General features: G+C 40.1%; 1 protein-coding gene across 6 annotated transcripts; it reads right to left on the reverse strand.

Moving 5' to 3' along the window:
* Nucleotides 1-1,689: 1,689 nt before the first annotated feature.
* Nucleotides 1,690-88,564, reverse strand: A1CF (APOBEC1 complementation factor). Of its 6 annotated transcripts, none has more exons than XM_089314858.1 (13): nucleotides 88,466-88,536; nucleotides 84,606-84,641; nucleotides 59,028-59,172; nucleotides 38,413-38,547; nucleotides 35,837-35,967; nucleotides 30,287-30,525; nucleotides 20,967-21,131; nucleotides 15,020-15,117; nucleotides 10,969-11,242; nucleotides 8,837-9,018; nucleotides 6,009-6,145; nucleotides 5,157-5,311; nucleotides 1,690-1,917 (listed from the first exon to the last, which is right to left on the reverse strand). In XM_089314858.1, the coding sequence occupies exons 3-13, from the start codon at nucleotides 59,124-59,126 to the stop codon at nucleotides 1,766-1,768; spliced, it is 1,767 nt and encodes a 588-aa protein (XP_089170984.1). In that variant the 5' UTR covers nucleotides 59,127-59,172; nucleotides 84,606-84,641; nucleotides 88,466-88,536; the 3' UTR covers nucleotides 1,690-1,765. The 6 variants fall into 6 exon arrangements, with proteins under 6 accessions (XP_089170984.1, XP_008268345.2, XP_002718412.2 ...); XM_008270123.5 differs by having other exon boundaries at nucleotides 8,837-9,042; XM_002718366.6 differs by lacking the exon at nucleotides 84,606-84,641 and having other exon boundaries at nucleotides 8,837-9,042; nucleotides 88,466-88,564.
* Between the last annotated feature and the right edge of the window lie 55,615 nt (nucleotides 88,565-144,179).

The raw sequence follows: 144,179 nt of genomic DNA on the forward strand, positions 1-144,179 counted from the left end.
GAAGGAATGTTTTACTTCTCATTGTAGAGTTATTTTGGCCCAAGTCTCAGTTTGAAGTCAATGTGAATTATGTTCAAATTTATACTGTTTATGAGATGAATATGTGTGAAAAAATAAGATCTGGCTCTTTAACTTTGACTTTTTTCTTACATTTTCTACTAAATCCAGTGAAGGAAAAAAGGAAAAAAAAAAAGGATAGCTTAGAAATACAAAGAACATAGCCGTTCCCAAACTTAGCTGCATATTGAAATCATCTGGGGATTTTTAAGGACTACTGGTGCCAGGCTTCCATTCCAAAACAGTCTGACGTAATTGGTATGAGGTGAGATCTTGGTATTAGAATTTTTAAAAGCTCTCTAGGTGTTTCTAATATGCAGCTAGATTTGGAAACCACTGTCCACGGGCACGTGAGGAGCTAAATGCAAAACAGAAAGCACAGAGCCTTTCAAGAACTTCAACTTCATGTTTGGAGCTTTGGATACCTGACTGGAGCTAACAGAACTGAAAGGTTACAAGGACTTTTACGTGATAGAAATTTACCTGATGTTGATTGGAATCTGGCCTGAGTTTGTATCACAGAACTCCATTAAAGAACTTTGGAAAATTATATGCATTAAATAAAAGTTAAAAAAAAAAAAAAAAAAAAAAGAACTGACCAAACTTTCAACACCTTTGTGTTATGTTTTCCTTTGAGTCCTGTAGAATTTTATAAGTGTCAAAGAATTTTCTTTTTAAATGAAAATTCTAGTATTATGACTCTTAAACCCCTGATGAAACTGGAACAGTAGTCAAGGTATTTACCATTGGACTTTGGAACAAAACAATCATTAAAAATTTGGCAAGAAAGTAGTGGGTTCTTTTCACCTCTCTTCTGGATCTGTCCCACTCTACTCCTACCCTAACCACCATCAAGTGTGCCTGTAGAAGAATCCAAGATTCTAGGGGATTTGTGCAAATAGCACCTTTGCTGTTTATGAAGAAACAGTTTGTAATCAGCAGTGATGGAGGCAAGGTCTACTTGTGACATCTTCAAGACAAATGGACTCAGGTATGGTTCAGCTGTCTGATACTACAAGTTTGTTTTAAAGGAAGGTAGAGGCTTTCTTGGCAGAGTTAATGTAGGAGAGTGAGAAAAGCCAAGGCTAAGGTCAAGTTAATATTCATTAACTGACTCTGAATGCTGGGTAGTGGTCCAGGATTTTGACCAAAGAAATAAGGGCAAATCTTCAACTTCTCTTGTTGAAAGGACTTCTCAAACAATTAGCTAAGAAGGGAAAAGTATCCTAAAGGATTTTCTCCAGACCTGACTTAACTTTTTATGATTTTAGAGATGAGCTGAGTGAGTCTGAAATGAAAGTAGATCAGTGTGGACAAGTCTAAATTTTTAAAATGAGAAAAAGTTATTTTGTGTTCATGCGGTTGTGTTGTGGGGATCATTGGTAAGGGTGTGGTAATAAGTGTGGGCTAATGAATTGAGTAAATATGGGGCCTAGATTTGTTTTAACCATGTCTGCAAAACCTCATATCAATTTCTAGGAATTCCTCAGGCACTGCAGGGGACAGGAAGGACCAAAAGGCCCCTTCACATTGATTTCCTTTAGGGCTACCATTCTCATTTCACAATTCTACACAGTGAGTATATGCTGTACAGTCTCAGGAAAGCATGCTTCAGGAAAGGCATGACATCACTAGGGGACTACGTTAGAGGTTTATTTCTTCTCTTTAGAGTTTTATGTCTTATTCTTAAATTAGAAGAAAGAGATCTTCAGAAGGCTCCATAGGCATCCCCTCGAGCAGTCACTGCAAAAGTAGGGTAGACCTCATAGGCTGTGTACGCTGCTAAGTCTTGTCCAAGTGTCACTGCTTGCTTGAGTTGGGCTGCAGACATAGGTGCGGTGGCGTTAGGGACAGCATATCCTGGGGGAGGAGGCAGAGAAAATTTCACGTAAGGATCCGATTTGCTCCCTTTGACTTACCATCCTCTTTGAAGATGACGGAAATGTAACATATTGCTTAAAGGTAAAGTGTGCTTTCAAGGAGGCACAACTGTAGACTGAAAACAAATGTTTTAAAGAAGGGAATTGTTTGGGAGACAGACAGAAGTGGTCTGCCATCTGTTGGTTCACTCTCCAGATGCCAGCATTAGCTGGGGCTTGGCCAGCTGATACCAGGAGGTGGGAACTCCATCCAGGTCTCCCACATGCATGGCTGGGACCCAACTACTTGAGCCATCACCTGCTGCCTCCCAAGGTTTGCATTAGCAGGAAGGTGGAGTCAGGAATTGTTACTGAAAAGGGAGCCTAGATACTGTTATTCGAGACACAGATGTGTTAACCAGTAGGCTAAATGCCTGATACAACTAAGTGATTTTTAAATGGCATTTGAAAAGACCTAAGACAGTATTCCTCAAGGAAGGGGAGGTCACTTGTGTCAGCATTCCTTCACACTTAGAGAATTAAAAACACGGGAGGCAGGATTCAAGAACCAGAATGCCAGCAGGGTGCAGGGTTGAGCAAGGCGTGTCATTTAGGACTTTTTCAGAGGCTCCAGAAATATGTGAGCAAGGGGAGGTGAGGCAGGGGTCGCCAGGACATGGTGGAGGGTGCTCTGTGGGGCTGGTATCTGGCTCTGCTGCAACTCCACACTGGCTAACTGAGACAAGAACATCCATTACTTTCAGCCAAGAAGGATGTATAGAGACTAGGTGGTCCAGGAAGGGCCACACTGTAAACTCTTAGTGTTTTTCTCTGTAACGCTGGAACAAGCAAAGGTCAGCCCATCTCCATCCAGAACCCAGCATGAACAGCAAAAGCACCACCTGTTTCTGATCCCACTATCAATCTTGTCCTGGGTGTCTGCAGAGGCCTTGCTGCCGGTCCTCACTCTCAGAGAACCAAAGGGGTTGAGTGATAGATGTCACGTGCGTCCCCATTAGCGTTAGCTAATGTACACTCCTGGAGAAGGCGTAATAGCCACAACCGACAGTAATATTTCCGTTAATGCTTTAGACTGAGACCTGGCTATTTCTGAGACTTATGAAAGATAATAAGCAAAAGTGGGAAGTATATGAAAGTAGCAAATGGGGCCGAGTTTCCTCTTAAACAAGCCCATTTGATTTATGTGCGGTGAAGTCTGCCCAACTCCAGACAAAGTAATTTTTTTTCTTTTTCCGGTGGCTTCTTAGAAGTGGTGGCAGGAAGCTGCCTGGACTGTTGTTTTATAAATTGAGTTCACTCCTAGGCTCATTCACTTTAGTCAGTAATGCTGATTAATGCACAAATGAAGTTTGCTATATATTCCAAGTGTATGACAAATGTGTTAACAATTACTTTCTTGATTTTGCAAACAGTATTTCTCGAGTAATATGAATATGAAAATATGTGCGTGCACGCAGCATAGATTTTACCCTTGGGGATTTTGATTTTTTTTTTCAATTTGGCCAATTTCTTAATTGCAAAGCATTTGTGTTTCAAACAGGTCCTTTCCTAGGAGTCCATTATTCTTTGTGTGGCTCCCCAGCCATGTTATAAGTGAGGCTCTCAGATTCTTATGAATTCCCAAGACAGCTGTCATGCCCTACATGTTTTTAACTTCTTGCAGGAGCAAATAGGAGTGAGGCTAAAACATCCCAATGAGAAAACCAACTTTAAAATTCTGACAGTGGATCATTTATTTTTCCAGTGAATTTGTTAGGTGTCATGGGGTGTAGCTTTTGGCAAAATGGGGGTTCAGGTTTCTCCAGGCACTGAGAAACCCTAGCATAGTTCTGAGTTGAAGGACACATGGCCAGCAAGCACAGGGGCAGTGTCAGCTGCTGCCTTGATAACCTCTCTGAGACTCACCACAGATGGTCTCCAGGCTCTTCCGGAGAAACAAAGGTAGAAGTGAGCGGGAAGCATGATTAGTTTTAGCCTGACTTGCCAGGATGGGAGATATAATCACAATTTTTACAAAATAAAACAGGGGTGAGCCCATGTGTCATGCATGTGAAGAATGTGAAAGTTCTCACATCTACACATGACCAATATATGAATTAACCAATTAAAAGGATTGCCATTTTTCTAGGTGTAGTCAGAACTCTCAGGGGCATATTAGGGGCGAGCTGAACACAATGACATGTCAGAATGGCACATTTCTTCCGTAGAAATAAATTTTTATTACTAAAAAAGAATGCAATTACACTAATTGCTGAGAACAAGTTTCTAATAGAACTTTCTTGCCTAGTTCTGTTTAATCTCTAGAGGATTCTTTTTAATGATTAACATTTTTAATTTTTTAACTTTTTAATTCTTTTTAATTATTAGCATTTGTTATGGGCACAAAATAATTGGGGAACAGTCTTTTAATAGGACTCATGAAGGCATGTTGGTTGCAAAATTTTTTCTTAAATTTTCACAAAGCAAAGTAAGGAAAGCAGATTGAAGGTTAGAACTGGGGAAGGAGCTCAAGGAATTACTTTAAAGCTGGTCGGCTTTGGCTGAGTCACTAATCCTTCCCAGACTCAGTTACTTCCTCTCTCTAATGGGATCAAATCTAACCTCTTGGGGGTGTCATGAGGATTATTGTGATACTGCAAAGCTTACTGAGCATTTAGGTGAGTGCTTAGCACAGAGTAAGAGTGCAAACAACCACCAGCTCTTAGTAGATAGACCCAAACTCTCTAAAATAAAAACCCAACCCTGTGCAAGCAAACCAGACTCAGGAGAATGAATTCTTTTTTTGACAGGTAGAGTTACAGACAGAGAGAGAGAGAGAGAGAGAGAGAGAGAAAGGTCTTCCTTCCATTGGTTCACTCCCCAAATGGCCACAGCAGAGAGCTGGACTGGAAGAGGGACAACCGGGACTAGAACCGGTGGCCATGTGGGATGCCGGCACTGCAGGTGGAGGATTAACCAAGTGAGCCATGGTGCCGGCCCCGAGAACGAATTCTTTTAAGACCATGCAGCTGCTGAAAGCAGAGCTGAGCCTGCAGCTCTCTTCTGCCCAGCTCATGCTTTCAGGATTCACACATCCAGCAAACTCTTCTTGGTGCACAGATGGTGGAAATCTGATTTATTGTCAGTGGCATTCACACACAGTTCTGTAAGACCACAGCACCAAGAAGGCTTTCCCAAACACTGCCTGTGGGCTGCCATTTCTGGCACAGTCTTCCATACCTGGGAAAACAGTAGCAGAGGCGGCAGCTGCGGCAGCGGCGGTCCCAGCGTCTCCTCCATCAGTGGGGATACCCAGGCTCTGCAGCGTGTACTCGGCCGCATAGTTCTTTGCTTCATCCACATAGGCACTTAACTTGGGCGGCGTGAAAGGGTGGCTGGAAGGCATATTCAGCGAGGATAGGCATTTTAGAACTTGTGTTGTGGAGTCAGGTGAAAACCTAATGCACTGCCAGCTTTGAAGAAGACTGGATGGTGGGATTTTGTGTGGGTATTTTTCATTCTCGTTGTTCCTAAATACATGTGCATCTAGAAACCATTGTGAATTGACCTAGAACACAGGTAGGCCATGATATTCCTGGGGCATGTGTGTAACTCACAACATGGCTTTTCCTAAGGTATATGTAAAACACAGTGGTTCCTAAAATACAGAGAAATGCAGGCTTGAGGTCAAAGTTCACAAGGTATTAATATGCAAACAGAATTGTCGTATCTTTGGTTCAAACCCTAAATGATGAAGCATGGAGTTATTCTGTATAAAAACGGGCATTTCGGTAGTTCAGATAGGAGAATGGGCCATGGGCCATGGTTTTCATGTCTGTTACCTTTTGTATTACCTAGTGCTTTCCTTCAGTTGTGGATACCACCACAGTCGTCACTGTGGGACTTGTAGATGCCAGTCTCATGGCTCACACATACATCCCAGCTATACATCTCAGTGTTTACATGCCTGACACGTGAGTAGCTAGTAGACTTGAGTGTTTGTATCACTGGACCAGGGACCAAACACACCCCGTTTACAAGTGCAGCTTATTCTACAATCGATCGGACTAGGAGTTGGGAGGAGTTACGCACATTGCCGGGTTCTGGTTGGCCAGGGCAGGGATGGTGATTTTGTACAAGAAGAGCTGCCTTTGGTCTTGTCCGATGGCAGAGTGAAGCTGGTACACAGGCTGCCCCCAGTTATTTTTCTGACATATTTCCTCTAATATCTACAAGATTTAAAAAAATGTTATTTTTTCCTTCAAATGTCACATTTGCATTATTTCTCCAGTTTTCAGGTTTTTAAACTTTGCATTTCAAAGTTTAAGCTAATATGAGAAGCCATAAAATGCTACATGGCTTAATGACTCATAAAATTTAAGTTGAACTCAGTCTGAACTCCATTTAAAATGTTTTATCTATTAGTTCATAAAAATCATTTTCACACCATTTACTCTAATACATTTTCAGCTTAGGCCATTAGCTGTAACTTTTTACTAAGAGCTTCATTTTATGATTTGTTTGATATATTTATTTCCTTAAAAAATTTATGTTCTAGTACTGTGTGGATAGATTTACTCATTATTATCCTTAATACCTCTGATTACAATGGTTTAGAGAAGATAGTCTAAGAATATATAATTTAATGTCATTTGTCAAAGGGTTTTAACCTCACATTTTCAGAAAAATACAGTTAAAAAGTTGGATGGGTTTGTATCTATTGGTGAGCATTAATAGATGGGTGTTGACAGTTGCACTTATTTTGCTGCTTTGGCAAGACACCGCTTCTGGCTATCTGTATAGTGATCTGATTTATAACATCTTCCTGCATGTTTATTTTTCTTCTGTAGTTACTCCAAATTGATCTTCTCTAAAGGCTCATCTTTATATACAAGCCCTTTTTGCTGGCCCAGAGGTCCTGATGTCCCCCTTGGTCAGCTGATTCAGTGTACTATGCAGAACAGGGCAGACATCTGGGAAAATAACTGGTGGCACTGAACGCTGCCCCAGGGTGTGCCTGGAGCTGCTTATCCCATTTGCCCTACCAGTAATCCAGCAGCAGTAGCGTGATATTTTTCCAGTTTATTATTTTGTAGATTGCTCCTATTTTTGCTATCATTTTTTTATTTTTAATACATTGGTTTGTTATAGCTGTTGTCATTAAACCATTATTTAAGTTTCATGAACAATAAAAAGTTAGCTTTTTTGGCAAAATAATAAGTAATAAATTAGCTTTTGCTGGTTCTACCTGCTTGTTTATACCAGGTGTGCAAATGTAGGCTAAAGGATCACCCACTCTAACTGCTGGCTTTGCAGGGGGTTTATAACCTTACTATGAGGTTGTTTAGGCCCCACTTGAGTTAACTGGGGTGGCTTGGTCCGCAATCTGTAAGCCACAGTTATCGGAATGGAGAGACAACTACAGAACTTTCACTAGTTTATCAATGGTTATATACTTTTTTAAAAAGATTTATTAATTTATTTGAAAGGCAGAGTTAGAGAGACAAAGAGAAAGAGAGCAACAGACAGACAGAAAGAGCTTCTATCTGCTGCTTAACTCCCCAAATGGCCACAGTGACTGGGGTCTGGCCTGGCCAAAGCCGGGAGCCTGAAATTGCATCTGGCTCTCCCAGATGGGTAGCAGGAATTCAAGCAGTTGGGCCTGTTTTCCTAGGTGCACATTAGCAGGGAGTTTGATTGCAAGTAAACAGCCAGGATTCGAACTGGCACTCATGTGGGATGCTGGCATCACAGGCAGCAGCTTAACCTGCTGTGCTACAATGCTCGCCCCAGATGACTACATATTTATATAAGGCATGATGCATTTCTAACTGAGTCTAATATAAAAAGCACAGGTCTTCATCATGTGATAGTAGCTTTTGTGATTATTACTTCTCGTTTTCTTAAAAGAATCCCGGTTGCTCAATACTTTTAAAAATTATCCATTAAACTTAATTTATTTGAAAGGCAGATTGATAGACGGTGAGGAAGAGATGGAGAGAGAAAGAAATCTCTGTCTACTGGTTCACTCCCCAAATGGTCACCACATCCAGGGCTGGGCTAGAAGCCTGAAACTCCAGCTGGATCTCCCACATGGGTGACAGGGTCCCAACTACTTGGGTCATCTCCCACTGCTTTCCTAGGTGAATTATCAGGGAACTGGATTGGAAGTGGAGCATCTGGAATTCAAACTGGGTATGGGATGCTGGCATTGCAGGTAGTGGCTTAACTTGCTACACCACAACACCAGCCCTATCTTAGCACTTTATTTACGAGTTTTATTTTGGGTTTTAACCCAAGAAGATTGGGTGATTTGGTTGTATAGTTTCTGAGCTAGCTCCATCACTGCACCTACCAGATTTTATTAGAATTACCTGTTTATATGTCAGTATTTTTCTTGTGGATATGATTTTTGATAGCAAGGATTTTGGCATATTGACTTTTAAATCTCCAGCACCTTGCACGATACATGGTGCATGAAAGAAGTCTAATCATTGTTTTTTGGACAAACAACTGATTGCTGTTTACCACTCTGATAGGTATTCTTTTTTAAAAAACAATAGCCTGGGTAGGGTTAACAAAAAGCTTAGATAAATTAATATGTGTGTAAAAGAAAGTCATTAATCTTCCCCTAAGATGAGCTTTTAGAAATTTAAATTTTCTTCTTGATTTCAATATAAGGACTACTATTCTTCATAGCTCTGAGGTTATTTGTATTTCAATAGATTAAGATTTTTACACTTTATAATTTTAAAAATCAAAAATATAGTGGAACAATGCCCAATACTTCCTCAAAGTACATCATGTTGATGGGCCACTCAAGAAAGCAACGCCCAAAATAGACCAAATCATTTGATGAAAAGTGAGTGATAGTTACTGATTCAACTTGAAGAAACTGTGTCTGGAATGACATTACCTACCTGGGGAGCAAGTTTAATTCCCTGAGGTTTTAAAGTGACAGGATTCATTGGGGTGAGCTCCATCCCAGGTAAAATGTCATAGAGTTTGTCTTCTCTCTTGTCTCCTTTCACCTGGTATCCACGACCCAAGCCTGTGTATGCCAAATAGCCGCGGCCGCCCAGTCCTCTCACTCCCGCAGCCCCTACAGGTACATTCATGTAAATTTCTAGGAATGTAAGAAGGCATTAAACTGAATCAAACCACCAGAAAATCACCCTGAATCTTACTGTAATGGAAAAGTTAGCCCAAGTCACATTGATTATTGCCCTGAAGATGGATAAAAATGCCAGGATTCTAATGTAATGAAACTCAACATAAGGTAAGGCTCACTATAGATGCTTCTTTCTCTTTTTTATAAACTAGCTATGGAAGAAAGCAATACCAGCAAAGCTAGCAATAAGTACATGAGCAATTAAAAAATTTTAGAGCAGAGAAATTTTGCCATTTATATCTTTAGTTAACTCTTTGTTGACATTTTTCTGTAGACTAAAAAAAATTGGGAATGTGTTTATTTAAACATCCCAATGTAGTATGATCACTTGTACTGAAATCTGTGTTGCCTAGAGACTGACACTAATCACTATGTCAGAAGTGAATTCTACCTCCCCCAATTATCCTCTCCACAATGACCTATTGGAAAGACAACATTTAGAAGCACGTTTTTAAGTTCACCATCCTCTCTTATGCTCTGTCAACGTGAGGCTTAAATTTCCATTGAGTTTCATGCATAGATTCCTTTTGATTTTTGTTTTTCCATATTGCTACTTCGATTACCTATTAGTGGTATAAAGAGATAAAAATTAAACTGATTATCCTTCATCAATATTATTCATTAATACTTTCCTTTCCCTTTAAGTGGTTTCCTTTTTTCTACATTACAACTGGTTGACAACTTATATTTAATATATGCATTGGTTAGTGACATGATTTTATATTATGTATGTGTAATGTTTCAGGAACATAATTTATTATCATATAGATGAATTCTCCTGAAGGAAATTCGGATGATTTCTTTTACACTACAATTTGGGGAAGAACAGTGATTTTATTTTGAGTTTGGAACTTCAAAGGCTGTTGATTACTAGAGCTCCTAGGTTGGTCAATTCAATTCCCCTGAAAAATATTAAAACAGGTAAATGGTTGTTTCTGTAGTGATCTGGATGTGTCCCTTTACTCCTAAGTCAAGCCAAAGAATAGATTTAAATATAGTTTGTTGCATTTCTGAGGTGGATGTTGCACTTGGAGATACAAGTAGGATTCTGTTGCCATTAGCCACATTGTAGAAAAACTATTCTGGAAGATAATACTAAGCAGAGACAAACCAATTTCTTGGGAATAAAAAATGCTTCGCTTATCTTCTACATTGCTTGAACTAACTGAGTTCAGAAAGCTGCTTGAATGTTTAGAATTCTTACAGATTTGAAACTTGAAATATTATTGTCTGGAAAACAGATTAAGTTCTTTTTTTCCATTTGGAGGATATTTAATTCCCCACATATTATAGATAAAGTTGATTTCCTCAAAGTTTGACTTTTTAAAAGGTATAATATATATTTACTGAGAGCTACCTTATGAGAACATATGCTGGTATGCTGTATTTATGATCATTTGTGACTTACTAGTATATATAAAGATAATGCCATTGAGTCATATGAAGTACATATGTGCCTTGAAATATTTTTGCTATTTGAGGTAATTGGTTTTCATTGGACCATGCTGCTCTTCCTTGGAAGCTTTGTAATGCATCACATATGATTGCAAGATGGTAGTCTAATAACAAAGAAGAAGCTAACAATAGTAGAACAGTAGAACTAGGTTTTAGTTGGCATATATTTTAGGGTATTCATGCAAAGATCAAGCTTGTACATAGACTCTTTTTCACTATATTCTGACAAAGTCTTTTCAATAACCAGTTGTAATGTAATCAAAAGAATCCTTTGGAATGAGAACTATTGATATGATATCTGATTTTCAACGCACAATTTCTCAGTGCTTTTCTGCCAGTGGACCCAACTCATTTTTCAAAGGCTATTACAGAATGAATCACTTATACACTTCTGGTTACTGTAAGGCTGGAGCTGACTGATGTTACCTCTAACAGAAGGGGCTCGAATAATGGCCCTGTTGCTGAGGTGTCCTTTGGTGGCTGGGAAGTGAAGACTGGGAATCGCTGCATAGGCCTGGGGGGCATAGAAGACAGGAGCTCCAAGGTAGGCTGTGGTGGGATCATAAACATGGCCCAGAGAGTAGGTGTAGTCTCCTTGCAGCATGGTGGCCCTTCCACCTGTGCCTCGGGTGTACCTAACATAACTGTCCTTGTCCACTGGTTTGGCTAGGGTCACTTCAATAGGAGAACCGTCCAGCACCTGTTGTGGAGAGCAAAAAGACACCATGAGAAGATCTGGAGACCAGTTGTGGCTGAGCCCTAATAACATGTTTCCTTCCAAGTGTTAGACTGTTTGCTATGTGTTTACTGTTTTAGTTGTCTGTCTCTTGTCTCTTTACTGGTCTGTCTTTATATGCCAGTCAGTGGTTTCTCTGGTTTTGTTGGTACATTGCATAAGATGCCAATAGGTTTGACAGTGACATAGTGGTCCATTGACATATTAGTTATACATTTATAATCTAAATATAGTCATTGAGACAGAAAATTATGCAATATTTTCAATTATATTATTTGTTTAAAATTACACTGTATATAAGTAAAAGAAATTTCAGGTTCATTACGGGCAGACTATATCTCCATTATCTAGTCAGTAAAGTGAGGGTGAAAGCAAAACAAAGAGATATTCTGAAATATTATCACCTTGCAATGGCCAGCCTAATCAGACTTTTCCAGATGACAGCCAGCTAAATGTCTTAGTCCTCAGAGCAGCTGTACAATAAATTTCTCTTAGGGAAGAAGAGAGGCTTAAGGGGAGCTCTACTTAAGGAAGAGGAATCTATGTGAAGCAAACTTTTAATTTGCTGAGCAGCTGGGAATTAATAAACCAGGATAATAAGGAGTAGGTGTGGCTGCGGGATCAGTACTGAGGTTTCTCAGGGCACACTCCGCTTAAAACTGCACTCAAGAATCACTGGAGTAGTTCCTCCCTAACACCAGTTTTTGAGATTGCTAACAGCTCCAGATGTTGAAGGCAGTGGCTGTGTGTACGTCTACACTCACAACTAACTTCTCCGTATTGAATGCCTACACAAGAAACAAAGATGGCTCTCGACAAGTACTTCTTATTAAAAGGAAAAAGTATTGATAGAAAAAGTTTGTTTCTTTTGAATGGGAATATGGTGAGCCTCTATTTTATATAAATAAAGGAAACAATAGAAAGTGTTTTTACACAATTTCTCTTTTCCTTCAGTTGAATCTTCACCATTGTACACATCAGACACTCAGTGGTTCCTGGATTATTGATTATTTCATAGTCATCCTGGCCCTTTGGTCAACTTTTGTAAGCAATCTGGCCATAGTTTCATTTGCCTGCCTTACTTTTTAATAGTAAGAGCCAGTGTCAAATACCAGTATATTAGATTGAACACACTGGGAGATAAAGTACAACTAGTATTTAACAGTCTTCCATTGATATTGTTATAATTAGAATAAATAGTCTTGGAATGGGTTACCTTGTATACAAGTTTCTTTAAATATTTAGTACTATCTTGGGGAAGATGAACAACTCAAACAGGTCTCTGGTTATAGGCATGTCCATCTCAAGAGATGGTCTGAGTGGAGCGATTCTTTACTGCAAAGTCAAATTTCTTAGTGTAATGGGTTTTGTTCTGCATTCCTCTGCTCTTTCCAACAGTGTTTTAAACTCAGTATCATATTTTAGTTACTTGGTTTAGATATCTCAAGATCTAAGACAACACCTTATTAATCCGTATAACTCAAACCCAGCAAAATTTCTTTCAAATCACAGATATTCATAAATATTTATAGAATAAGTGAATATTCATAAAGGTATGAAAAGAATCAATAATGGTCCAAAGCTCAATTCATCAAATTTCTTTCTGGGTAGACTTCCTTCTCTGAGTTCCCTAACAGATTCTCACATTGAAGACTTATAATGATTTGTCCTTTTTCACCCCTAACTCCAATCACTCCCAGGGTTCTTTGAGTTTATTCTGTGCAGTTCTGTGTAGAAGCTCCCTGCCACGTTCTATTCCCACCTTAGTTCTAGCCCTTATTTCATCCCATTAGGATGACTAGAATAGCTTCATAACTAGTTTCCATTACCTCTTTCTTCTTTCTCCCTGCTCTATAAAAAGTCAATTCTCTCAAGTTAATGTCTGTAAATTATAAATATAATCATTACTCTACTACTACACACACACACACACACACATCTTCAAAGTCTCAGCTGGTCTGATAAGTTGAATGCCATTATCCATATGGATGCTCAGAACCCTTCATGGGTCCTAGGAAAACTTGCTTTTGATTTCCACATACCACATTACAGTTAATTATGATATATAGAGTGTACTTACTACTAGTAAATATATATTTTAATTTATAACATATGTAACGATTGCCATAAAAATATTCAGCTATAAAAATTGCAAATAATTTGAACACTTTCCCACTGTCATTAACCAATGTAATGATTTAGCATTCAATTCACTATTGGCTGTATATTCTTCTCAGTCAGCAACATGTACACTCAGCAATGTTTCCAAATAGAGAAAATCTAACTTATAAGTTGTTTTCAAAGCAGCAACACTTTTTGTGATACCAAACTTAATAATCAACGAAGGTGCATTAATGTTTTGCTTCATATACATATATTTAAGTGTACATTATTTTTTCCTTTTGTGTTTCAGGGTCAGTAATGTTTTTCTCCCAGAATTCATTTTTGTAGGCCTCCATGTAGCTCATTTAGAAGGGGATTCCCTGTGTTAAAAGGGCTTTGCTGGTATGTTCACTTTGGCCTCCAGATCTACACCCCATTGGCTCTGGCTGCTCTCTGCTCTGGGAGAGTAGTATGCATGGGGTCTTCTTCAGGGTTCCCCAACCTTCTAGATTTTGATTGGATTTGGCCCATGGGAAACCTTGGCAGAAGATTGGAGAGACAGTGAATTAGGGCATTCATTCTCCTGTCTTGCTCTTTGAGAGGTCGCCTTGGGCTGGCTATATCTCCTATCACTTTTCCTCTCCAAGGAACTGCTTCACAGAATTCTCTCCCCTTTCGGAATTCCTGAAAGTTTTCCAGTCCCTTGTGCCTTGTGTTCAGGAATGCTGTATGCCTCAGGCTCCTATATTCCATATTCAGTTTTGTAATTACTTCCTTTGCTAACTGCTCTGTTTGTATCCTCCAGTTTTGTTTTACAGTTCCCCAATTCTGTGCCTTTTTAAAATTGCCTCTTGTTCCCATATTTTGCCTTTTGAAATTAGACCAAATTTTTATGGCTTTTCTTACATATATATTATCTTCTATCCATGACAATTTTCTGATTCTTTATAACTTGAATTTTTTTTTCACTTGTATCTCTTTTTTACAATACTTGCTTTACTGTGCTTTGCATAGGTATTTGTACTTGTCTTGTTCCTCCGGCAGACTTTTAGCTCTTTGACAAGCACCTTTGATTTTCTTCTTTTTGTATTCTGGACATACTGGTAGGTAAGTGGCTTACCAAAGGTTTTTGATGTTTATTGGGTTGATATGTAATTCCATAGACAGATAAGTAGAAAGGATTTAAAAGTTGGTTTTTCTCCATAACCTACTCTTGTCAAGGTGAGAGATTCTAATTCTTCTAGAATTTGAAGGTCAAACTCTAAGGACAATATAATATCTTGACATCTTTTCTCATGATCCACCTCTAAAATACTGTCATACAGAGGTGATCATCTTTTGAAGAAACAGAAAAAATGGAATTGGGGAAGACATCTTGAAATAATATACTCTCACCTTCTCTTCCTGAGGAAAGTGAGGGCCAGTAATTTGTCCAAGCCCAAAAAATGTAGAGGTAGAATTGGGGATATTAGCCCCATTGTCCTTTTACATCACTTCTTTATGCATCTTAAATGGTAGATGTAGCATTGTCAGAGATGGAGAAAGTCAGAGTAAGATAAACTCACAGGATTGTTCGTTAGAGTGCCCACCCCAAACTTGAATGGGACCTGTACCCATTTTTCATTCCCCCTGCATTACCTTTCCATTTAAAGCTTTCATAGCCTCCACTGCATCTTCTCGGTGACTAAAATGCACAAAAGCATAGTCTCGGATTTTCTTCACCCTCTCCACAGCTCCTGTAAATAGAGTGAAAGTAGCTTCATTAGAAAACTTGAGATTTTGCTGAAAATGCTGCATATAATTTTCAAAGAGTTGAGACTATTTCAGGTGTCTGGCTTTAATATTCTACACATTCCACAGAAGATTGTGTTTGTAATTTTAAAATAATTTTTATATTCTGAGATAATTAATTATGGGCTGTGTTTTGTACTTCTTACATTAAAAGATTTTATAAGGTAGGAATGGTATTTTAGTTTACATCTTTTTTAATGTAAAAGATAGTACCTTATGTTTGACAAAATATTTGTTGAATGAATTGAACTCAATGATTGGTCATGCTATAAACATATTTAGAAATGATTAAATCCAAATTACAACAAGGCATCTTTAAAGAGAACAAAATGGGGTTGGTGCTGTGGTGTGCTAGGTTAAGCCTCCACCTGCAGTGTCAGCATCCCATTTGGTTAACTTTTGGAGTCCCAACTGCTTCACTTCCGATCCAGCTCCCTGCTAATGAGCCTGGGAAAATGGTGTAAGATGGCTCAAGTTCTTGGGCTCCTGAACCCATGTGAGAAATCTGGGAGAAGCTCCTGGCCCTTGGCTTTGGCCTGGCCCAGCCTGACCCTTGCAGCCATTTAGGGAGTTATAGCAGATGGAAAATCTCCCTCTCTCTACCTGTGTCTCTTTCTCTCTATCTATGCCTTTCAAATAAATAATCTTTTTTTAAAAAAAATACTTAAATGGAAATATTCAAGAATTTCTATTACATTTTAAAGTTAAAAACAAATATATTATTATAGCATTTGTTTTTTAAAAATCCCAGTGTCTACATTTGCATACACTAATATAAATATACACACACAGAAGGAGAACTGAAAAAGTGGAGACCAAACTGTTTGTAGTGATTACTTCAGGAATACAAAGAAAAGTTAAGGAGAATGAAGACTTTTATTTAATTGATATACCTTTGTATTTTTTAAATAGTTTCTTATTTATATTTTATGTGTAAGAACTCAATCAACAACATTTTTATGTAGAGAAACTGCTATATAGATTGATGGCAACATGCAAAAATAAAAACTAAGATACCAGGATGATTGAATATTATATATTTAAAATATTGTTGCTTACTCAACTTTAAAAATAAACCTTTTGCTTAGAGTGAGGGTAAGATGGGACCTGGTTTATACACCATCAGTTTTGAATGCCTATTGTCCCCTTTCAGCTTTCACTCATTTGTGTGGATCTTTAGAGGTCAGATTTTCTTCCCTTAACCTTAGTTCCTAGAGATAACTTGGGAAGAAGCATTACGCCAGGGAAGATAAGAAGAAAAAGTCCTGTCCTTTTTTCCTTTTCCTGTCAAAGTTTAGTTATCCTTTTAGATTCAAGGACACAAGGGCAATTAGAGTTTCGACTCTACCTCCTGGTTCAGTGACCATGAATTATCTTCCTATGGAAAAATGGCAGGCCTTTAGTGTAAGGATCATTGGAAAAATTTGTGGTGCTTCCTTTTCTCTCCCCTAGCCTTCAGCCTTTGATTTGTGACAGTGGTTATACAGAACAAAATTGTCTGGTCAAACTGAGACATTAAAGGTATCTGAAACTATGAAGCATGGGAAATGGAATGAATTTTCAGTATGATATCTTTATTCGTTTCAGTATCAGGGAAAGTGATTAGCGCAACTCAACCCCATTGGTAACTGGGAAGTGACGGTCAGGTGGTGGTCACCTCCACCTTTCCAGTCTTGGCTCTTACTTCAACACCACCCGCCACAGCAGCTCCCCTAGTTTGTTAGCACCCTTAGAACAGGATCTACTTCAGAAGCACCTTGCAGTCATGTTCACCTAGTTCCTGCCTGGTGCCTCGGATATGAGGGACACTCAGTAAATGCACACCAAATGAGAGACTATTACCATTCAAATCACACTCCAACTTCTGTCATCCGCATTAGTTAGGTGGCATACCAGATGATAATGGATTTAGGTGTTCTGAAATTCTGCTTGCAGATACTTGCAATCATATTGTATTTTTGGGTGTTAATGTTCAGATTCACTTGCTTTTGGAAAACATAATGAAAATTTAACCTCATAAAACAAATTAGAAAGAGCTTATATCATAAATGTTGGTTTTCTGTTCAACACTATTCTCCACATGGTTTATTTTATTTGTTTTTATTTGAGGGAGGGATGGAGGGAGGGAGAGAAGGAGGGTGAGAGGGTGAGAGGGAGAGGGAGCAAACTCCCATGTGATTCACTTCTCAAGTGCCCGCAATGACTGAGGCTAGCCAGACCAAAACTGGGACCTAGGAACTCAATCCAGATGTCCCATGTGGTTAGCAGGGGTTCAGCTACTTGATCTATCACCTTTTGCCTCCTAGAGTACATATTAGCTGGAAGCTGGGATGGGGAATGGAGTCAGGACTCAAACCCAGGAGCTCCCATATGGGATGTGGGGAACCCACCTGGTGGCTTAGCCATTAGGCAAAACACCCACCGCATGTGGCTTATTTTAATATGTTCCTTCTTCAGTGCACATTGTGTTTTGTTTGATAATCCCCAAGCAGAAGGAAAGGCCATGGACTATCAGTGGTCATGATTAATGGAGCATCCATCAGCAAAGAAGAAAGTCCTCTGAAATCACCATATTGTGAATCAGAAAAAATATTACTCTGCTCACTACTAACTTGTCAGCAGCACATCAGTTTCCTAAAGGCAAACACTCCTGGGTGCCAAAAGGAGAAGTACCAGAGGGTCGTGGTTCTCAAAGGGTGGCCGCCTGACCAGCATCGTCAGTTTTACCTGGACTCAGCCGAAACGTAGACACTTGGGCCTGCCTGAGACGGGGCAAGCCCTCTGTGTTTTAAGAAGCTCTCCAGGTGAGTCTGATGCTGCTAAACTGTTACAGTAAAAGCAGGTTCTGTAGAACGACTATAATTGGAACTATAGCAGATACCCTTAGGCTACACTGGGGAAGAACCTACATTTTCTGGCCCTACTTTCTGTTCTGATTGTCATTTGTTTCTGTGAGTGCCAATATATTTTTTTTTCAGACTAATCAGCGTTACAATGAAATATAGTCAAATATTTCCAAGAATAACCAGGTTACCAGCAGGATCCAAACTTTAAATAGAATTTTTAAATGTTATTTTCTTATTGCCTCTCAACATTTTTCTAGGGAACTGTAGCCTCCTTGAATACATCCTTTTCACTAGAATATAATCCCATTAGCTCTGACTTTTCTTTCTCAATGCAGCCTATATCTGATAGTTGTTCAGCTTATAATTCATATTATTTTGCAGAATGCCAAAAAAAGAATAAGCTACACATTACAGAATCCAGAGAGCTGTGCCACCAGCCTCAGAATTTGCCCTTCAGTCAACTAAGATGCACTTTAGGTTCAGGAAGAAAAAAGAGGGAGAGAGAGAAACATATCTGGCGCTCATTATTTTCATTATGAATAGAGTCTGGGCACATGTCCCCAATACAGATTGGGAAAACCGATAACCTGTGACTATGAAAGGAAGTAGCCTGTTAGGAATTTCCCATTCTAACCTTTTCTCAAAAGAGGCATTGTTTTAATTAGATAAAAATAGAAAGTACAGGGGCCAGTGTTGTGGTGCAGTGGGTTAAGCTGCCACTTACAATGCTGCTATCCCATATCAGGGTGCTGGTTTGAGTCTCAGCTACTCTGCTTCAAATCCAGCTTCCTGCTAATGTACCTGTGAAGGCAGTGGGGAGTGACCTGGGCACCTGGTCCCCTGCCTCCCTTGTGGAGCCGAGGATGAAATTTCTGACTTCTGCTTCAGCCTTGCCCAGACTTGGTTGTTTTGGCCATTTGTGGAGTGAACCAACAGATGGAGGACCTCTCTCTGTCTCTCTCCCTCCTCCTCTGAAACTCTGCCTTTCAAATAAATAAATAAATCATAAAAAAAGTACTGTTGCCTCTGAGAAGATAGAAAATCAATACAATTGGGGAGAGGATGATAGAATTCTATATATATTAAATATTATATGTGTTATGTATATTATTTTAATGGCAAAGAGAAATACAGAGATAGTCCATCCACAGCCTCACTCCCCAAATGCCTACAATACCCAGAACTAGGGCAGGCTAAAGTCAGAAGCCCGGAACTCCATTGGATGGCAGGCACCCAAGCATTTGGGCCATGATCTACTGGCTCCCAGGGTTCACATCAGCAGGAAATTGGACTGGAAACAGATGAGTTAGGACTCAATTCAGGCACTTCATAATGGAAGTGGGAGTCCCAAATGGCACCTGAACCATTTTTGCAAACACTGGACCCACATGGAGCAATGTTTATATATATATATATATATATATATATATATATATATATATATATATCAGTTTGCAGCCTTGCAACTGCATCTTGTTTCAGATCTCAGCTTCCAAGGAGATGCAGTGTATTCTTAGACAATTTTAAATGACAGCACCATGGCTCCTGCTTATCAACAACCTAGAAAGTTGGCTGGAGAATGAGCAATTCTGTTATGGAAGGATGTTACCACTAAGATAAACCTCAGCCAGTATTGCCAGTGTGTATTTTAAAATACACAATTCCCAAAATTGGTCTGCCACAAAATAGAGTCCATGCTCCAAAAATTTGGGAAATGAGGCATCCTATCCACTGAAAACTTTTAAAACATGTTAGAAGATTAAAGACTGATAAATCTCACAATAAAAAAATTGGTTTAATGTTTTGGAATTTGGTGTTTACGAACTTACTTGACTATGGAGCCCTTTTAACAGTCATATCTACCAAGAGTTAGTTACTGCCATAATAATTGTTATTCTGGTAGCGCATTCTAACAAATAACTGATGTTCTCAGTTGGTTTGGGGAAACACATTTGGGCACTGTTTCTCAAGGTGCTTCCCCAGGCTCAGGGATGTAGCTTTCATTTGGAGAAGAAAGAAATAGGAGGTTCATCTTATGACTGAGAATTGATACAGAAAACTTCTGACAGGATGAGTAGGAACTAATTGCTCCCTTTCGCTTTCCTTTCATTCCTTTTCTTTCCTCTTCACCCAAATGCATTTCCTAGGATTGATCACCACCTCCTTACTCATGTACCTAAGGCCACATACATGTTATATTAGACCCATGGTTCTCAATTGGGGTCAGTTTTACCAACCCTTAGGGCATAATAGGGGACTTCAAAAAGTTCATGTAAATGTATTCTATGAAAAAAACTGCATGGAATTCAAAATTTTTTTGTGACAAAATCAGCATCTAATTTCATTTTCCATGAACTTTTGAAGTTTTCTCATATTTGGTAATGTCTGGAGATATTTTTGGTTTTGACAACCTGGGGATTGCTACTGGTCTCTAATGGGGAGGGTTCTAGCCTGCAGCTGACCTTCCTATGATCCAGTGGACAGCCCCCTACAACCAAGAATGATCTATCCTTAAAAGTCAGTAGTAAAATTGAGAACTCTCTATTAGACCTAAAGTTATGGCAATGCATTCATTACTGCAGTAAATACTTACTGAGCATTTATTTTCCCCCAAACCCAGAGACTGAGTTCTGAGACTAAAGAGACAGTAAGAAAAAAGAACTCAGAGGATTTACAGTTCAGTGAACAATAATCACTCATCTAAAATGTAAAATTATCAAAATAATTTTAATAAGTGTTATGATAATAAGTGTTGACATTATATAAGATTATCATATTGGTAACTATAGTACCGAGTGTCCCTTTTCATAATAGAAAGACAGGAGTATTGTCTGGGTAATCTGCATGCAATAATGAGAATGAGCTAAATAGAAGTTATCCTAGTTGAGTTACAGGAAGTCATCTCAAGCATCAGTGCTTTCAGAGCATGTCTTACACGTATGTCCTACCTGGTTTAACATTGTTGAATTCCTTTTCAATCATCTCTTCTGAGGTAGATAGCATCAGATTTCTTACGTACAAGATTTTCACTAATGACATCGTGTCTTCATCAACTTCTACTTCTGGCTCTGCCCAATCTACTGCAATAGGATGTCCCCATAACTGAATCCTTCCTGTTGAAAATGATAACAAGTATGATGAGTTATGTATAAATTATCACAATATCTCTGTTGAGAGTGATGGCCTTTTAAATCGAAGGGACCCTTGAGATCTTGGAAGAGCAAGACCATTAAGGAGCTGATTATTGATTTAAGAGACATACCAAGTAAATCTGAGACGTGGTTAGAAGTTCTATGTGACCAGTGGCTTATTGTAATGATTGTGTAGAAAGGAAGTAGGATGTGGTTTGAAATGGAGCAGAAGAGAGGCAGCAGTGGGCATGTGTGGCTCTTAGGACACTCTCACGTGGTGAAGGTCACTGTTCAATGTGAGATTGCAAAAGGGGAGAAAGACAAACAATGGATTTAGAACTCAGACATAGTGTCTGATGCCATGAAACATTAAAAAGGTCACTAGGAAGTGTTTCTGCTGCAGCTGAATCTGTTTTGTTGGTCACCAAAGAGTGATGCTTGGGTAGGGATGTCCCTCAGACATGCCTCAGACATGTATGAACATGAGTCCTAACCCTGTATCAGAACATGGGTGGCTCTGAAATCTCAAGAAAGTAAATGTTTTATTCAGATTAAGAAGAGAGATGAACAGCAGAAGAGTATATGATGTGAACATCTAACTATTTCTAAAAAGGTGGTTGCTATCATGACCACATATATATTTTATAGTTCTATAATTATAATTTCTGAGTGTCTTGGATTATGTGTTTCCCATTTGCTGTCTCAATTCCTTCCCACAGCAACCCTGTGAGGAGGGGAATGAGTCCCACTTTGACAGAAGAGAAGACAAACTTTAGAAAGAATAACTTGCCAGACCTGACTCACTTCAGCACTTCTCCCTTTGATTTTTGTGACCCACTTCCTATGCCCCTGCAGGAGACCCATGTTCAAGTAATGAGTGTAGGGTAGGAGTCAACGCAAGTCTGAAATTTGATGGGAAACCATTTGTTGGGTTTTTAAAATTAGTTGTTTGGGAACAAGCTATATCCTGCAAACAACACAAAGCCTGAGAGAACAAAATCAGGCATTCTTAGTGTTCAGTTGTTATACATGGGAGGCAATTACTTTCAATCAAAATGTGTATTTTTACTCCTTGAAAAGCTGTCAATGGAAGCACCTGTGCCCTGGCATTCTAAGATCCGAGTGAAGAACAGACACATCCTAACCAGTTAGTGGATTTCAGGAGGCGGGCTCTTGGTATCCCAGCTGCCACTCTTGCTTCTGCATTGCTTCCCGCGAGCTAGTTTCCTTCAACACTCTCTTCCTTCCCCTTCTCCCCCTCCTCTCTCAATCCTTCTCTTCCTTTCCCCCCTATTCTTTACCTCTTTGTATGCCTTCCATAGAAATTTCTTATCCCAGGACCCTAAGGCTCCTGGGTAAATCTAGTTTCTGTAGCCCAGTGGTTCTTTAACATTTGCTGAGCTTAAAAAAAAAAAATACTAAAGCTTGGATTGCATCCAATGGTGTGCCAAAGCCACTTACTATGCACCTGCAAGAATAGACTTACATTTTCATATTTTTTTATTTCCAGCTTTGTTAAGGTATAATTGACAAATAAAAATTATATACATTTACTATGTACACTATGATTTGGTCATTGTGAAATGATTAAATGAAGTTAATTAACATATCTATTGCTTTACATACTTTTTTTTAATGTGATGAGAACATTTCAGATATACTCTGTTAGCCATGTTACATGTATAACACTTCTTCATTAGCTCTACTCACTAAGCTGTACAACTGATTTCCAGAACTTATTATCCTAATTAAATCGTTGTGCCCTTTGGTCAATAGTGTCCATTTTCCTCAACCCAGACCTTGGAAAAAACCATTATATTCTACTTCTATGAAGTCAGCTTTTTCATATTCTACAAATAAGTAATATCATGCAATATTTGTCTTTCTGTTTCTGACTTATTTCACTTAATGTCTTCCAGATGCTTCCATTTTGTTACAAATGACAGAATTTCCTAATTCTTAAGGGCTAAATAGTAGATTCCACCATAATTAATAAATAAATTCACTGAAGTTGTAGGATATCAAATCACCTTACAAATTCAGTAGTGTTTATATTCACTAACAATGAACTATCTGAAAGGAAATTCAAGAAAACTCCCATGTTCAATACCTCTCTTCCTCAGATACTTGGGTGTAAGTTTAATCAAGAAGATGAAAGGCCTATACTCTTAAAACTATAAAATGTTGATGAAAGAAACTGAAGAAGAAACAAATAAATGGAAAAATGTCTCATACTTATGGATTGAAGGAATTAATGTTAAAATCTCCACATTGCCAGCGCTGTGGCTCAACAGGCTAATCCTCCGCCTTTCGGCGCCGGCACACCGGGTTCTAGTCCCGGTTGGTCATCGGATTCTGTCCCGGTTGCCCCTCTCCCAGGCCAGCCCTCTGCTGTGGCCCGGGAGTGCAATGGAGGATGGCCCAAGTGCTTGGGCCCTGCACCCCATGGGAGACCAGGAGAGGCACCTGGCTCCTGGCTTCGGATTGGCGCGGTGCGCTGGCCGCGACGGCCATTGGAGGGTGAACCAACGGCAAAAGGAAGACCTTTCTCTCTGTCTCTCTCTCTCACTGTCCACTCTGCCTGTCAAAAAAAAAAAAAAAAAAAAAAAGTCCACATTACCTGGAACAATCAATCTGTAGTTTCAATGCAATCACTAACGAAATTCCAATAATATTTTTAAAGAAATTAAAAAATAAATTCTGGAATTTGTGTGGAACCACGAAGTATTTTAATAAAAAAATAAGAAAAACAAGAGAAAGAAGCTAGAAGCTTCATACTACCTGACGTCAAAATGCTCCACAAAGGTATAATCATCAAAACAATGTTTTGATGGCAAAACACAGGCATATAGGCCAGTGGAACCGAATGCAGTTCAGAATCAAATCCATGCAATTATAGTCAACTGATCTTTGACAAAGTTGCCAAGAACACATGATGCAGAAAGAAGAGTCTTGTCAATAAATAGTGTTGGAAAACTATCCAACATAAAATTAGATCTTTATTTTATACTATATAGAAAATCAATTCAAAATGGATTAAAGCCTTATATATAAAACCTGAAACTGTAAAACTGCTAGAAAAAAACAGGGAGAAGGTTTCTTGACATTGGTCTCAATGGTGATTGTTTTTATTTATGACTCTAAAAGCACAAGCGGCTGGCGCCACCGCTCAATTGGCTAATCCTCCGCCTTGCGGCGCCGGCACACCGGGTTCTAGTCCCGGTCGGGGCGCCGGATTCTGTCCCGGTTGCCCCACTTCCAGGCCAGCTCTCTGCTGTGGCCAGGGAGTGCAGTGGAGGATGGCCCAGGTGCTTGGGCCCTGCACCCCATGGGAGACCAGGAGAAGCACCTGGCTTCTGCCATTGGATCAGCGCGGTGTGCTGGCCGCAGTGCACTGGCTACAGCGGCCATTGGAGGGTGAACCAACGGCAAAAGAAGACCTTTCTCTCTGTCTCTCTCTCTCACTGTCTACTCTGCCTGTCAAAAAAAAATAATTAAAAAAAAATAAAAGCACAAGCAATGAAAGCAAAAACAGAAAATTGGATTTTATTCAACTAGAAAGATTTGCATAAAAATGGAACAAATCAACAGCACGATGAGATAGACATTTATGAAAAGAACATAGATAAATGGTCAACAGATACATGGAAAACTGCTCAACATCACTAATTGTCAGAGAAATGCAAATTAAAAACAACAATATGATATTGTCTCACACTGGGTAAAATGGCTATTACCAAAGAGACAAAAGATAACATGTACTGGCAAGGATATAGAGACATCAGTTGTACACTGATGATGAGAGTGTTAATTGGTATAGCCTTTAAGGAAAGCACTAGGAAGCTTTTTCCAAAACCTACAAATAAAGCTACTGTGTGATCCAGCATTTCCACCACTGGGAATGCATCCAAAGGAAATGAAATAAGCATATTGAAGAGATATCCACTCCCCCATGTTCACTGAAACATTATTCACAGTAGCTAAGACATGGAATCAACCTATATGTCCATCAACAGAAAAATGAATAAAGAGATTTTCACAACTTTGTGGCTCAGTTTCATCACATGGGTAGTCTGAAATAAGCCACAGTGGGAGTGTCAATACCATGGAAATCGGCAAATGCTATACATCAAGACTTTTGGTTTTCCCTGGTGAGCAGGCTGTAAAGATTTCCTGGCTCATTGCTGACCCCTGGACTGTCCCTCCCAATGGTAGGATCAGTGGTCTGGGCCTCGGGGTTTTCCAAAGCGCTTTAGTTCATGCTAACACCCAGCCCATGTTGAGTAGCAGTGCTCTAACTTCGGCCTTCCCCGCCCTGTGCTATCATCAAACACACAGGCCTGAAGAGCCACCCACGACTGGAGAGAAAAGAAATGCGAGGTGGCTGGAGAAGCAATTTCTATTTTTTTTCTAGAAACATCCCTGTAAAGGTGTCTAGTGGAAGTCAGTGAAACAGAGGGATCGGAGAACACTGGATTTTGGACATCACAGCAATGATCCTGGCTAGAAAACATATCATTTCGAAAGAAACACTAATTCTCTTTTCTGTGAAATCAAGATAATAAAAGCACCTAATATTGTTGTAAAGGCATAAAAAGATGATGCAAATAAAGGACTTAATACCTTGTAAGTGATGATTCAATAATACATTCTTTTAATATATCTATATGTGTCTATATATTTGGCTTGTATGTGTAGCTTCTAAAGTTATGCACTCTTGGCGTGCCATGGATAGCTATTATCCTTTGTTTAAGAAAAAAATCTCATGTTGGGGTTGGTGCTGTGGTGTAGATGCCGCCTGCAGCGCCAGTATCTCATAAGGGGGCCAGTTCGAGTTTCGGCTGCTCCACTTCCAATCCAGTTCTTTACCATGACTTGGAAAACCAGTAGAAGATGGCCCAAATCCTTGGGCCCCTGCACCCACGCAGGAGACCTGGAGGAAGCTCCTGGCTCCTGGAATTGGATCAGCCCAGCTCCAGCCATTGGGGCCATTTTGGGAGTGAACCAGCAGATGGAAGCCCACCCTCCCTCTCTCCCTCCCCCCCCCCCGCCTCTCTGTAACTCTGCCTTTCAAATAAATAAATAATAAATAAATCTTTTTTAAATAAAAAAACTCATGTCATTTAGAAGAGAGCAACATATGTTGTAGATACTTAATAAATTTTTACCCCACTGAGTGGTCCTCTGTTCTGCTCATGTCCCATGCAGGTTGAATGCCCGTATAGATAGATTTAACAAAGCCTGGCTGCAAAGTGGAATCCTCTGTAAAACCTAAAACACCAGTATCTGGTCTCTAAACCCCAGAGAAGACGACTCAATTGAGTAGAGACTGACGTGGTTCTGGCAGTCTTTGAAAACATCTTCGGGTGATTGTAACATGCAGCCCCAGTAACCGTTGATTTTGGTCATGAGTTCTCAGATGTGTGAGCACTTGCGTTATTACACATGGGAATTATCCAGCCCCACACCAGACCTGCTGAATCTGGAACTCCATTGGAAGAGCCCAGCAACCTGTGCTTTAACAAGCCCTCCAAGTGGTTCCAATGCAGCTGGAAGCTGAGCATCATGGTAGTTTCTCTCTCTCTCTCTCTCTCTTTTTTTTAATTGGAGCATGCTCTGAACTGAATGGAATGACTTTGTCCCTTACACAGCTCAACAAAGAAGATGAGATTTATGAAGACAGGAAAGCTGCTCTTAAGAAAAGAGGTGGGGCCGGCACCGCGGCTCACTAGGCTAATCCTCCGCCTTGCGGTGCTGGCACACCGGGTTCTAGTCCCTGTCGGGGCGCCGGATTCTGTCCCGGTTGCCCCTCTTCCAGGCCAGCTCTCTGCTGTGGCCAGGGAGTGCAGTGGAGGATGGCCCAAGTGCTTGGGCCCTGCACCCCATGGGAGACCAGGAGAAGTACCTGGCTCCTGGCTTCGGATCAGCGCGGTGCCGCGGCGGCCATTGGAGGGTGAACCAACTGCAAAAAGAAGACCTTTCTCTCTCTCTCTCTCTCTCTCACTGTCCACTCTGCCTGTCAAAAAAAAAAAAAAAAATATATATATATATATAAAAAGAGGTGGGTAACTTGTGAGCAGGGACATCACTGTAGACAGTGGTTTTCTGTCTTAAATCTGAATCCGTAAGAAGGAAATGCTTCTTGTGGTCTTTGCTTATCACCTTTTTAATGATACCATTTTTTTAAAACTAGGCTCTCCCGAGGGCTGCCAACTACCAAAGTTCTTTGTTGTCATTGAGTCTACTGTGGAGTAACAGAGCAACCCAATTGGGAAACCTACTTTGTTCTGAGTTCTTCTAAGTCCAACAGTTAGCTCTGACCGGTTCACTGAGCCTGTGTCTCCTCTTGGTGGTTGCTAATGACATACACCTGAGTAAGACATACAGCTGAGTGAAACCCAACTGAGGCAGCTCAAAGGACCATGGTAAGGGGATTTGCTTTGGTGATAGCAGTGGGAGTGAGTGGGGAGATGAGGTAGCGTCTCTATGGCTGGCTCGGACAAGGAACGTATAAAGAAATATCAGGGACGAGGGTGGAAGTGCTTGTAAACGTTTGAAGTGCTGTTGCTGAGCCCTGTCTGACCTACCCAGCTCGGCTCCCAGAGAAGCAGCAGCTCTCCCGGTGGGGGTCCACGTGCGTTCTACTCTGAACAGACAGGGGCGCTTCAGGAGGTGCAGTCTCCATGAGCACTGATTATGGACCTCTTTCCCTGAGCTGATGCGGACACTATGAGTGGCAGTGGGTTCCTTAAGGAGGTCGTGGCTGAGCTGCGTGAACACTGTGCGTGAGGGAGGGGCAGGTCTTCTAGGTAGAGAACACAACATTTGGACAAAGCAGGCAGTTGTGAGCATGGTGAAATCTAGGGCAGTGAGGAGTCTGTCCTGACAGCAAGGAGGGTTTTTTTTTTTTTTTTTTTTAAGATTTATTTATTTATTTGAATGGCAGAGCGAGAGTGAGTGTATGTTTCCATCCACTGGTTCACTTCCCAAATGGCTGCAATGGCTTGGGCCAAGCTAGTCCAAGGCCAGGATCCAGGAACTCCTTCCTGGTCTCCCCCATAGGTGACAGGAGCCCAAGTACTTTGGAACATCTTCTGCTGCTTTCCTGGACACTTTTTGCAGGGAACTGGATCAGAAGCAGGCAGCCAGGCCTCAACTTGAACTCTAAAGTGCGATGAAGGTGTCATAAGTAGCAGCTTAACCCACTGAGCCACAAGGACAGGTCCAGACAGGAGGAGGTGGTGGTAGTGGGGATGGAAGGCAGTGAATACGGTAATAAAGAACTGGGGGCATGAATGGAAGTCTTTGAATAACAAGCGCAGAGTTTTAGTTCCTATCTCATATGCAGGGAGGAGGTGGTGACTATATTTGAACTGGTGAGTGAATGACACCATGTAGCCTGCCTACTGTTTACAAGAACTTGTTGAAAGGGTGATAGGATATTTCAGAAACGTTACTCTGGTGGTGAAGTACAGGATGGAGTAGGGAGAGGGTGGGATACATCAGAGATCTAACACTGCTGGGTGAATAATTAGGAAACTTTAAAATAAAGTTTAGAATATACATGTTTAGAATGGTGGCATGAGAACTGGAGATGGATACAAAGGACTTTCAGTGGCAGAATTACTGGTGTTGAGGAGAGGAAATTTGAAGAGAGCAAAATCTGAAATCTAGGGAAGCGAGAGACAGACAGGCATGCCCTGTGACCAGTGTCAGGGGATTTACCTGTGGGCGGGCCTCTGAGTTACCACTGGGAAGTGCAGAATGAAGAAGTAGCAAATGGCAGCTTCAGTATTTTTTTTTTTTTTTTTTGACAGGCAGAGTGGATAGTGAGAGAGAGAGAGAGAAAGGTCTTCCTTTGCCATTGGTTCACCCTCCAATGGCCGCCGCAGCCGGCGCGCTGTAGCCAGCACACTGGGGTGATCCGATGGCAGGAGCCAGGTGCTTCTCCTGGTCTCCCATGGGGTGCAGGGCCCAAGTACTTGGGCCATCCTCCACTGCACTCCTGGGCCACAGCAGAGAGCTGGCCTGGAAGAGGGGCAACCGGGACAGAATCTGGCGCCCCGACCGGGACTAGAACCCGGTGTGCCGGTGCCACAGGTGGAGGATTAGCCTAGTGAGCCACGGCGCCAGCCTTTCAGTATTAAAAACATCCACTCTCTAATAAATGGAAGTTTTTGGAACCATCTCATTTTTTCACCTTAGGCTGACTTCATGAAAATATTGTCAGAATATCTTCCCCAACCTCAGCAAATTTCTAGGGGCTCGTGCTATATCACTCACATCTTTAAAAAGGAACACAAAGGCAACAAAAAATCTAAATGTTTTTGGTGGGGGTGTCTTGTTTTTAATTTTGGTTATTCTCCTGCAGTTTTCATGAGGAAGTTGATCCCTGTGTGTTCAGTCTGTCATTCTTGAAATCTTCTTAGTTCAATATTAGTTCATTTAGTCCCCAAATTTCTGTAATTTTTAGTTTTAGAATGAGCCAAGGACTTTCATGAAATGATTTCTCCTGGGTTGATCTGAGGCTGTGTCTTGGTAGAATCATTTGAACGCAGGAATTGATGGGTTTTGCTGAAGTGAGACCTGCCCTGTGTTGTAGCATTTAACAGGGGTGCTTTTCAGAGAAGAGCTGTTATTTCTCTTCTCTCAAATTAGACAGAAATTATCACACTTGAGGGAGTCATATTAAAGGTATATCACTTAATTGTCATTGAGATAATTTATCACTTGAGGTTTATTATTTCTACATCTTAACAGATAATATACCCTTCTTTTAATAAGCCTCTGAATAAGATCTATGTGCAAAAATAATCACGATTGATATATTTAATTTTAAGAAGACTGTTCACTTTAAGTATTCATTAAAAGAATGCTGTAGCTTAACCTTCTGGGTTTCTCCCTTGCATATAAATTAGGCTCAGTGCACAGAATGATTATTTCTTCAAAACAGGGTTTGTGGAGACTTCAGGGACCTGAGTCAGTACGAAAGAAGAGTTTAATATGCAGCATATCAAAGATGCAGAGCGAGGAGAAACACAGGACAGCAAACGGTTGTCATTTCTGCCAGGAGCCCAGCAGCCCGCGGCGGGCAGTTTGGAGGGGAGAGGGCTCATCGTGGAGTGGGGGCTGCTGACCTGGTAGCAGTTTCCTCCTCGCCATGGCAGCTGCCCGGTGACTCTCATACTCCACAAAGGCAAAGCCCCGGTTTTTGGTTTTATCCGCAGCACTTGGGTAAACAATGACATCAACCACGCCTTCGGTGACCTTCTTCATCTCCAATAAGATTTCTTCTCTCTTTTTGGTTTTTGGGATCCCACCAACAAACAGTCTGCAGTTGTCCACGCTGGCACAAACCCCTAAGAGACGGCCGTTCCTGCAGAAAGAGCAGGTATTCTGATTGGCGAGAATCCTGGTGTGATTCAGGTTTAAGGCAAAGGTTAAGGATGTGTGCCTTTCAGACCAGATGTGGCTTGCAGATGGGGAATGTGTGGCACATCCCAAAGTTGAGGCAACTTTTGAGAGATTAGAAGATGTGTAAGCATGGGCTTTATGAATCTTTTAAAAATATATTTATTTGAGAATCTGATAAACAGATACAGATGGATAGACAAGGTACTGCCAAGTGCTAGTTCATTCCCCAAATGCGCACAATGGCCAGGGGCAGGGACCCTGATGTTGGGAATTGTGAACTCAATGTCCATCTCCTCCGTGGGTGGCAGGAACCCAACCACATGAGCCTCACCACTGTCTGCCTCTGTCTGTATTGGCAGGAAGGTGGGTCGGGAGCCTGAGCTGGGAGTTAAGCCCAAGCACTTTAACAAGGGATGAGGGCATCTTAGTCCGTGTCTCAATTGCTAGGCCAAACACCTGCCCTAGCATCCATGTTTTTAAAGGGAAAAAACTCCCAGCTGAGCAGCATCTGCTCTTTTCAGAGCAAATAGGAGTTTACCAGTTGCTGTCAATTCCCACCACTCCCTGATACACCCTCAGCACTGAGGCCTTGTCACCTGGCTCACGTGCCTCCTGTCACCTGCCTGGCTCTGAAGGCTTCTAGGTTTGCAAACCTTGGGATTCCCTCTCTTCTCCAGCCAAAGGGAGAATTTGTCCTAATTGCCATTAAAATAGTCCTTAATAGTCCTTTCTATTTGTACAGATTGTTATGTGTTATTTTATTTGGATCACCAAAGTAGCCTGTGAAATGGACACGTTGCTTGCCTGCTTCTTCGGTTTTTGCAGATGAAGAACTGGAGGCTCTAAGAAATTAAATGATTTATGTATCAACTTACAGATTCTAAGGGATGAAGCTAGCCTCTGGGGATGCAGTCCTCTGGGGATGATGTCCCCCTGTACAAGGCTGCTGATTAGAAAGTACAGTTATGAGTATACTTCCATTGGCAGAATAGAGCCTGGTCAAACTCTTCTGGCAAAGTGTATGAAAAGTCTCAGGTATGCATCAAGTTTCACCAATCATGTTCCTCTTAGATATGTGTCCTTAAGGGACTGAGATGAGCACCAAGATTTATGTAGAAATGTACTCATTGCTATTATTTAAAATAGCCCCTAATTTGAAAATGAGCAGCATATCTCTCAAGAACTGGTTTAATGTATCTCAACTGAGATGTTATTGGCTTTGGAACTGGATATTTCCTCCTTGTAGAGTGCAGCACGTTTATCATCTATGATTCTTGGTCACTGGGTGCTAATAGCTACCCATCAGGTCATCCAAAATTGCCTTTGTCCCTTTCTAAATGTCCCTCGGGGTGGAAAGTACTGCCCAAGCTGAGAATCACTGGTAAACAACAGATGAGTCTTCATACTGTAGGATGCTCTGTCTTTAACACTAGTAATGTAGAAGAATATTTGTGGTTATTAGTTCATAATATGCTGCTGGGTTAAGGAGATAAGTATACAAGAAAGCCATGTTGATTTAAAATGTATAGAAAAATCTAGAAAGATAATAGAATGTCAACATAGTTGTCATCTTTGGGGGCTGGGGTTGTGGAAGAATGATCTGAACTTTTTATTACTTTGTGCTTTTTGGTGTTTTGCATATGTTGAACTAGGCTGTATGATTTTATAATAATGGTATTAAAAATGAGTAAAGTGTCCCTAACAGAAGCCGTTCATTTATCCTGAATAAAAGCGCCCAACCAGGTTGAGTGAGTGATGGGTCTGGTTTCCTTGGAATTAGTGGCTCTTGATTGGGTGACAATTAACAAGGACTGAGCCACAGTCTCAGTTGTCTCTGCTTTGCTGAAGAAGCAGGGACCACATGGCAGACTTCAGATAGGCCCATCTCGGGCTGGTGAGCATGAGTGAAGGGATGTGCATTTTTGGGGAGAGAGAGGGTTGATAAAAGAACCTCCCAATTAACTTTTTAAATTTCATTTAAAAGAAAAAAAATCCCTCTCTTCCAAGCTGGCATTTATTTAGAAATCATATTATTTTTGCTAGTTAGGAGCCTATCAAGTATCAGTTACCAGCAGGAGGATCCTGGGGTTTCCTATCCTATTTTTAAATGTGTGTGGTTGGTCAGGCACTTTTCCCAGAATTACTTGGAGGCAAAGAACCACCTCTCAGACGCTGAGGGCATGATTTTCAAGTCTCCAGAGGCCAGACATGTAGACGATGTTCTGTGAAGGTTTGATGAGGAGGATGGTCAGACAGTTGTGGGTCTTTTTTGGATAATAGCTTTATCCCCTGAGAAATGGTGACTAAAAGCAAATTAAAGGCTATTTTCTTCTCTGTAAGGAAGGCACTCTCTCTGGCGGGATTGCCTCAAGGCAGAGTGGAAATAGATGAGTTTGGCTCTATTTATCATTGCGTTTACCTTCCAGTTTCCAGTCATTCTGTACTTTTGCCTTGATTCTGGCATTCAACCTGAACTTTGACTGCATTCCCAGCCACCAGCTTTCTGCAACTTCTCCATCATGTTTTTCCCTTTCCTCTTTCCCTCTTCCCTCAGTACCACCAAAACCATCAGCCACTGTTGAGCACCTAATGTGTGTCAGGCCCTGAGATTGACATGCATCGTTTATTTTTCACAACATCCTGTAAGATGGATGTATTTTATCTCTGTCTTAAAGGTGAAACACTGAAATTCACAGAGCATACTACTGAATATCAGTGATGGTGGCAGATTGATTATGTTCATTATTCATAGGCTATCTGTTTTCAAAAAATATTGACAGAAGCCAGTGAATAAAAATGTATTAAGTAGCTGAAACAGACCCTATTGATTCCCTACACAGCAAACTCCACATCCACTTCAACTCAAAGGCTGTTTGGAGAATGACCCTTACTGTTAGGATGCCTGGATTCCATAAAAGACCAAGATACAAAGAATGTCCTATCCTCTAAAGTCATGTAACTATAAAGTAAAAGAATACATTGCAATGTAGTTTTGTGCATTTAGTGTGTATTATCTCCTATGTGGATGTTCCGAACATTTCTGTGCCATCAGGTGCTGGGATAATGGTGATGCTCTCATATCCTAAAGGTCGAAGGATTTGGCCACAGGAACCTGAAACTCAGCCTCCTGATTCCTACCTCAAGCATTCTCCACATTCCACACAGAACTTCTTTGGGTCAATAGAATCATGTGTAAGAGGGGAGCCTTCTTTGTATTTGCTCTCAGATTATGGTCCAGAATCCAAACTTGGGATGAATGGTTAGGCTTCTAGCCTTAGTCACAGGAAGACCAGTTTGGGTTTGACAAAGAAACTTAAGAAAAATGACCTAGTAGTTAATAGATGTATGGAATTATAAGGATGATGGGTGACTCATATGAGGCCTAGAGGAAGTGAGAGAAAACAGTGGGAGATTTGGTGGTTTTGAATCCATCAAATTTAAGGTTCAGTCAATTTTAGGGTATATCTGTATTTTCCAAAGGAAATGAGAGGATACTTCAGTTTGTGGAAAAAATGAGTTAAAAGGTAAGTTTGTTTTTGTGTAAAATTTTTTTAAAATTCATGCAGAATTCTTTTCATTATATGAATTTTCCATGAACTTGTTGAAGTACTCTCCTAGCTGTGGAGAAACGCATCTTAGAAGTATCAACTGTGCTAATACATTGTAGTTCTAACTTCTGTTGTCTCCATACCACTCAGTTAAGCGTTTACAAATCTTTATGGTATACCCACAATAATATCTGAGAAATGGATGCTATCACCTCCATGTTGTGGATGAGAAAATGGAGGCACAGAGTGGCAAGTTCCCTGCTGTCAGTCAGGTGAAGCCTGGCTGACCCAGTGCACCTGCTCTGGCTTTTTAACTGCTGCTGCGCTAATCGTCCTCCCAGGTGGCCTGAGACTTCCCCTGGGAAAGCATTTACCATAATTCCCTTTCCAAACGAAGGTTTTAGAACTAGTGATTTCGTGGAGTTACCCTTATTTCCGTTTTGTTTACATTGGCTATTGATTGCACAGGGTCAGTTATATTGTAGTAGCCTCCTCTACTGCAATGTTTTAAACGCTATCTGTACTCAGCTGGCCCTCAAATTGTTATTCATGGTGGCCCGTCTCCTGGTTCTACTTTCACAGTCACAGTCCCCCCTCCCCCCCGCCCCCCGGCGCGGGATGTGTAATGTGTATCTCTAATGTAAGGTACCCAAATCAGAGCTCTTATTTCCAGCTGTTTCCCTAGACTTTTTCAGCTCAATGGCACTACCATATCCAAGGATCATTCTCCTAAAACACTGGGTGATCCTCTGAATTCTCACATTCTAAATCCAATTTCTAGGTAGGCTTTTCTACTCAAATGGGTAGAAACTTTTCTACTGAAAATATACACCAAATCTGCACACACACACACACACACACACACCCAGGTTTTTTTTGTTTTTGTTTTTGTTTTTTTTTTTTTTTTTTTAACTACGTCCACCTGACCCCCTTGTCCGACAGTCATTGCCTCTTGTCTAGATCCCAAGTACTGTGACAGCCTTCTCAGTGACTTCCTGGTCTTGGTCTCACTTTGCTGTGGTACATTCTCTACCCAACAGTCAGAGTGTTGCTTTTAAAAACCATGAATCTAATGAAAACCCTTCGGCGATTTCCCCTTTTTGTTGGAATAAAATTCAAATTCATCATCACAGAATACAAGGCTCTCCACTAAAGTATGTTCAGCTCTTCCCTCTATCCTATCTGACCACATGGGCTCTTTCTGTCCAGCAAGCATGTTAAGCTTATTATAGGAACTGTGAACTGGCTGTTAGCTTTGTCTGGAACAATCTTCCCCAGGTCTGTCATGGCTGACTCTCTTCATCTAGATCTTAGATCAAGTTTGAATTTCCCATAGAACAGCTTGTAACACATCAAGTTAGAATAGCTGCTTCCTCAAACACCTTTATCCCACCCCTGGGTTTATTTTCTCCTATTGTGTTGAATCATCTCATGTATTTTATTGTAAGAATAAAAAATTGTACCTTGACACATTTCCAATGTTTTGAAAGCACCATCACAAATCTATGAAATGCATAAATTAATGAATTTTGTTTCTTTGAACATTTCATAAAGTACAGTTTGATGTGTCATATAGTATTTATATTAAATAAACAAATTCCACCAAGGAAAATACAAACCTATTTTTTTCTGGCTTGGCATTTTTGGTATATACTATATTAAATAAACAAGATAAAAAAACAGACGCAGATGCATTGTTTGACTTAAGCTTTAAGATGATCTTACCTAATCTCATAATTATTAAGTTGCTTGATTGCATTCTTGGCTTCCAGTTTATTTGAGAATGTTACAAATGCATATCCTCTATTGTTTCCATTAAAGTCCATCATCATTCTCATTTCATAAATTTTACCAATCTATAATAGAAACAAAAATTTATATTTATACATTTATACTTCCAATTCAGCACACATGCATGTGTATACATAAGCGCGTGCGCACACACACACACACACACCCACACACGATGTTTTCTAAAGTCTGCCTCCTGTCAGTATTTAGCATTTGCATCCCATGTGGTTTGGGTTCCATGTTTTCATGTGAGGTTTAGATCAATCATCTGACCTATGGGAAAAGTCAAGTTAAAAAAAAATGTCCAAGTGCCCTTTCAGGCTGAGTTAAATATTTTTGACAGAGCAAATGACCTTTCATCACACAATTTTCTCCAAGTTTGTGCAGTATCTTAGAGACTTAAAAATACATTTGTCATCAGAAGTACAATTTCTTGATAGATTTGTCCATCCTCTCTAAATTGGCCTCTGAGGTCTCCATAGTTTGCTTTTGATTATAGTCTATCACTGATGTTTAAAACAAAAATCAAGACTACGCATTTGGAATGTAGCTGAGCTCACTTCATCACTGGTCTTTCTCCGTCATGATATCAGCATGAACACAGGTTCTTTTCAGGGGATGATCCATAGAGCCCTGTTACTTTTTTAAAAAGATTTATTGATTTATTTGAAAAGCAAAGAGAGGGAGAGGGAGTCTTCCATTGAATGATTCACTCCCAAAATGGCCACAATGGCCAGGACTCGACTAGGCCAAAACCAGGAGTTTTATCTAAGTCTCCCATGTGGGTACAGGGGCCCAAGGACTGCCATCTTCTACTGCTTTCCCAGGCACATTAGCAGGAAGTTGGATCAGAAGTGGAGTAGCCAGGTCTGGAACCAGGGCTCACATGGGATGCTAGCAGCATTGCAGGTGGCAGTTAAGCCCACTGTGCCACAACTCTGGCACCTGGGGGGGTCCTGTTATTTTCTCAATCTGTAGACAAAGGTCTGTGCTAATCTTAAGATAACTGACAGCCCCCAGGACCTCCACAATAGGAGAGCATTCACTCTATCTTTCTGGCTGCAACGCCCCTACTTGTGCACATATGATTCTCCCCCACTACATCAGCTATCGTTGTGGATTGTTGTAAGGGTGGTCCAAATAGGCATGATGGGCATGTGTAGGGAGAAGCAGTGTCATTAAATGCCGTTACCTTCCCTTTGTGGTTTGTTCCCTGCAGCTCAGCCCCTCCCCATCCAATCACATGGTGTCTAGTGGTGGACACAAATTTCTTCTGGGTTCTTTAGGAAAAGTTGGAACATTCATCTTTATCTTTTGAGTGTTGATGCTGGTTTTCAGGTTAAGAATCTAAGCATCTTATAGGATTAAGTCCTCACAATTTGTTCACATACCAAATGGGAATACAGTTTGGAATCTGAGGCTGATTCTCTTTCTCTCTCTCTCTCTCTCTCTCTCTCTCTCACACACACACACACACACACTCATACACACACATACAATGAATATTTATATGTAGGGAAAACAATTTGTCATATTTATTAAATTTTCCAGGAATGTATTAATTGCTAAAAATTTCTAGGTAACTGATTAAAAATAAATCTTAATTTTAAATTCTCTGTTTAATTTTGGATTTACTTTAAAATCACCTATTATTCAGAATTAAAACTAAGAGCATTTATTACTTAGTAATTATATAACAATCCATATTCTGAATCTTCCTGATGTATTAAAAGTAGAAAAGAAATTTGGAGTTGTGGAAAATTTATTTTGTATCTATATTGACAGGCATACTCCTTATTTTTTGAAAAGAGAGAGAGAATATTTTCTACACAGGTGTTAATTCCACAATTGCCCGCAGCAGCCAGAGATGAGTCAGGCTGAGGCCAGGAGCCCAGAACAAAATCCAAGTCTGCTACATGGATGGCATAGATCAAGGTTTTGATCCATCATCTGTTGCCTCTCAGGATGTACATTTGTAGACAGCTGGAATGAAGAGCAGAGCCAGGACTTGAACGCAGGTCCTCCAAAATGTGATGCAGGCATTCTAAGGAGAGGCATAGCCACTGTGCCAAATGCCTGACCTGGCATATTCTTTTTTTTTTTTTAATTTTTGTGAAAATGTTGCATTTTATGAAACCATGTCAAAATGCCAATTTGGAGCATATCTTTTAGCCCGGTTTCTGTGGTGTTATTGTTGATTGACAGAGGCATTGAGTTGGCTGTGAGATGGCCTACTAGTGGAGGGATTGGAGAACAATTTGTACATTTGAAATTGTTAGCAATGGAACTTCAAGCTGTCCATAACAGGATGAAGACCAGAGTCAAGACAGTGAACAGTAAGTGAACACTCACCCGTGGTTAGGAAGGTTCGAACTTTGTCCATGGTTGAGGAATGGCAGTGGGAAAAGAAATCATCACTGATGAGTAAGAATGAGAGTGAAAGCAGAGTAATAGGAGTAGCGTTTTTTTCTTGAGAAATAAAGAACATTAAATGTTAAATCTGGACTCACTTTTTCACATATTGGTATAAGCTCATCCTCAAAAAGATCCCGGGGAAGTTTTCCAATGAAAATTTCACAGCCTCTTTCCGGGGGTGCAGCGTCCCAGCCAGGTGGAGGGCCACCATACTTTCTTTGTCCGTTCTCCTGCACATCCACAGTGGGGAATATGAGGGAGAAAACAAAGCCATGGAATCTTTAGTTTGATTTCCTTGATTATTTTTCAGAACCTATTTACCATGAGGAATATGTTTATTTTTGACAAGTAATACCAGAGAATAAAAGTGAAAGTCTGTTATATGAATAATATACCATGCTGTGTACTTTAGCCTTGCCTGAGATGAGCACCATAAAAAAAAAAGTCAAGGGATGGCTAAATATATGGGACTATAACTTTTAAATTGCTGATTTTATTATGGTAAGAAGACTTAACATTAGATATATCTTCTTAATAAATGAAGGACTTGTTATGTTTTTCTTCTGTGCAATAAACTCACCAAAGCGTGATCATCAAGGCATCTTATTATAATTTAAATTTCAATGTCAGGAAACTTCAGTTGAAGGCTGTGTTGTGGCAATAAAGGTCCTGGAGCTGGACTACTTGGTTCCATTGTTTACTATCTGGAAGATCAGGGGCAAATGAGTTCTCCTATCCCCATTTTTCTCATATGGGAAGTGAGGATAATATCTGCTGCAACAATAATAAAACAATGTAGCTGTTGCACAGAGGAGACAATACATCAACATGCATGGCACAGTTCTTGGGACATGATGTAATTGTATATTCAACAGCCATCCCCTTCTTGACTCCCTGGATTTAGGTGGTTTTCATGTGCTAAGCAAGAAAATGGGGCACTTACATAGAAACTTACTGAGATTAACATTTGGAGAAGTACAATGACTAATCTGGGGGATGGTTGATGAGGGACTTCAATCTGTTTCCAAGGTTGATAGAATGGTTCATTAATGCTGAATCTTCTCTCTAGTGGTACCTTTGTTCCTTTGTTTTTTTTTTTTTTTTTTTTTTTTTTTTTTTTTTCCTTCCAGGAGTTAAAGACACAAAAATAACTCTAGGGGCTCAAAACTGAAGGTGTGGGTCCTGAAGTAGTTGATTTATTGCGCAAAGGTAAACTACTGAGGCATGCTTTAATCTTTTCCTCATTGTATTCAATTGTGATTTTGGGAGAAAAGAAATGTTAAGGAACCAAATGCCATTCATTACTAACAACACAATGGACATTTAAGGAATTACTGTGCTATAATATAGTACATAGTTGAAAAGAAAACATAATACATAGACTAAAAAAAAATTCTTCAGTGTAAAACCTTAGCCATCCTTAGAAATAGTTACTGCTAAAAGTTGCAGCCAACTTTTCCAAATATTCTTCAAAGCATATGTATGTATGTATGTATATGTATATACATATTTATTTGATTTATTTATTTGAAAGGCAGAGTTACAGAGAGGCAGAGGCATGGAGAGAGTGATCTTCCATCCACTGGTTCACTTTCCAGTGGCCACAATGGCCAGAACTGGGACAATCCGAAGCAAGGAGCCAGGAGTTTCTTCTGGGTCTCCTGCACAGGTGCAGGGGCCCAAGCTGTTGGACCATATTCTACTTCTTTCCCCAGACCATAGCAGAGAGCTGGATTAGAAGTAGAGCTGCCAGATCTCGAACCGGCACCCATAATGGATACTGGCACTGCAGGTGGCAGTTTTACCTGTCATGCCACATTGCTGGCCCCTAAAGTACATTCTTAAAAGATACATGTTAGTTGTTTAAACACATTAACTTATATGGTAGCTGTTTGATATTTAAAATCAAAGTACAGCAGCTTAGAGTAATACTGTTAAATGATACTTCATATGTACTAACTTGAGCCTTTCTCAATTATTTATAAAGGTTAGCATAAAGGTTCTTTAAATAATGTCTGTGGGGGCTGGTGCTGTGGTGTAGTAGGCTAAGCCTCCTTTTGTGGTACCAGCATCCTATACGGCTGCTGGTTTGAGTCCCAGCTGCTCTACTTCTGATCCAGCTCCTTACTAATGCTCCTGGGAAAGCAGTGGAAGATGGCCCAAGTACTTGGGTCCCTGCACCCATGTGGGAGGGGTGCTCCTGGCTTCTGGCTTCGGATTGGCCCAGCTCCAGCCATTATGGCTATTTCGGGAGAGAACCAGTGGATGGAAGATCTCTCTATCTCTCCATCTCTGTCATTAATTCTGCCTTTAAAATAAATGATTTTTTTTAAAGATTTATTTTATTTATTTGAAAGACAGAGTTACAGAGAGAGGTAGAGACAGAGAGAAAGGTCTTCCATCCACTGGTTCACTCCCTAGATGGCAGGCCGCAACGGCCGGAACTGTACCAATCGGAAGCCAGGAGCTTCTTCTGGGTCTCCCATGTGAGTGCAGGAGCCCAAGGACTTGGGCCATCTTCCACTGCTTTCCCAGGTCATAGCAGAGAGCTGAATCAGAAGAGGAGCAGCCAGGACTAGAACCGGCACCCATATGGGATGCTGGCACTTCAGGCCAGGGCTTTAACCCACTGTACCACAGCACTGGCCCCCAATAAATGAATCTTTTTAAAAAATGATGTCTGTGGTTATGATTACTTCTTTACTCCTAATAATTTATACTATGCAGCTTTAAATAATCATAGGAAAGATAACAGACAAATGTTCTGCCTTGCCTTGATCATTTTTTGCTTCACACAGCTAGGTCTTTTTCACCTTATTGAATATTTAAATTTTGACTATAACATCCTTGTATACTTTTATCTTACCCTATATTCCTGAAGTATTATTCTGAAGAATAATTAAAAATGAAATGTCTTGTGCTTAAAATCATCTATATCTCAACCAAGGATGTCCTAAAATACACAAATTTGCCATTTGCAGGGGAAAGAAATGTTTGATTGACTTATTTCCTAACAAATACCTATGTAGCACTTCCTGTATGCTGGATGGTGTTCTAGCCCCTCAGCAATGTTACAGATTCAGGACATCATTATCCATTAATTAATTAGCTAATTTTATTTGAAAGAGTGAGAGAGAAGAAAAGGGGGTAGGGAGAGGGAAATGGGAAAGGGTAAAAGGGGAAGGGGAGGGAGAGAGACCTTCCACCTTTTGGTTCACCTCCCAAATGCCTACAAAAGCTAGGTCAGACAGGAGCTTAGGTCTCAGGCTGAGTCTTCCACATTGGTGGTAGGAACCCAATACTTGAGCCGTCACCTGCTACCTCTTAGTGGGCATATTAGTAGAAAGTTGGAATCGGACAGAGTTAGAAATCAAGTCTAGGCAGTCTGTTACAAGATGTGGGCATTCCAAGGGGCCTCTTGACTTCTGTGCCAACTACCCATCCCCAGCACTATGCTTATCCTGTTTTAGAGAAGACCCAGAAGCCCAGAAAAATCCAGTAAGTTGCTGCTATCACATACAGAGAAGTCAGGAAATTTGCCTTTAGAGCTGACCAGTCTGGTGTCTGTATTTTGCTGCCTTGATACGGGGAAACCTAGTCATTTACAACAGATATGTGAACATACGCCTTATTTATGAGAAAAAAATTACCATGCCATTAAATAGCAAACTCTGCTGCATTTCAAGTGTTTTTCAATTTCCAGTAACTTTTTTAAAAATTCTATTTGAGAAGCAGAGAGACAGAGAGAGAGACAAACAGCCACAAAGAAAACTCCCATCCACTTCCTCACTTTCCAAATGCCTAAGAAATCCAGGGCTGGGCCAGGCCAAAGCCAAGAACCAATCTGGGTCTCCCATGAGCGTGATAGGGACCCAGCTAGTGGAGCATGGCTGCTGCCTCCCAAGGTTCGCATTAGCAGGAAGCTGGCACCAGGAGCTGGAGGTGTGTAGTCAACCCAGGTACTTTGGTAGGAATGCTGGCTTCTTCACTAGCATCTTGACTGCTAGGCCAGACACCCACCCCGACTTTCAATAGTTTGATTACATAACATTTTGAGGAGAAAATATCCCATGCTTATTGCTGAGAGAGAGAGAGAGAGGCATATTACTTGCCAAATCGCTATCCTCCTGTCTGGGCCAAATGTCTCTGCTTGGGTGATGGTCCTGCCCTGAATCCATTTCTGCATTTACATGTCTATGACTGCTAATGTATTATTTAAATAAATTTAGTATGCATTTGCCAGACTTTTTGATCCTTTAGATTGAAGAAACCAAACTCTCATCCCATGCAAAATAGATCTTCCAGAATTTCTGATTTGAAAGCTTCATCTCCTAATTTGAGACGTAGGCCACTGTAGCAGGTAAACCTTTTTCATTTTCACATCCTGTCTCTTGATGGCTATTACTGCTACGAAGGACACCACACTGTTTGTGCCCATCACTTGTGTAGGAGGGTTTATTTACTCGGCTCAAAGGATCAGGCAGGAAAGCTGACTAGGATTTCTGTGTTTTTTTATCAACCTTGGAACAATTCCCCACTAATTATTTTAGGGGAATTGCAGAGTCTGGCTGGTTCAGAGAATACCCTGAAGTTCCTGGACACTGCGTGTGCGTGTGTGTGTGTGTGTGCACGTGTGTGTGCGCAGTGGTGGGGAAGAGGAAGAGCTCCCACATCTGCTCTGTCAACCACCCACTGGGTGTGGAATGCAGCGGCGGTGGTAGTGTAGGCCAATTTAAGGTTAGCACTGGGCGTTAGTCACGGGGTTGGAATAGCTGTCCATTACTCGGGAAGGACAGTTGGACTCTGGATTGCTGGTATTTCAGGCACTGTTTTCATAATTGAGGAGTTTAAAATAGAAAAAGCCCAGTTACAACTGCCCTTCTCTCCCTTCTCCCCACCCGCTCTGATGTCCTCCTCCCGGGATGCACTCACCCTAGCAACACAAATATTAATAGTTCAGAGAAAAATAGTATAGGCTAGTTTTTTTTTTTTTTTCCAATGAGGGAATAAACTCTGCTAAGTTTTATTTGTCCGAAGACTTAGAAACTGTTTTCTCTCGTGTCACATATAAATGTGTGGAAACCCTTTAACTACATACATTGAAGGTTTATAGCCAATTCTAGCTATAAATCCAGTGGCTTTATTTTAAACATTGGGTGCTGAGCCTAACCAGAATCTCAGTTTGTCGATGTACAGTGTTTGGAGAAACCAGTTCCTCCTGAAGTCTTCATGTTGGAGCTGCAGATCCTTTGCGAGATGATGTTGTTGTATCTTCTTTGCCTTGGACCTTCTTTAATAACTAATTCAGGCAACTGATTTTAGTATGAAGTTGAATCTTAAGTGGCTTGAGTTCATTTAGCCATCTGACTTTTTATACATCTGGAGCATCTGGGCAAAGCTGCCTTTTATAGAATATGAAACTGTGAAATACTTTTTTCTTTCACAGCTAGGATGGTCATAGGTTATAGTAAGTAAACTGATTTCCGATGCCAAAATTAAATGGTAGAAACTTTAGTTTGAGTGTCCATGATAGTGGGTACTTTAATTATCATGGCAAATCTGATGTGGTTTTGGGTTTCATTTCTAAAGGTTAAATTTTCAATCTGTTTCTCCAAAGCCAAAATCTCTGTGATCTAGTATCATTTTAATAAACTCTTTTCTATTTAACCAGCCAGAGGTAACATCTATTACTTCTACAGCAGCAGATGGGCATTGTGTTGGGTGTTTTATATGCATATATTTATTCCCATAATCTTGTCAACAAACACATGAGAACAGTAGTAGAATTAATCTGAAGCTATAGATGACAATTTGAGTTATGGAATAGGTCCAAATTGTTATAAGCAGTTAGCAACAGAAACAAAATTTGAATCTTCCCTCCACACTTGCAGTCATGATATTATTTTTGTTTTGTCCTTGAAGCCATTCAGTTTTCTCCTTTTATTCATGAGGAAAGTGAGTCCAGAGATATTAAATGATTGTTAAAAGTCACACTGGGAGGCCGGCTCTGTGGCCTAGTGGGTAAAGCCGCTGCTTGCAGTGCCAGCATCTCATATGGATGCCGATTTGAGTCCCAGTTGCTGTACTTCCAATCCAGCTCTTCGCTATGGCCTGGGAAAGCAGTAGAAGATGGTCCATATCCTTGGGCCCTGCACCCACATGGGAGACTGGGAAGATGCTCTTGGCTTCTGCCTTTGGATAGGCACAGCTCCGGTCATTGCAGCCAATTGGGGAGTGAACCAGCGGATCGAAGACTCTCTCTGTCTCTGTCTCTCTAACTCTTTCAAATAAATAAATAAAATCTTTTTGAAAAATCATACTGGTTTAATTTACCACTGAAAACCCTATAATGAAAACCCCATGATTCTCAATCAGGTGAACGTCATGATATACCCACTATGCAATAGTTGTGATGAATTTTCCTTTCAAATTCACCAGCCTCCTAACTGCATATTACATATCACATGAGTTCTCTTGTTGAACTTCACCAAACATGGAGACCATATGGTTCTTTTCCCCATAAATGTACCTATACACACACTGGAATGACATTAATTAATGAACCCTTGCTCAGTCGATTTTTCTCCTGAGTGGGAATTTGAGTTCTTTAGTGGCTATTTGGAAACATAAGATTTCAAATCTGCAATCATCTTTGTGGTTCTGTTCAGTTCTTTGTGCTTTTTCCTTTATAAGAGGGAAGAAATTGCGTCTTTTTCCAATGGAACTGTTTTCAGATGTCTTCGTATTCATTTTCCCATCCACTGGGGCTGTGTTTACCCCTGCTTCCTCGTGTGCTCACCGGTCTCACAGGCTCGGTGGCGTTTCAGCCTTTGCAGCCTCCCGGTCAACAAGGCATTCCCCAGGACAGGGGTCGGTGGGCGAAGTCCTGTGGAACATTCTCTGTATCAGTAGCCCAGAGAGACACTGTTGATGTACTGCTATGTCTGTTGGGGTTCATGAGTCTGTACTGTGAGACAGTACAGAATGGAGGTCCTTTTAGATGTTATTTCTACTATACCATCTGTGTACCAGCTTCCTCATGATGTCAGGGGTCAAGGCAAGTTTGAGGGGCCTTAAAGAACATATACCAAAAGGACTTAGTGTGATTTTTAACTTTGGTCCTCTTACAAAGTTTTTGCTGCCTCAGGACAACAAATAATGTTATAGGGAGGGGCCAGCGCTGTGGCGCACTAGGTTGATCCTTTGCCTGTGGCGCCCGCATCTCATATGGGTGCCGGATTCTAGTCCCAGTTGCTCCTCTTCCAGTCCAGCTCTCTGCTGTGGCCTGGGAAGGCAGTGGAGGATGGCCCAAGTGCTTGGGCCCCTGCACCTGCATGGGAGACCAGGAAGAAGCACCTGGCTCCTGGCTTCGGATCGGCATAGCTCTGGCTGTAGTGGCCATTTGGGGAATGAACCAACGGAAGGAAGACCTTTCTCTCTGTCTCTCTCTCTCACTGTCTGTAACTATGTCAAATAAATAAATAAAAATCTAAAAAAAAGTTATAGGGAATGTTCATTTTTCTATTATAAAATTATGTTTGATATAATTTGTTCATTTTCTAATCTTGTTAAATTCAGTGACTTTATATTAGTCAAGTCTGTTTTGAGACTGGGAATTTTTAGTAAGCAGAATCTATGTGGTCTATTTATATACTCCAACTTACATACTCTGAAAGTTGACATGACCCTTACTACTTTTAATAATCCTTCTAACACATCTGAATATGAATGCAAGATATTATTTTCCTAAAAAGTAACTTCTGAAGGTCTGTTTCCTGGCTCAGTGATCTTACTCATCTCAAGTTATTGGAGATATTACGGAAGCAAAATCAATTTATGTTACCAAACTGATGCTTTTAATATCATCTTTTTAATAATTTACCTTTTAGCATTCTTTATTGTAAGCATCCCCTTATGAATTTAGTATCTCAGTGTTTGAAGCATTTAAAAGCAAGCAGGCTTTTCAAAATAACTTACATTTTGTAAAGCTTTTTATAATATAAGTTTTTTATTCTTAGGGATATTAAGTTTTAGAATAGACAAAAATAACAATGAAAGCATTTTTGAGTATGTATATAAGTGTTTGTTCATAATCAACTGATGCCAGCTGGCTCCTAAAACTTTGTCTACATTTTACAGCCAAATGTTTGGGATGACAATGATTGTAATGCATACATTTCCTGTTTTGAGGACAGTGTGTGCTCACGCCCACTTCTGGCTCTAGGCATGTGCTTGAACACACCACGCTAAACTGCAGGCGCCTCTATTGCCCATCCAGTAAACAGAGGAGAGTTTCACTGATTCCTTGATCCATTTAGGGCTTTTAATCTTTTGAAATGTGTTATTAATTCAATAAGCCCACCTAATTTTTATTTACTTACAGATACAATTTTGAATTAAATGCTATAGCAGCTTGAGATCTGGTTAAGTTATGCAAACTGTCCATTTGCAGATCAATGCATACTAAAGAACATTGGCTCTGAGTAATTGCTCTCCTGTCTTTTCTTCCTTTAATGTAAGCCAATGATAATTCCATCTAATGCACTTGGATTCCATACATAAGAAACTGTATACAGCCTTTGTTCTCTTCATCACACCCCCAGGAATTTTAACTTCTGACAATCTGATGGAACTGGAAAGAGCACTAAATCTTTCCTGATTTTAATTTCATTATCTATCAAAGCATGGGGTTGATGACACTTGTGGTAGTCCTGTGGGATGCTTGTGAAAGGGAGGCTGACTTTGATTCCACAACTGTCTGTGGGAAAATGTTCATTGAATATTTTATGAGTTGGTGCAAGGAGCCTAGAAGTTGATATTGTTGGAACAGTGAAAATCAGTTTATCTCCAACTGCATAACTACTTGACACCTATTCTATTAACAAATGCCTCTCTTTGCACTGAGTTGTTACTTGAAGAAACTTGCATAAAAATATGAGTTTATAGTGGAATATCTCCCACAAGTGGAAGATAGTTAGGAAAGCAATTACAAAACTGGGAAATCATGATCAATTTCTAGCTGGACATTGCTGACTACTAAAAGCTTTGAGCCCTACTCCTCTTGGTTTACAAAGACTAGCTGGCACTGGAGACGTGTTTAATATATTCCTGAAACAGCTAACTTTCCCCCTCAGAAAACCCCAAAGAGAATTGGAGGTGGAATAGCTCTCAGAGAGGATTCAGTGTTATAGAATGCTGTGCTAGTGTGCCATTTGACATCACCTCAGTTCCCTACTTGACCGCTGAAACACTGTTAGAAAGGATTCCAGCTCCTGAAGCCCCACACATATGCACCATTGTGCTCATTTCTTCTTTGCCTAGCTGTGTTTGAAAGCTTTCTTTGCATCTCATCATGATAAGCTCCTAGGTACTGAAGACAAAGAGTCATTTATTTTTGGTTGCTAATTGGTGTTAACAAACATATCACTGGGTGGGTAGGTGGGGGAATCTTGAAGTTGCCTATAAGCAGAATCTGAAGTCTAAAATATTTGCCCATACTTCTGCATATTTGGGCCATGAAAACTCACATCAGCTTTTAAACTGATCAAGTAGAAAATTTCTGTGCTCCTAGTTTAAGAGAAATTACCATAATGCATAGCTTGTAAAGATTTTGAATTATATACCAAGACCTCATAGATGGCAAATTATTAGCCTAATTGGAGAGAAATCCATTGTTATTTTTTAAAGGAGCTTTTAGAACATATTTATCTTTCTTGGGATGATGAAGTTCCTACAAATGCAGGATGCATGTACAAGAATCCACAGAACTGCTCCTTCATTGGGAATCTGCCATACCATGCTATGGCACGTGTGGCTAGCAGAAGCAAGTCATCTTCTGAGCCTTAGAATCAAGTTGGCCTTGGGCAGCTCGCTAAGCTTCAGGAAGCATGCCTGTGATAACCTGCTGGTCTCATCCTGTTCTCATGTTTATCACTAGCGATTTAGAGAATTGGAATATATGTACTTGGTGAATGCCCTATGTGTTTGGAAGCAGAGTTCTAAGCAGGTGGTGAGAACAGGCCATAGCAGAGAAAGTAGAAACCTACCTAGTTACCATGAGGCCAAATTCCTCTTTGTCTAGGTTTTTTGTGTAGCGTTTGGAAATAGAAGTCATTGCCTCCATGGTTTTTCATCTGCTTCTCTCTGAGACAATCTAGGTGAAAACAATTAGTAAAAAGAGAAAGATATTCCATTGTTGGTTCACTCTCCAAGTGGCTGCAATGGCCAGGGCTGGACCAGGCCAAAGCCAGGAGCCTGAAACTCCATCCAGGTCTCCCATTTGGGTGTGAGGGCCCAAGTATTTGGCAATCTTCCACTGCTGTCACAGGCATACTAGCAGGGAGCTGGGTCAGAAGTGGAGCAGCCAGGATTCCAGCCAGCACTCATATGGGATTCCAGCGTGCCAGGTGGCAGCTTAACCCTCCACACCACAATGCCTGCCCCCAAATCTGCCCTTTGTCTTTGGTCTTTGAGAGTTTGATAGATCCAATTAGTAAGTGTATTACACAAAATCAAAAGAAAAGGAGCTAACTTAATTTCGGGAGCCCTTAGAAGAGGAATAGTATCCTAATCTAAGAGCGTCTCTTGTACCTTACTGCTTAGACATACTTGTTGCAGAATTGAATAAACTCAAACCAAAACATCATCACATTGAAACTCCATAAAAGAGAACACTTATAGAAAACAAAACTTGAGGGGTAGGAATTAAAGGCTGTTTTTTTTTTTCCCTTCTAGTTTTAGGGGATTGTTCCCAGGAAACCAGGTTCATAGCTGATTAGTAGAGAAAGAAAAGATAAAGTACAATTACTTATTTGTCTGCTGTATCCTTAATGAATCTTTGAAAATAAGACACATACATGTGTTCATTATGCAAAGGTAGTCTGAATTCCATAACTCTTTTGGTGGAGTTGTGCTGCCTGAGAGGTGCTCTATGTTAGGGATGCTTTCTCCTTGACTTTTTTTTTTTTTTTTTTTTTTTGACAGGCAGAGTGGACAGTGAGAGAGAGAGACAGAGAGAAAGGTCTTCCTTTTGCCGTTGGTTCACCCTCCAATGGCCGCCGCTGCAGCCGGCGCACCGCGCTGATCCTGGCAGGAGCCAGGAGCCAGGTGCTTTTCCTGGTCTCCCATGGGGTGCAGGGCCCAAGCACCTGGGCCATCCTCCACTGCACTCCCTGGCCATAGCAGAGAGCTGGCCTGGAAGAGGGGCAACCGGGACAGAATCCGGCGCCCCAACCGGGACTAGAACCCGGTGTGCCGGCGCCGCAAGGTGGAGGATTAGCCTATTGAGCCACGGCGCCGGCTTCTCCTTGACTTCTTACAGACTCACATGAGTCTCAAGTCCAGCATTATTTTGTTGGAAGAAAGCCAACTGCCAGTCTTGGTCACATAACCTGGGTTATGATATTCATGGAATTCACCATACTCTGTAATGAGTTTATTTCTTTACATGTCTATTTTCTATCTTCCAAATGAGAATAAGCCTCATGAAATGCAGTAGCCATCTAACTCTTCATGAAATCAGCAGGTAAATTAATAAATGAATCTGTGCTTTAGTTAGCATGAATGGGTATCCCCAGGAGGGCTGCACCTACTTCCATTAGGAAGCTTAAACACTTTTCTATGTGGTAGGAATTTTATTTAAAGCTTGTGAATTCATTTCCAATGGAGAGTACTGTATTACAGATTAGAGTTGGGATCAGCAAACTTTTCCTGTAGAGGACAGTCAATATTTTAGGCTTTTTATAAAACAATCCCTAAAAATGTAAAAAAAAAAATCATAACCTGCAATGACTACAAAAACAGGCTGTAACTATATTGGCTCAAGGCCATGGATTACTGATCCCTGGTTTATAATTGTATAACTCTGGGGCTTATTTTCTAAGTACAACTTTTAAAAAACTAGGCTGTGTTTATATTAAATATATTTCAAATATAAAAAGAATGCAAAATAATAGCCTAATGAACCCAAATACCTATCCAGATTCAATAATGAAGCTTTCTTTATGATTCATAAATTTCTCATTTTTTTAATGATTCTTAAAAATGTTTTCTGTTTTATGAGATTATTCCTCACAAAAACAATCATTACAGAAATATTAGAAAATAAATAAGAGTATCAAGCAAAAAGAACACTTTTATTGATTACATTTTATCATTTTCCGATTTTTCATTGTGCATAAAAACTTAAAAATAACAAGAACTTTGGGGCCAGTGCTGTGATGCAGCAAGTTAAAGCTCTGGCCTGAAGCACTGGCATCCCATTTGGGCGCTGGTTCTAGTCCCAGCTGTTCCTCTTCCAAACTAGCTCTCTGCTATGGCCTGGGAAAACAGTGGAAGATGGCCCAGGTCCTTGTGCCCCTACATCCACGTGGGAGACCCAGAAGAAGCTGCTGGCTCCTGGCTTCGGATGGGCGCAGGCCATTGGGGAGTGAACCATCGGATGGAAGACCTCACCCTCTCTCTCTCTCTCTCTCTCTCTGCCTCTCCTCTCTCTGTGTAACTCTGACTTTCAAGTAAATAAATAAATCTTAAAAAAAATAAAATAACAAGAACTTTACACATAGTGGTCAGATTTTTAACTAAATGTTAAAATTTGGATACTTCTCTATGACTTTGGAAATTCTTCAAAATCATGGTTTTACATGAATTTAATTTGGTAATGTAAAGATGATAATATTTTATTTGATCATTAATATTTTATTATACACTTAAGATATGTTTAATTTTTATAAAAACAAATTCCACAGTGATGAACATTCTTATGTAAAAATATATTCCTTAGCTCAGAGTATGGTCAGTTTTAAGGCTTTACAGGAAAAATATCCTCAAATTTTGTGGTACCCACAGCTATATTGGTCATTCAAAGCTGCCTTATATTTTCACCTGAAATTTTGATAAGTTCCTTTTTTTTGTCTCATCTACTTCACTACATTTTAAGCCTCTGTAATCCTAGGGCCTGGCTCAAGCACATTGTTTTCCATGTGGGGACTAAGGAAACAAAACAAAAACAACAATAAAAACCTGGATATTCATTCAGAAAAGCTGTTCATTTGAGAATGGAAAGGGATTATCAAACCTCATAAAGCTTGATTGGGCGGTAGTGATTTTTTAAAAAACAGACTATTAGGATAATTGGACAAAAATGCTAGTACCATATTTTAAATCACTTGAAAATAATATTTGAGTCTAGTTTGTTAATGATATTCAGACTACTTGACAATAATCTTTATTAGACATGAGGAAGTATAAAAAAGTTCAGGGAAAATGTGCACACTTTTTAAATTCTGCATTTCCATGGATCTGTTGAAGACTTCCTGTGTGTTTAGCATTGGTTTTAATAGACTTTTCAAATTATATAAACCGAGCTTTGGTTGAGTGGAAAGTTTTCAGTATATGCTCATCCATGAGAATGTTTTCCTAGTTCTAGGGAGAAAACCCCAGGTGGAAGAAGCATCACATGTCGCAGAGTTTATGGCCTATGTCATTAATGCATTCTTGAGGAAAGTACTATCACAATGGGATTTTTTTTCTCTGTGACTCTCAGAAAAACATGCTAACTTCAGAAAGCCTGGGAAATAGTTAGGAATGAAAAAGTAAAGAGAAAAAACCCACACATGATCCCACTTCTTAGTTACTAAGATCATTTACATGTTAGCACGATAACACATTTTCTATCCAAATATTTCTATCTTTCTTTCTTTCTTTTTTTTTTTTTTTTTTTTTTTTTGACAGGCAGAGTGGACAGTGAGAGAGAGAGAGACAGAGAGAAAGGTCTTCCTTTTTTGCCGTTGGTTCACCTCCAATGGCCGCCATGGCTGGTGCGCTGCAGCCGGCGCGCACCACGCTGATCCAATGGCAGGAGCCAGGTGCCTCTCCTGGTCTCCCGTGGGGTGCAGGGCCCAAGCACTTGGGCCATCCTCCACTGCACTCCCGGGCCACAGCAGAGAGCTGGCCTGGAAGAGGGGCAACTGGGAAAGAATCCAGTGCCCTGACCAGGACTAGAACCTGGTGTGCCGGCGCCGCTAGGCAGAGGATTAGCCTAGTGAGCTGCGGCGCCGGCCTCTATCCAAATATTTCTTGATGTAATTTTGACGCTTGAAGTTTAACTTGTCAACATTGTAGTATGTATTGCGCGCCTGCTGTATGCAGGGTGTTTCCTTAAGTCTCTTTTTCTCTGAAGTAGTTCAGTAAAACTTTCAGGCATCAATCTCCAAAGAAGATGAAAAACGAGCCCATAAAACATAATTTCATGCATATACAAGCACATGTTGTTGAAACACTCGCTATATAAAAGACTGGTGCATGTTATAATTGGCAAATTTCTATTTTTTATAATGTATTTGTCCTGCTAGTGATAAGCAATCACAAATTCATCTCCTTCTGATTTTTGAATTTTCTTTTGTAAGAATTCAGTATTTGCTATCAGATACTATAGAGGTACAACAAAAACAAACTTCAGTTAGTAAATACCATAAAATTCTATTTAATTATTGCTTTATGACTGTTCTCAAATTGTATTGAGAGGCTTCTTGATCTTTAGTTTTGAACAGAAATGTTTTAAAAAGTATACTTAATATTACTTCCTTTTTTTTAAAAAAAAAGATAACCATGCTAATTGTTCTTACCATCTAGAATGAGACTACTGAAGTATTAGGATATCAAAAAGACTAAAGGATTTTCCCTAAGTTACAAAGAGTTTGAGGCCGTTGCTGACATATACCTGGTCTGCTCTTGTTTGCTGACCCATGACAGAATCATGGTTAATGGAGTAGGGTATGGCCAAGAGGTGAAGGCCTAGAGTGGTTAAGGGCCTTATTGAAAAATCATACCAATTTGTGTATGGCAAGAGTCAGGTTAGATTATAGGCCTTCTAATTTGAAATCTTGGGAGATTTTCCACACTTTGTAGACCAGATCAAGAGAGATTTTCTAAGTCATTAATAATGATTAAATCATATATGTGCTTGCATTTTAATTGAAGTTTTAGGTTTAGATAAATAGCTTTTGGAATCTTAGGTTTCTATTTTTACCAGAATTCCTCTGATCCACTAGTCATTCTTCTAACAAATATTAAAGTTGACACATATTACAAAGTTTAGGCTTTGACAAATTTTATTTTTTATTTTTTTTAATTTTTATTTATTTATTTATTTATTTTTGCAGGGCTGGCATTGTGGTACAGTGTGGGATAAGGCACCACCTGCTCTGCTGGCACCCTACAATGGAGTACTTCTTAAGTCCTGGCTGCTCTGCTTCTAATCCAGCTTCCTGATAATCTGCCTGGGAAGGCAGTCGAAGAAGGTTCAAGAGCCATGTGAGAGACCTGGATGAAGCTCCTGGCTCCTGGCACAGCCCAGACCATTGCAGCCATTTGAGGAGTGAACCAGAGGATGGGAAATTTCTCTCCCTCATTTTCTCTCTCTCTCTCTCTCTCTCTCTCTTTCTGCCTTTCAAATAAATAAAAATAAGTTTTTTAAAAATTTAATTGTTGCATGCCCTTGCATACTAACTTCTACAATTACGGTCTTAAAGATCACAATATAATAATTCCTGTGCTCTAAATCTGACCTGAAATTTTGGCCAATAGCAGTGGAATCCTAGCCTTTGAATCTGGCATGTTCTAATGTCTTTTCCCTTACTTTCCTCGCCAGATAACTGAGGGGTGATCATGGTAGCTACCTTGTGGTGCTGTAGTAAGAATTAAGTGAAATAATATACACAAGCAATTAGAATATAAGTTCCTGATGCATGTTTATTATTTTTTGTTATCATAGTGATTACTATTAACGCGAGAGCTAACATACTGCTTTTCTCTTTTCTATTATACCAATGTTCCTAAATCATAGCATTAGGTTTTACAATGGAGCAAAATTATCTGCTTTGATATTTGAGGCTCTTTTTAAAAATAGAATATTTGCAAGCTCTATCCACAGATATATTAGTATTATGTTATGGTTTTCTGTCCTGCAGAGTTGGTTTTTTAAAAAGATTTATTTATTTATTTAAAAGTCAGAAATACAGCAAGAGAGAGAAACAGGGCGGAGGGGAGGAGATCTTCTATCTGCTGGTTCTCTCCCCAAATAGCCACAATGGCCAGGGCTTGGCCAGGCTGAAGCCAAGAGCCAGGAACTTCCTGCAGGTCTCCAATGTGGGTGTAGGGGCCCAAGCACTTGGGCAATCCTTCACTGCTTTCCCAGGCACATTAGCAGGGAGCTAGACCAGAAGTGGAGCAGCCAGGTCATGAACTGGTGCCCATATAGAATACTGGAGCTGCAGATGGTGGTTTAACCCTATGGGTCACAGCACTGCCACTTTGAAAAACTGTAGAGTTTTTTAAAATGATCACTCTTAGTGACTGAATGTTGTCTCATTTGTAACAGGATTTTAAGATGCAACTGGGGGGCCGGTGCTGTGGCTCACTTGGTTAATCCTCCGGCTGCAGCACTGGCATCCCATATGGGTGCCGGGTTCTAGTTCTGGTTGCTCCTCTTCCAGTCCAGCTCTCTGCTGTGGCTGGGGAAGACAGTGGAGGATGGCCCAAGTGCTTGGGCCCCTACACCTGCATAGAAGACCAGGAAGAAGCACCTGGCTCCTGGCTTCAGATCGGCACAGCGCCAGCTGTGGTGGCCATTTGGGGGGTGAACCAGTGGAAGGAAGACCTTTCTCTCTGTCTCTCTCTCTCTCTCACTGTCTAACTCTATCTGTCAAATAAAAAAAAATGCAACTGGACTCTGAGTCTGTCATTTAGATAGTCAACCAAGCTACTAGAGCACCTAGTGGACCAGGAGGTAGCAGGACACAATTTTTGGGTTTTTTGTTTGTTTCCCATTTTTAACTTCCTCACAAGAGTTGAGCTTAGGGAGACTGGAGAGTCTGAGCACAAGCCCTGGAAACTACAAAATGACATCCTGTTGCATGGGGATTCCTAGTTTCTCCTAAGAGGCAGGAACTGGGAGGTGCTGCTCAGGTTTCATAGATCGGGGCAGAGCAGTAGGGAAACCAATTAGAGAGCTTGGTATGCACTTCCTGCATTTGGAGAACACACTAGGCTGGTGTGTAACTCACTCCTGCAATGCCTACCGTGAGCTACAGGGTGGCCTGCTGCTTACGTGTTGGCAGGAGAGGTGACTCTTTGTGTCAGCTGTACTTTTGGATTTTATGGATGGAGAATGTCTGGGCATTTCTAGGGAACAAATCAATCTTGATGTGAATGGAAGGGGAGAGGGAGTGGGAGAGGGGAGCGTTGTGGATGGGAGGGAAGTTATGGGGGGTGGGAAGCTATTGTAATCCATAAGCTGTACTTTGGAAATTTATGTTCATTAAATAAAAAAATAAAAAATAAAAAAAGTAGCAATTGGCAGTTATCCTCTCCAAGAAAGCTGTCTCCAGCATCAAAAAGAGCTATGCAGGAGGAGGCTAGGCCAAGTAAACCAGCTAGGTGAGAGACCACAGTGGAACAATGAAGGATGTCTCTGACCCTACAAAGCACCCCCAAAGCTTTAAATAGCTGTCTGGCCCAGAGAGCCCAGCACTAGAAGTCAAGTAAGTATTTTCCTTCTTCCTCTCTGCTTTTTATGAAAATTTTAAAATTTAATCTGCAGTTTATTTGAAAGGCAGAGGGACAGAGACAGAAAGATCTTCCATCCGCTCGTTCACTCCCAAAATGCCTGAAACAGCTAGGACTGGGCCAGGTCAGAGCCAGGAGCTTAGAACTCAGCCTGGGTCTCCCATGTGGGTGGCAGGGACCCAGTGGCTTGAATCATCACCTTTTGGAATCAGATGTTGAACTGAGATTGAAACTGAGGTACAGTAATAGGGGATATGGTATCCCCAGCAGTGTCCCAAGCCCTGGGTATAACGCTTGCCCCTGCCTTGCCTCTATCCCTCCCTCTGCTTCAATCCTCAGTCAGTAATTGTAGTTGGCACAGTGGGGTAGCAAGAGTGAAGCATTGAAGCAGGACAACAGAAACCGCCCTCTAACTTGGGAACGGGTAGTGGCTCTACCTCTGGATATTGTTATGTTTTCATTCTTATTCTGGACTAAAACTATTAATTTTTCAGTGAAGAATCATTTATCTTCTGAAAGTTACCAAGAAAGTCATGAGATTGCCCTGAATTTCATCTGGAGGAAAATGAAGAATCAGTATCTAGAATAAAATTAATTGATAATTTATATTGTTTTGGGATTATTTCCTGTAAGTTCTGCTTATTAATGTAATAATTATACATTCACAACTCAATTCTTCCATTTTTATTGATTGAGATTTATGACAGTAAGATGTTATAAATGTTATACTAGATAGGTTTATGCATATTTCTGTCAGTACATTGTAGGTCATTAGCAAACAGGAACATTCTTATATACAAACATTTGACAGACTGCTTCTTAGAAGGGTTAAAATGCTTTTCATTACCATTGCATTTGCATGAAAATTTCAGACTCTAAGAAATGCACAAAAATGATTTTAAAACTTTTTTATAATTATAAAAGTTTTATGTCAAAAAAAATCTTTTCAAAATTGTGCCTGAGCAGATACACAAGAAAATTAATTTTTAAGTATATTAGGTTTTTAAAATATTTTTTAATTTTTATTTGAAAGTCAGTGATACACAGAGAGAGAAGGAGAGGCAGAGAGAGAGAGAGAAAGGTCTCCCAGCCACTGGTTCACTCCCCAGTTGGCCACAACAGCCAGAGCTGCGCCAATCTGAAGCCAGGAGCCAGGAGCTTCTTCCAGGTCTCCCACGTGGGTGCAGGGGCCTGAGGACCTGGGCCATCTTCTACTGCTTTCCCAGGCCATAGCAGAGAGCTGGATTAGAAGTGGAGCAGCTGGGACTTGAACCGGTGCCCAAATGGGATGTGGGCACTGCAGGCAGCGGCTTTACCTGCTATGCCACGGCACCAGCCCCAGTATATTAGTTTTATGGACTTCAAGTCCTGTAGAATTTTCTCTATGAATTATTAAATACTGCTTTGGGAGTATAAGGATGCATAGAAATTTCTCAAACTTTTATTTTGAAATCCATTAATTTTGGAGATGAAATCATTTAAAAATTTATTAATGATCCTAAATTAATTTGACTCCTATTAAGTATTTAGAAAGCCACTAAACCTCTTTTGACTTAAATGAGACTTTAAAAAAAGTAAGCCATGAAATAATAGAAATATACTGAAATCTTTAAAATGCCTAAATGGGGGGCCAGCGCTGTGCCATAGCAGGTAAAGCCACTGCCTGCAGTGCCTGCATCCTATATGGGCACAGGTCCATGTCTTGGCTGCTCCACTTCTAATCCAGCTTTCTGCTATGGCCTGGGAAAGCAGTAGAAGATGGCCCAAGTCCTCGGGCCCCTGCACCCGCCGGGGAGACCCAGAAGAAGCTCTTGGCTCCTGGCTTCGGATCAGCGCAGCTCCTGCCATTGTGGCCAACTGGGGAGTGAACCATCAGATGGAAGACCTCTCTCTCTCCCTATCTCTCTTTTACTCTGTGTGTAACTCTGACATTCAAGGAAAATAAATAAATCTTAAAATAAAATAAAATGTGGTACAGTGGGTTAAGGCACTGCTTGGGACACCAGCATATGAGAGAGCCCATTCATGCCCTGGCTGCTCTGCTTCTGATCAGCTTCCTGCTGGGAAGGCACGGGATGATTCAGGTACTTGGGCCCCTGTGAGACCCTGATGGAGTTTCTGCCTTCTGGCTTTGGGTTGGCCAAGCCCTGGCTGTTGCCGCCATTTGGGGATTGAACCAGTGGATGGAAGATCTCTCTCCCCCACCCACACCCCCCTCTTTCTCTCTCTCTCTCTCTCTCTGATACTTTGCCTTTCAAATAAATAAATCAATGAAAACCTAAAAAATATGTTTCATTAGGATGAAGAATATAAATAACTTCAAGTATTGTATTATGTTTAACAAACCATGCCATGATTTATAGGATTAATTGAAAAGTGTTCATTTTGCAGCAGTCTGACAAAGTAACATCTAATAAAAGGACACTGTTATACATTTTAATGTTAATCATTTATGACCTTTGTATTCATAATAGTGCCTGGATTTGGTTAAGTTGGAGAAATATGTGGGTGAATTACAATAGCTGAGGAATTAAAATACTTTGGCTATAAAAAGAACAACACTATTGCTTAAAATAAGTAATTTATGTTTTTAACACCAGTTTTCCTCTTAATGCAGCCTAAGTACTCTGAATGATAGTCTCATAAGGAAATACTAATATGTAGGTAGTTCCTGAACACCAACACCTGTAATTAGACCATTTTAAGTTTTTTCCTTTTCAAATGCTAAATGTAGACAGAGGTTAGTATTATATTTTCTAGACTGGATGAGTCAGGTTGCTGAGATAATACTTAGACTGAGTACTTAGGCTGACATCCCTGTATTTCCTAGTGTTTCTGGAAACGAACGCTGGTGCTAAGCAGTTTGCTCTCTGCCATATTCCTGATACATTCCAGCTGCCTAAAACGACCTTTCAGAATCGTGGTAGTCTCTAATTCTGTTTTCAAATGGCAAATTCAGTTTGAATGGACAACCCAGAGTAGAAAGAACATCACCAGCAGGTGTGATTTCCTTCTTTTGGAAAGGGGCGGCTCATCTAAAGCGTTACACAACTGACTGCTCACATTCTGCGTCTTAGGACCACTAAGAGCCCCGTCACTCTGATCTCAGTGGTGAGTCTCGGCAGGTGTGACAAGAATTTCCTACCTGGACCAAGCTATATCCTGTACGCTGGATCAGTGCGCGGAGGGCTGCTTCCTTCTGGGTGCCGCTCAATCCATCCCCGGATTTGTGATTTGATTCCATTGAGAGTGATTATCAGCAAAAAATCAGGTTTAATTAGGGTTGCTCACTGAAACCAAATTTAAGATAAATTAAGTAAATTAATATTAACAAATCCAAACTTGTCCTTTTTGTGAAGGTCATCTTTAGAAAACAATCTCTATAAATGAATTATGAAGAGTAGAGCTACAGCCATACACAAACAAGGCTGGTTAAATGTACTCATTAAAAAAATTTAAAAAATTTTTTCAACTTTAGTTGAAATTTAGAAGTAAAAAACAAATAATAGCCATTCCCTAATTAGAATGCAGATCTGTAAGTCTCAACACAGTTATTTCAGGATGACAACAAATGCCCCCAAACAACCATGACAATTAAAGGAATAAAAAGGATGGTCATTACAGACGTGAAAAAACACCATCACTAAGTCTAACAGCTAAGAGAATGCATCCAGTGTCTCTGAGATTAACCTTCATTTACCTATTTTATGTGTTACCTAACACTTCTTTCTACTTATTCTCCCAAGATAAATTTCTAGTACAGGGTGTGCTGATGTCAGATATGCAGAAGTCATCATGCAAACTACTATATGTTAACAAATCTATGTAGATTTGGGGAAAAAATGGACTCTTTTGAATGGGAATACTGGAAGGGTCTGCTGTCACAAAGATAATATGCTACATCCATCCACCAATCAGCAGAGTGCATGAAATTCTTCGTAAACCCAAAGAAATGATGGAAGTTAACAAAGGTTCATGTTTGTGTTGGATGGGGTGTGTCCAGCCTGCAGGCTGTACAAGGTCCACAAGATCATTTGGTCTGGCCCCACCAAGGCAACTACAGGTGGGACTGGGAATTCAGTAAATCTGTAACAGGCTAGTTTTTAAGTTGATAATTTTGTATGACCCACAAATGATATTATAAATATCCAGATGACCCTCGGTAGAAAAAAGGTCCCCACCCCTGGTAGATGTGGATACATAATTGAAATAGTTTATTGTCTATACTTTCTGATGTGGTAACATGAACTAAATGTGATGGTTACTTAAATCCACAGGTTCCCACCCAAGGGTTATGGCCATCTGGAAGGTTACAACCTGTAGTGGTGGAGGCCCCAAAGGATCTCAAGGGCTGCATGCTGAGTGGCTGGTTTGCAGGTGAGTGACTCAGTGAAGGTTCTCTGCTGGTTTCCTCTTTGATTGCTCTGCTCTGCCAACCAGGACCGAGGAAATGTTCAAATCAAATCCAACTCTACTGCATTTGACTAAAGATCCTTTTGAAAATTTTGGGTCATATGAGTTGAGATTTTCTACTCAGTTTGTCATTGTCATATAAAGATTCAGAATGAGTAGGCCAGTAATTTGGGAAACCAAGGAAAAGTGAAGCTGATATGATCATTTCAGAAAAATGCAGCATGAAAGTTTTTCTGTTACTAAAATTACTGCAATTTAGTAATAGTAGTAATAGCAATAATACTAGTACAATTAAAAGTAGTATTCATATTACTGTTATCAATAATGACAGCAACAGGTATTCTATTTCTAAAGTAATAGAACTTAAAAAAATTCCTAAGCTAATTTACAAGCCTCAGTTAGATAATAATGTTTTCGATATAATTTATAAAATAAAAGTAAAAATAAGAAATTCCAGAGAGAATACTCAATTGCTGTTCTAGGGATCGAAGCATGTCATCCTGTATTTATATATATAAAATCATGACCATTCTTGCCTTTGACCTTTCTGATAATGCTTGCTTGCTCCTGACCCAGGTCAAGTTAATTTACATTCATTTGTAGTTTCAAGAACAAATTTGATTAGTGTTATCTGCATGCCGACTCCACTCCCTCCCTGCTCAGCTTTTGGGCATTGTTTTACAAGCAACCTACAAATTTACTGTTACCAATTTTATTGTCTATAGTTAGCAAAATCCAGTGGATTTTTAAAAAAGCCAGACTTGATATCTTGACTAAGACACCTTAGAAAGTTTCTCTGTGATAGTGATGTTTTGATATATATAAAGCAATCCAGGTAGGGATTCACTGACACATTGAAAGTATAAATACTTTTCCTATGAGACATAGGGGCAAAGTGAAGCCTGTATTGAGTCTGCAGTCCTATGGTGAACATAGTCATAGAAATCTCTATGAAACAGTGTACATCCTCTAAAATAGATAAATATATACAAAAGATTTATAAAGAAAATTGGCCTGTAAGACAACTTCTAATTTTTGCATTTGTTCCAATCGTTACTACAATTGTCTTTGGGTCAGAACATTCTCAAACTTTCACACTGTGCTGAATTAAACCCACAAGAGCTGGGAGGCTGTGGATGGCATCTGATGGGGTTATTGATGTATGTCTTCCAGCTCTTGGAAGGCAAAGTCTGTAGTCTTTTGACCAACCCGTAGATTTGCTCTATGCAGAACTTCATCTTTTCCATGAAAAAGTTAACAATTTATGGTGAAATGCATTTCTGTTTGTAAAAGGTACCTTTAGTTTTGGTTAATAATTAATAAAGGAGATGAAAGGTATTTTGACATCAGGATGGTCTTTGGATCAAATATGAGTTCACTCTGAATTTACTGAGAAAATCTGAATAACATCCCAACATAATTGCAAGTCAAGGTAAATCACGCATAGAAATAAAACTCAGAATTTTATACAAGAAAGTTGATCTTCAATTTCTTAATTCTCAAAAACAACTCCCCCTACCAATGTTGACCCAATTTAAGGGGTGAACTTGAATCCTAGATAAATATTTTTTCAAGCAAGTCAAACTTTTCTTTAAAAACTTCGTCAATTTAAAATAAAGGTTTTGCAATATATTTCCTAATTTAGTTCCTGTCAAATCTCCAGAACTGCGACTACTGCATTTTGAAAGAGAAGAGTTCCCAGTGGCATTTACTGAGCTGACAGAATTCATACCCAATGAAAAATAGGCATTAAGACCCTTGAAGCTAGAGGAAAGCACTCATGAGTATTTATCAAGTATTAATTAAAAATTACTTCAATATTTACTATCTTTTGAGAATTTTTGAGATGAGGGAATGAAGCAGAAAGTAAAAAAGGCCCTTTCTCCACAAAAATTGCATGGCTTTGTAGTGGCTGTCAGAGGCAATAAACAAGATCCATAAGTAAAATACAGTGTGCTTCTGATGCTTCCTGAGGAGAAGATAAATAATGGAAGAGGACCATGAGATGTGTTTGTGGTTGGTAAACAGTTCATATGATACTGAGAAAGTAAGTGTGGGAAGGGACCAGGATGAAGTGAGGGAAGTGGTTGGAGTAGGACATTGTAGTTAGGGCACTAGGCAAGAGTAAGAACTGAGGTGGCAACTTGTGTGGGAATGAATGAGAACTGAGAGTAGAGGTTAGGGAGAGAATGGCTGCTTGGATCACGGAGCATCTTGTCATCACAGTAAGGACCATGGCTTGGGAAGCCAGAGTCTTACAGTATTGTACTCAGGTTTTTAACAGAATCGTTCTGATTGTTGAGAAAACATGGGAGGGAGGGGGATGTAGGGCAGAGACCAGGATGAGGCAAAAGAGGTAAATAATGCAAACACAGGGCTGATCTTGTTTTCATGTAAAACCTTGCTGTTCATTCTGCAGTTATTGCATTGGCTTTGATTGTTTCAATGAAAATATCCTTTGTCTTGATCATTGAATTTTTTGTACCCCCTCAAGTTTGCCTTCCTTGTCTCATTGAATTCACTTGAGTGTGTAGAGTTGGGAAAGTCAAGCAGGGAGACAGAAGTCACTGCTACACCCAGGTAAAAGATGGCAGTGGCTTGTACTAGTGTTGACAGTGGTGATAGTAAAAAGTGGCAAATCTTGGCGATATTACAGGATGATTGGGTGTGTTGTGTGGGAAGAAAATAGGCATCCAGGGAGACACCAAGTTTTTAACTTAGGTAACCAGAAGAATGGGGTTGAGGAGTAGCAGTTTTGTGGCAGAAGCACTTCAGCTGTTTTGGTCATGTTGCTTTTGAGTTGCCTTTTAAACATCCACCTGGCAAAGTTGAGTTGTCAGGTAGCTACAATGTAGGAATGTGAATTTCATGGGATAGTTTCAGGCAGCGCTATTGACATGGACACTATCCGTGGAGAGATGATATTTCAGCTGTGACGCTGGATGAGATCATTTAAAGACTAAGTAAAGTAGGTCCAGGACTGGTCTTTGGGGGCACTGTAGCTTCTGGAAACCAGGGAGGTAAGGAGGAATTGCAAAGGAGATTGAGAAAACAGCAAAAAGATAGGAGGAGAAATAGGAAAGTGAGGTAGTTTGGAATCAAATCAAGACAGGATTTTGAGAACAAGCAAGCGATCAGTTACAGCAAATCCTACTAAGTCAGATGGAATAGAGCCTGTCTAGGAAAGCGGATCCTGGGACTGGGCTCTGTGGCCTCAGATCTCTTACTGTGTGCTCTGGGCAAGTTCCTTAGCCTATCTGTCTCAGTATCTTCAACTGAGGCAACAACATTATTTCTCTCCAGATCACTGTGAATTTTACATGACCAGAGTATTGAAAGGACTTTGAAAGACGTCCTGTAATATAATGAATGGCAAATTAACATTAAGCATATGTATATAAAACAGGAAAAAGAGGGAGGCAATATAATCACTAAGCAACTCAACTCTATCTGGGAATTCTGCTCTAAGATTCATGGAATGGCACTTTGTCTAGATGAGAATGAGCCAAGAAAGGGCTAAGGAATGGAAGCTGGGTGAAGGGAGTCTATGGTTAGTATTGTAGGGAGGAAATGTTCATAAGCCCTTTCTAAGCATCTGTTTCCCCATCTGTGAACTGGGGTAACAAGTGTGTTGTGGATGATGATGTTGTGAAGATGACCTGATAAAACCCCTGGGAAGCGTTTCTTTTAGATGTAGCATGTGGCAAGTGCTCCAACATGACTGAATGTTCTTGCTGATGAGTCGTGTTGGAGGGGCAGAGTGGAGGAACAGCACCATGACCCCAGAAAGGCGTCGGAGATGTCAGCACTTCCTCGTCTAGGTGCTTCCCTTTTCTTTTTTTTTTTTCTTTTTATTTATTTATTTATTTATTTATTGACAGGCAGAGTGGACAGTGAGAGAGAGAGACAGAGAGAAAGGTCTTCCTTTTGCCATTGGTTCACCCTCCAATGGCCACCGCGGCCGGCACACTGCGGCCAGCGCACCACGCTGATCCGATGGCAGGAGCCAGGTACTTATCCTGGTCTCCCATGGGGTGCAGGGCCCAAGCACCTGGGCCAACCTCCACTGCACTCCCGGGCCACAGCAGAGAGCTGGCCTGGAAGAGGGGCAACCAGGACAGAATCTGGCGCCCCGACCAGGACTAGAACCCGGTGTGCCGGTGCCGCAGGTGGAGGATTAGCCTAGTGAGCCGCGGCGCTGGCCCTCCCTTTTCTTGCTGCCTCATATTCATTCTTAAAAACGAGCGAAGGAGGGACTAATATGAGAAACCAGAAATTCCCTCTGCTTTATAGAGTTCTTTTGAAGATTAAATATTAACACACATTTAAAAGATTTGGTTCCTGGCATTTAGTAACTGTCCGATGAATGTTAGCTGTTATATACTTTTATTGTGATTATTAATCTCTATCTAATTCCATGAGAGTTTCAAAACCAGTGTGGAAAGGATAAAGTCTCGAGCCCTTGGAATGACAATTGTCCCTTCAGGATTAGATTGTAGATGTCCTTTGCAGTGTCATTCACATATCATGACTCTGGGAGTTAATTTATCTTCTGTCACTCTCAGGCTGTGTGGTTGGCATGCCTTTTTCTTCCCTTGTCTTCCGACTTTATCACATTAGAAATCCCTCCTGACTTGATTGAAATGTTGTCTGCTCTGTGATGCTTTCTATGACAACCTCCATAGGTGACAAAAAATGTCACCTCCTCCAATGCTGCCAAGAAAGCCTGCACATTCCTGCATATAGTATGTCAATGACCTGCTTTCATGTTTATCAGTCTCACTAAACTGTGGGCTTTCTGAGTTAGGGATGATCGCCTACTCATCTTTCTTTGCCCAGAAGGTTTAATCTGACATTAGGCTGGTGCTCAATAGATCCTTGGGAGACAGGCAAGAGATTTCAGATCAGTGATTTGGTAAATTACAGTGACTTGAATTCAATCAGAAGTAAAACTAACATAAATCTAATGTCCTAATACTTACTGTGTTTTTTTTCCCCCATCACTTTACAAAAGCTCTAGGCTGGTATGAACTTGATTTATGCAAGAAACTGATCTTTGTGGTTTCTCTGTATTTATGAATATGTCATTATATTTCTTTCAGAGACAAGAATACTAGAAATTTTAGGGTAAAAAGAGATTGAAAACTGAAGTTGGTATTTGAATACACTTTTCTTCTGTCTGCTTATCTGGTTTTATAGTTGCAATGTCAGTGTCCATTTTATCAAAAGAGGGACCTAAATTCGGGGTTGAAGATTGCTGCCTTCCTAAAAGTCAAGGAGGGACAGAAATGAACATATCTCATCACTTGACTTAGGCTGCTCAATAGAAATTTCCAGAATTCACTGTGGGGCAAGGTCAGAGCTACGGTGCCTGGCCCTGATGACCTCCTGTGCCCAAGGGTCATGGTTCAGGGGAGGTGGCAATGAAACAGATGATAAGAGAGTTGGAAGAGAGGAGCAAGTATGTGTGTGTGTCTCGGGTGAATTCTGACTTCTCCATATCTAGACCTGTTAGATGGATAGTACATGAAGCTGTGTAATTATAACCTGATCTAGAAAGAACAAACACATACACTTTGTGTAGAAAAATCAGTCATCAGTCCCATTTCAGGAATCAAGTTGTAGAAAGAAAACTAGGAGAAATGTTTAAGTGATATTTATCTAGATTTGCCCGAAGTTAGGGCAATGGTAGGAAATTTCCCTGGAGGAGCATGGGCTGGAAGCTAGGAAAGCAAAGATGGTGGGAAAATAAATTTCATTTTGTTTTAAAAAGTCTCTCAAAATGGTAAGTTAGGAGCAACATGAGGAAAAGTAAGAGAAGCTCATGACAGGAAAGCACATTAAAGAGTCAACAAAGAATAGCTTGGAGAGGCAAAAGCAGACATGGTGACTGTGAATGAGGCAGAGAACAAATAGGAGATGAAAATAGGGAATTAAAAGTCTTTTTGGTTAAAAACTAAAGGAAGTAATTATCCTCAGCTTTAACAAAAGGATCAGCAAATACTAATTTAGTATCTGCTGTTTACCTAGCACTGTGGTAAACAACATGGAGTTGGAAAATAGAGGAGCTGTTATGATTATATTTACTATTTTATTTCTTTAATATGATTTTCACAAGAGATTGGATAATGAAACCAAATGAGGATGAAGACCGTTTGTGACCTTGTAAGCTGAGGATAGGTGTTCTGTAGCTGAGTGGGGGCCCTATGGGACTCACTTGCATGGGGACCTCTCCAAGAATCCGGTCTTTGCCCAATGCTTTGCTGTTCCCTGACATTGCATGATGTGGACTGGACATAACTCCAGTGTAACAGGCAGAGCTACAAGTGGTTTCGGCCTGAATTTCGGCCTTTAACTTTCTCAAAAGTTCCAGATAACACTGAAATGGTTTGTGAAGGATTAATGACCGCAGTTCATGCATTTGTCTAATGATGTTCAGTAAATATTACCTTGCATTGTTTCATAAAAGAAATATAATTCAGCTCTAATATTCACCTTGGAAAAATGTTTTATGATTGCTCTTAAGTTTATTTTGGCAGTGAATTAATGTGATAGCTGTTCATTGAGCCATGTATCATGAAACAGAGTGAAATTACTAGAAACTATGTAGTGTATCTGCAATTCTAAAATATAGATGTATGTCTGCCTACTTCAAAGTCATCAAAGTTGCGATATGTGACATACTTTAAACCGCGCGCGTGTGTGTGTATCTCAAAAACAAGCAAACCCAAAAGAACCTCTATTAACCAGAACTAGCTGGGTTACTATGGTATTAGTAATCAATGATGCATTGATTTGGGTTGCACTGATTTGCTCTTTGAGTGCTTGCTTTGGCAGCATATATACTAAAATTGGAACAATTTGCACTTTGATAAGACTTAATGAAATTCAAGCTGTTCAGAGTATTATATTAATTTCTTTGCAACTATGGACAACATCCTCCTCTGTGGATGATTACGTATTCTTAGAGAAGGGCAAGCATGCATTTAAACTGAGTTCTGCCACTATGACTATTTAGCTCTTCTAAACCTGGTTTCCTATTCTAAAAACAAGAGTGGGATGGGCCAGACCTGTGACATGCAGATAAAGCCGCCGCCTGCAATGCCGGCCTCCCATGTGCACACTGGTGTGAATCCTGGCTGCTCCATTTCCAAGCTCCCTGAGCTCCATTGTCCAGCTCTCTGCTAACGCTTCTGGGAAAGCTTTGGAAGGTGGCCCAAGTCCTTGGGCTCCTGCACCAATGTGAGTGACCCAGAAGAAGCTCCTGGCTCCTGACTTTGGCTTGACCTGGTCCCTGCTGTTGTGGCCACTTGGGGAGTTAATAAGCTGATGAAGGATCTCTCTCTCGCCACCCCCCCCCCCCCCGTGTGTGTGTGTGTGTGTGTGTGTATGTGTGTCTGTAACTCTTTCAAATAAATGAAATAAATCTTTAAAAAAACAAAAATGGGAATGTTGCTACTTGAAATTGTTGCTGTTTTAAAAGGACTATGTAAATAATGGATGTGAGAGCACAGTGGTTGGCATTCAGAAAGTGCTCAGTAAAGATCGCTTTCTTGCTCCTTATAAGCTGTGTTCATCGACTGACCTTAGCTATCATCTGTGAATTTCTCATTGGTCATTGTCCTTTCTAGCAATTGTCAAGGAGAGGGAAATGCAGTTTTAAATGTATTGTATATGTTCTTTCCTAATGCCTTAATAATTGATCTAGTTATTTTATTTATGCTTTTTTCACTTCTTGCTGGGAAAAGTCCTTATGATTGTGAGATTATGCGTATTTTCATCTGTTATATAATGTTAGTTAATGAAAATTAGACAAAACTAACCAAACCAAAATATATAGTGATAAGAAGGCATTTGAATAAATAGTGGTATAGTACAGTTAATGTAACTGATATTCTGATGGAACATATAATAACTTAGAAAAATATTTGTGGAGTATAATCAAGTATAAAAGGCTGGTTACAAAACAATATGTGGTTTTATTTCCTTTGTGCTAATTTTTACAGTCATAAAGACCTGCATTATAGTAAGCTAATTGGTTACCTCTGGATGGTGGATTAGCAAATTACTTTTCCTAATTCTTATTTGTTTTTAGCTTTCTTTTATATGTAACTCTTACTTATATGTTTTAAAAGCTAAAATTGCATTAATAATAATAAATCAATGTTCATGAAAATATATCCTTTCATTATGAGATGTGTTCAAGATTCTGTTTTCAGGGCCTAGTGTTACAGAGAGTTAAGCTGCTGGTTGCAATGCTGGCATTGCATATCAGAGTGCTAGTTAGAGTCCAGCCAGTCCACTTCCTATACAGCTTTCTGCAGCTGTGCCTGGGAGGGCAACAGATAATGGTCTAAGTATTTGGGTCCCTACCACCCATGTGTGAGATTATGATGGAGTTCCAGCCTCCTGGCTTCAGCCTGGCCCAGACCTGGTTGTTGCTGGCCTTTGGGGAATGAACCAGTGGATGGAAGCTGTATCTCTCTCTCTCTCTCTCCCTCTCTCTCTTTCTCTGCCTTTCAAATAAATAAGTCTTTAGACAAAGATTCCATTCTGAAGAAATTGCTGCTATTTATTAGAAAACAAAAAAACTGAAAATAAGCATTCACCTAAAGAAGCTAGGAAACGAATAAAATGGACTAAAAGAAAAGAGAAGGAATAAAAGATAAACAGTGTTAATAGAGCAAAAATCTATAGTCTTGGTCAATGTAAGACCTGATTGAAAAGATTAATACATTGGCATATTAAACTGGTAAAGCCACTATGGAAGACAGTTTGGAGATAGCTCAGAAATCTGAATATAGTCCTACCACACAACGCAGCCATTGCACTCCTCGGAATTTACCCAAAGGAAATTATATTGGCAAATAAAAGAGCTATCTGCACCTCAATGTTTATTGCAGCTCAATTCACAATAGCTAAGACATGGAATCAACCTAAATGTCCATCAACGGAAGACTAGATAAAGAAATTATGAGATATGTACTCTATAGAATACTATACAGTGGTAAAAAAAAATGAAATCCGGTCATTTGCAACAAAATGGAGGAGTCTGGAAAACATCATGCTGAGTCAAATAAGCCAGTCCCAAAGGGACAAATATTACATGTTCTCCCTGATCTCTGACAACTAACTGAGCACCTAAAAGGAAACCTGTAGAAGTGAAATTGACACTATGAGAAGCAGTGACTTGATTAACCCTTGTCCTGACTGCCAAGGAACAGCTTACTATTTTATTCTTTTTAGTATTTTCTTTTTCTACTTAATACCATTGGTTGAACTCTTAACACAGAATTATTCCAAGGTGTTTAAATCCATTTGAAGATTGATCCCTGTTAAAAAATAAGAGTGGAAATAAGAGAGGGAGGAGATGTACAATTTGGCACATACTCCCTCAGACTTACCCCTAAGGTACTTACCCCTAAGGTACTTTACCCTAAGGGTAAAGCTAAAAACTTGCCATGGGACTCCAAATCCCTTTACATTGGCAGGTACCAATGCCATCTTACTAAAGTGATCAGTTTAAGTTCATAACTGATCATAAGGATAGGATCAAATGGATCACATAAATAAGACCAATGTCTGCTAATAATAATTAATAGAATTAAAAGGAGAGAACAATCCAACATGGAAAGCAGGCCACACAACAGACTCATAGAATGACAAATGCCCTAAACAGCACTCTGGCCTCAGAATCAGCCCTTGAGGCATTTGGATCTGGCTAAAAAGCCCATGCGAGCATTTCAGGCATGGAAAGCCAACACACTGTGGCAAAAAATGGCCTAAATGAAAGATCTCTGTGAGTGAGGTCCTGGTAGAAAGAAGGGGCCATTAAAGAAGGAGGTACCTTTCTCTGAAGGGAGGAGAGAATTTCTACTTTGACTTTGGCCTCATCTAAATAATGTTAGAGTATGTGAACTCAAGAGGCTTCCATGGCCTTGGCAGCTCATGACAAGAGCCTCGGGTGATCACTGATGTCATAAATAAGAGTGTCAATTGTTAAATGAACAACAGGAGTCATTGTGCACTTGCTCCCCATGTAGGACCTCTGTCCTTAATGTGTTGTACTATGCAAATTAACGATAAAATTAGTACTCAAACAGTACTTTATATTTTGTGTATCTGTGAGTGCAACTGTTGAAATCTTTACTTAGTAGAGTTGATCTTCTGTATATACAGATAATTAAAAATGAATCTTAATGAAGAATGGGAGAGGGAATAGGAGATGGGATGGTTTGCAGGTGGGAGGGTGGTTATGGGGGGAAGAACCACTATAATCCAAAAGTAGTACTTTCAAAATTTATATTTATTAAATAAGTTTTCTATAATTTTTTAAAAAAATTTAAATGTAAAAAATATATTAGCATATTGCTAGCAATCCTGACAAGATAAAAGGGAGAAAATATATTTCAAAAACAAAAGGAAAAAGTGGATACAACCACAGATTCCGAGACTTTCTAAAAAAATGTTTTTACCAAAAATTTAGAAAGTAGAGGTTTAGCGGATAATTACTTAAAAATATAAATTTGAAAAATTGCTTTAAGGATAAGTTACAAATCTGAATAAGCTAATAACGATAAAATTTATTGAAAAGCATTCAAGTGAAGTGAAATGGGCACTATGAGAAACGGTGACTTGATCAGCCCTTGTCCTGACTGTTGAAGAACAACTTAATATTTTATCTCTTTTAGTATTTTTTTGTTCTACTTAATACTATTGGTTGAACTCTGTAATTAATACACAATTATACTTAGGTGTTTAAATTTAACTGAAAAGTGATCCCTGTTAAATATAAGATTGGGAATAAGAGAGGGAGGAGATGTACAATTTGGGACATGCTCAATCGGACTTGCCCCAAATGGTAGAGTTGGAAATGTGCCAGGGGATTCCAATTCAATCCCATCAAGGTGGCATGTACCAATGACATCCCACCAGTCCAAGTCATCAATTTCTGTTCACAATTGTGATGATCATGTACTTGATCTTTATCAGTGAAGTGAATTAAATAGAATCCCTAATGTTAAATATTTGCATACTCCTGGAACAACCCCATGTTGTTTATTGTATATCGTTATTACAGTTTTTTGTCGAATGCAGTTCATATACATATTCATATGTGTTGTTGTCTAGTTTGTTGTTTTGTGATATATATGTCTGGTTATATCAGAGAGGATAATTCTATTGACAATGACATAATTTTTCCATTCTCCAAAAGGTTTGATATAATGAAGAAATTGATCACAGGACTAAGAGTCAAAGGGATCACGTAAACAAGACTAGTGTCTGCAAATATTAACTGATAGAATAAAAAAGGGAGAGAACTATCCAACATGGGAAGTGGGATACACAGCAGACTCATAGAATGGCAGATGTCCTAAACAGCACTCTGGCCTCAGAGTCAGCCCTTAAGGCATTCGGATCTAGCTGAAGAGCCCATGAGAGTATTATAGGCATGGAAAGCCAAGACACTCTGGGGAAAAAAAAAACCTAAATGAAAGATCTCTGTGAATGAGATCCCAGTGGAAAGAACAGGCCATCAAAGGAGGAGGTACCTTTCTCTGAAGGGAGGAGAGAACTTCCACTTTGACTATGACCTTGTCTAAATATGATCAGAGTCGGCGAACTCAAAAGGCTTCCATAGCCTTGGCAACTCATGACAAGAGCCTAGGGTGATTACTGACGCCATAAACAAGATTGTCAATTTGTTAAGTCAGCAACAGGAGTCACTGTGCACTTACTCCTCATGTAGGATCTCTGTCCTTAATGTGCTGTACATTGTGATTTAATGCTATAACTAGTACTCAAACAGTACTTTACACTTTGTGTTTCTGTGTGGGTGCAAACTGTTGAAATCTTTACTTAATATATGCTAAATTGATCTTCTGTATATAAAGAGAATTGAAAGTGAATCTTGATGTGAATGGGATGGGAGAGGAAGTGGGAGAGGGGAGGGTTGTGGGTGGGAGGGAAGTTATGGGGGGGAAAGCCATTGTAATCCATAAGCTGTACTTTGGAAATTAATATTCATTAAATAAAAGTTAAAAAAATAAAAAAAAGCATTCAGTGCTTCCTCCCAAATAGAACCAGGCACAGGTAGTTTTATTAGATAAGTTTTATAACTAATTTAAACAATTTCTTCATTATATCAAGCCTTTTGGAGAATGGAAAAATTATGTCATTGTCAATAGAATTATCCTCTCTGATATAACCAGACATATATATCACAAAACAACAAACTAGACAACAACACATATGAATATGTATATGAACTGCATTCAACAAAAAACTGTAATAACGATATACAATAACAACATGGGGTTGTTCCAGGAGTATGCAAATATTTAACATTAGGGATTCTATTTAATTCACTTCACTGATAAGGATCAAGTACATGATCATCACAGTAACTGTGGCACTTAATAAAATTAATGCCCAATACTGGCTAAAAAATGAACTCATCCTAAATTAGTAAGAAAATATAATATTCTAAAATTAGTAAAGAATATCTAGAATAAACATGCATTAAATGTCATACTTAAAAAAAACTAACAAAAAAACCATTTGTTAAGTATAAAAATGTTGCTGTGGGTTAAAAAAAACTAACAAAAAAAAACCATTTGTTAAATGTCATACTTAATGACACATTGCAATCACTCATGATCACTAAAAACAAATCAACTATATGAAACTTTAGAAGTCGTAAAATACTATAGGAGCAGTTATAAGGTGAATGTCTAACAGCAACAACAAATGAAATGTAATTAAAATATATACTTCTTACAAAATAAGGAATCATGAGTCTATGTAAGAAATAGATAAAACAGAGTAAACAATGAGAAATGTCTAAAGTCTATACGAAGTAAACAATTCTACTGAGGGCTTCAAGGACTGGCTAAATGAAAGTCTTATTATTGTCAAGATATCAGTTCTTCCCAAATTATTAATTTTTTTTGACAGGCAGAGTGGACAGTGAGAGAGAGAGAGAGAGACAGAGAGAAAGGTCTTCCTTTGCCGTTGGTTCACCCTCCAATGGCCCCCGCAGCCGGCACGCTGCGGCCGGCACACTGCGCTGATCCGATGGCAGGAGCCAGGTACTTATCCTGGTCTCCCATGGGGTGCAGGGCCCAAGTACTTGGGCCATCCTCCACTGCACTCCCTGGCCACAGCAGAGAGCTGGCCTGGAAGAGGGGCAACCAGGACAGAATCCGGCGCCCCGACCGGGACTAGAACCCGGTGTGCAGGCGCCGCAAGGCGGAGGATTAGCCTAGTGAGCTGCGGTGCCGGCCCCCAAATTATTAATTTAATGAAATTCCATTTAAACCCAAAAAAGTTATTTTGAAATTTGACAGATTGATTCTACAGGTCACCTGGTCAGATAAAATGTGCAGTAAATGCCACAACATGTAGATTTGGAATCATTTTAATCAACATTTAGATGAAAGTAAGCACAGGAATAGACAAATGGATTAGTGGAATTGAACAAAAGTCTCATAGTTTATGTTGAAAATCTCAAATATATGCCATTTCAAATCATAAGGAGATCGTAGGTCATTTGAGAAAAAAAAAGTTCGTGTGTCATCTTATATCAAAATGCTAAGTGGATTAAAGAAATAACTTTAAAAACATTGTACAGCTACTACAAAGAAGCATAGGAGAGTGTTTTTTTTAATCTTGTGGTCTAGGAGTTCTTTGAAACCAAGCATATCAGAGCTGAAAAACTAACAGATCTGACTCCATAAAAATTACAAATATCTGTAATGGTGACCTTCTTCACTGGCAAAGTAGGAGGAGGCCACGGACTGGAATAAAGTGATTATTATTTATGTAACAGAACATACTATTTGCAATATGCAAGCAGTACTTATAAGATTTAAAAATCAGTGGACAGGGAAAAAAATAAAAAATAGTTTACAAATGTGTGATTTAAAATGGCTAGCCTCAGTGATCATGCAGACTAATGAAAAATAAGACACCAATTTTTCCCCATTATGTGGCAAAATTCTAAAGAATAAGAAACAGTTATCATTTACCGAATACATTTAATGTGATAATTGAAAAAAAATTTAAAGCACAAGTCATTTAATCCTGATTAAAGTGGAAAATATATAATATTATTCCTATGATGCAGGTAATAAACCAAGGTACGGAGAGATAGTTGAGTGCCCAAGGTCACACAGGAAATAAATGGCAGACAGATTTTTTTTTTTTTTTTTGATAGGCAGAGTGGACAGTGAGAGAGACAGAGAGAGAGAGAAAGGTCTTCCTTTGCCGTTGGTTCACCCTCCAATGGCCGCCGCTGCAGCCGGCGCACCGCGCTGATCCGATGGCAGGAGCCAGGATCCAGGTGCTTTTCCTGGTCTCCCATGGGGTGCAGGGCCCAAGCACTTGGGCCATCCTCCACTGCACTCCCTGGCCACAGCAGAGAGCTGGCCTGGAAGAGGGGCAACCGGGACAGAATCCGGCGCCCCGACCGGGACTAGAACCCGGTGTGCCGGCGCCGCTAGGTGGAGGATTAGCCTATTGAGCCACGGCGCCGGCTAGATATTTTTTTTTTTAACAGGCAGAGTGGACAGTGAGAAAGAGAGACAGAGAAAAAGGTTTTCCTTTGCCGTTGGTTCACCCTCCAATGGCCGCCGCGACTGGCACGCTGTGGCCGGCGCACCGCGCTGATCTGATGGCAGGAGCCAGGTACATACCCTGGTCTCCCATGGGGTGCAGGGCCCAAGCACTTGGGCCATTCTCCACTGCACTCCCTGGCCACAGCAGAGAGCTGGCCTGGAAGAGGGGCAACCAGGACAGAATCTGGCGCCCCGACCAGGACTAGAACCCGGTGTGCCGGCGCCACAAGGCGGAGGATTAGCCTAGTGAGCCGCGGTGCCGGCCAGACAGATAATTTGAATCTAGGTCAGCTGGGGACAGAGTTTGTGCCTTTAATTACTACATTTTACTTCTTTCTGGTTTCCTCATGTTAAGCAAAAATAGAGGGTGGGAGGATTATAGTATGTGCCCTGCTTCCCTTAAGGGGTTGTTGTGAAGAACACAGGACAGCCGGTCATGCTGCTAACAGAGGGACTGTTGGTCTTCCTTCTCTTCCATGGGGAAATGTGCCCTCGGTCATCTAAAGCTCTACGGTACTTTGAGCTCTTTGCTGGAATGAAAATGAGTAGTGCTGCACGGTGGACTCTCTGACAGTTCATTTGGACAAATCCAGGATCTGTTCTCCACTGGATGTGGTCCAAAATGGGCCTATGGTCACAGCAGGCTCTCTAAGGTGCTGAGTCACAGGTCACTGAAATGCACCTTGTGTTCTGGTGCCTTCGTGGTTTACCAAGTGATGTTTCACTTGGCAGGATCTGAGCCATTTTGGGGGCTGGTTTATTTTTCTATTTAAAGGAAAGTATTGGTTCCTTGATTCTATTGGTCTTTAGTTCTTCTGGATTGTAGGTTGCCAGAAAAGGAAGACATTGACTGAAAACTAAGTACTGGATGAGGCAGCACAGTTGTTGGGAGCCCGAGCCAAAGTGCCTCTCCCGGGCTCAACACAGCGTTGGCAGTAGGGTCTTCTCACTGTCGCCACCTAACGTGCTCACACAGTTCCTTTTCCCTTCTCCTGACTCTTACTCTCTTCCATTCTTTAATTCTTTATACTCTTTCCTGCTCCTTTGGTGACAGTCCTGGTTAAAGAAGTTGCTGACTGCCTCTGAAGTGTACATTGCACTTTTAGGACAAGATGTTAACTATTCCAGAGAGATAAGACTGATAGACATGACTTTCTAAAGAAACGGTTATTTTTTGCAAAGGCATTGTATAGCGCCAGCTGGTACTTTGATTGCCATTTGTTGAGATTTAAAATTCATATTCTATCTTATTTGGAATCATTCTTAGTCCTGCAGTAACTTAAAACAGCAAACCCAAGATATTGGGGGAAGTTGCACTGCAGTAAAAATAAATATAGAGAAAAACAAAACTGTATTGGAGAAGAATACAGTTGGAGCTACTGAGAACTTATTAGAGAAAAAATATGCATATGTATAATAGGCAAGTGATTATTGTTTTATAATTTTGTATATGTGTTTTACTGCATAGTATAAATACTTAAAACACGCAGGAGGGGAGGAAGCAAGTCCCTCCCTCCACTATCTTACTGTTTTACTCCATGAAAATCAGGAATCAGACATAATCTTATTTTTTTTTAAAAAGTTACCCAAACTTTGCAGAGTTAAACATGCTCATTTAGCCCACAATCATTCTTGCAAAACAATCCAAGCAGCCAGGAATTCTTTGTATTTTGTTTGAGTAAAAAGTAATTTTTAAAAGAACAACTTCTTTGTAAAGTTGATATGATTCATAATACATACAGTAGAAATACCACCTACTTTTTAGCATTCTCATTAAGTGAATATTACAGAGGTACATTTTATCTGTTTCAAAAAAAATCACTATTGATTTGCTTAACATGCCCTTTAAATATCAATAAGAAGCCCTTTAAATCCCTGGGATTTAGCTCAGAACTGTAGATTGCACAAGACAAGAAGAGAAAGTATTAACTTAGGCACATCTTGTCAAAAATGGAATTTTGAAATTTATTCTATCAACCCTCTCCTGTTTTTAATTTATCTTTAGTTTTTAACAGACTCAATATAATTCATAGAAAAATCTCTTTCCTTCTACAAAAAGCAAAAAGAGTCTGGTTTAGCAGGATCTCCTATTTTTATCTTCTTTTTTATCTCCTATTTTTATGCTTGCAAAAGCAACTTCTGACGTAATGTTCTGCTCAGAGGTTGTATCCAGTTGGAGTGAATTCCATTAAGTGTGACTTGCAGTAACATGCTTGATGGTCCTATCCTTAAAATGCTGTACCACTGTTAATACGCATGCTCCAAACCAGCATCCAAGGTTAGCTGGGGAATAGCTGTGACAGTTCCAGCTGAAATGCGGCCTGGCCTCACATTAGAATCACCAACCGGCGCTTGGGCATCGTCCTGTCCAGCTCGGAAGGGATTCTTGTCTGGAAAAGGGCCCAGGAAATGATGTAGCACAAAGCCCCCCAGGTGATAATAACGTGCAACTGAGTTTAGAACAGCTGACTTAAGTTGTAATTTGTACATCTTAAATGTCAAAACAATTCAGTCATTAAATGCATTCCACCTGCCAAATAGACCAGATGGATACTCAGATGAAAAAAAAATTAAAAAAGAAAAAGACTAATAAAAAGCCTAGAAACTAAATTACAGGAGAAAAGGAGGAATGATTAAAAAAAATCCCAAAAACCAAAACCAACTCGTTCTTTTTTTTTTTTTTTTTTTTTTTTTTTTTTTTGGACAGGCAGAGTGGACAGTGAGAGAGAGACAGAGAGAAAGGTCTTCCTTTGCCGTTGGTTCACCTCCAAATGGCCACTACGGCCGGTGCGCTGCGCCAATCCGAAGCCAGGAGCCAGGTTCTTCCTCCTGGTCTCCCATGTGGGTGCAGGGCCCAAGCACTTGAGCCATCCTCCACTGCCTTCCCAGGCCACAGCAGAGAGCTGGACTAGAAGAGGAGCAACTGGGACAGAATCCGGTGCCCTGATCGGGACTAGGACCCTGGGTGCTGGTGCCACAGGTGGAGGATGAGCCAAGTGAGCCAAGCTGCCGGCCACCAACTCTTTCTTATTATGTTCTGGCTCAACTGATCTCTTCTCTTCTCTTCTCTTCTCTTCTCTTCTCTTCTCTTCTCTTCTCTTCTCTTCTCTTCTCTTCTCTTCTCTTCTCTTCTCTTTTCTTTCTTTCTTTCTTTTCTTTTTGACAGGCAGAGTGGACAGTGAGAGAGAGAGAGACAGAGAGAAAGGTCTTCCTTTGCTGTTGGTTCACCCTCCAATGGCCACCGCGGCTGGTGCGCTGCAGCTGGCGCACCACGCTGATCCGATGGCAGGAGCCAGGTACTTCTCCTGGTCTCCCATGGGGTGCAGGGCCCAAGCACTTAGGCCATCCTCCACTGCACTCCCTGGCCACAGCAGAGAGCTGGCCTGGAAGAGGGGCAACCGGGACAGAATCCGGTGCCCCGACCGGGACTAGAACCCGGTGTGCAAGGCGGAGGATTAGCCTAGTGAGCTGTGGCACCGGCCTCAACTGATTTGTTTTCAACTCAGTCTCAATGGGGACCAACCACAAATGTGGTTATAGTATCACTATCCACATTAAAAACCATTATTTGTTGTAGCCGCATGGGTGAAGAGGAAGCCGAAGCCAGGAAGTAGAGAAAGGATAGGGAGTAAGGAAGGCCTCTAGAAGGGAGAGGAGCTGATCAGGGAGGAGCTGACGCAGGTTGACAATGAAGCACCGGAGCAGTTCTGGGAATTCCTACCTTTGACATCCTTCCATCTGCTTACCTAGAACAGTCTCCCATGTAGGCAGCTCGTGAAGCCCAGATGTTCACTTTTCCCTGTTTTCTTTCTTTACACATCCTTATCTGGTGCTCCTCCCTTCTACAGTCTCCTTAGCTGAGAGAGCCTTATGCCTGCTCCATAAGTCATGTGTGTATGTGGGGCTCCAAAAAGCTGGTTAAAATGCACATTATAGGGGGCCGGCCCTGTGGCATAGTGGATAAAGCCGCGTCCTGCAGTGCCAGCATCCCATATGGGCACCAGTTCAAGTCCTGGCTGCTCCATTTCTGATCCAACTCTCTGCTGTGGGAAAACAGAAGATAGTCCAAGTCCCTGGGCCCCTGCACTTGTGTGAGAGACCTGGCTCCTGGCTTTGATCAGCACAGTTCCAGTCATTGCGGCCAATTGGGGAGTGAACCAGCGGATGGAAGACCTCTCTCTCTCTCTCCTTCTCCTCTCTTTGTGTAACTCCGACTTTCAAATAAATAAATCTTTTAAAAAATAGTATACTAGAATAATACTGAAAAAGCAGTTACATGTTGGAGAGTACAATAAAGAAAGTTTGAATATTTTAAAAAATGCACATTTTAAAAAAACAATGGATTTCAACATTTTCTGGCACTAAAAGAAACATTTTTTATTTCAACTTTTCTGTGAACTTTTGAAGTACCTGTGGGTATATGAATGTGTTGGCCATCAAGTGCAGACATGAATATGTACATCTACATAAGGGAGATTAAACTCTTGGGACTGGTGTTGCACCACCACCAAATGAGAGTCCTTTCTCTTGACCCCTTTCCTTCATAACTAGCTCTGACATCAAGTCTCTTTCTTAATGATCCTCCATGCTGTGCTCAAGTTGAACAGAGTATCAGAAGCTCTGAAATAGGGATCCTCCTAATCAACGCCGGAAAATATTAGCAGCAGATAGAAATTGTGCATATGTTGGGAGAAGTAGGTAGTAGTATGGAAGAAGAGACGCTTAAAATCAGACCCCATCCTCTCCTTCCAATCTGTGGTTATTTAATCTGATGTGTCGTCGTCACTAGGCCACTGGGTACCCATTTGGTCAAATATTCTGGGTATTGCTGTGAGGATGTTTGTGGATGAGCTTAACTTTTGAACGGGTAGATTAAGTAAAGCAGTTTGCCTTCCTTAATGTGAGCTAGCTTCATTCAGTCACTGAAGACCAGGGTAGAACAAAAAGGCTGAGAGAGAACTCTGCTGGCTTGACTGCACTGATCTGGAACATTGCTTTTTTTTTTTTTTTCCTTTTGCCTCAAAATGAAATATTGGCTGTTCTGTGCCTCGCGCCTGGCTGCTTCCAGCTAGAACTCCTTTGTCTCTTCTGGTTTTCAAACCTTTGGACTTGGACTGAAACAACACATTGGATCCGCTTGTTACAAACTGTAAATCTTGGGACCTCTGCTTCCATAATCACACGAGCCAATTCCTTATAACAGATCTAACAGATCTCTTTATGTGTCATTATCTGTATATGCATCTATCCATCCATCCATCAATTACGTTTCTCTGGAGAACCCTAACTACATGTATATAGATAGTTCTGATGTCCATATCATTGTTCTAGTTCCCATAAGATCAGGTTACTGATGGCTGTTGTGTTATCTCCATTAGGCAATAATACCCAACTCTTCCTATCATGCTTAAAGATCCCTTGAGAAAAAGAGTCACAGAATTTAGAAATTCTAGAATGGCATAGATTAATGAGAATAGATGTTTTGCATGTATAATTTTTTAAATGGTTCATAAATTTATAAAGTGGTAATCATGACATACAAGGTAGATATCTTTCAGCTTAAAAGCATTGTTTATTCAGTAGTGTTAGGACCAATTATGTGTGAGGCATTTTACTGATATCTGATGAGTGTGAGTTTGTATTTATTCATTCTTAGCCTCTTGTTACTGTCTCTTTCTCTCTTTATTAAGATTGTCCCTTTGAGCTTCATAGCTGCTTGTTGTATCCTCAGACCAATTTGGAAAACTTAAGTTGAAAATTCTCAGCAAGACTGATAATCATTGACAAATGGAATATACTTGTTCCTTAGAGTAAAGCTTACAAAATCTAACTAAAACTCTATTTCAGTGGCATTGAGGCAATTTGACCCTTGTAATGAAAACCAGCCTATGTTTCCCTTAAACAAGCCAGGCTATATATGTTACAATTCTATGCTAATTTATATGCATCAGCATGACTGTCCTTATTACCTTTGTGACTCCTTATTTCCAGCCAGGTCATGATGTGCTACTCTTCTTTTGAATTCCTACTGCTATTAAATATCATCAATGCTACCATAACTTCATACCTGGATTATTTCCTGAATTTGGCTGTGATGTTTTCTAATTCTAATATTATCTGCATAAAGCAGGTTAGTTTTCTTAAATACCCCTTTTTTAAAAAAAGATTTATTTACTCATTTATTTATTGCTCTCCTATTAAAACACTTTATGCGGTCCCACATTTCATCACTCTGTCAGTTAATGTCAACTTTTTTTTGCTTCATAACTGATCATATTTACCCAACTGTATATTCTACTCATTTCTAGCACATACTCTTTTCTCTACTCAGACCCGTTTGATGGATGGTCAGCAGTTAGGAGAGGATCAGAAATGGGAGTGAAAACAACAAAGATGAATGAAAAAAACTTGAGTATGGTTAGAATGCTGAATGCAAGTTGTTGGGGAGGAAGGGAAGGGAAGGGCATAATAATAATAACAGATAAGATTGGGGAGATAGGAGAAAAATAAATCAGCATAAGTGTTGTGCATTTATTATGCGCCAAACACTGTTAGGTTTGAAAATTGAAAAACCAGCAAAATTCCTTCTCTTTCTTTAATGAACTCCTAATTTAGAATGATAAATATGTGAACTTTTCAGAAAAAGAGAAACCTTGAAGATGAGCGTGATGGATTATCCTGCAATCGCAGTGGGCGCTTAGGAGAAGCCTAATAACTCCTAACTCCTTTCACAGCAGTCTTGAGGCCCACTTGGCTTCCCCCCACCTTACTCCCTCTCACCACTCCATTTTCTCTTCAGGTCCTGCTCTTCAGAAAGTCCCTGTGCCTGTGGAGGGGCTAATTTATTCCGTGCTTGCATTTTTGTTTTGCTAACAGCCATCCTGTATTTCAGTATCACCTGCATTTCATAAGTGGCTTTGAGTACAGACCTTTTTTTGTTGTAACTATGAAAATAACAAAGCCCAAGAGATTTGTACTCTGGCAGGAGGATCTGTAATTCTATTCTGCTTCTCTTGTTAATGACCCAGGTGTCTTCAAATCATTCTATACTGACTTAATTAGGAGGCCCTGCCTGGCACAGAGAACATCTCATGCCTTGGAAAACTTGGAACAGTGTCAGGGAGAGGCTGGTGCAGATTTGTGCCACGAGCCAGGGCTAAGTATAGGGTCAACTTCTCAACCACCTCATTGCAGGATAGGAAACCACTCTTTTTTCACCTTCATAGCTTCTCTCCTTGTAACCAATTATCTCCTATGTAGCACTGGGTAGTAGACACAGAAATATTATGAGAATTATAGCCATGATAGCGAAGTTTATGCATTCTTTCTTGGTATTGTTCCAAACAATTCATGTGTATTGTCTGATCTAATTCTTAACTCCAATTTTACAGAAGAAACAAGCACAAAGAATTTTGTCAAGATCATGTAGTAGACAGTGAAGGAGTCAGGATTTGAGCTTAGCCATTCTGGGTTCAGAGCTTTCTAACATACAGTGTTTTTGCTTTCTGCTGTGTCAGTGCTGTGAATCAGAGGTTTGGGTCATTGAACTACAGAGAATCTTGCAATTTTGAGTTACTGCATTATTATAGGAAAAATTAAACTTTATTGCTTGTTTCTGAAAGGGAAATGAAAAGAGTTTCTGCTCTTAGAATTATATTCAAGGTCCACATACTGGCACTCCCTGGATGATTCTAGTTCAAGTGCACCTACATTGAGCACCTGTTAGACAATATGGGAGAAACATGAAGGGACTGACGCTGATATCCAGTAAGTGTGATGTCTGGATGACTTTAATTCCAAATCAAAATTATTTAATAAGTGCGGAACTTCTTCCTCAAAGATCAAACACCTGCTTTTCACATCTCTCTCATCATCTTTGGATTGCTCATGACACTGCGCTGCTGGCCACCTGACCTCCATGTCTTCCCTTCCCCTCCTCATCAAAAGTTAACGACTCCTGAGTATCCTGCCCAAAGTCTTTGCCAGGCTTGTTACTCTGTCATGTGGTTACAGGCTGAAATGTCCCTGTCACCCACACCCCGCATCCCAATTAAAGTGTATTTTAATAAGGAACTTCTGGAAACTATTATTATCCTACGTGAATAGCTATTCAGGCTGCTGAAGCTGCTATCTGGGAGCATCAGGCTCAATTTAAAGTTCCAAATTAGGTCAGTTTAAATATGGGACTCCCTTAGCAGACACAGACCTCGCAGCCCAATTATTTTTTCCATGGGGAGAAGGATTTGTCCTCCAGACGAGACACTTCCAGGTGGTAGGTGCTGTACCCTCTTCCGACACTAACAGGGTTTGCATGTAAGGTAGCCAAGACACTCAAGACAAGGACTGGGTATTTTCATCAACGACTCCATAACTAATCTTGCCCCTGTTTTTGTGGTGGCTGTGCCTGGTGTTCCTGTCCCCTTCCATGGAAACTCTTACATCCTCTTTCTATGTTTCTTCTATCCTCTGGACATCACAATCTCCCCAATGATGGGTCCCCTTTAACTGAGTCTCTGCTGTGTCAGACTGAGAGTCTGGGCAAGGCAAGGAGGGTGTGACTTTAGTGAAGGAAACATTTCTCTTAACCATGGAGGTCCAGATAACCCGTCTCCTGGAACTGTAGAGAATTGGGTTGAACTGACAATGTGTGCCATGGGAGTTGGCACACTGGGGAATTGGGGTTTTATACTTGGGTTCTCACCCTAACAGTGTTTTCTATCCATGGGAAATTCTCTGTCAACTGCAGGGTCTTTTAGTTTGCTTCTAGTTCCAAGTCTTAATTCTAATTGTTCTGTTTATCCTGTGTTTGCAGGGTAGTTTGTGCCAGAATGATAGAATTCACTCCCGAATACTGCTAACTAGCTTGAAACCTTGGGCAAGTTTCTTCATGTCCTCTTGCCTTAACTGCTTCATTGGAAAAATGGTATAGCACGGTATCTATTCCAGAGGGAGGATTAAATGAATGAACCAATGGGCTGGCATGTAGCAAGAGCTATATAAAGATGTCACAGTTGAGTTATTATGAATATCATCATCATAATTACAAGGTGCCAATTCCAATCAGTTGGCAGTGAATGCCTGTACCATGGAGCAGTGTCAGGGATCTTCAAGAAAGAGGATCAGGCAGAGAATTCCTGAGATGGGCATTTCCATGTGCCAAGACCATTCCACCACCCCATCCACCACCTTGTCCCAAGGCCATGGCATCTAGGATTCTGATTTCTGACTTCTGTTGCATATAATAAGAGGCATTAAGTTTTAAGTACACATATTAAGCCAATTTATTTCATGCTAAAGGATACAGCTGAAAAGATAAGCACTAAACAGAAACCCAATAAAAGAGCTGGATAGAAAAATGCTTAAATTACTGGCAATGAAAAGTAGTAACAATTGCACCTATTGCTTTTCTAGTCCTCTGCCAGCCTATTAGGTCTTTTATAATCCTCCCTCCTTCATTTCATCCTAGTTACAGCATCTGGACTTGTTTAAATCTTTTAGGGGTATTTTGTTCTGGAAACAGCATAGGACTGGCTTTCCTGTTACCTTCTGTGGCTCCCATATGGCATCCCTTCCTTGTCCTATCTAGCCTCGAATTGATCGAAGATTCTGTTAATGTCCAGTAAGGTAGCTGAAGGCTGACTGTATAATCAGCATCAGCACAGCAGGTAAGAGCCTCTTTCCGTTAAACTCACCTTAACAATCAGAATGATGAATGTCGACTCAATTTCCTGGAAGAAACCAGGCGTACGAAGTTAACTGCGAAGAAGCTTGGCATTTTTAAACTTCCCACACAAATTCTTCTGTAAGAAATGCTTTTATGAACTAGACTATGCAATGGAAATAACAGACTATAGTAGTTAATTCCGTGACTTAAATCTAGTTTTTTAAATTGATTGAGCATCCCAAAACAATGATGATTTTTTTAACTGATGGAGGAAGGAAAGGCATTAGAACCCTATTGAAAGTGGGTTTTATGGAATTATAAATCATTTGCTCTCTTAGACATTCTGTCTAGCCAAATTGTCATATGCTTATTCTCTTTAGTCATATTACTGACTGGAGCAGAACCCTGTAGGTAGCTGTGCAAGCCAGAGAGTTATCTTCCATCCTTATTACTACTTCTCCCTTAATATTACCAGAGACTGATCCCTACTAGAATAAACAAACTTGGAAAATGTTTTTATGTAATTGTTAATAATATTCCACTCTGGCCGGCGCCATGGCTCACTAGGCTAACCCTCCGCCTGCGGCGCTGGCACCCCGGGGTTCTAGTCCCGGTTGGGGTGCCAGATTCTGTCCCGGTTGCTCCTCTTCCAGTCCAGCTCTCTGCTGTGGCCTGGGAAGGCAGTGGAGGATGGCCCAAGTGCTTGGGCCTTGCACCTGCATGGGAGACCAGGAGGAAGCACCTGGCTGCTGGCTTTGGATCAGCGCGGTGCACCGGCCGTAGTGGCCATTTGGGGGGTGAACCAATGGAAGGAAGACCTTTCTCTCTGTCTCTCTCTCTCACTAACTCTGCCTGTAAAAAAAAAAAAAATCCGCTCTATATGCACATAAGAAAAAAGCTCCACTTGTCTATCTTTAAGAGAAAAAAATTAGAAAGTTCAAATAACAGCATAATTTAGTCAAAACAATTTTTACAAATGAAAATATTTAAATTTTTGTTTCACCTTACTAAAACAGTATAAATTTTAGTTCATTAAATTAAAAATTCTAAATAATTTTTAAAGCTAATAACCTAGTTAAAATAGGTTTTATGGCATAAAATGAAAAATTGTCTCTCTTGAGCTGATCAGCAATAAATCCTTATCAATAACAACCACCTGGGTTTTCAGTGTCAGGCCAAGGGACAGACGGGACTTGGGTTTCTTGTATAGCATGTCACGGAGAAACACTGCTCCCTTTCCAGCTGCCTTTCCTGGGTGAGTGTGGATTGTTAGGACTGCACTTTAGAGGCGCCTGGTTACAGTTTCCATGAATAAGGTAAAATGGTGTTTATCCTCTGTCGATCAATACTGTCTTGTTTAAACTTATTGAGTCATTAAGAGACATGTAAGGTAATGAAAGCTATTGTGCAATAGTACCCAAAGTACTATCTAGCTTTCCAAGGGATGACAATATTTTAATAGCCAATTATTGAAACAGATTTTTAACATTAACTGACAGTGTGAAGAAATGAACGTACACTGTGTCAGTGTCCCATGGGTTTGAGTGAAATGCATGTTGAGCTTTTAGCTATGAGTTTTCTTGAGCCATAGTCTCTGAAAACAGTATATTCGTGCATGTGCAGTAATATTAAAAACAGTATTGTAGATTAGCACTTTCTTAATAGAGGAGGGGGTTACTATCTGAATAATCAGTTTCATTGCTTGTATACACTATACACACACATATATATACATATATATACATATATACATATATATTAGCATTGTTTTGACTGAAAGGAGCTCTCATGTGTAAGTTTGGACAGTTGTAGGAAATTTTCTGGAGATTGTTACAAACAGAGTAATGACAAAGAAGAGAGTTAGGCTGCATTCCTAAGCACCAGGCACCATGCTTAACTGCTTTGTTTTATCATCTCATTTAATCCTCACAGAATTTTCCCACTAGATTTTGCCCCCATTTCATATTTCAGGAGTCTGAGATTCAGGGAAGTCAAATAGTATACAGAAGACCACAAACCTAGTGGGTTTTGGAAAATGCATTCCAAACTTCCTCTATCTGCAGAAATGTCCAGTGGCCTTTCTACGATTAATTTTCAAAGTCTCTTAGGCATAATTTGTTTGGTGCCATCTGACTGGGCTGTAAGATCCCTTTAGATGTGTTAGATAGTAATGATTTCCATTCTTTCATTCAATTTGGGTTATCATGAAGTCTGGACATAGACTATAAAAACTGTTCTTTCTTAATTTGTCTTCTGAGGAGTCCACTTCTGAGAAATATTAATAAGATATTCCTGAAATAATATGTTCATTATAAATTAAATGTAGAGACAAAACATGGCATTTTTCTTTTGACCTATATTTGTTAACAACCACTGAACACTATATAAGAAATTATATGTGGAATGACATGAAGCTAATTTAGTATAAGCTCAGTTGGAAGTAATCACTAAAGATTTAATGATTTTTATATCTATCTGTCATTTAATAATGTTTTCCACAGCAAAGTGACTTTCCTTGCTGACTCTATTCTCTCTTCCCTTATACCTGATACATAATGAATTGGAACAGCAAAATGTACAAATTGCCTAAAATTGGCAGTGTTGCTGTTACCTCAGCAAATGGGACCTTTAAGAATGAACCCCAAGTCATCTATCGATTTCTCTGTCCTTAGGAAAAAGCCTCACTGTTTTGACAGATCAGTGATTTTGCTTTGACAAGTATGTGATTTCACTTTTATTTCAAGAACTATCCTCCCATCACATGCTTCCCAGCGTGTATTATAAAGAATGGTTCAGCCAAGACCAATGCTCCTAAATTATATTGAGAGTAGAGTTGATGAGTATATGCTTTAGGAGATAATAGTCCTATACAACACCCAGATACGGCTGTGCTGCTGATCTTCGAGACGCACAATACACATCCAAATCATACATAAAGAAATTTGTTTAAGCTGAAATTAATTTTCCTTGGAACCTACATTGGTAAGTCTTTCAATCAGAATTTAGAAGTTTTCTAATAGGAATGTAATATTCTTATTAAATACCGTGTTTGATTTATTTCATTAGATTAGATATCCTCATATTTAGGTTGTGAATCATCTTTATGGAATGAATAAAATGATAATGTGAAATACATCCACTGTAGCACAGTTGCCCAAACTGTGGAAACGATCTAGTAATTAGCTGTCCCATGGCTGAACTTTAACACACTGAAAACCAGTCATCATTTTCCAGAACTGTTTTTTTTTCTTTTTTCTTTTTTCTTTCTTTCTTTCTTTCTTTCTTTCTTTTTTTTTTTTTTTTTTTTTGCTAGAATCAGAGGCTAGTATCTTAGGTATTCTTTTGGTTAATAGGAGGAAATAGCAGGAATTGACCAACATTTTTTTATGGGAGTAATGACACTGTAGGAGATATCTCACTATATGAAGTCTAAAGTATGATAGGAATTAGACAAATACAGGAAACTCAAAAACCTATTGATGATGTTAAGTCCCTTTCTCTTGTTAATGACATTTTATTTGCCAGGGTCCTAGGAGCAGAGTAGGCAGTTAGCCGCAAGTCCCGCTGCTATGTGGCTACAGCATAGACTTCTCAGAATATCAGCTACACTCTTGAACCAAAGGTAAATCTGTTGTTTTTTATCCTCAGAAATTAATGAAGTCCAGAAACAGAACATGGCGGCCATGTCATTTTGAGCTTATATGGTCATTCTTAAGTATTTTTTTTTGTTTCAGTTTGTTTAATTCATATAAAAGCAAACTATCCCACTCCCTGGGTTAGGCTCAGTAATAGAAGAGTGCCAAAGATGTTTTTGCTGCATTCCCACCAATAGTACAATGCCCAGTTTCACAAACTTGAAACAGAAAAAGCAAAACACATGGACCATACCTGAGTAATTTCAGAGATCCCCACCCGGAAAAGGTTTCCTTGATTGTGGCGAATTCAGCGTGTCCCTCCGGTTATGTTCTAATCATCATACCAAACTCCAAAGGTTCAGTGGCTTTAGGTTTGGTTTACAATTCCCCGGAGTTAAACTTTAACTCACCCTGTCTCTTGCATCCATGCAGCCCTTTGACCAGATAATTGGGTCACTACAGTCCAAACAGCACACAAAACTACCCTTGTTTTGTGTTTACAAAATTAAAATTGGCATAAATGTTATTTTGAAGCTATGTTATTGACATATAATCATATATCTAAAAAGTAGAACTCACTACAATTTGGGCCACGAAGATTGTGTGTGTGTGTGTGTGTGTTAGCTCCCTTGTTTTCTGCTATGCCAAAGTGATAGCAAGTCTAAGGTAATTTAGGAGAATATTTCTTTGTTTTACACTTTTTTCTATCACTGTGTTACATGGAGTTTGAGGTCAAGTGTTTAGATAAGTACTGACTTGTGAACAGAAAATACAGAGTAATTATATAACAAGTAGGTAGATATAGGCCAGATCAAGTGAGGGGGGAGCATACTTCTCATGCAGGCTGCTCGTTCCGATGTTAAGGGAGCCGGGGCTGTGACAGCCTAACACTCGGCGACACACGTGCTGTGTGAGAGCTGCTGCTGTTGCCCGTGCCTGAAACCTCAGCGAGGACTGTGCTGCCTACAGAGAAGAGAAGCTGCATCTTCAAAAACACGAGCTCTGCTTCCTAAATCCTCTGTCTAGAGAAGGCTGCCGTCTGTAGAGTAAGCCTCAAGGATGATAGATGCCACTTGAAAAATGAAGAACAAACACACCCTTGTGATTGGCAGTAAGTTTTGGCTTGTGGGCTGTGAACCCTAGTCTCCAAACCTGGTATTAGTGGATACTGTCCCTTGGCTTCTGTTCTAGTGAGACAAGTCTAATTTTTGAAGAACCAACTATTATGAGGGCGTTTTGATTTATAAAAAAATACAGAATAAGCAATCCTTCTATAATATGAACTACAAAGGAGGATACATCGGTTAAGCATATCTATGAATGCATAGAAGATGAAAGATACTATTGAAATGCTGGTCCTGCCTACAATTTCCAGTCCTCAGATGCCACGCATTTCTGGTTTACCCACAGTCTACCTAAAGTAATGTATGACAGGATTTTTAAAAACACTCAGGAACAGTTGTTTTGTCCTGGAATTGTGCCCCTATAGCGAGACTTAGAGGAAACTTAATGCCCATCTAGGGTAGTGGTATATTCCTTCATTTCTCCTGTCGGAGTGGGCCCTCTTACTAAGCACTCTTATTAGGTTTCTTGGTGAAAACTCAATCTGTGTGTGTTTGGTTCCCCAGTGGGTGGGGAATACTTGTGATTTGCCTGGGCCAACACAGAATTGTTCATGTTGTAGGACTGACAGTCCTAGAAGGGGTTTCTTTTATTGTTTTCTGTGGTAGGTGCCTAAATGGTGACAAATGAAGATGAGGAATGGAAAGATAGACTTTTGAGATATCTGGTAGAAACAGAAAAATGTAACATGTAAAACAATGAATTATATTGATATCCTTAACTTATAATCATGTTGCCTCCCAGTAAACCCATCAAACATTGAGACTATAAGTCAAAGATCCATGTATGATACTTGATATAGACTGTAAGGGTTTTTTTTCTCCCAGATTCAAGCAGATTAAACATAAAAATCTTATGTTAATGGATAATAGATTAAAGATGAATACTTGATCTAATTATGGTATCTAGGAGGCAGACTCAGTAGGAGGTCTTTAGGTCACTGGGGACTTGCCCTTGGAAGGCAGTGCTCTCAAGAGGGCTAGCTATTTAAGCCAAGTTTGGCCTAGCTTCTCTACTTCCTGCCTTGCCATATGATATCCTTCCATCATCCTCTGCTCTCACCAAATGCCTGAACCGCTGGGGCCACCTGACCTTGGACTGTCAGTCTCCAAAAGCGTGAACCAAAATCATTCTTCTTGCTTTGTAAGGGAAGTTGTTCTCGGTATTTTAGTTAAAGCAGTGAAAAGCTGACTAAGACGACATCTAACCCATCCAGTATTGTGACCAAGTGACACAGTACACTTTAGAATAGTGAGTGTTCCCTGTGTTGTAACTGTGGGGCTGGCTGGGAGCAATGCCTCGCGTCTGTTGCCTACTAACCAAGGAAAAGATCAAAATTCTAAATGTAAGTGTAGTTTTTACTGAATGCATATCAGTTTCACACTCTGATAAAGCCAAAGCGTCTTAAGTAGAACCATCATAAATTAGCGACTGTCTCTGTTAACTAGTGTCTCAGTTCTGGTTGCTTTCAAAGAATAGCACTCACTGGGTAGCTTCAACAACAAATATTTATTTTTCACAGCTCTGGAGACTACATGTCCAAAATCGTGTTGTCAATAGGGTCCTCTTCTGGTTATGTTCTTGTGTGACCATCCTTTGTCCTGGAAGAGAGAAAGCAACTGATCAGAATGAGATCAAATTCCTGACCTTGATCTCATTAGTCTAATCACACTGTACCCAGAATGACAAAGCTTACTTTCCTTTGTAAATATAAATCCAGTCTGAACAGTAGCTAGAAAGCATTAATTTTCCATTGATTTATTTCATAAACAAATGAGGATCTACTCTGCTAACTTGTATTAAATGTGGTGATAATTTAAAATGAAAGTTGTATCTGTTAGTAGGCTGTAAAATCAATAAAGTGGATATATCCAAAATATTAATAACAATTGAAAATATCAAGTGAATTTCACCTAGAGAGGATAAGTAATGTTCATAAAACTTTTTTTCCGTTACATATGTCTATGTATGCTGGTTATGAGGTTAAATTTACTTCTGGTATGGACCATAATTTTAAAGTTTCCAAAATACTGCACTAGTCCTTAGGGATTCAGTGGTTAACAGACCAGAGAGTGCAGACACTAAGCAAATTCCCTAGTGATCAACTAGTTATAACTGTACAGCATGTATTGCTTAATGATTGGACAAAGCTCTAGAAATGCATTGTTAGGGGATTTTATCATTGGGCACACGTCATGGAAAGTACTTCTACAAGCTAACGTGGTTATGCCATCACTAGGCAAAGTAATCTTTTAGGACAACATATATGGGGGTCTGTCATTGAACTAAGTGTCTGATGTGGCACATGCTTATAATAGCTATTAGGAAGAAGTAGAGGATGCTAAACAGAGAATAAAACATAAAGGACCTAATCTAGTGTAGGGCTAGATGGAACCAGAAGTTAGTTGAGGAAAGCCTTCTAGAACATATTATATTTAACCTGAGACCAGAAGAATGTGCAGATGGAGGGGTGAGCATTGCTATTAATGGAAATAATGCATGTAAATGCCTTGAGTTATAATGAGTTTGACACATGCAAATAATTGATAGAAGGCAGTTATGAGGGGCAAGAGGGAAAACACGAGGAAAGTGACTGGAGTAGGCAACTAAGTCAAAGTCATCTCATAAATGACCATGCACAGGGTTCTACAGATTTCCAGTGTTATTTCTGGGCACTGGGATTTCACTGAAGGATTTAAAGAAGGGAAACCACATCCAGGTATATTCTGGGTATCAAATAGAGAATAAATTGCAATGAAAAACACTGCCTGCCCTGCTCCATTTTCTAACCTTAGATTTACTTCATTTGTGTAGGTATTCAAATTATAGTTTGTGATTTGGATTTCAGAGAAGCAGATCATTAAGAGACCAGGTAGACCCAGGAGGAGGCAGGCAATGATGGGTGAGATTTGGCTTGTAGACTGTGCTTGGTGAAACGCGTGGCAGGGGTGGGTAAATAATCAAGAGGGAGCTGAGGGAGAGTGACACCTAAGGGATGACCTAAGGACTGCCTTCCTTTGGCTGCCAGGAGTATAATTTGTAGAGGTGGGAATACTCAAAAAGGAAGAGAGTTTCAAGGTAGGGTATACCAATGTGTAGTAAATGATCATTAAGTGGTACCAGTTACCAATCATTCCCATGTGAATTACCTGTGTATTCTAACTAATCATGCTTTTACTATGCATCTATATTAATTTTTGCAGGTAAGGTAAAATACAAAGCTTTAAAAAATCAACAGTGCAATTCAAAGTCAAAGATTACCAAGTGTAAGAAACTTTCTTCCCTACCACAACTCTCGTCTTCCCTCAATAAAATATCACTGGTTTTAGTTTCCTAGGAATACAACATCTGGCTTTGAACTAATTGGTAGGTGGGAGTATTCACTGAACTGGAGGAGAACATTATAAAGAGCAATAGGGCCACGTTGGACACACTACATAGGGCAAAAGCCAAATTGTCTTTGTTTGCCTCTTGTATAGAAAGAACTTTGATCTAGGAGTCAGGACCTCGGGATTCCAGTCCCAACACTATCACTTAAGAATTATGTAACCTGGGCAAGTTCTTACCCCTTGTCTGATTTTCAGTGCCCTTGCCTTTAATGAGGAGAATAGCAACATTTATTATTTACCCTACTGATTTAAAAATACATATTTAAAAAGGGAGAGAAAGAGAGGAGAGGTGAGTGCTTCTATCCACTGTCTCACTCCCCAGATGTCTGCAACAGCTGGGACGGGAGCTAGGAGTTGGAAACGCAATCCAGGTCTCCACCTGGGTGACAGGTACCTGGGTTTGTATTGGTGAGAGGCCGGAGTCAGGAGCTAGAGCTGGAAACTGAACACAGGGACTCCGATATGGGATACAGGTGTCTTAGCTGGTAGGCTAAATGCTTGCTACCTCACTGAATACTGAGAAGGTCAAAGAAATTTCTGTCACCTAGAGGTGTCACAGCCATTGTAATATATTGTAATCTTTTATGATGATTCTGGTTCGAGCAAGCCTGCTGCACAGCCAGTCATATAAAAGTGTGACAATGAGCTTAAAAAATAGGAGTACTATGTATGTATAGAAGGGATAATTGAGAAGAATATTAAATGTACACTCTTCGAAACTATGTCAGTGCAATCTTCGGTTTTGATTTGTGAAATCAGTGCTCTAAGGTTTTTTCTGCTCTTTTGGAGATGCATAGCATTTCAAGCCTAATCTCTTCGTGCCTGCAAAGCTTTTGGAAGGTGGTAAAATGGGATTCAGTGGGTTAGAATCCATCTGTTATCCTAACATCAGATCCCAGGGTTTGACTTTTAAGTGTATCGGTTTTATAACTGGAGCCATCTAGTGTTGAGTTGATTCACACACACACACACACACAGAGAGAGAGAGAGAGAGAGAGAGAGAGATTGCATTTAGTTCCTCTGGCACATTGGAATGAAGTTTTTTTTTTTTTTAAAAGATCTATTTTATTTATTTGAAAGAGTTATAGAGAGAGGTAGAGACAGAGAGAGAGGTCTTCCATCCACTGGTTCACTCCCTGGATGGCCGCAATGGCCGGAGTTGCGCCCATCTAAAGCCAGGAGCCAAGAGCTTCTTCCGGGTCTCCCACATGGGTGCAGGGGCCCAAGGACTTGGGCCATCTTCTACTGCTTTCCTAGGCCATAGCAAAGAGCTGGATACAAAGATAAGCAACCGGGACTAGAACCGGCGCGCCTATGCTGGCCCCGGAATGGAGTTTAAATGTCACATAATTGTAGGATTAAATGAGAACTTGAGAATTTCGATAAAGTCTAGAATACATCTAGCAAGTGGAATGCTACACTGGCCCTGTCCTTTAAACCTGAATGATACTTTTACCTCTCTATCTCACTACATTTCATCGTCATGTGTGCTTTACTGAAGGCTTTTGAAATTAGAGTTTGTAATGTTTGTCTTGTTTGTAAAAAAAATATTATTTCACTCTACCAATTCCAAAGTAAATACTGATTTTTTTTAGAACAGGAATTTTAGAAAAAGAAATAGAGTTACTAAATCTGGTATTTTCCTTTATTAACACTAGAAAATATAGATCATTGCTCCTGTGATCTGTGCTGTGCTTTATGCTGTTTATTCCCACAGAAAAATCCCCACCAGCTTTTAGATAACTTCTTCAGGAGTTATCACTTAGTATCTCTTTTAATGGTAATTTTATCACCTTAAAGTTTTAAGAAAACAAAGGAATACTCTTTTCAAAAGGCATGAGCCACTCTGGAGAGGCAAAGTTAAAATACATAGAGCCACGCACCAAATAGTGATGTCTTGGTCAATCACATAGCAGGTGGTAGTCCCATAAAATTACAATGAGCTGAAAAATGTCTATCACTTAGTGATGTCATAGCCATTGTAATGTGTTGTAATTGTTTATGGCGATGCTGGTGTAAACAAACCTACTGCACAGCCAGCCATATGAAAGTATTTAACATCTACAGTAACTTGCAGCCCTGAAAGCTCCATTTTCTGTCTTTTATAACATATTTTCTGCATTTAAATGCTTAGATTGACAAATGCCATTGTGTTAGAATTGCCTACAGCAGTCAATATGGTAACATGCCTTACAAGATGGTAGCCTAGAAGCAATAGCAACATAATAATGAAATTACCCAGCAGCACAGTTCATATTTCTCAGACAGTATCCCCATCCTTGAGTAACATGACTGTGTGCATGTGTGTTAGTGCGTACATCACGCACATAAAACAAAAATTATGACAAGATTATAATCTTGTTTTTCCATTTCACACTAATGTATCACTCTTCATGACAGATAGATGCTTTGAATTCTTTAACAAAATATTTAAGAAATGAAATAAGAGAATTAAGGCAGAAATAGCATTTTTTTTTTCAAGATTTATTTGATTTATTTATTAAAAGGTAGAGTTACAGAGAGTGAGAAACACAGAGAAAGAGATCTTCCATCTACTGGTTCACTTCCCATATGGCTGCAAATGCCAGAGCTGGGCTAGTCTGAAACCAGGAGCCAGGAGCTTCATCCAGGTCTCCCATGTGGATGCAGGGGCCCAAGGATTTGAGCCATCTGCACATTAACAGGGAGCTTGATTGGAAATGGAGCAGCTAGGACATGAACCAGTGCCCATATGGGATGCTGGCATTGTAGACGGTGGCCTTACCTGCTATGTCACAGCAATGGCCCCTAGACAACATCTTTAATTTATTTTCTAATAAAAACTAGATATGCCCACTACAATTGTCTGAATTCAAATCAGGACTAATTTATCAAATCCAGATTTGCTAATCCAAGTAAGAAAACTTTTATCAATGGATTAAAGAGTATAATTTTTCTGAATTCCTTAATAAATACTATAATAAATTGAAGATTAAGAATACTAAAAAGTAGAATAAAATGTTAATTGTATACATTTATACATTTTCAAATTAAAAAAAAGTTGAAATTAGTGTCAAGACTTGTGAAGAGAATATTAACCTTTCATACAAAACTGAATCTGCTGTTTGATGATTCTAATTCTTAATAGTATTAATAGTAGCTTGTAAAAATAGAAATTTATCTTTCAAACGTGCCTTTCAGTTCCGTAATACTTTTAGCAAATCTATCTTTTTAAAAATAGCTGTTTTGTTTACTTGAAAGAGTGGCAGAGATAGAGGGAGAAAGAGATCTTCCATTTCCTGTTTTATTCCCCCCAAATGGCTGTAACAGCCGGGGCTGAACCAAGCTGAAGCTAAGAGCCTGGAACTCCATTGGATCTCCCATGTCAGTGGCAGGGGCCTTAGTACTTGAGCTGGCTCCTGCTGCTTTCCCAGATACATTAGCAGGGAGTTAGATCAAAAGTGGAACAGCTGGGACTGAAACTGGCACTCTGATATGGGACTCCAGTGTCGCAAGCAGAGGCTCTAACCCACTGCACCACAGTACTGGCCCCACTCACAGTGAATTTTAACAACAGCCATGTCAGTACAAGGAGTTGGCAGGGAATAACATGGACAAACATGGGTTTTGCAGTCCAGTTCCTTGGGTTAAAATCTCAACCACTTCCTAGTTTCCCAACTTTAAGTAAAGTCATACCACTGTCTAAGCACCTCTTTTCATACCTGAAATGAGAATAATGGTAATATCCACCTTATGATGTTCCCATAATGCTTCAGGGAGAGAAGGTCTGGAAAATGCTTAACACATTGTCAGGTTCGTGGTGAATACTGACCTGTGTTAGCTTTATATTAATCAATTTTACAAGGAGTCTGGAAAGTTATCTAAACTCATACTTCTTCTCTTGTCACAGCAAACAGAAATGAAAACTGCAATCATAAGTGGTCTCAAAATACTCAGCTCTGAAAATGAGAGTGTGTCAGAGCCACACTCAGCTGCACAGTTTGCTTACCAGCACCACGTAGTTACGTTGTGGGATAAACCATGTGAACAAGCTCTGAGGGTCATAGATCACTGTGGGAATTAAGACGCTGTTACATGTATTTATGTTTTATCCTTACAGAAATTCTGGGAAGTGATTAGGGTAGGAGGGGCAATTTCCTCTGTTTTGCAGAAGGGGAAGATGAGATAATGAGGTTAAATGCTTTGTGCAAAGTGGTCTTCCATTAGAAAGCAGCAAGGGCTGAGGTAAAGAACACAGGCTTTCACCATTTTCTCACTGAGAGGTCTTGAATGGTTTTTTAATGGCTTTGAAAATCAGTTTTCTCATGTCTAAAGTGAGACTGGTAATCTATTTTGTTTAGGATTAAGTAAGCTGTGTGTATCAAAAGTAAGGTGTGTGTGTGTGTATACAAATGCATAAATAAACAGACATACCCTATTGGTTACATTTCTCTGGAGCACCCAAATACAGCTTGTAGATCCTAGAATATTCAACTTGAAAGCAGGTCAAGAAAGCTTCTATTCTCCTGTTTTACAGATGTGGAAAACCTTTTACAGAGGTGAAAACAGTAGAGCTGTGAATACTGGTCTCCGAAGCCCTAGCATGAGGGCACTGGAGCTGGAAAAAGGGAGACTTGGCTCAGGGGGAAGTTATGACTGGAGATTCAGAAACTGCAGACACACACACACCCACACACACCCACACACACATACACTGTGCCCCATGCTCATTCTTGGCAGAGGCAGACTTCCATAAAACTTACATTACACACTTGACCACGGTCACCCATGGATGATGAGTTATGCTGTGGACAGACAATCAGGGTCAGTAAGCATTTGAGGAAAGGCAACTATAAGACGGAAGCAACAGATGCACAAGGTAGAATGCCTAAGAATTATTTCTCAGAGAGAGATCTGATAGAAGTTATCTTTCATTTGAAAAACCCACAGGTTTTTATAAAAAGACAAACCTTGGGAAACTAACAATAATTACATCAGTATTATTTGACTTTTGGCGATAAGGATGTATGTTGGCATTTAGAATATTATTCTCAAAGTGAAATATTCTTTACAACGTGGAGAGCTGGGCCAGATGAGAGAGCAGTTCGAGGAGCAGACAACCAGGTTTCTTCCTTCTCCAATTTACTGGTAAAATGGTGGTGTTATCTCCTTTCCTTTTTTTAAATTTTTTTCCAGCCCTTATTCTGTGTTCACTGATCTCCACCTTATATTTTGTTTGAATAAAATAATCAGAGAAAGAAATAAAATGTGGATAAATACTTTGACATGCAGCTGAATTCAGTCTGGCATTAGGAAGAAATGAAGTCAGGACTGTTGGCTTTTGCTTGTTGGCTGTCCCTCACTGCCTGGGTGATCACAGCCAGTTTTTAACTATTAATTTCTCTTCCGGTAGCAAAACCCTGTGATTGTTTTATTCCCTGTCCATGACTCTGCCAGTTCTGTAATATGATCCCGTAGAGGGCAGGCGCATTTACTAAGGTTAGAGTTCCGTGCAAACAGGAAGCCCACGGTGGAATTTATTGTGGGCCACCACGTCAGAACCTCCCATCCATAGGAAGACGAGAATATTGAATGAAATATGGAGAAGTCTTTAGTCTGACCATCCCCTTTTATAATTGTGGAATTCGAGCCCCAGGAAGAAGTGACCTTTGCAGATCTGATGAAAGATTCAGTCTGGATAATAAGAGCAATGAGGATAAACAAACTGAAAACGTAGATTCCAACCTTAGAACTTAGTGTGGGTTCTTGTTTTGTACTGCCACCCAGGGACTTCAAAAAGTTTGTGGAAAATAGAAATAAAGTTTCTGTTTAGGGAGTACATGTTTGGTGTAGTGATTAAGAAGCTGCTTGGGACACCATCCCATATCAGAAGGCCTGGATTTGAGCTCTGGCTCCCCTTCCAGTACCATCTTCCTGCTAGTGCGCACCCTGGGAGGCAGCGGTTGATGTCTCAAGTACTTGTGTCCTTGTCACCCATGCAGCTGGCTGCTGTGGCATTTTGGAGAGTGAACCCGCAGATGGATGATCTCTCACTTTTTTTTTTTTTTAAGAGTTATTTATTTATTTGAAAGTCGGAGTTACACAGAGAGACAAGGAGAGGCAGAGAGAGAGAGAGAGAGAGAGAGAGAGAGAGAGAGAGGGAGGTCTTCCATCCACTGGTTCATTCGCCAGATGGCCACAACAGCCGGAACTGCGCTGATCCAAAGCCAGGAACCAGGAGCTTCTTCTGGGTCTCCCATATGGGTGCAGGGGCCCAAGGACTTGGGCCATCCTCTACTGCTTTCTCAGGCCATAGCAGAGAGCTGGATTGGAAGTGGAGCAGCTGGGTCTCAAAACCGGCACCCATACGGGATGCTGGCGCTTCAGGCCAGAGCATTAACACACTGTGCCACAGCGCAAGAGCCTCTCACTCTTGTTTCTAACGCTGCATATGTGTGTGTCTGCCTTTCAAAAAAACTAAATGAATAAATAAAATCTAAAAGTTAAGTTTATTTTGGAGCAAACATATCTTGAAATTCATGCACAACTTTTCCATAATACACATTTTCCATGAACCTTTTGAAGTTCCTCAAAGGTTTTCTGCTTACTTAAATGTTGTCTCCCCAACTCACTAGCTGTGAAATCTGGGTAAAATTATTTCAGTTCCTGTTGCTTAATGTCCTTCTCTATAAATTGTAATATTGTGAGAGTTAATTAGTATAATGATATAAAGGTCTTAGTTTGTTGTCTGGCATAGAGTAAATATTCAGTGAGTGTGAGCTATCTGTTATTGAAATAAATCATTAGCTCCAATGAGATGATTAGTGCATTATCCAGAAAAAATTAATAAGGAGGGAAGGGAAGAATTCCTTATGCTGTTATTCGATAGTAATGTAAAAGAGAGCATGCAAAGGCTCACAGGACATTGTTTGGATCAAAATGTGTGTTCTTGGTGCTCAGGGTAGAGCTATTGTGCCTGAATACTGGGGTGAGAGAGGTGGAGAAGAAAGCAGCTCATGATTTAAATGCATCCCAGGTTGTGTTTACTTTGGCCAACCAAAATATTTCTGGAGTTTGTTGCTGGAAATATTTTTTTCTGTCCACACAGATTACTTCTGACCCATTAACTTCACACAATGGGGCACCACTGAAAATGGAACAACCACACTGTACGACCTCACCCAATTCTGTTCACTCAGTTGGAAAATGAGCTCCATGTTAATGTAGCTATTGTGGACTCGTTTTCTACAAAAGGGACATTCAACCAAAATACCAATTAAAGGCACACTTAATTCAGAAAGACCTACTTTGCTGAGTTCCTCTGAGTTCAAACATCTGACTGCTGACATTATGCCAGAGTTCTTTTTTTAATTTTTCTTAAATTTAGCATGGAAGTAGACTGACATTTTCACCTTTATGTGAACTTTATACATTCTTACAGAACTGGCCAGCAACAGATCTCTAAAAATGGTTTTTATCCCCTTAGGGCTTTGTTTCATGTGTCATAGAAATTCAGCTATTATTTTAAGTCATATAGAAACAAATGGAGTTGGACAGATTCCCATTTAAGTCTGTATTATCTCTGAACATCTGTTTCTTCATCTATAAGGTGGAAGTTTCCATACGTAACTTCGGGAGTGCTATGAAGACTAAGAGAAATGGATAGTCCCTGCAAGGTCTTGAAGCCAAGCTGAACGCACAAGTGTTAATATGCACATGTGTCACTTTCCTTCAGAGGCTGAAGGGTTAATGGCTGAGTCTTGTGGAAACTGAATGTTGGGGTCTCTCCCAGGCGATAGACCTGGGCTGAGCCTAACTAGTTGAATGACTCTAGTAATGTTGATTTTTGGATAAGGAGGCAGGGATCCATTCTCCCCTGTTTCCCTTCAGCTGGTAAAGCTTATTATAATATAAACATTAACTGCTCCATCAAACTTTTATTTATCCACATATTCGTTTATTTAATGTGAGAGACAGAGACAGAGCACAAGCTGCCATCTACTGGTTATGTCCCAGATTCTTACAAGGGCCCCAGCTGAGACCAAAGTTGGGAACTCAGTCTAGGTTTTCCACATGAGTGGCAGGAACCCAATTACTTAAGCCATTATCACTGCCTCCCAGGGTCTGTCCATATTAGCAGGAAACAGGAGTTGGGAGCCAGATCTGGAAACTTAACCTAGGCACTTTGTAGTAGGAACAGGCATCTTAACTGCTAGGCTGAATTTCTACCCATATACTTTTATTTGTTGAGGATTTCTGCTTGGCATGATCAGGATTAATCAGGAATAAATTTGGAAACCATATGGGAAGGACGGAAAGAATGTTGAAAGGCAACCACACGATGTCCACTACAATGCTTTTCTCTTTGTTTTAATAGTGCAAGGCACATTTTTAAATTTTAATAACTTCGTTGAAACCAAAATCTCTTTCCATTCCCTGATGCAATAAACACCAGATTTTGAAGTGGTAATTATTTGCACAAAATGCATTATATTTTGTGGGGTTTTTACTGCTCATTACATGATTTTTTTTTATTTATTAGGAAAGAAGACTTAGAGAAGGGGAGAAACAGATATAGAGACAGAGAGAGAGAGAGAGAGATCTTCCATCTCTTAGTTCACTCCCCAAATAGCCACAATGGCCAGGGCTGGGCCAGGCTGAAGCCAGGAGGCTGGAATTCCATCTGGGTCTGTCACATGGGTGGCATGGGTCATCATCTGCTGCCTCCCAGGCTCATTAGCAGGGAACTGAATCAAAAGTAGAACAGCTGGGACTTGAACCAGTGCTCATTAAGAAATCCAGTATCATAGGCAGTGCCTTTTCCCATTGTACCACAATGCTGGCCCTTGATGACATGATTTTATGGGTTGAAAACCCTAAAAGAATCCACCAAAAAAATCTGTTAATCTGTTAGAACTAGCTCAGATTTGTCTGGCAGCAGACAGACCATAGCAGGGTGGGCTTTGGTCCCACCACCAGGATGCACTGGTCTCACTGGGCTGTGAGCCACAGGAGTAGTATAGAATAATGCTGTTGGTGGCCACAGGACTGTACACTTCTGGATCTACTGCAATCCCAGGAAGAGGCTTTTAGGAAAAGACTACACCTTTTTAGACACTTCCCCCGGCGTGTTGTGGACAACACACCAATTGTAGACTGGGGGCAAATTTGAGCTTGATGTGTGTTTTAGGACTGAAACAATGAAAACATCCACAGAAGACCTGCAGCAAACCTCAACATAGGGAGCCCTCTAGTGCTGAAACAGCAGAGGTGTCTACAGGCTCAGAGAAAAAGACTGCTTAGAATTTCTGGAAGGAAAGCCACAAAATGAAGCCAGGTTCTGTAAATGCCCTTTAATGTGAGGACAGTGTTCTACATCAACAAACATCAAGAACTTCCAGGGAACCCTGATTCCACCCAGCAAACAAAATAAGGCACTGAGAGACCAACCACGGAGAAATTGAAACTTTCAAACGCTTGCCTGAAGATTTCAAATGAACCATTTTAGTGAAACTCAGCAAACTTCAAGAAAACACAGAAAAATGGTATGATATTCTACAGAGAGACCTGACAGAGATGAAATCGTTTTTAAAAAGTCAAACAGAAATCCTTTGACTGAAAGCTGCAGTAAGCAAAATTGAAAACATGATAGACAGCAGAATAGGTGAAAGAGATAAAAGAATTGGTGAGCTCAAATACAGGCTATTTGAAAACAGTTGATGCAGAAAAGAGAAACAAGAATCAAGAGGAATGAAGGCTTACAGGAATGTTGGGATAGTACTAAAAGCGAAACTGAGTTTTGGGAGTTCAAACGGCACTTGAGAATGCCAGGCACTAGAAAGCATATCTATAGAGATGACAGAAACCTTGCCAGACCAAGAGAAAGAGACAACTGGCTGGGTATAGAAAGGCTAGAGGTCAGATTAAACCCAGCCAAGTATATCCCAATTTATACTATAGTCAAGCTCTCAAGGGTTAAAAAGAAAGAGATGGTTCTCAAAGCTGCCAGAGAAAATAATACATAAAGGGATCGCAATTCACTTGACCACAGACTTCTCAGCAGAAATCTCCCAGGCCAGGAGGGAGAAGAATGAAGCTCTTAGAGTACCGAAGGAAAAAGAATGCCAGTCAAAAATACTGAACTTGGCAGAGCTCTTCTTCAGATTTGAGGGAGAGATAGACATTCCCAGATAAACGAAACTTGAGAGTATTTCACACCACCAAACCTGTCTTACAAGAAATGCTGAAGGGGATTCTTGTTGAAAGCGCGATACAGTAATGAATAAGAAAAAAATATCAGAAGAAAAGAAAACTCACTGGCATAGATAACTATACACATGCTCTACTGTTGAAAACATGGTGCATAAACCACTTGTATTTATAGTATGAAGACTAACTTTTTAAAATAATCACATGAAAATGATAAACAGGGAAGATAGGTGAAATCGGAAATCAAAAACTCAATGTGTGGAGAAAGGAGTGCAAGTGCAGAATTCTTTATTGCTATTCTTTAGTTCTTTATTTTCCTACCTTTGTATTCAAAGTTAAGTTTCTATCATTTAAAAATAGCTTGTTATAACCAAAATATGCTTTTTGGTAAGCCTCGTGGTAACCACAAAGCAAAGAAGCATGCAAAATGGAAAGACATTCTATATTCATGGATTGAAAGAATCAATGTCAATAAAATGTGTTTATATGTCCAAAGTGTCTAAAATTATTCACAGATTCAATGAATTCCCTATCAAAATTCCTGTGACATTTTTCATACAAATAGATAATACTAAAATTTGTGTGGAATCACAATAGATATCCAAAGCAGTTGAACAAACCAAAGAAGGAGGTATGTCAACACCTGACTTTAAAATATATTGCAAGACTATGGTAATTTAAACAGCATGATATTGGCATAAAAACAGATTCACAGATGAATGGAACAGAATAGAGGTCCTAGAAGTAAACTCACACATCTACAGCCATCTGATCTTTGATGAAAACTCAAAGAACATATATTGGAAAATGTGTAGTCTTTCCAATAAATGGTACTAGGAAAACTGAATACTTACAAAGAATGAAACTAGACTCCCGTCTCTCCCCATGTGCAAAATTCAACACAGAATCGATTAAAGACCTACATGCAAGACCTAAATCTTTGAAATCAGAAATTAGAATAATTAGAAGAATTTAGAAGAATTTCTAATTTGAAATTAGAAATTAGAAGAAACTTTGAAATTAGAAGGTAGCACAGGAGGGATACTTGAAGGCTTTGGAATTGGCAGGGTTTTTTTAAAATTTGAACCCCAAAACGCAGGAAACAAAAGCAAAGATAGACAAATAGGAACTCATCCAACTAAAGAGCTTAAGCACAGCAAAGGAGACAACACAGTGAAGAGACAACATACAGAATGGGAGGAAATATCTGTGATGTATTACATTGGACAAAGGCTTAATAATCAGAGTATATAAGGAACTCAAATAACTCAGTAGCAAAAAGCACATAATCTAGTTACAAATGGGCGGTATAGATTTAAACAGTGGTTTCTTTTTTTTTTTCAGATGAAAGAAAACTCTTATCTCCCCATCTCTGTCTCTGTAACTCCATATATTTAAAAAATTTTATTTAAGGCATATAACTTTCATGCATTTCATAAATGTAGATTCAGGAGCATAGTGATCCTTCCCACCAAACCCTCCCTCCCACCTGTGCTCCCACCCTTCTTCCTCCTCTCTCTTCTATTCCTAATCTTAATTTTTATAAAGATATATTTTTAGTTTACTTTATACTCATCAGATTAACCCTACAGTGAATAAAGGGTAAAACAAAATAGTATGAGGAGGGGCTGTCACTGTGACTCAGTGGGTTAATGCCCTGGCCTGAAGCACCGGCATCCCATATGGGCGCCGTTTCTAGTTCTGGCTGCTCCTCTTCCAATCCAGCTCTCTGCTATGGCCTGGGATAGCAGTAGAAGATGGCCCAAGTCCTTGGACCTCTGCACCCACATGGGAGACCTGGAAGAAGCTCCTGGCTTTGGATCGGCACAGCTCTGGCCATTGCAGCCATCTGGCAAGCGAACCATCGGATGGAAAACCTCTCTCTCTCTCTCTGCATCTCCTCTTTCTGTATAACTCTGACTTTCAAATAAATGAATAAATCTTTAAAAAATAGTATGAGGGAAAAATCACTGTTCCTCAATAGTAGAGACAAGGGCTATAAACATTTATTGAATCTCAAAATGTCAATTTCACTCCTATACATTACATTTTAGATACTCTATTAGTTACCACAGATTGGGGAAAACATATGGTATTTGTCTTTTTGGAACTGCTTATTTCACTAAGTATAATGGTTTCTAGTTGCATCCATTTTTTAAAAAGATTTATTTTATTTATTTGAAATACAGCATCACAGAGAGAGGTAGAGACAGAGAAAGAGGTCTTCCATCTGCTGGTTCACTCTCTAGATGGCCACAATGGCCGGAGCTGCGCCAATCTGAAGCCAGGAGCCGGGAGCTTCTTCCAGGTCTCCCACATGGGTGCAGGGGCCCAAGGACTTGGGCCATCCTCTACTGCTTTCCCAGGCCATAGCAGAGAGCTGGATCAGAAAAGGAGCAGCCGGGACTAGAACCGGTGCCCATATGGGATGCCGATGCTTCCGGCCAGGGCTTTAACCCACTGCGCCACAGCGCCAGCCCCTGCATCCATTTTGTTGCAAAAGACAGGATTTCATTTTTTTCCACTGAATAGTATTCCATAGTGTGTATATGCCATGATTTTTTCTTATCCAGTCATCAGTTGATGGACATCTGGGATGATTCTGTATCTTAGCTATTGGGAATCGAGCTACAATGAACATGGGGATACAGATAACTCTTTCATATGCTGATTTCTTTGGTTTGAGTAAATTCCCAGGAGTGGCATGGCTAGATCACATGGTAGATCTATATTCAGATTTCTGAGATATCTCCATTCTGTCTTCTACAGTGGCTGGACCAGTTCACATTCCTACCAGCAGTGGATTAGTGTACCTTTTTCCCCAATCCTGCCAGCATTTATTGTTTGTTGATTTCTGTATGAGAGCCATTCTAACTGGAGTGAGGTGATACCTCATACTGGTTTTAATTTGCATTTTTTTGATGGTAAGTGATCCTGAGCATTTTTTCATATGTCTCTTGGCCATTTGGATTTCTTCTTTGAAAAATGCCTATTGAATCCTTTGCCTATTTCTTCACTGGGTTGTTTGTTTAACAATATAGTATTGTTTGTTTGTACTTAACAATATAGTATTGTATATAACTAAATATTTAAGAAAGTAGATATAGTGTTAAGTGTTCTTTCAACAAAAAAATGAAAATCAAAACAAGAAACAGAGACCATGAGCAAACAACAAAACTTTTCTAAGTGATAGGTAAGTTTGTTACCTTGATTGTGGTCATAGAGTCACAGGTATGTGTATGTGTGTGCAAACTCATCAAATTGTATATATTATACATACACACTTTTAAATATAAATTATATCTTAGTAAATCTGTTAAAATATATTTAATTTGTCATATTTAATATGTAAAAGTTGTAAAAGTCTTTCTTGGAGCAAGAATTTACAAAACATTTCAGATTTATTTATTAGATACTCTAGTACTTGGATACTTACAAATTGTATCAATATTTCAGAGAATCAAAAGTGGGTGAGGATATTTGTGCATAGTACATAGGAAAATTAAACAGTACACTCTGGAAAAGTGCTTGCCTAAAGTCAAGTGTATCATCTGAATATCTTTGGAGCCTGGGACCTGGAAGAGAGTACAGTTGTCATTTTCTGGATTTCAAAGGAAAGATGGGATGTTTTCTATACCATCTGTTCGTATTTTATTATGTTTTACTTTTAGGAAAAAAATCTAACAACACACGAACTGCTGGTGATCTATAAATATAGCTTTTTCTTTTCTTTTTTTTTTTTTTAAGAGACGCAAGAGGAGGGAATTCTAAGATTATGGACAAAATGGTCATCAGTGTCCAGTTTCTTTATCTAGAAGAAGGGTGGTTGGACCTTCTTGGACTGGGATGAGATTGGTTTGCTTTTCTGTCCATCACTGTGAGAGGACAGAGACTGGGCAAATGTGTTGATGGTGACAGGCTCAGGGCTTGAGAAGTATGCCCAAATTTGTTAGAACAAGCAAGTCTGGAACTGGGAGCACAGGGGTCTGTAAGAACAATGATCTCACGGCTGACTCGACAGGGGTGTGGATGTAACTCACCTGGGCTTTGACTGACGGTGCATTAGCAGAGTGAATCAGAGCATAGGGTTGGATGCTGCAGAGACTTGAGTTGAAATTCCAGCTCTTCGACTTACTAGCTGTGTTACCCTCACCTAATTGCGTAAACTCCAATCTCATCTTCCTCATCTGTAAAATATGAGTAATAATAGAACCTAGCCTATTCTCATTCTACTGTGTTTATTTCATTCTCTACCTACCCTAGTCATTGCCTATTTTACTTCATATGTTGATTTTATTTATAGCCTGTCTTCCCAAATACCACAAAGACTCCATGGTGGTAGGATGTCTGTATTAATCTGCTTTTCATTCTACAGTAAAATGCCTGAGGCAACCAACTTTAACTGGAGAGAAGACTTATTTAGCTGAAACTTTTGGAGGGTCAGTTCCAATACTGAGGAGGCCTAATTGTGGTGGCAGATTGTAGTGGTGGCACAAGTATGGAGGAAGGGTAATATAAGCCAGGAAGCAGAGAGTGTGGCTGGGCTCCACTCAGGCTTTTTAATATACCTTGTCCTGAGGATTACCTTCCAAGAGCATGCCCCCTGTGACCAATGATATTTTACTAAGCCTACATCCTAAACACCATAGTTGGGTTAAGTTTCCATCCTCTTAGTACCATTAATCTATGACTTTAGAGTTTAAACATCTGCACGAGATTCAGAGTCAAATCGTCTGCAAACTATAGCAGACTCATTCACTGGGATATTTTTATATTAAGCACGTGCACAATGAAGATCTAAGAAACTATGGATATTATCTGAGGAATAATGTTGTTGAGTAGATAAGAGGGGATGGAGTCCAAGAAATAAACTGAAAAGAGACTGAAAAGGAGTATAAGAGAAATGCTACACCATGTCTTGTCGCTCCCCCTCTTCGTGGAGGAACGACACTAGACCCTGCGCTGTTCTTTTGTCTGCTCGGCCCTTCCCGGGTTTGCTGCTGGTTCTTCCCAGGTTGGCTACCATCCCTCACCTCCGTGGAGGGGCGGGCCCCCCTGCCACTTTCCCCACTTCCGCGGGGGAGCGGCACACCGCCGGCTGGCTCTCTCGGGGGCTGCTCAGATGTTCCTCAGGTGTTCCCGGTACATGTTGTCTCTCTCCTCTTCCACCAATCCCAACTCTGCTACCCACACGCCGAGCACGCTGCTCTCCTCCAATCAGGAGCAGCTCCTGCAGCTTGTCAAGTTGGTGAGAGGCAGCTGTGTAGAAGTTGTTTACTCCTCTCCCAGTGCCATATTGTGGGAGAGCAGATGCATAGAATAAGTCTTAATTCCAGTAACTTAGTCTAGTCCGAGTTGCTCCCCACAATGTCTCATAAGCAAGCACAATTACTGTTCACAAAAATCTTTTACAAAGAAGATAGTTGTAGCTTGATGCTTCTTCAACTTTAATGTTCTTGTGAATCTCCTGGGGTTGTTGCTAAAAGTACAAATTGTAATTTGGCAAGGCTGAGATAGTGAATTTCTAATAACCGCCAGGTGATGTCAGGGCTACATTGCAGGAACCACACTGTGAATAACTTAGTCCAGAGAAGTTACTAAATTAGACAATGTAGGGATGAGGCTAGGGAACTGTGTTGTTTTTAAATTTCCCACATGATTATGATGCCTATCACTGTCTGAGAATTGCCAGGAATAATGATTGAGAAAAAAATAGAATTTTTAGGAGGCATGGAAAGACTCAAGGAGTTGAAATCAAGTGAATATTAGGCACTCAAAGAAGCTAAAACTGGCATTCTGGGACTTCTCTGTAGATCAGGGGAAATAATGCCACTAACACTGATTCCAGCACCACTGGACTTCATCTTGTTTACAATGAAAAATTACAGGTCCCATTCAGTTTGATAACTACATATCCAAGTCACCTTAGTTGAATTTCTCTGAAATGATTGCCGAACACTGCACACAAATAGAAAATTTTTCTAGCACCTTCTGTTACTTTTGTAGAAAACTGACTGTATGACAAATGAAATGTGCCTCTATGGCAAAGTAATAGACCCCTTATAAAAGATCCTGAGGAAGCGGAAGCCAGCATATATTTACCTTTCAATAAGATTTTTGGTCCTTTTCATGTTTGTGAATGCAGATATTTTGCAAGAATATGTTTAGGCTGTAATATAAACATCCTGATATTGACTGGTAAACATGAGACTCAGGTAATATTTTCTAGGTCTTTGGTGTTTACTACTGCTCTATATTCCTTTTACATGACTTTAGTGATGGAATGAACATTCATTATACCTTCCAACTTGCAGAGCTGGTATTTCATGGAAATAATCCAAATGCAAATTTTTCTTAAGGCAATGTAGAATGTTTGTTTATTCACTCAGTAAATATTTTGGTAATGAATTGAGTATATATCCATCACATCTGCAAGCCTATTTAACAGGTGTGTGTGTGTGTGTGTGTGTGTGTGTTTTGTGAAAGATCCCTTGCTAGGCACTGGGTAGAAAACAAAACTGGAGACTTAAGTGCTGACTTCAGAGTGCTTACAACTCCATGAGATAGACAAGTCAGATAAGAAGATAATATGTATAACTAATGCAATAAATAAGGAAATAATTAATGCGAGGCATAAAGGGTTATATCCTACCAGAAATTTCAAAAGAAAGTCGTGGAAATTCTGAGGAGGTAGGGAGTTTTTTTTAAATGATTTTTAAATGTTATTTTATTAAAGTATTTTTTGTTTTTTTTTTTTCACTTTTATTTAATGAATATAAATTTCCAAAGTACAGCTTATGTATTACAGTGGCTTTTTTCCCCCATAACCACCCTCCCACCCACAACCATCCCATCTCCCACTCCCTCTCCCATCCCATTCACATCAAGACTCACTTTCAATTCTCTTTATATACAGAAGATCAATTTAGCATATATTAAGTACAGATTTCAACAGTTTGCACCCACACAGAAACACAAAGTGTAAAGTACTGTTTGAGTACTAGTTATAGCATTAATTCACATTGAACAACATATTAAGGACAGAGATCCTACATGAGGAGTAAGTGCACAGTGACTCCTGTTGTTGACTTAACAAATTGACACTCTTGTTTATGGCATTGGTTATCTCCCTAGGCTCTTGTCATGAGTTGCCAAGGCTATGGAAGCCTTTTGAGTTCACCGACTCTGATCTTGTTTAGACAAGGTCATAGTCAAAGTGGAAGTTCTCTCCTCCCTTCAGAGAAAGGTACCTTCTTTGATGGCCTATTCTTTCCACTGGGATCTCACTCGCAGAGATCTTTCATTTAGGTCTTTTTATTTACTTATTTATTTTGCCAGAATGTCTTGGCTTTCCATGCGTAAAATACTTCATGGGCTCTTCAGCCATATCCAAATGCCTTAAGGGCTGATTCTGAGGCCAGAGTGCTGTTTAGGACATCTGCCCTTCTATGAGTCTGCTGTGTATCCCACTTCTCATGTTGGATCATTCTCTCCCTTTTTAAGTTTTAGCCAGAGCCATTAGGCAAGAAAAAAATTAAAGGGATACAAATTGGGAAGGAAGAAGTCAAACTACCCCTCTTTGCAGATGATATGATTCTTTATTTAGGGGATCCAAAGAACTCTACTAAGAGACTATTGGAACTCATAGAAGAGTTTGGCAAAGTAGCAGGATATAAAATCAATGCACAAAAATCAACAGCCTTTGTATACAGAGGCAGTACCATGGCAGAGGTAGAGAGTTTTTATCAGCACAGATTAGACTTGAATTTGTAATTCAGCAACATCACCCAAAATTTAAAATGCACCTATCTTTTCACTATGCTGTCCTAGAAAATGTATGTCTGGATGCTGATCCAAGTTCTTAAGGAATACACAAATTTGTGATTCCCTCTCAACAGGGCAAAAAATACCCACGGGTCTGGACAAGTGAGTGACCCTTGAGATTGCAATTGGTAAGCTATTTGGAAACCTTTCTGTGAACAGAGCTAGCAGATATTATTAGTGCCAGTTTTAGTAGCAAAAGACTAGACTAATCAAATTACTTAGAGTAGAGCACTGGCACCATTATGACAAATTTTATAATAGTAGTATGTAGCTGCTTGAGGATACATAAAAACATTTGTGGAAAATGGAATTAAAAATTAAGTTTATTTCAGAGCAGAAAATTTTGAAATTCAGATGTGGTTTTTTCAGAATATGGATTTTCCATGAAACTTTTGAAGACCCCTATATGTATGGATTTCAAAAATTTTTATACTGAAAAGTTTATCTTGAATTTCATTTCTACAAGCTTTTCAAGTACCTTCATATATGTACTGATATAAAGCAATCTCTAAGATGTTAGATGACAAAAACCAAGCACAGAGACATGGGTGTAGTGTGCTGTCATTTAAAAATCAGAAACAGGGTCCTGAAAGCGGCACAGCAGGTTAAGCTACTGCTTGCAATGTTGGCATCTCGTATTGGAACAGTGATTCCAGGCCTGGCTGCCCTGCTTCTGATCCAGCTCCTTGCTCACGTACCTGGAGAGGCAGCAGGATATAGCTCAAGTACTTGGGCCCCTGCCTTTCATGTGAGAGACCCAGGTGGAGTTCCTAGCTCCTGGCTTCAGCCTGGCCCAGCCCTGGCTGTTGTGGCCATTTTGGTAGTGAACCAGTGGTTGTAAGATCTCCCCCTCTCTCTGTCACTCTAACTTTCAAATACATAAAGTAAATTTTAAAAAAAATTGAAAGTATACAAATTTCATATATTTCCTATATAAGGATTCAGGAACATAGTGATACTTCCCACACTACCCTCCCCTCTGCCCAGGCTCCCACCCTTCTTCCTCCTCCCTCTCCTATTCCCATGATTATTTTTTCAAAGATTATTTTCAGTTAACTTTATACTCATAAGATTAACCTTGCACTAAGAGTTCAAAAATTAGTATGAAGTAAAAAAAACACTGTTCCTCAACAGTTGAGACAAGGCTGTTAAAAATTATCGAATCTCAAAATGTCAATTTCATCCCTGTAGATCACCTTTTAGGTATTCTATTAGTTACTACTGATCAGGGAAAATATATGGTATTTGTCTTTTGGGGATTGGCTTATTTCACTAAGTATAAATGTTTCCAGTTGCATCCATTTTGTCGCAAAAGGTAGGATTTCATTTTTTTAACCACTGTGTAGTATTCCATAGTGTAGTTATTTATACTATAATTTCTTTATCCAGTCTTCAGTTGATAGACATTTGGGTTGATTTCATAATCTTAGCTATTGTGAATTCAGCTGCAATGAACACTGGGGTACTGTCGCTCCCCCTCTTCGTGGAGGAACGACACAGGACCCTGCGCTGTTCTTTTGTCTGCTCGGCCCTCCCCGGGTTTGCTGCTGGTTCTTCCCGGGTTGGCTACCGTCCCTTCCACCTCCGTGGAAGGGCGGTTCCCCCTGCCACATTCCCCACTTCCGCAGGGGAGCGGCACACCGCCGGCCGGCTCTCTCGGGGGCTGCACAGGTGTTCCCTCAGATGTTCCCCTTAGATGTTCCTGGTGCATGTTGTCTCTCTCCTCCTTTATAGTCCTCTTCCACCAATCCCAACTCTGCTACCCACACACCGAGTACGCTGCTCTCCTCCAATCAGGAGCAAGATCAGCTCCTGCAGCTCAGTCAATCAAATTGGCGAGAGGCAGCTGCGTAGAAGTTGTTACTCCCTTCTCAGCGCCATATTGTGGGAGAGCAGATGCATAGAATAAGTCTTAATTCCAGTAACTTAGTCTAGTCCGAGTTGCTCCCCACAGGGTACAGATCACTTTTTCATATTCATATACTGATTTCATTTCCTTTAAGTAAATTTCCAGGCGTGAGATGGCTGTGTCATGTGGTAGGTCTACATTCAGATTTCTGAAGTATCTCCATATTGTCTTCCATAGTGGCTGCACAGGTTTACATTTTCACCAACTATGAATTTTCCCTCCACATCCTTACCAGCATTTATGGTTTCTTGATTTCTATATGAGAGGCATTCTAACTAGGGTGAGGTAAAAGCTCACTGCATTCTCCTCAGATCTAGGAAAAATAATGTGAAAATTCATATGGAAACACGAGAGACGCCAAATAGCTAGAGCAATCTTATACAACAAAAACAAACCTGAAGACCTCACAATACCAGATTTCAAGTCATACTACAGGGCAGTTATAATCAAAACAGCCTGGTACTGGCAAAAAAAAAAAAATAGATGGGGAGACCAGTGGAACAGAATAGAAACTCCAGGAGCTAGCACTGTGGTATAGCCAGTAACGCTGCCATCTGCAGTGCCGGCATCCCATATAGGTGCCAATTCAAGTCCTGGGTGCTATGGGAAAGCAGTGGAAGATGGCCCAAGTCCTTGGGCCCTGGCATCCACATGAGAGACCCAGAAGAAGCTCCTGGCTTTAGATGGGTGCAGCTCCGGCCATTGCAGCCATTTGGGGATTGAACCAGCGAATGGAAGATCGATCTCTCCCCCTCCCCGTCCCCCTCCCCCTCCCTCTCTCTCCCTGTCCTCCTTTCTCTGTGTAACTCTTTCAAATAAATGAATAAATCTTTTTTTAAAAAAAGAAAAGAAACTGCAGAAATCAAATCATGCACCTCATCCAACTTACCTTTGACAAAGGAGCTAAAATCAGTCCCTGGAGCAAGAACAGTCTCTTCAACAAATGGTGCTGAAACTGGATCTCCACATGCAGAAATATGAAACAAGATCCCTACCTTACATATTACACAAAAATCCTGTCAAAATGGATCAAGGACATAACTCTATAACCTGATACCATCAAATTACTAGACAATGTTTAGGAAACTCTGCAAGATATTAGTATAGGCAAAGACTTCTTGGAAAAAAACATAGAAGCACAGGCAGTCAAAGTCAAGATAGGCAAATAGGATTATATCAAGCTGAGAAGCTTCTGCACTGCAAAAAAACACTCAGCAACGTGAAGAGGAAACCAACAGAATGGTAGAAAAATTTGCAAACTATGAAACTGATAAAGGATTGATACCTAGAATATTAAAAAAAGAAGTTCAACAACAAGAAAACAAAAAATCCAGTTAAGAAACAGGCAGAGGACTGAACAAACATTTTTCAAAAGAGGAAATTCAATTGGCCAACAGACACATGAAAAAATGCTCAGGATCACTAGCCATCAGCAAAATGCAAATCAAAACCACAGTGAGGTTTTACCTCACCCCAGTTAGAATAAAATAAATTTAAAAAATATTAAAATGAGAGACAAATATTCATGGAGAGATGTTTTCAGATGCAGTGAATTGCTCTGCAACTAGTAGCATTGTTGTCTGGGAAAGTTGGGCAGCACCTCAGTGTTAGAGGATATACCCTTTTGTACTGCTGAATACCTGTCCTGTGCACACTTATAACATTGAAGAGAAATAAAAAAAGATAAAAAACAGCAACAACAATCCAAAGAAGAGCATTGGAGTCAGGCCTTGAAAGGCAGCTGCATGGATATCTGTTTGGCTCTTGCCTAGGGATGAAGTTGAGTCCTAGTGTCAAGATGCTGGGAAGCCTCTGTAAAAAGGACTCTCCAAGTGTAGCCATATTTTGGAAATGGTCATCTGGCAGCACTGGTGGGAAGCTGGCTGGTGCTGAGCCTTTACTGGGGCCATCTGGGTAATGCCATGCCAGTCAGACCAGATAGAATACGGTGGGAGTAGGAGAAAGATTGTGAAGGCGGACACATCAAAGTCAGGGACCTCGTTAGGTGTGGAGGAAAATGAGATAGAAAAGGGCCACAGGAAACTGCAGCAATAAGATGCATTTATTTAGGGAGAGGCATGCGCAGTTCTGCATTCCAAGTTGTTTCTACTCTGGTGGTTGGTGGTTGTGTCAGTTACAAACTCCTACTCACCTAGAAGGTGCTTGTGGCCAACAGCCTTGTAAGCTCCTCTCTTCCTGGGCCAAAGGGCTGTGCTTCTCAGGGACACAGGCTTTAGCAGAAGTTACCATCAGATCTTATCCTTGGAAAAGGAGCTAAGCAGAAACCTTTTTGGAAATCAGAAAATAAGCTGTGCTATTGCTTCTACCCTTCCCCTCCCCTCCTTTGCTCTGCTCAGTCCTGGGGCCCTGCTACCCCACACACAACACAGGGTCTCACTTCCATCCTGGCACTCATCCCATTGCCTTATAAGTATGTTTTCCTGTCATTCCTCTGCTAATCTGTACATTCTTTGAGACCAAGAGCTCAGATATTTTATTTTTGAATACCCTGTTCTAGAAATCTAGAAATTGAGAGTCTCAGCAAAGTGCTTCTCAGAGACAGAAGATGAAATGATGCCAGGGTGAGAATTGATCTCAGTATCAGTGCAGAGCTGGGACATTTGAAGGTGTTGAGTGGAATCAGGTCAGTTCAGTGGTTACATGATGGCCTCGTGTGTCCTCAGTAGACATCTTGTTGTAGCCTGTTTATGATGTCATTCCTGCAGGAGTGCTTGTTTCCTATGCTTGGCACTCTCCCAATCTTCTTTTGCCCCCGCACTGTTAGATCATTACTCATTTCTGACAATAATTAGAAGCACAGGCCACTGTTTGCAAAATTCCAGTATGAAAATCAAAACAGACTAAATCCAAGCTTCACACAAAAATAACTACAGAGCATTGGGCTTACATTAACTGCCTATCCCAGAGATAAGAAAACGGGTCCGTGACAAATTTAGATCCTGATTAAATCAGGTGTTCTGGAAGGCAGCCAGCATGTCAGGACAGCTCTGACAGAGGGTAGAGCAGTTTCTCCCTACTTCCCAATCAGCTGGTAAGCTTTTAACTTCCATTCCCAAGCCAGAGCTGCTAAGTACTTGAGTGGTTTACAAAGTACTTTAAAAGTCATTCTAGTCTGGCTGCAGGAGGTTATGATGAAAGTTGTAGAACCAGTGTCGGAGCCCAGGATCATCTCTAGGATGTATTTTTCCCTTTGTTGCTTCAAAAATGAACTGCATTTCTCCAAGCTAGACATTTCATGGGCTGAAAAAAAATGAGGATCTGAAATAAGCACACCTTTGAAGCATCCTTTGTATTAGAAGTGCTCTTAGCAAGAGGTAGGCCATCTTCCACACAGCATACACAGCTAAGTCTGGGCATTGGAAAAAGAGGAGAGCCCGCTACTGAGGCCATATGGTGGTGACTCACCCACTGAGCCCCATTGGTTTAGATGAAGTTGAACTTCTGCTCTCACCAAACCTCCTTCTGGGCTGAAGCATCACCCCTCTCACCCTGTGCCTGCTGTTCACTCATGGTTCCTCATTGCTTCTAATTAGGATGAGAGTTTGCCTCATTATTAAATGCCCTTTCAATAAACTGGACAAGCATATCAAAGACCAGAAAACTGAACTGAAAAGTCCTTCAGGTTCTATCTGTGTCTGACGACTCACATGGAATCTACAAGTGGGTTAGAATGTACACATGGCTGTTATTCACTTGTTCTGCCAACTCTCAGGTTGTGGGGGCCACTTACAACTCTCACTCCACAGGGTCCACCCAGGTAGTCACTCTTCTCCATATCATTAGAGGAAAATATGTCTTCCTATTGATGCTTTCAACTTTCTACCTCCTTTTCTCTCTTCCTTGGGGCCCTGTCTCTCCTCTGGTGTCAGTCGTCAACCATTCAGTTCCATCTCTTCCAGAATGGACCATGATGGAGGGTGGTACAGAGGAAGATGCTCCAACTCCAGGTGCAGTATCAGTATAACAGTCACACCTTTGCTCTGCTGTGATGGCTGCCCTTCTCGAGGGCAGATCTGTGAGTTTTTGTCTGCTTTGAGTTGCATTACCAGCTGTCCCTTTAGCTCTCTAGATCTTTTTGATGCGCTGAGTCGCCAAAGCAGGCCGTGTTTTTGGAGTGGGCACAGACTCTTCCTCCCAGCACACATCGGAGCCTGTCTCCTTTTCTGTTCCTCCATACCTAAGATAATCATAGTTTCCAAGTCTCATCCTTTGGAAGTGATATTTGAGGACTATGAATATAATTTTTGTGACAATGAGATAAAATAATTGAAAGAAGCACTACTTGCACTGACATTTTGAAATACATGGTATGCGTAGTCCACATGTCCTTTATTATATCAGAGCTGGCTTTTGCTATCAGACTGGCTGTTCTGGGTCTCGTTCTCTGAATTCACATTTTCTTTGAAAATATTTATTTATTTGAAAGACAGAGTGACAGAGAGAAAGGGAGAAACAGGGAAACACAGAGAGAGAGAGATCATCTATCTGCTGGTTCAGTCCTCAAATGGTTATAATAGCCAGGTCTTGGCAGGCCAAAACCAGGAGCCCAGAACTCCATCCTGGTCTCCCATACTGACAGCAGGGGCCCAAGTACTTGGACCATCATCTACTGCCTTTCCAGCTGTGTTAACATGATGCTGGATTGGAAGTGAAGTAGCAGCCAGGAGCTGAAGCAGCTCTGTGTTATAGGATCCCAGCCACACAAGCAGCAGCTTCCTCTGCTCACCACGACATGCTGTGCCACAGTGCCTGCTCCTCATTCACGGTTAGTGACTGAATGTCACTTCTTCACTCTACATGATTTGTCCAAGCATGATAATATATATTTTTTTATTTTGAGAAAGACTTTAATGCTTTACCATAAAGGATAAAGGTAAAAAAAAAAAAAAGATCCAGAATTTAATGACAATTTGGTGAAGACTTCCATCAAGCTTGGAATTTTTTTTCAGGTTTGGCACAAACTAGCTATGTTACCTAAGGATGTCATTTAACAGAGCTTTAGTTTCTTGAAGTTGCGAACACTGGAGATACTAGTAGCCACGTACCATGATTATAAAAATGTGAGGTCCAGTGCTTATCAAGCTTGGTATACATAAGACTCATCTGGAGAACTTGTGTTCTCCTGAGTCCCATGATCAGGACAAGTCTTTTTTTTTTTTTTTTTTTTTTTACAGGCAGAGTGGACAGTGAGAGAGAGAGACAGAGAGAAAGGTCTTCCTTTGCCATTGGTTCACCCTCCAATGGCCACCGCGGCCAGCGCACTGCGGCCAGCGCACCGCGCTGATCCGATGGCAGGAACCAGGTACTTCTCCTGGTCTCCCATGGGGTGCAGGGCCCAAGCACTTGGGCCATCCTCCACTGCCTTCCCTGGCCACAGCAGAGAGCTGGCCTGGAAGAGGGGCAACTGGGACAGAATCCGGTGTGCCAGCGCCGCAAGGTGGAGGATTAGCCTAGTGAGCCGCAGCGCCGGCCAGGACAAGTCTTGATGAGTAGACTGGGGTAGGGCCTGAGACTGTGCATGTCTCATAATACATCAGGTGACTAGCTGATAGTGGTCCACGTTTGAATAGTACTAACCCAATATTGGGGTTAGCGATTCTCCACTCTGGCTTGGAAACAGGCTCGTGTGCTTGTAGGATCTGTCTCTGCAGAATGTGATTCTATAATCCTGGGAGGGTCTTAGGAATCTTTTTAAATCCTCAAGGAGTTCTCTGTTGTTCATACCCTTAATTACATTGTTTATTACTTTATTATTTTAGACTTCCAAACATGTTACCAAATACTTCAGAGACTACATATACACCTCATCCGTATTTTCCTGATGCTGTCAGTGTGTATAACCTTAGCACAATTATTAAAACTGGGAAGTTAAACTGATACAGTACTATTAACTACACTGCCTCCTCAGGAAGCTCTGACAAGACCCATCTGTGGGAAGCCAAATCGTAGTCCCTGAAGATGTCCACATCCAAATTCCCAGCACCTATGATTGTCAGCTCATGGGGCAAAATGGACTTTCAGGAATAACTGAGTTAGGGGTTGTTAAGGTAGAGATGTTATCCTGGATGGTCCTGGCCTGTATTCATGAAGACCAGTGGAGATGCTGTACCTTCCTGTGAAGGAAGTGGCTTGGTTATCTTTTTTAGGCCTTATAGCTATTTCCTTCAATTGTTCATGCCTTCCTTATCTTTACTGAGGATGAAATTACCTTTATTTATTTATTTTTTAAAATTTATTTATTTTAAAGACAGAGTCACAGAGAGGTAGAGGCAGAGAGAGAGAGAGGTCTTCTATCTGCTGGTTCACTCCCCAAATGCCCACATGATCAGAGCTGGGCCAGACCAAAGCCAGGAGCCAGGAGCTTTCTCCGGGTCTCCCACACAGGTGCAGGGGCCCAAGGGGCCATCTTCCACTGCTTTCCCAGGCCATAGCAGAGAGCTGGACTGAAAGTGGAACAGCCAGGACTCTAACCGGAGTCCATATGGGATGCCAGCACTGCAGGCGGCAGCTTTACCTGCTATGCCACAGCGCAGGCCCCACTTTCTTTAAAAAAAAAAAAAAAAAGCTTTATTTATTTATTTGAAATGCAGTTACAGAGAGGCAGAGGCAGAGTGGGGCAGGATTTACCTTTATTTAAAAACACAAACACACACACCATTTAGAGCTTTGCATCAGCTTGGTGTACTTTCTTATTTTGAATTGGATTTTTAAACTAGTATTTCCTCCTGGATTCATGTTTTTCTTCTCCATTTATGGCTTTATTTTTCTTTTCACTCTCTATTTTATTTTGATCTTTAAATTTCTTTAATCTATTAAATCTTTTTTCTGTTATACAGTAACAGTATAATGATTGTTGTTTTCCTTTACCTGATTATCTTCTTGCTCATATTTTGTTCATTGTATTTTTCTGCAAACCACTTTAGCCTATAATAAATTTATTATCTTTATTTTGATGTAGCTCTCATCTATGTTTTCCTTTGATTTTGTTTCATTTTAAAACTTGTTTTTATAATTGTGGCAGGAAGTCTGGTCTTTAGAGGACAGGAAAGCAATTCCAGTGTAAGTGGAAAATTTGTAGGCGTCTATCTCTCCAGCCAGCTTTGCAGGTGTCACTTTCAATAAAGGTTGTATTGTACTCAGTGGTGTTTCTCAAACAGACACACACCTCAATAAGTACAGGTCAGAAATGCTTTTGGAGGGTTTTCCCTGGAAATGGCCATGAGAAATGAGTGTTTTTTGATCTCACGGACGACCACCTGTTTTAAAGTCTTTGCAGAAGTTCTGCACAATCTCTGCAACCAAGATCTCCAAAGCTTCTCATTGAAGCTGGACTTAGTTCCAGCTGTGCTTCCCAACCCTCATATTTCTCTCTTGGATAGCACCAGAAGAAAGTAGAAAATTCCAGGCATCTTTCAAAAACACCATTTCTGAACTTAAAAAAAATTATTTATTTGAAAAAGCAGTGAACCATCCACTGGTTCACTCCCCAAATGACTGCAACAGCAGGGGCTAGGCCAGATGGAAGCCAGGAGTCAGGAGCTTCATGTAGGCCTCCCACATGCATGCAGAAGTCCAAGCATTTGGGCCATCTTCCACTACTTTCACAGGCACATCAGCAGGGAGCTGAATCCGAAGTGGAGCAGCCAGGACTCAAACTGGTGCCCACATGGGATGCTGGTGTCACAGGTCGTGGCTTAACTTGCTGTTATCACCATGCCAGTCCCTTTCCTAAGTTTTATTTTCACAAGTAGATACGAAATGTAAACTCTTAACATGTTTCTTTGTACTCAAGCTTTTGAATATTTTTTAATTTTCTTGGTTATGGATAAACAAAACAGGCTCTGGCTAGCTAAAACCAGGAAAAAAAAAACTCATTTAAAATACATCAGGCTTAGCTCCTAAAAGTTCTTGACGAGTTGGAGAGTTAGTCTTAAAACACAGGCAAGACCAAGGGAGATCGGGCATCATGAATTCCTGTCCAGCTTCCCACCACAGAAACCATGTGATGAGGAAGACAAGATTGGTGGTACTTTTATTGCCCCATCAAGGGCAGGGACTCTGCCACTGATAACTTTAGAACTGCCTTAGCATACCTCTTGTCCAACTGCTAAGATTCAAACTCCTGTGTAGCAACATTCAATCTGCCAGTTCATTTTTTAAACAATGTATTTGTTTGTTTATTTATAAGAGTTACAGAGAGAGAGAGAGAGACAGAAAGAGAGACATCTTCCATCTAATGGTTCACTCCCAAGATGGCCGCAGAAGCCAGGACTGGGCCAGGTTGAAGCCAGGAGACAGTGGTTTCATCCCAGGCTCCCACATGGGTGGCAGGGGCACAAACACCTGGGCCATCTTCTGCTTTTCCCAAGCCATTAGCTGGGAGCTGGATCAAAAGTGAAGCAGCCAAGACATCAACCGGGTGCCCATATGGTATGTGAGTGTTGCAGGTGGTGGCTTAACCCACTACACCACAAAACTGGCCGCAAACAGCCAGTTCTCAATCATCTTTTATCAGGCTTCCAGGATTAGGTAGAGGATAAAACCCCCTTTGACTTCCATAGTGAGAGGCAGAGTCCTAAAATAGGAAGATTGTAAAAAAATGATGAGTGGTTATGTTACAGAATGTGCATGACGGGTGATCCCTCTGCCAATCAAGGCATAAAAGTTGAAGATGTTTGGGATAGGCTTATCCTCACTGTATCAGCAGCTCTCTACTCAACTATGGCTTCTTGAAGTATGCCTTTTTGAAATCTCTTTTCTATTGATCCTTAAAATGATGAATTTATCAAGAAGCAACTTTCATTTCTTTTTTTTTTTTTTTTAGGTTGCAAGATTATATATTCTTAAAACTCTAAGGGGGACTTAGAAATAATGACATCTACTCAATAAAGTTGCTTTTAGCTACAAGCAATGCAATATCTGAATAGAAGTAGTGTACCTAATGAGAATTTGTTTAACAGCTTTGAGAATGGTAATTTCGCAGGTCAAAATGACATAGCTGTGGTTCAGATTCTATGTAATCCTCTTAGCTTCCATGTTACAGTTGCATTATGGCTTTCACCAGACAAGTGTGAGTGAAATTTGTTTTCCAGAGGGAAGAAAATTTTCTCCAGGAAGCCCCAACCAGAGTGACCAATTTCCATTGGTCAAGACTTGATAGGTGGCCATGTTCTAGCTGTGCAGGATGTTGGAATAGTGAGAATTAACATTTTATTTTCTTTTTGTGTGAGGAGAGCTAAACCAGCAAAGACAAAGGGAGAGAATGACTGCTGGCAACAGACAGTGATTACTTATGTATCTAATTCAGTGCTTAACTATTGAGAAAACTATGCCCTTAAGAAGTTAGGTAATTGAACTAGTCACAGAGTGAGTCAAGGCTAGATTCAGTAATGGATGTGAGGAACTTAGTGAAGAACTCCTTCTGCTCTGCTTATAATTCCTCTACTGTCCACTTCATGCCCATTCAGCAAAAAATTGTTTCTGAAGAATAAAAGTATTTCCTTTTATAATTCCCATGTTACCAAATACATCACTATTTAATGAAGCTTGTGACATAAACCCATAGGCTCGTTGAATTTGGGCAATAGTGGAAATTTTCATAATGGAGCTTTATATCAGCACATATTTAATTTTTACATTAATAATGACATAGTTTTTCGGACCACTGTGTAATGTGTGTTGTTTTTCTTCCATCTGTAGGAAAACATTGTGTTCCCTCAGTAGCTAACATTAAGACTAACATACTAGGAAGAGGAAGAAGGAAAGAAAGACAAGGACAAAGGGATCTATATGTTTAAAGAGATGGGTAGAGCAGACTTTGGATAGTGGTTAAGAAACTACTTGAGATGCCTATGTCTCATATCACAGTGCCTGATTCTAGTCCCAGCTCTAGTTCCAATCCAGCTTCCTGATAATACGCACTCTGGGAAGGCAGTGGATGATGAGTCCCTGCCACCCATGTGCAAGACCTGGACTGAGTTTCAGGCTCTGGACTTCAGTCTGGTACAGTCTTGGCTGTTTGGGCATTTGGGGAGAGAACCAATGGACAGAAGATCTCTGTTTTTCTCCCTTTCAAATAAGATGAAAATAAAGTAAATAAAGGTTAAAAAAGAGACTGACTAGGTAAGTAAAGAAACAAAATGCAAACTAATACAACCATTATAAAAGACAATATGGAAATTCCTCAGAAACCTGAAAATAGATCTTTGATATGACCCAGCCATTCCCAATCTTTCAGCATAAGAAAGAGTTATCCTACCCCCTTGTTTCCTTGTTCTTTTTTTTAAGATTTATTTTATTTATTTTAAAGCCTGAATTACAGAGGGATAGAGACAGAGAGAGAGGTCTTTCATCCTCTGGTTCACTCCCCAGATGGCCGCCAACAACCAGAGCTGCACCGATCCGAAGCCAGGAGCCAGGAGCTTCTTCCTGGTCTTCAATGTGGGTGCAGGGGCCCAAGGACTTGGGCCGTCTTCCACTGCTTTCCCAGGCCATAGCAGAGAGCTGGATCGGAAAAGGAGCAGCAGGGACCAGAACTGGTGCCCACATAGGATGAGAGTGCTTCAGGCCAGGGCATTAACCTGCTGTGCCACAGCGCCAGACCCCCCTACCCCTCACTGTGACTCAATACACAATAACTAAGGTATGGCATCAACCCGGATGTCCATCAACTGATGACTGAAATACTAAGCCCTATGAAAGAATGAAATCCTGTCTTTTGCAACAAAATGGATACAATTGGAAACTATTATGCTTTGTGAAATAAGACAGTCCCCTAAAGACAGATGTTTTCCCTTGATTTGTGGTAACTACTATATAGAGTACAAAATATATATATGAGTGAAATTGATATTTTGATATTTAATAATTATTATTTATAGCCCTCATCCATACTCCTGAGGAACAGAGGCTTGTCTACTAATGACTTGTTGAATTCTTTACTTAGTGAAGGGTTAAGCTTGTGATTATAAAGTGAATTGAAAGTATGTCATTGCAAAAATTAAAAGAAAAATAAGAAAGGAAGGAGGTGGGAGTGAGGGAGGTTAGGGTGGGAAGTATTGTTATGTTCTTAAAACTGCATATATGAAATCTGTTTCTTTATATAAATTAAAGCTTAATTAAAACAATTATATTATGTGGCAGGGTCAGTTCCATCTTGTCAGTTGCAGAGAGATAAACTAGACACCCTGGGCTCCTCTCTGGGTGCACTGTGAAGGGCATTTACGAACATCCTGTCCTCTTTTCCCATTCATTTCTTTGATACTCATTGTTCCAGCCTCAGTGTGCCAGGTGGATGGAGACTGTGAGAACAGCCTCTTATGAGGATTGCTACAGAAGTGGGCAATTGTGGTCAATAGAGGATCTATGTGAGCTTTGTTTTGTTTCTGTACTAACTCATTTCTAAAGGTTGACGGCCCAACCAATGGAAGAGAATAAAAGAGATGTGGGAAGTGAGCAAACAAATGTAAAATGGATTTGAACCCAGAAATTCTGTAATAATTGAAAAGGAGGGGGAGAGGAAGGGCTGATGATACTCTACAAAGACTCACAGAGATTTTGTGGTAGGAATCCATAAGCTGGTTTCCCTAAAGATGTTTCATTCATATGTAGAACCTAAAGACGCTATTATCATAAAACTAGAGAGTAGAATAGTGGTTACTTGAGGCTGGGCAGGATAAGTGGGGTTGGGTGGAGAGATTGGTCAGTGGCTTCCAAATTACAGTTCAATTGGAAGAATATATTCTTGTAGTTTATTGCACAGTAGGGTGACTCTGCCTGTACATTGGCTGGTGAGCAAGTTTTACATATTTGCCTGAAGAGGCGTGGAAAGCCAAGACACTCTGGCAAAAACAAACAAACAAACAAACAAACAAAAAAAAAAACAAAAAACCACTAAATGAAAGATCTCTGTGAGTGAGATCCCAGTGGAAAGAACAGGTCTTCAAAGAAGGAGGTACCTTTCTCTGAAGGGAGGAGAGAACCTCCACTTTGACCGTGACCTTGTCTAAACAAGATAAGAGTCGGAAAACTCAAAAGGCTTCCATAGCCTTGACAACTCATGACTGGAGCATAGGGAGATTACTGATGCCATAAACAGGAGTGTCAATTTGTAAAGTCAACAACAGGAGTCACTGTGCACTTACTCCTCATGTAGGATCTCTGTCCTTAATGTGCTGTACATTGAGATTTAATGCTATAACGAGTACTCAAACAGTATATTTCACTTTGTGTTTCTATGGGGGTGCAAACTGTTGAAATCTTTACTTAATGTATACTAAACTGATCTTCTGTAAAAAAAAAAAAAAAAAGAAATTATCAATCCCCAACTTGACTCTCACTGGGATTAAACATGACAATAGGTCTGATCTGATTTCATCATCATTTAAAAAATCATCTATTATTTTTCACTTTATGTTTCTGTGTGGGAGCAAACTGTTGAAATCTTTACTTAATGTATACTAAACTGATCTTCTGTATATAAAGAGAATTGAAAATGAATCTTGATGTGAATGGAAGGGGAGGGGGAGTGGGAAAGGGGAGGGTTGCGGGTGGGAGGGATGTTATGGGGGGGAAGCCATTGTAATCCATAAATCGTACTTTGGAAATTTATATTCATTAAATAAAAAAAAGACATATTTGCCTGAAGAAATCACTCGAGCCAAAGCAACTCTGACTTATGTATTCTCCCCATTTGTCTACCTCTGAGAATCAAGACCGATTATAGTTGGTGACAGGGAGAAGGGCTAAAACCATGATATAAAGTTGCTTCTGCCTGCCACACTGAGCTAAGTACCATTATAAGATGCAGCTGATGGAGAAAGGAAGCTGGACCAGAGTGAGACAAAAGCAGAAGTGAGAAACCTTAAGAGAGAGAAGGAGTAATAGAGAATAATAACGTTGACCATTCTAGTTTCCAGTAAAAATGCTTGTTTTGGTCCATGAAATATCTGTATTCTTGTCATTCATCCTATTTTGTATTTATGTTAGTGTATTGCTTGTTATACTCATAAGAGACGTTAGACACTATGCAACCACATACCCCATTAGCATGAAAGTTCATTACTGAAGCTTCATATCCTGAGCTAAATTTTATGTTCTCCCAGGGTCCCTTTTGAAAAACAATTCCTTGAAAGGCAATACTCTTCCATCATTGCATATCTTTTGTTGCATAGATTCTTGATCTATTGAGGAAGATAAATTGTAGGAGAAGATAGAGAAGGAAAAGAGGAATCAGGGATTTCTTATGAAAATGTGAATTATTTTTCAAGTTGCTTTTTAGAGCAGAGCTTTAGGAGAGAGTAAAGCATTGAAAGGAAGAAAGAAAGTTGATGGCTTAGAAGCCATTATGCTAACATTGTCATTCTGATTGGAGCTACTGGACCTGACAAGTGAGCTTGAAGGTTGAGCTATTGTTCTGAAAGCAGGAATGGAGTCAACCTTGGATCCAATAAACATTGGTCATGCCTGACCTCCAGTGAACAGTCACTAATTTTTAGAAATTAATTAAAAATATATTAAACAATGAATGGGGCATCATTGTCATTGATACAGAACAGGAGACCCCTGGAAGTCCTTTAAGAAAATGACTACCTCAAAGATTCATATCTTGTCCTCCTCTTCATAAGCAGCGAAGTTTGACCAGCAAGGGAGAACTTTATAAAATGTTAAAACAAAGGTCAAGAAATTTCTACCTAAAAATCCTGGTTTTTAACCATTGAATTAAGTTTCTAGTAAATGAGATTCTGCTTTTCATTCTTTCTTATAGCTTTAGTACAAAGAGAAAACAAGTGACCCCTCACAACAAAAAGATTAATCTCGGTTGTTCTGCAAATGACATAGTAATGATTAATTTTTGTAGAGCTTTAGTGTTCTTTGCTTATGAAACCTTTAATCTAGGCTGAGAAAAGATAGCTACATATTTTAGTAGTATTATTAGCTCCTCAGAGCAATCTCATGTTCTAAAATTATGGTTCTAAAATTACTAGTACAAAATTTAGGACACTGATGAAATTCCAGGTCATTCTTGCCTCTCTGTTTTAGAACTCTTTCTGTAAGAAATATTAGCAGCCTAGATTTCTGTAAGAGAGAGGACAGCTTTGGCCAGACTCTGGGTACTGGTGTGTAAAAAATAAGCTTCATTTTCTATAAAAATAAACTTTATGTCTGTCCAAAGATCAGCCTTATTTATTGTCTGTTTATGGAATCGAGCCATTCATTTTAGGATTGTGCACTCAAAATCACATGAGGGAATGTGGAAGGAAAATAAAAGAAGGCTATAATCCTTTATCTCAACCAGTTAATTATTAATAATCTACCCTACAATTGCACATACGTGAATATGGTATACTATGAAAAATTGTCTTGACAATGAGAAAAGAAGATATTTTATGAAATAACAGAGCGTTATTTATTTTTCAAAAGGACTTTCAATCCAAAAGCTTACCTGGGTTGGAGGTGGCATGTAGAGGTGGGGACAAGGAAGACTTGCCACTGAAGAAGATTGAATGAATAAAGGGGTTGTCTTTGAAATCCTCCAACAGGGCAGACCCACAAACTATAAGACTTCCAGGGACTTTATCCTGATCCTAAATTCTTTGTGATCCAGGGTGCTCAGGCATTTTTAGGCTGAAGACTCAAGTCAGGGTTGGTGAAATATTTCAGGATTATTAAAGAAATGTGAGAGGAGAGCATACTAATGTCAGAGGCTCAGACAACTTTAAAGTGTGAGCAACTTAAATGAGCTTGTTCTTCTCTTCCTTCAGTGGGACAATGAGGGAAATAAATAGAGGATGGTTGACTGTGGCAAGTTCCTGCCCCTCTACCTCTAGTAATCAATGAAAAAATAGAAGGCATAGATATTAGCCTAAATCATCTTGTCCTGGTAGCTAAACTATAAAGACATCGTAATGTCTTTTAGAATGATCATTTCATAGTGTTCATTTTAATAGTTGTTTCTTTGTTTCTGTCTCCATCATTTGAGAATTCCCCAGCATGACTACCCATTGATCAGGTAGCAACAGACCTGCCCACCTGAATGATGGGCAGAGACATTGAATCATCCCTGGTCAGGAGCCAGTTGTTTCATTTCTGATGGATTATCCATGACTGTGATTCCAGGCTGTGACTTTAAATTAAACAAACCCTTTAGATGTCTATGAAGCCTCTCTTGGGCATCCTGGGTTTATTTTTTTTCTGTTTTCAGTCCATACAACTTTTTGTCACAGAAAAAAATAATTTGAAACATGAATTTCATTAAGATGGGTATGACTTTGTGAATCTTTTCTTCAGGAGTACTTGTATTTCTGAAAAATGGACAGGAGTAGAAAAATATAAGTGAATAAATGATAGAATTTCAAAATTCAGGTGAGCTCATGAATTCATAACTTGTAGTATAATAATTTATCTAAAGATTTGGTGGACTCACTTTATGTTGCTTTTGGTTTCCCTGAAAAAATGGAGGAATGACTGAGGGGAAGGAAAAATTGTTGATGAAGAAAATTTGGGTGTGAGGGAGTTAAGTAATCAGCTGAAGGTAACAGCCTGGAAGTAGAAAAGCTGGGACTTGAACTTAGGTTTTTTTTTTTCATCTTTGTTCATTCATCCATTCATTTATTTTCCCATTCCCTCAATGGTTTAGTATGTGTGAGAACTGGGGTTACAGCAGTGTATAAGACGAGATGAGCTTTACATTCTAGTGAAGGGGACAGATTAGGTCATCAATAACAACCAGATTAGGTAGGCCCTTCTGTACTACAGTAAGGAGCTGGGATTTTGTTCTGAACATGATGGAAAATAAAAGTGTTTTAAGCCCAGGGTGACACAAACTGATTTCTAGTTTCAAAAGATCACACTGTGGCTGCTTCAAGGTGGGGTGACAAGATTGGGGGGCCTAGTTCAGAAGGTCAGCCCTTGGGAGTGGTAAGAAGTGGTGAGATTCCGGGTGGATGGCTCCTTCAACAGCTTTCATTGCTTTATTTTTCCAGGCACGGGAGAGCTCTCTCAACCTCTTGGGGCCTTCTCTTTGTCTTTCTGGGGCTCACACTCCTCTACCCTCAGACTGGATGGAAGAGACCAAGCAGTTCTAGGTAGAGAAGAGAGACTAGGATGAGGTAATTCAAGACCCGGGCAGACCCTGAGATTTTTAGAGAATGTCTTTTTGTTGTCCTTGCATCGATGTTAATTGCTATACACCTGACTTGAGCTGTAAAGGAACAACTACTAGAAAAATAGTTGTTTTTTTGTTTAATTTTAGTTTCCAAATCTGTTTTAAGGTCTGGACAGAAGCCTTTATCTGCATTGTGATTTCAGAGCTGACCAAGATAACACTTAGATTAGAACTTTCCAGACACCAGGGAATCTGAACTAGTAATTGTTGGCCTGAGAATGAAATGTGCTCATTAACAAAGAAAATTGGAAACTGGGTGGCACTTTTCCATTAGTGCTTGCTTTCAGAAGCATTAATGGACTTTGCTACTGCTCTAGAAACTATTAATAATTTCTCCCTTGGTTCCTAAATACGATACTACTGACCCACCATCAGTGGGGCATACAAATAAAAAAACCCAATTATTTGAACATGCAGATGGTAGATATTTTATTAATCAAAGTTGTGTTAGTTCCAAGTGAAAGAAACCAACCTGTACTAAATTAACAACAAGAAAAACTACCAAGTCAATTGGTTATACAAATATGTTTTGTGCAACTAAAACTAAAATGATAGAATTGCAGCTGGTCCTTGGGTTCTACTGCAATCATAAATTAGGAAATCATCAGAAACTCAGGCAATTTTTTTCTCCTTTTTTATTTTATTTATTTGATAGAGTGAAAAAGAGAGGGAGGGAGTTGGGGAGAGAAAGAGGGAGAGAGATCTCCCATCAGCTAGTTCACTTCCCCAGTGAATGCAATGGCTGGGGCTGGGCAAGGTAGAAGCCAGAAGCCTGGACTCCATCCAGGCCTCCTACAAAAGTGGCAGGGCCCAAGTACTTGGGCCATCTGGTGTCTTTCCAGGTGCATTAGCAGGGAGTTGGATCAGAAGTGGAGCAGCTGGGACTCAAACTAGAACTCATATGGGATGCCAGTGTCATAGGCAGTGGCTTAACCCACTGCACCATGATGCCAGCCCCTTTCTATCATTTATAAAAAAAAAAAACTCATGTTTTCATTGTGAGTTTGCCAAGTTCTCAACCATGAGGTCAAGCTAAGTGGCTCAGGCTTCCAGGGGAGTGGACCTTTGTCTGTGGTCACTTCATGAGTATTACCAGCCTGTCCTTCAGTGAGCAATAGCAATTAGTGTGGGCACCTGTCTCATTTGTGTGTTTATTGAAATCTCAGGTCCATGCAACTGGGAAGATTGGTCACCTTGCATGCCACAGCTCTGCATGTGGAATGAGGATAGATGTTAGTGTGCCATATGCAGTTTTGAATTCAAAGGAATTGGAACCAGGAAAGATCCTAATTGAGCTTAAATGCACTTCACGGTTGTTCCCTCAACCTTGTCTAGTTTGAATTAAAAATAACTTAGCCAGGTTTGTTAGCAACATGTACCCCACACCTTCTAGGAGGTAGCTGCTCTGGCCATATTTTTATCATTATCATGTCAATCCCACTGCAACAGGTATTGTATCCCACCAAACAAGAGGAGTTCATGTTGTACCAAGAAACTAAACTATGACTTTTTTTAAAAATTTTATAATAGTGAATCTACCTCAAATATATTTAAGTTTTATCTCAGTTTCTCTCTAGTCAGATGAAACAAAAAGCCCTGAATGGTGATTAGCAATTCTTTATCCTTTATCTACTTAGAACAATGAACCTAACTATTTTCAGCCTCAGATTTCACTTCACTATTGTCACATGGGGAAAGTTAATTGCTACTTTCTGATAGCAGAACATGGGACTGGATAGCTCTTGGTCCCTGACTCCCTGGATTTATGATTTCCTGCCGCGAGGGAATATTTTCCTATACTGGCTGCATTATAAGGCTTGCCTTCTTTTTTACTCTTAGTGTTGTCAATTTAAATCCTGTGAGTTTTCCCAACTCATAGATGCAGAATTTATTTTGTGTGAACCCATAAATATAAAGAAAGCTAGAAAATTAGTTTTCTCTCTCATTTTATTCATTTGCTTGTACAATATCAGGAAATACCCTGAAAGGCAAAACCTAATATTGATTGTGACCTTCCTTTGGTCTGACCCCACCCTCCGAAGGGCAAAGATGGAGCGTGTGCACTAGGCTAATCCTCCACCTTGCGGCGCCGGCACACCGGGTTCTAGTCACGGTCGGGGTGCCGGATTCTGTCCCGGTTGCCCCTCTTCCAGGCCAGCTCTCTGCTGTGGCCAGGGAGTGCAGTGGAGGATGGCCCAAGTACTTGGGCCCTGCACCCCATGGGAGACCAGGATAAGTACCTGGCTCCTGCCATTGGATCAGCACGGTGCGCCAGCCGCAGCGCGCGGGCCGCGGCGGCCATTGGAGGGTGAACCAACGGCAAAAGGAAGACCTTTCTCTCTGTATCTCTCTCTCACTGTCCACTCTGCCTGTCAAAAAAAAAAAAAAAAAAAAAGCTGGAGCGTGTGTGACACCACCTTTGCTTTGATCACAGCCTTGGCAAGCTGCACATCTTTGCAAGAGCCCTTTAACTTAAACTCTCACCTTTATCTCCATGCTGAATAAATGATATGTCTAATATTTTTAGAAGGCTTTTATTTAATAAATATAAATTTCATAGATACAGCTTTTAAATATAGTGGTTCTTCCCCACATACCTACCCTCCCACCCCCAAACCGTCCTACCTCCTACTCCCTTTCCCATGCCATTCTTCATTAAGATTAATTTTTAATTAATGACATGTCTAATATATATATATATACTGTACTATTTTTTCCAAAAATAGGTACATGTTTTGAGCAGTGAGAAAATATGCACTTTTTGTGCACTGTGTATTTGCTCTCTTAAGAAATAGTAATTATTACTCTTTGTCCCTTTCTGAGCACCATAGTGATATTGTGAAATAAGCTTTTTTTATAATAGAAAGATTGGGAACCATTGGTTGATAGGGGTACACAGCCCCTTTACTGTTTTTGTAGATAAAACATTATTAAAACATAGTCACATTCAATCATTTAGATACAGTCTATTACTGCTTTTCTGCTACAATTTAATTATTGAGTAGTGGCCCAGAACCCTTATGGCCTGAAAAACTTGAAATTTTTATCTGGTCCTGCACTGGTAAAATTTTCTCATTCTTGTTCTACACTTGAGATAAAGCAAAAGAACCAGCATTTGTTCAAGACCTACTTTATGTCACAATATTAAGCAATTTCATATCTATTAATCACATTGCATTTATCTCATTTATAGTTTTTTAAAAATATTTATATATTTTAAAGAGCCACAGAAGTGTGTGTGTGGGGGGGAGATCTTCTATCTGCTGGTTCGCTCCCCAGATGGCTGCAATGGCCAGGACTGAGCCAGGCCAAAGCCAAGAGCTCTATGCAGCCTCTCATATGGGTGGCAGGGGCACAAACACTTGGGACACTGCTTTTCCCAGGCCACAAGCAGGAAGCTGGATCAAAAGTAGAACAGCCAGGACACCAACTGGCACCTGCTATGTCACAACTCCGACCTCTCATTTAGCTTTAAAATCGTGGGTCTGACCTTTATTGCGCAACTCATTGCTATTCTAGAACAACATCAGGCACTTTCCCTAATTCCATGCTCTTGTATGTATTATTCTCACTTCCGTGAATGATTTTTACTTCCAATTTCCTTGAGAGATTCCTAATTTTTCAATTTTTTTTTACATTTTGAGCTTTTATTCAGTAAAAAAGATGCATAGGGAATTGAGGGCCCTATCTAAAAGAGAGAGAAATCTGGATAAAACCAAGTACCAAGAGCCAGCCACGTGGAGGAGCATCTAGGCCGGGAAGCACGGGGCAGGTGGCCCAAAGGCAATGTGCCCTGGAGGCACAGGGCCGCAGGGGCCCACGCTGGCAAGAAGCCAAAGAGCCAGGAGCATGAGCCCACCGTGTCCCACACTTTTAATTCACTTCCAAAGTGGAATGGTTAGGGAAACTCCTAATTTTTCAATATACATCTCAGAAGTGATTTTCTGAGTAGTTGCCCTTAACTCTCAAAAGTAACATCATTTCCTCATGTTGGCTTCTAAGAACATATTATGCCCCGAGAGGATCAGCAATCAGAGTTATGAGTTTGTCTGCTAGGCTTCCCTCTTTGCTCATGATGGGGTACACAACAGGGCATGGAAAATCAATCAAATTTATGGAGCGTCTGCTCTTCAGCAGACAGTGTAATGTGGCCTTATCTTTCTGGAGTCTCCCAAACCAGATGATGAGAAAAAGATTGGGGACAGACAATTTGAGAGTTGATGCAAGGAAACACAAGTGAAGAAGTGAGTCAAGCAAAAGGCTCGTTAATTACTGCATCGCTGCTGCTGGCACCAGACCCTCAGTCTCTTTGGGGCCCCTCTGAGAACACGTCTATTTGATAATGGCTGAACACTTCCTCACTGCGTGACAAGGAGGCTCAGGCAGCTAAGGACATGCGTGGGAGGTTGTCTCCAAGACTGCAGGACTCTGTCCCACTTCCTTGTGTATGTGTACCTTGGCATAATTTTGCGGATATCTTTCAAAGGAAATTCCTAACAATAGAATTACCAGATCTGAGAGTCTGGCTCTCAGATGGTGCTACGAATTTTATGTTTTAACGGCAGTGTATGAGAGTACCTGCTTCCCCATATCAGGGACATAATACAACTCAAATATTTTCCTGTCTGTCTTCAAACAGCTGTTTAGAATTATGAATCTCCAGCTGTGAATGAGGTTAAGATTGATTCCTACGTTGATTGTATTTCATTTTCAGTGATGTGTTCATACATTTTAGCTTCCATTCTCCTATTTAACTGCTTTCTTTTAGATGGATGTAATTGCCAATTTTTATTTTATTACTCCCTCCAGAAAAAAACACAAGGAAGTGAATACTTTTCCAAAAAAACTTTATTCTCAAATAGTGGCAACCCAAATGGCAGCAGAGATCTCTTTCCTTTTTGGAAAATTCTATTCTGTTTTTCAGTCTACTGATAGGGATTTTATTTTTAAGTTCAAAATCAAAAGATATCTTGATGGGCAGTATCATAAACTTAGGTAAACATTTGGTTCACATTGATATTAGGAAACAATATGGTATACATATCATTGTACCAGCAGTTTCTCCTAACATCCTTTAGTGTTTTGACAAAACCATTATTAATTGTTGAGGTTCTTTCACAGTATTCTCTGTTCTTTCCCAATTGTAAAGTGATGTTTCAAAGTATAAAACATCATCATTATCATTACGCTGGATAGCAAAGCCATCTTACCCATGTTTAATGTGTTAACTACTTTGGATATTTTTTGGAGACTGTAGTTAGCAACTTGAATTATCTTGTGAATGGCTTCAACTCTTTCACAACAGATTACTGGTGACATTTGGAAATTTTTTGTATTAAAATATGACTTACAATGAAACTTTTAAAATGTTTTGAATTGGGGCCAGTGCTGTGGTACAGTGGATAAAGCTACCACCCACAGTGCCAGCATCTCATATGGGCACTGGTTCCAGTCCCAGCTGCTCCTCTTCTGATCCAGCTCTTCGCTGTGACTGGGAAAGCAGAAGAAGACAGCCCAAGTCCTTGGGCCCCTGCACCCACGTGGGAGACCAAGAAGAAGTTCCTGGCTCCTGGTTTTGGATCAGCCCATTCCTGCTGTTGGGGACAACTGGGGAGTAAACGAGCGGAAAATCTCTCTCTCTCTCTCTCTCTCTCTCTGCCTCTACCTCTCTGTAAATCTGCCTTTTAAATAAATAACTAAATATTTTTAAAATGTTTTGAATTTTGTTCAAGATTATGTACTAACTAGGGATATACATTTTAATGATAAACATGATTTCAAAATGACTCTCTCAGAGAAACTGAAGAAAATTTAGCAATATTTAATCCTCAGTCTCATACTACTTAGGGTATATAATTAATATTAAAAAGAACTAAAACAATTTTTGTCACAAAATTTTAAAAATCATTTTCATTTAATCTGTAGTCTCCTTTTAGGCTATAGAACTTTTTTAAAAGTAGCAGCTATATCTCTGTACCATATTTCAACTTAGATTATTTTTTCACCCTGGTATTAAATGCCCAAGGAAATCCATGGATTTTAAAGAGCAAATCTATCACTCCCCAGTGTGCTACAACACCAGAAGTAATTTGGAAACAACTTTCTAGGTCAGGTTGTTGTTACTATCCCTAAGTCTGTGTAGCAGGTCAATAAATTACATATTATGGACTATTCAAATTAACCAGTCAATTCTAAAATAGAGTTTGTTTTCCTTCTGGCATAGTTAAGAAATCATATGAAGTAATACTGTATATCTGACACTTCTCTTAAATAAGTCTCAATATTGTTGAAATGTTTTCTTATTTATTATAGCCTCTTAACATGATTGCTAATTACCTAAAGTAAAATGATCTGAAACAGGTGTTACATAAAAGAAGCTGGCTTTACAGGATTGAGTCAAACTCACAATATATGTATTTGATGAAAGTTAACATTTTCATAAAGCCAATTTCCAAGTATGCTATCTTAGTATATAAAGAGCAAAATTCTTTGATTATTAGAAACTTTCACCCTGAAATATTGAAATGTTGACTGCACAGTCAATATTCTATATTAAAATGTAAGGCTTTATCTTCCTGTAAGCATTAGTATTACCCAGAGAGTTACCTATTGATTTGTGCATTCCATTTGATACTACTTATATTCTTTATGTACTGATAAACTTTGGAATGAACAGTCTGATTTAATCTCTCAGATAATGTAGTGATTACCATTAAAATATACCATTCATGGTAGGCAATGACTCGGGTCATATGTGACATGGCTACAGTGTTAGTTAAATCATGTACAGCTCTTCTAGCAATCTATATGTGTCAATTTATTTTAACCCTCATGACAGCTCTAGAAGGTAGATTCTGTTAGACCCATTTCCTGGGCAAGGCACAGAGATTTATCTTAGTCCACCATAGCCGAAGTATCTCAGTTGATTGTATGGCAGAGCTGATGGCTGACTCAAGAGTGCACATCCTTAATCACACTGCGTGGACATTCCTTTCTGCAAGGAACACCACGATAGGCAGCCTACTGATTTTCACTGCCAATGGTCTACCCCATGCCATTTGCTGCGTTTTCTCTGCTGGAAGGCTACAAATGCTTACCTTTTTAAAGTAAACAGCACAGTCTGATTAAGATGGCAGAGTAGGGAGGGAGGTTGCTGCTTGAGTTTAGGAGAAACAGTTTTAAAAAAGTGGAAAGAGTGCAGTCTCAGGGAAGAGTTTGGGAGAAAGCAGAGGAGATTCTACACAAATTGGAGGAACACAGTGGGTCTACGTGGAGGGCAAGGACACAGACAACTTAGGACCCCAGCAGCCGATAGCCTCCCCAGCAGCGTTGGAGGGTGAGGTGAGACCAGACTGCAGCAGCCCAAGCCTGCTGACAAAAAAAGCTGCAGGAAGAGCCTAGAGGGAATCTGGCTTGGAGCCCCATGAGGGATAGTGTACCCACCAAACTGGAGGAGAAAAAATGAAGGGGGAGGGCATGTTTTCTCTCTCCCTGATCATCCTGCAAAGGCATGCTATAACAAGCTGACAGAGAGCAGGTGCCATTTTGGACATACGTAATAGCTGTGCCAGCTTGTGTGCATGCCCAGCCATGAGCCAAGCAGAGACTTTTGAGTCTGGCAGAGAGAACAGACGGGGGCTGTGTGCTAGGGACTGTGGGAGTCTTGTGTACTGGGACTGTGAAAACACTGAGGCTTCGTGGGAGGACTCAGGTGTGGCTAGGACACTGGGAAGTCACTGTGGGAGGCTCCACACAATCAGAGCTTCCTGGTTACCTGGTGAGGGACAACACTACGGAATCTGAGCTTACAATGAGGACTGCGCAGAACCATTGTGTGGTCCTTGTGGCAGAGCAAACAAATAATATACTCACTGGGACTAGCACTCAGGCATTGGTCTCCTTCAAAGAGAGGAACTCAGCTGAGTATATGCCAACAGAAAGAAACCTCTCTTCTGATTAAAAAAAAAAGAAGAAAAGGTGATTTATCATGACAAACCTGCATGTGTCACCTCATACATGCCTTTCATCCTGGAGCACTGAACAGAGCTCCCTGGCCTCACCACCACATGCCTCCAGTTATTCCCTGAAAGCAGACACTCCACAAATCCACTCCATCATAGCCCCAGCTGCCACAGTGAAAAAACAAAGAAGAAACCAAGGAGTATCTCCACAAATGCTGAATAACAAATGCACCAATTCAAGGAACAAGAATAAGGGAGACAATGTGATGCCCCCCAAAAAACACAACACTTCAACACTGGATTGTGAAGATGATGAGACTGAAGAGATGGCAGAAAAGGAATTCAAAACATTGATCTTATGATTGCTTAGAAGTAATCAGAAGCAAATGCATGAAATAATGAAATCCATTCATGACATGAAAGAAAATTTCTCCCATGAAATTGAGATCTTAAAGGGAAATAAAAATGAAATCTTCGGCCGGCGCCACGGCTCACTAGGCTAATCCTCCGCCTAGCGGCGCCGGCACACCGGGTTCTAGTCCCGGTCGGGGTGCCGGATTCTGTCCCAGTTGCCCCTCTTCCAGGCCAGCTCTCTGCTGTGGCCAGGGAGTGCAGTGGAGGATGGCCCAGGTGCTTGGGCCCTGCACCCCATGGGAGACCAGGAAAAGCACCTGGCTCCTGGCTCCTGCCATCGGATCAGCGTGGTGCGCCGGCCACAGCGCGCTGGCCATGGCGGCCATTGGAGGGTGAACCAACAGCAAAGGAAGACCTTTCTCTCTGTCTCTCTCTCTCACTGTCCACTCTGCCTGTCGAAAAAAAAAAATGAAATCTTCAAAATGAACAATTCAATAGAACAAATAAAAAATACAGTGGAAAGCCTTAACAACAGAATAGGTAAAGCAAAAGAAAGAATATCTGACTTAGCAGACAAAGCACAGTAAATTATATAGTCAGACCAAACACAAGAAGAACAAATTAGAAAATTAAAAAACACTATTGGGAATCTATAGGATATTATCAAATGACCCAACATACGGGTTCTAGCAGTTCCTGAAGGTGTGGAAACAGAGAAAGGATTAGAAGGCCTTTTAGTGAAATAATAATGGAAAATTTCCCCAATTGGAGAAAGAAAGGGATAGCCAAGTACAGGAAGCACATCAAATTCCTAATAGACATAACCAGAAAAGATCATCACCACAACACATTGTAATCAAACTCACCACAGTAAAACAGAAGATTCTAAAATGTGCCAGAAAGAAATGCCAGAATACTTTCAGGGGATCTCCAATTAGACTCACAGCAGATTTCTCATCAGAAACCCTCCAGGCTAGGAGAGAATGGTGAGATATAATCCACGTCTTATGAGAAAAAACTGTCAATGCAGAATACAATATGCTGCAAAGCTCTCATTGATGAACAAAAGTGAAATAAAGACCTTCCATGACAAACATAAACTGAAAGAATTTGTCACCACCTGTCCAGCCCTGCAGAAGATGCTTAAGGATGTGCTGCACCCAGAAACAGAGAAACATGGTCATTACTATGGAAGAAGGCAAAGGAAGGAAATGTCCCAGTAAAAGTACAAAGGAAATACAAAGTAAAAAATAGGAATATTTATGGAAAAATGGCAAGGAAAAGTTGTTACTTATCAATAGTCACCTTGAATGTAAATGGCCTTAACTCTCCAGTTAGAAAGCACAGACTGGCTGACTGGATTAAAAAACAAAATCCATCATTTGCTGCCTACAAGAAACACAACTCACCAACAAAGATGCTTGCAGACTGAAAGTGAAAGAATGGAAAAAGATATCCCATGCCAACAGAAACCTAAAAAGAGCTGGTGTTGGGCTGGTGCCACAGCTCACTTGGCTAATCCTCCGCCTGCGGCGCTGGCACCCCAGGTTCTAGTCCCAGTCGGAGCGCTGGATTCTGTCCCGGTTGCTCCTCTTCCAGTCCAGCTCTCTGCTGTGGCCTGGAAGTGCAGTGGAGGATGGCCCAGGTCCTTGGGCCCTGCACCCACATGGGGGACCAGGAGGAAGCACCTGGCTCCTGGCTTCAGATGGGCGCAGCGTGCCATCCGCAATGCGCCAGCCATGGTGGCTACTTGGGGGATGAACCAATGGAAGGAAGACCTTTGTCTCTGTCTCTCTCTCTCACTATCTAACTCTGCCTGTCAAAAAAAAAAAAAAGAGAGAGAGATGGTGTAACCATCCTAATATCAAACAAAATAGGATTTAACACAAAAACTGTTAAAGACAAAGAAGGGCACTATATAATGATTAAGGGATCAATTCAACAGGAAGAAGTAACTGATACGCACCTAATTACAGGGCACCTGGCTATTTAAAAGAAATGTTAAAAAATCTAAAGGGAGACATAGAATCAAATACAATAGTAATGGGGGATTTCAATACCCCACTTTCAGCATTGGACAGACCAACCAAACAGAAAGTAGGCAAGGAAACAGCAGAGTTCATCAACAGTATAGACCAAATGGACCTAACAGTTATCTGTAGAACTTTTCATCCTACAGTTGCAGAATACACATTATTTTCACTGTGAATGGAACCTTCCCAAGGATCAACCACATGCTAGGTCATAAAACAAGTCTCATAAGTTCAAAAAAATAGAAATCATACCATGCATCTTCTTGGAACACAAAGCAATGAAGGTGGAAATCAGCAACTCAGGTATCTCTAAAACATATGCAAACACATGAAGACTGAATAACATGCTCCTAAATGAATAGTGTGTCATAGAAGAAATCAAAGGAGAAATCAAAAAATTCCTGGAAACAAATGAAGATGACAACACAACATATCAAAACTTAGGGGATACAGCAAAAGCAGTCTTAAGAGGAAAGTTTATACCAATTGGAGCCTACATCAAGAAATTGGAAAGGCACCAAATAAATGAGCTATCAATGCATCTCAAGGATCTAGAAAAATAACAGCAAATCAAACCCAAAAGTAGCAGTAGAAAAGAAATAATTAAAGAAAAAAATCAACAAAATTGAAACCAAAATCAACAATACAAAAGGTCAGTAAAATGAAGAGCTGGTTTTTTGAAAAAACATAAACAAAATTGACACACCATTGGCCTAACTAGCCCAAAAAAGGAGAAAGAAGACTGAAATCAATAAAATTAGAGATGAAAAAGTAAATTAACAACAGACACCACAGAAATAAAAAGAATTATCAGAAATTAGTACAAAGAGCTGTATGCTCTAGGAAACATAGAAGAAATAGACTCATGGACACATACAATCTACCTAAATTGAGCCATGAAGACATAGAAAACCTAAACAGAACCATAACCAAGACAGAAATTAAATCAGTAATAAAGACCATCCCAACAAAGAAAAGCCCAGGACCAGGCTTTAATGCTGAATTCTAATAGACATTTAAAGAAGAACTAACTCTACTTCTTTTCAAGTTATTCAAAACAGTTGAAAGGAAGCTAATCCACCCAAATTCTTTCTATGAAGCCAGCATCACCTGAATTCCTAAACTTGTAAAAGACACAACAGAGAAACAGAACTACAGACCAAATTCACTGATGAACATAGATGCAAAAATCCTCAAAAAAATTCTAGCCAGTTGAATCCAACAACACATCAGAAAGATCATTCACCCGGATCAAGTGGGATTTATCCCTGATATGCAAGGATGGTTGAACATTTGCAAATCAATCAGTGTGATATGTCACAGTAACAAACTGAACAAAAACAATATGATTACCTCAATAGATTCAGAGAAAGCATTTTATAAAATACAACACCTTTTCATGATGAAAACTCTAAGCAAACTGGGTATCAAAGGAACATTCCTCAACACAAGCAAGGAAAATTATGACAAACCCACGGCTAGCATCCTATTGAATGGGGAAACGTTGGAAGCATTCCCACTGAGATCTGGAACCAGACAAGGAGGTCCATTCTTGCCATTGCTATTCAATATAATCCTGGAAGATTTACCAAGAGCCATTAGGCAAGGAAAATAAATCAAAGGGATTCAAACTGGGAACAAGGAAATCAAAATATCCCTAGTTGCATATGACATGATTCTATATATAGGAGCTCCAAAAGACTCCACCAAGAGACTATGGAACTCATGGAAGAATTTGGAAAAGTAGCAGGATATACAATCAATACACAAAATCCACAGCCCTTGTATACACAGACAATACCATGGCTGAGAAAGAACTTCTAAGATCAATCCCATTCACAATAGCTACAAAAAAATCAAATACCTTGGAATAAATTTAACCAAGCATGTTACAGATCTCTACAATGAGAAATAAAAAACACTAAAGACAGAAATAAAAGAGATATAAAAAATGGAAAAATCAAAACCATAAAGAGGTTCCCTCTCACCCCAGTTAGACTGGCTTTCATACAGAAATCGACAAACAACAAATGTTGTCAAGGATGTTGGGAAAATGGTACACTAATCCATTAATGGTGGGAATGTAAACTGGTAAAACCACTATGGAAGTCAGTTTGGAGATACCTCATAAATCTGAATATAGACCTACCATATGACCCAGCCATCCCACTGCTGGAAATTTACCTTAGGGAAATGAAATCAGCATATGAAAGAATTATCTGCACCCCCATGTTTATTGCAGCTTAATTCACAATAGCTTAGACATGGAATCAACCCAAATGCCCATCAGCTGAAGACTGGATAAAGAAATTATGGGATATGTACTCTATGGAATGTTACCAGCAGTACAAAAAATGATATCTGGTCATTTGCAACAAAATGGATGAATCTAGAAAGTATCATACTCAGTAAAATAATCCCACCCCAAAGGGACAAATACCATATGTTCTCCCTGATCTGTGATAACTAACAGAGCACCTATAAGGAAACCTGTAGAAGTGAAATTGACACTTTGAGAAGTAATGACTTGGACAGCCCTTGTCTTGTGTAGAGAAACAGTTTTTTTTTTTTTTCTTAATGGAGAATGGGACTGGGAATGGAGAGGGGGGAGGAGGTAGGGTGAGAGTGGAGGTAGGAGGGCGGGTATGGTGGGAAGAATCACTATATTCCTAAAGTTGTACTTCTTAAATTTGTCCTCATTAAATAAAAGGTTTCTTTGGGGAAATAAATAAACAGAACAGAGAGAGAGAGAGAGAGAGACACACACACACACACACACACACACGACCAAACAACGTAAACCTAACTCATCAGAGACAAAGAACTCTAAAAATATTTAGAATCTAGTAGTCAAAATGCCTCATCATCTCCTCTTCATGTTGAAAGCCTCTCCAGCATATTTGCAATATAATTCAGGCTTCTTAAAAAGTGACATCTTCGTTTTTATACAGTTATATATCTACCTTTCATGACATATGGAAAGTCACCACTTTCTGAACTTAAAATTCCAGATTCTTTACCCAAAGAAAGCAGACTTTCTGTCCCACCAAAGCAGTAGGAGTTGAAACCACCACTTAGAAAACCTTGAAAAGTCTAACAAAATTGTTTTGCCTCAGATTCAAGTTTTAAATCATAGCTTCTTGTTTGGAATGTAATAAACTCTCTGTGCAGGAAGAAAGGCATTTAATGTTATTTTAGCAAACTCACTCCTTTAACCACATATAATACATTTCCATTGCTTGCAAAATTCCAAAAAGATTCAGTGGTTTTGGAGGCAATAACATCTTCAGACTAGGCAGGTGATAATTATTTTTATTCATATCCAATTGACTTTTATAACAATGTTTAATTACTTTCTACTCGGCAGTCATTTAATACTCAGGCTATCTTACTCTTGATGTTTAAATCCATAATAAAACATCAGACAGTGAATTTAAAAATATACCTTGAGAGGAAAGGAAAACAGAGCCCCTTTCAAAACTATACAAAAAGGCTATGTTAGACTGAAGTTAGAATTGAAACAAGATTAACCATTTCTGTTGCAAGATACAAAACTGAGTAGCGTTGTACTCTCAAGAATGTTTTTTATGGGGCCGGCGCCATGGCTCACTTGGTTAATCCCCCACCTGTGGCGTTGGCATCCCATATGGGCACCAGGTTCTAGTCCTGGCTGCTCCTCTTCCAGTCCAGCTCTCTGCTGTGGCCCGGGAGGGCAGTGGAGGATGACCCAAGTGCTTGGGCCCCTGCACCCGCATGGGAAACCGGGAGGAATCACCTGGCAGCGTGCCGGCTATAGTGGCCATTTGGGAGGTGAACCAATGGAAGGAAGACCTTTCTCTCTGTCTCTCTCTCTCACTGTCTATAACTCTACCTGTCAAATAAAAAAAAAGTGTTCTTTGTTAGAGCCTATTTTGCTAAGGTGGAATGCTGTGACCAGAAAAAAGGAACAGAAAATACTTCAATAGTGTTAGCATCACTCCAAATCTGCTTTAGTGTATGAAGTGTTAGAGTTTGTTGGCTGTGTGGATGAAACTTCTCTTGACTACAAAGGAAACAAACAATAATAACTGAAATATTGATATACATTATTCTTAATCAGTTTGCTTTGTAAGATGCTCCTGACTACTTTGCAGTTCAAATTGCTGATGAAGAGCCTATTTGATGTTCAAGTTCCTCCATAGAAAGTTTCCATGGGAGTGAATGGTTTCATGATCAAAATAGATCTTTGGGAAATCTTCATTATATTAGAGTGACTTACACATAGGTAATTGCAGAGTGTGTAAAATGTACACATTCATGGCTGGAATAAATCCAAGTATGCTTGTTTAATTTAATCTTTCATTTTACAAAGGAGAAAAAGATAATTAGGACTATAGCTATTAAAACAATATGTTTGTTGTGAAGTGAAGAAGAAGACAGATACAGAGCTCTCTGTGGGCTGCAGAGCCTCTTACCATCGGGGTGAAGATCATAATCTTAGCCTGGCCCTGTGTGCACAGCCCCATCTACTGTCATCACAGCGCTCCTTTGCTGTGTTCTGGCCTCTTCCAGGTCCTCAAACACACTCATTTCCTCCTCCTGTCTCCAGAATTTTCCAATTTCTGTGGAATCTGGTTGGGTTGCCCTTTCCCCTAGTGGGTACCTACTCAGCCTTCAACTCTATCTATGAAACACACCCCTCTGGCAAGTCTTCTCTGTCTCTTGCTTTCCCTCTTCTATGCTCTCATACTACTTATTTTTATTTGTTTATTTTATCACTATTAATATCTACCCCCTTTCCCACCATGGTCTGCAAGCTTAAGAAGATTTTGGCCTGTGAGCGTTTCTCATCTCTATTCTAACTTGAGCTTAGTGACTGACACCCACAGTACATTCTGTATGTATTGCTGAACAAATGAATCCTGTGGATGCGTATATTGTTTTCATTTAGGCAGACTTGGTTAGGCTGGGCTCTAGTGGATAAGCTTAGTTACTTAAAGGATGCAGAAATAAAAGGCAAAA

Source organism: Oryctolagus cuniculus, chromosome 15 (genome assembly GCF_051225735.1).
Source record: "Oryctolagus cuniculus isolate XC-2025 breed Fujian yellow rabbit chromosome 15, ASM5122573v1, whole genome shotgun sequence".
Taxonomy (NCBI): Eukaryota; Metazoa; Chordata; class Mammalia; order Lagomorpha; family Leporidae; genus Oryctolagus; species Oryctolagus cuniculus.

What these genes read in the sequence shown, in the direction of transcription:
- A1CF (XM_002718366.6), bottom strand. Translation starts at nt 59,126, where the DNA reads ATGGAATCAAATCACAAATCCGGGGATGGATTGAGCGGCACCCAGAAG. An exon ending in TTATACCAATATGTGAAAAA is followed by an intron (nt 35,968 to 38,412) that starts GTGAGTCCAGAT and finishes TTTCTATTATAG; the next exon opens with ATTGGTAAAATTTATGAAAT. An exon ending in CTCTGCTACTGTTTTCCCAG is followed by an intron (nt 1,918 to 5,156) that starts GTATGGAAGACT and finishes CTCCTCCCCCAG; the next exon opens with GATATGCTGTCCCTAACGCC.